At 51.1% G+C, this 135,477-nt stretch overlaps 10 protein-coding genes and 1 long non-coding RNA gene across 16 annotated transcripts in view; 6 read left to right on the top strand and 5 right to left on the bottom strand.

Annotated features, from left to right (window-relative positions):
• The window catches only part of GALR3 (galanin receptor 3), a 6,095-nt gene extending 5,383 nt beyond the window's left edge, over positions 1–712 (top strand). The window contains exon 2 of the mRNA XM_005232917.4: positions 1–712. This exon is cut by the window's left edge and continues 1,805 nt beyond it. The gene's annotated coding sequence lies outside the window, so the exon portion shown is untranslated.
• Positions 713–7,275: 6,563 nt separating this feature from the next.
• ANKRD54 (ankyrin repeat domain 54) lies at positions 7,276–15,603 on the bottom strand. Its single transcript, XM_005232884.4, has 8 exons — positions 15,319–15,603; positions 14,875–14,922; positions 12,199–12,297; positions 11,591–11,662; positions 11,141–11,188; positions 10,892–11,016; positions 9,926–10,033; positions 7,276–9,246 (listed from the first exon to the last, which is right to left on the bottom strand). The coding sequence occupies exons 1-8, from the start codon at positions 15,545–15,547 to the stop codon at positions 9,172–9,174; spliced, it is 804 nt and encodes a 267-aa protein (XP_005232941.2). The 5' UTR covers positions 15,548–15,603; the 3' UTR covers positions 7,276–9,171.
• Positions 15,604–15,889: 286 nt separating this feature from the next.
• Positions 15,890–25,762, top strand: EIF3L (eukaryotic translation initiation factor 3 subunit L). 2 transcript variants are annotated; one of them, XM_055808120.1, is made up of 13 exons: positions 15,890–16,048; positions 16,143–16,191; positions 16,322–16,532; positions 17,134–17,213; positions 17,508–17,569; positions 18,884–18,953; positions 19,631–19,704; positions 20,672–20,843; positions 21,103–21,257; positions 22,046–22,216; positions 23,218–23,715; positions 24,702–24,782; positions 25,518–25,762. In XM_055808120.1, the coding sequence occupies exons 1-13, from the start codon at positions 16,016–16,018 to the stop codon at positions 25,554–25,556; spliced, it is 1,695 nt and encodes a 564-aa protein (XP_055664095.1). In that variant the 5' UTR covers positions 15,890–16,015; the 3' UTR covers positions 25,557–25,762. The 2 variants fall into 2 exon arrangements, with proteins under 2 accessions (XP_055664095.1, XP_027636138.2); XM_027780337.2 differs by lacking the exons at positions 15,890–16,048; positions 16,143–16,191; positions 17,134–17,213 and having other exon boundaries at positions 16,454–16,532.
• A 3,377-nt stretch (positions 25,763–29,139) lies between these two features.
• MICALL1 (MICAL like 1) lies at positions 29,140–51,127 on the top strand. 3 transcript variants are annotated; one of them, XM_055808130.1, is made up of 16 exons: positions 29,140–29,339; positions 35,255–35,303; positions 38,196–38,337; positions 39,452–39,555; positions 40,286–40,422; positions 42,730–43,310; positions 43,802–43,865; positions 44,935–45,320; positions 45,655–46,133; positions 46,619–46,753; positions 47,076–47,202; positions 47,545–47,635; positions 48,014–48,087; positions 48,440–48,554; positions 48,899–48,945; positions 49,245–51,127. In XM_055808130.1, exons 1-16 carry the CDS (start codon positions 29,194–29,196, stop codon positions 49,364–49,366), a joined length of 2,799 nt encoding a protein of 932 aa, XP_055664105.1. In that variant the 5' UTR covers positions 29,140–29,193; the 3' UTR covers positions 49,367–51,127. The 3 variants fall into 3 exon arrangements, with proteins under 3 accessions (XP_055664105.1, XP_055664106.1, XP_055664107.1); XM_055808131.1 differs by lacking the exon at positions 29,140–29,339 and having other exon boundaries at positions 35,259–37,957; XM_055808132.1 differs by lacking the exon at positions 29,140–29,339 and having other exon boundaries at positions 35,259–38,337; positions 39,456–39,555.
• A 599-nt stretch (positions 51,128–51,726) lies between these two features.
• C6H22orf23 (chromosome 6 C22orf23 homolog) lies at positions 51,727–55,489 on the bottom strand. Its single transcript, XM_055808135.1, has 6 exons — positions 55,309–55,489; positions 54,900–54,962; positions 54,331–54,516; positions 53,724–53,858; positions 52,467–52,567; positions 51,727–52,170 (listed from the first exon to the last, which is right to left on the bottom strand). Exons 1-6 carry the CDS (start codon positions 55,487–55,489, stop codon positions 52,066–52,068), a joined length of 771 nt encoding a protein of 256 aa, XP_055664110.1. The 3' UTR covers positions 51,727–52,065.
• Positions 55,490–55,512: 23 nt separating this feature from the next.
• POLR2F (RNA polymerase II, I and III subunit F) lies at positions 55,513–59,680 on the top strand. The gene is made up of 5 exons (XM_055808133.1): positions 55,513–55,611; positions 55,765–55,834; positions 56,017–56,147; positions 57,752–57,823; positions 59,488–59,680. The coding sequence occupies exons 1-5, from the start codon at positions 55,592–55,594 to the stop codon at positions 59,576–59,578; spliced, it is 384 nt and encodes a 127-aa protein (XP_055664108.1). The 5' UTR covers positions 55,513–55,591; the 3' UTR covers positions 59,579–59,680.
• A 3,176-nt stretch (positions 59,681–62,856) lies between these two features.
• SOX10 (SRY-box transcription factor 10) lies at positions 62,857–73,766 on the bottom strand. The gene is made up of 4 exons (XM_005232886.3): positions 73,566–73,766; positions 71,951–72,409; positions 65,750–66,015; positions 62,857–65,347 (listed from the first exon to the last, which is right to left on the bottom strand). The coding sequence occupies exons 2-4, from the start codon at positions 72,358–72,360 to the stop codon at positions 64,638–64,640; spliced, it is 1,386 nt and encodes a 461-aa protein (XP_005232943.1). The 5' UTR covers positions 72,361–72,409; positions 73,566–73,766; the 3' UTR covers positions 62,857–64,637.
• A 4,259-nt stretch (positions 73,767–78,025) lies between these two features.
• LOC129784803 (uncharacterized) lies at positions 78,026–92,280 on the top strand. Its single transcript, XR_008747901.1, has 3 exons — positions 78,026–78,151; positions 86,585–86,654; positions 89,803–92,280. It is a non-coding gene; the product is annotated as an uncharacterized LOC129784803 (long non-coding RNA).
• Positions 92,281–99,670: 7,390 nt separating this feature from the next.
• Positions 99,671–110,537, top strand: PICK1 (protein interacting with PRKCA 1). 2 transcript variants are annotated; one of them, XM_055808457.1, is made up of 13 exons: positions 99,671–99,795; positions 100,788–100,879; positions 101,653–101,764; positions 102,242–102,370; positions 102,494–102,560; positions 103,768–103,857; positions 104,293–104,346; positions 104,446–104,508; positions 104,835–104,968; positions 105,757–105,849; positions 106,864–106,914; positions 108,125–108,269; positions 108,529–110,537. In XM_055808457.1, the coding sequence occupies exons 2-13, from the start codon at positions 100,839–100,841 to the stop codon at positions 108,771–108,773; spliced, it is 1,224 nt and encodes a 407-aa protein (XP_055664432.1). In that variant the 5' UTR covers positions 99,671–99,795; positions 100,788–100,838; the 3' UTR covers positions 108,774–110,537. The 2 variants fall into 2 exon arrangements, with proteins under 2 accessions (XP_055664432.1, XP_055664433.1); XM_055808458.1 differs by lacking the exon at positions 105,757–105,849.
• Positions 110,538–110,886: 349 nt separating this feature from the next.
• On the bottom strand, positions 110,887–121,543 carry SLC16A8 (solute carrier family 16 member 8). 2 transcript variants are annotated; one of them, XM_013295543.3, is made up of 5 exons: positions 121,062–121,543; positions 117,825–118,061; positions 117,177–117,320; positions 115,750–116,613; positions 110,887–113,464 (listed from the first exon to the last, which is right to left on the bottom strand). In XM_013295543.3, exons 2-5 carry the CDS (start codon positions 118,051–118,053, stop codon positions 113,070–113,072), a joined length of 1,632 nt encoding a protein of 543 aa, XP_013150997.1. In that variant the 5' UTR covers positions 118,054–118,061; positions 121,062–121,543; the 3' UTR covers positions 110,887–113,069. The 2 variants fall into 2 exon arrangements, with proteins under 2 accessions (XP_013150997.1, XP_027636175.1); XM_027780374.2 differs by having other exon boundaries at positions 111,788–113,464; positions 117,825–118,132.
• Positions 121,544–122,782: 1,239 nt separating this feature from the next.
• BAIAP2L2 (BAR/IMD domain containing adaptor protein 2 like 2) lies at positions 122,783–134,772 on the bottom strand. The gene is made up of 14 exons (XM_005232889.3): positions 134,566–134,772; positions 133,533–133,608; positions 133,141–133,227; positions 131,957–132,018; positions 131,279–131,350; positions 130,538–130,654; positions 129,985–130,131; positions 129,357–129,509; positions 128,746–128,884; positions 127,725–127,950; positions 126,683–126,754; positions 126,160–126,340; positions 124,276–124,316; positions 122,783–123,466 (listed from the first exon to the last, which is right to left on the bottom strand). The coding sequence occupies exons 1-14, from the start codon at positions 134,602–134,604 to the stop codon at positions 123,391–123,393; spliced, it is 1,488 nt and encodes a 495-aa protein (XP_005232946.1). The 5' UTR covers positions 134,605–134,772; the 3' UTR covers positions 122,783–123,390.
• Positions 134,773–135,477: the final 705 nt, after the last annotated feature.

Raw genomic sequence — 135,477 nt, 5'->3', positions numbered from 1 at the left:
CTTCCTAAACAAACCTGGTAACGCCTCCTTCCACCACATTGCTCCACCTGATCAATGCCTCTGCTTACTTTCTGTCTGTCTTTTGCAAATTCCTGAGGGATTGCTACCTCCTCTGTGATCTTTCTTGGCTACTCAGTTTCATCCCTTCTTTCTGGGGTTTAAGGACCTGTTACTCTCTGAGCAGTGACGTTATTCACTGGTATTAGCCCCATGTGTGTGGTTTACTGACTTGGACAGACATTTTTTTCCATGTGATGGTGATGATTATGAGTGAATTGATGGCTGTCACCAAAGCAGAAGAAAGTAGCCAAGCTGCAAAACGAGCTGTGGAGCCAGGTGACAGTTGTGGTGAGGCAAAGGAGGAAGAAACAGGTTGATCACAGCCACGTGCACTTGATTAAATCCTGTCTCCTCAGTACTCCATTTTACCTGATGGAGAGGGCTTCCAGGAGAGCATGAAGCCAGCACTGCCCAGCGGATTGGGACACCTTCCAAGACAGCCATGGTTGTGAGATTGCTGATGGAGCCATGTCCGCTAGAGAGCAAAACTTGCCCCTGCTCTGTCCCTGCTGCCTCAAGCAGCTGCTGGGAAGCCTTTAGCTATAGTAGCAGCTCAATGATACCCTGCTGCAGAGCCAACAGTCCCCCGGGCCTGCCAGTGGGAAGGATGGGAAGTACCATGGGGATGGCAGGGTGGGACAAGAAATCGCATTCACCAGAAGATATTGGAATTTGTCCCTGGCTTGACCTTAATAAATGCTGGTAATTTCCTTCTCCTGCTGTGTTTACTGTGTGTTGGATACAATTTCTGGGCGCTGGGCTCTGCAGTTTGGGCTGGAGGTGGTGGAGGCTGTTGAGCCATCTGACCACTGTCTGGTGCTCCCAACTCACTAGCAGGGCACATTTTTGTCTGATGTTGCAGACACTGAAGAAATGTATAGCAGAAGCAAAGCTGAAGGTTTTAAGATGGATCCAGCACTGCTGGTATTCAAGAGAGAGTCGTAGAAGAGGAGACAAAAGCAGAGAGAGGGAAAAGGAGGGATGGTGAGAGGACAGGTGGAGGGGGGCAATATAAATGAGAAATGTGTGGGACTGGGTGGGAGCCATCCACAGGGACAGAAAGCAGCAAAGCAAGGGGTTAGAAGCAGAGGGAAGAAGGGAGGGCAAGGGGGCATGAGGGAGTCGGGAAGCAATGTGCTGGCAGAGCACCCATGTTTTGGCAGGAACATTCTCCCCATCCCAGCAGTGTCATGCTGCTCCAGAGCTGGGGTGAGCACACTATGCTATCTTGGACCCCAGCCCCACAGCAGCTTTCTCTAGAGTTTTTCTGCATCATCAGGCTGCCAGAGAAGCCCAGAAAAACACCCAAGCAAAGCCTTTGATCAGTCTAGCACACATGTGAGGGAGGGAGCCGGTGGGATCTGCAGTGCTGTGATTTGCCATGGTGCCTGGCAGAGCCAGGTCCAGACACGTGGCTGACTTCATACAGCTCCCATTTGGTCACATAGTCATCACATGAGTGGAGAGGGGAGGGGGACCAAGGAGAGTTCTCAGCTTCACACAGTGTGCCAAGTCCACGTGCTGCATTTGACTGCAACTACCTCAGGCTATCCTCTGCAGGGATGAGGCAGCTTAGCTGTGGGGACACAGGCTGTGTGATGCTACCTGGCTTGCGAGTGCAAGCAGGACAGATCCTGCATTATCTGCCAGTACAGGCGTAGCCTCCGAGCCTCAGTCCTGTGGCTTGGGAGCTTTTGGTGATGCTGTATGATAAGACCAGGAAGAAGCCCTGGGAAGGCGACTAAGACAAATCACCTGAGAGACCAGGAGGGGCCAAAGGGACTGCTCTTGCTGGCCAGGCAAGCCCTGAGGAGGGGAAAGGGACCAGCCTGTGGAAGGACCTCCATGGTGAAAGGCAAGGGAGAAATCTCAGCATCCTGCTTTCTGACAACATCTCAGGGGCTTCGCTTTCCTCCAGGAGGGGCCAGAATCATCAGTCCCACACCTTATCCCCACTAAGTTTTCTGTTGGCACCGAAAGAGATGAGCTCACTCATTCAGACCCATTAAACTGAGCTCAAGCCCCTCTGAGTTCCTCAGACGCCTCCTCCACAATCCTGCAACCAGGTCTGAGATGCCTCAGCCACAAATCGTTAGATCTGCCACCATCCCAGCTCAATATTTTGTAAACTTTACATGATTGCAACAGCTCTCCTTTTCTTTCATTACATATGGCGTTTAATTAGTGCTGTGTGGCTCCTGACTATGTAACTCTTAACATGAGGAAGATCTGCACCCATAATGCCCTAAGAGCAGGTAAAAGAGGGAAAGCCAGGCAAAAAGTGGTGAAAGCAGCGACATTGTTAGACACTCCAGACTTCCACACCGAAGCTGGGAAACAGCTACAGACTGTCACGGCAGCAGGAGGTTTTAGAGCGAACACGTTTGCGCTGGATGAGGCAGATGGTTCTCCTTCCAGGGCAGTTCACTCCCCCACACCCTGCCACCCACAGCCAGACACGCGTGGAGATACCCCTCCCAACAAAGCCCTACAGGCTGACTTTCCAGGCAGAGATGCAAGGTCTGGGTCCTATGGCAGACTCCATCACCTGGACACCTGCAGGGACCACAGCCATCTCTAGCAAATTAGAACAGTGAGGGAGCCGAGCTGGGGAGCCCCAGCTGGAGAGAGGAGCCATGTACTGCCAGCCCGCTGCTCATGGGGAGCCGGTTGCTGGCACGAGGCTGTGCCAAGTGCAAAGTTGCTGGAGGCTGTGCAGCCCCGTCAGCGGTGTCCTGAGCCCTGCATGGGCTGCAGAAGCCGCTGGTGTCCTCGCTTGTCCCCATGTACAGTGGGACCTCGGCAAGGCAGCTGAAGGCTCTTTCAAAAGTAAAGGGGTTTTGGCCCCAACCTTGTCTTTTGATGCTGTCAGTGTTGTAGGTGTTGTACGGTGGGGCTGGGGGACATCAGGCAGCAAGGGGCTTGCAGAGCTGATGTGCGTGAGCAGAGCCACAAGCCCACCCCACCCCCCTTATTTCTCTTATCTTTCTGTCCCCTCCTTCTGTTTGTATAAATCTTCCCTTATTGCTTTGTCTTGCCGGCTCTTAAAATTCCCAGGTGATGTGGTATTTCTAACCCTCGCTGAAGCTGTTGCGCGCCTCACTGGATCTCAGCTGCAAGGACACCGCTTTCCCTGCGTGGAGGCCAGCCGAAGTGCTGCACTGGGAATTGTTTTTCTTTTTCCATTCAAGTGTTTGATGTTGCTCTCTGCACTTTGAGACTCCCTTGTCTCCTACGCATGTTTCTAATTTCTCCAGCTCCCTTCCTTCATGGTGGCTGCCACTCCTCTGTGGCCAATGCCTCTCAGAAATGTGTCCAGCATGGCTTGCCCACCTTCCTGGGGATGGCTTGTGGACGCTGTGGTTGGTGGCCAGCTCACAGGGTCTCAAGCAGCCTCCAGGCGATATGAATGTATACATAATTTCTTGTGGGTGAGGATTCACTTCACAGCCCAAAGCACTGGAGGGAGAGGGAAATGGCAGTTGGGAGCAGTGATGTGGCACTGCCAGATGCTGCCTGTTCCTGCCCACATGTGGCTGGGCAGTTGCTTGCCCCGATCCTGCTCCTCCTGGTCCCAGCTTGCAAAGGGAGCGGAACAGGTTGGGACTGACTGCTACATGTTGGGATGAAGCTTAAGTAAAACAGGACAGAGAGAAGACCTAGGGGATAAGTGTATTTAGCATGGCAAGTGTCTGCAAGTCCTGGCTCCCATCCCTAAGCTCTGCCTGGTACTAAGCCCCGAATTTGGGGAGCACATGAGCAGGAAGGGCAGACGCTGAGCCCGGCTTGGTGAGGCTCAGGAGCCAGGGGGGAATTCCTGTCTGTCCAGTCCAACTGGTTTCTCAGCTCAAAGGCAGAGGTGAAGAAAAGGCATCCTTGATATAGAGCCAGGTTTAATTAAAGCTGAAGGAGCTTGATTGCTGCTTTCCACTCAGCCATCCCTCCAGACTGATTAGCATCCTGCAGTCTGTGCTTTCAGCTTCTTGCCTTAATTAATGACTCCTTGCTTATATTTTCTTTCCTGCTTGTCATCATTTGGGCTGACTAGCTCAGCTTTAACCCTGCAGAGGCCGGTTTGCCACATCAGCTGAACTGAGCCGTGCTGGGAGCCGGCACGCAGCAGAGGGAACGGGACAGGTGAGAGCAGGTCAGGGCTTTGCAGCTAGTGGCTGGCACCAGCTTCTCTGCAAGCTGGGCACAGCTACCCTCTGTGGAAAGCTGTGTGCTGGTGCCCAGCATCTCCCAAGCATGTGTGCCAGGAGCCTGACTCTGCTGGGAGGTGTCTGCCAGGCAAATCTGGCAGCCCTGGTTGGGAGGTTTCCTTGTCTGCAGATACATGGTGCTGGGGGAGACAGAGAGCTGCTAGGACAGCTCCAAATCCCCTGCCACAGCAAAATACTGGAGTGCTGCCTGTGTTTCTCCTCGCACTCACAGGAACGGGACCTGGTACAGACCCTCTGCAAGCAGTCAGGACAGCCCTGCAAAGGCAGCTCATGGCAGGACAGCCTTACCAGCTCGCAGGCAGAGAACTAACAGTGTGACAGGGTTGGTCAGGACACTAGACACTAGTAGGTATAGGGATGTCTGGTTATTTGCTTTTGGGTTTAGCTGCTGGTTCCTAATCCATGAGCAGCCATAGCAGGTTGCCAGCTGATTTAATTCTTCCAAAAAACACATGCTCTCTTCCCCTCTCAGAGCTTTCAGAAAAAAACCCAGAGGAATGCTATTTGCCATATCTTCTTTATCAGCTTCCTAATCAAAACTGCTGGCTCTTCCACCTAGTCACCCCATGGCCCTGAGGTGCCCAGGGCTGCTCTCCCACGCTGGCCAGGCGCAGTGCATGAAGAAGGCATCTTCCTGCAAGTACCTTTCTGTAACGGAGGAGAAGGGATCTGTCTTACTCATGGAATGAGCGGGGGAAGCAGATGAGAGGGTGGGAGGTTTGCCAGAGATGCTTCATGGAGCTTCTTTAGTAGCACAGATAATTACAATGATGGATTTGGAGTCTGCTAGAAAGGCAAAGGGGGAGGAAGCAATGGAGTTCAGATGTTGGCTCGGTACCCTGGAGTTTAATTATTTCAGCTGCTGAAAAGTTGAACAGATTCTTGATATTCACACATACTGCAGTGTGCGCTTTGCATTCGATTGCGTGGGTGAGTGCGTACTTCAGAGAAAGGCCTTTTGCTCATAACATCCAGGCGGCTTTGCTGGGAGGCTTTGTTCAGGGTTGCTGTTCAGCTGTGGGTCCTTGGTGAAACACAAGCAGGTTTTCAGTCTTCGCTTGCTTGGATGAGCCAGATCCTCTGCTTGGCTGGTTTGGGTTGCATCTTACAGCACAGCAGCAGCTGCAGAGCCGGGGAGGCTGCTGCTGGGTTTGGCTGGTGCAGATTCAGCAGATTCACTGCAGAGCCATGCTCTGAATGAGTAGGGGAAATGGAGTGTCTGTGGAGGTGAGGTAGTGGTGAGGGGGAAGCAAGGCCTTGGATCAAGTCCTGGTTGACGTCATGGCTCTGAGGAGTGCAATGTGCCACTTGGGAAGTGACCTGGAAGGTGTGTTTGATGGGGTAGTACAAGGGAAATGAGGAGATTGGACTGAGTTTAATGGCAAAATAAATAGCAGAGGGAAACCTACGCTGTTTCCATTCTCCATTACTGCAGCAGACACCTCTGGGAGATGCAGAAAGCTGCCACTAACCTCACACCTATCAGTTGTGCAGGGAAATCAGTGGCCTGAGGTGCAAGGGCAGGAGAAAAAGCAGCTGGGAGATGCTGAAGGCTCTAGATCGGGAGCAGCAGAAAAAAAAATACAAGGCCAGTGAACAGCTCTCAGCACAGCGTGAAGCCACATTCTCCTCCTCCCTTGGAACCATTTCTTTCCTTCTTTCCCTCCCCAGGACCTAACTCTATTTCCAGACACAGCTGCTGAGCACGCAGGGTAGTCATGGCATGACTAGCTGACACACAGAAATCTAAAACTTTTCTCAGTCTAGTGCCAGCCACACAACGTGGCTCTCAGCAGCCCAGTGCTTCAGCCTTGAGGCAGGAAAGCAGAACTGACTGCAGGGATTCACCGAATGCGATTCTGACACAATACATTTTTTCCCCACTGAAGAACAGATCCCATTTTCTCTCTCTGATCTGGTGTTATCACTAAAGCTGTGGCAAAACTTTCCTGTGAGCCTGCTTGTTTTATCTGCCTCCATTCACTGTGCCAGCCTCCAGGGGACTGCCAGCACTGCCTCACCTCCAACGGAGGGAGCAGTGCCACAGAGGCAAGGCAATTGCTTCTGGCTGGCTGCAGCACCCCCCCCTTTCCCCCTCCCTGGGTATACAGTCAGGAGAGGTTATAAAAAAATCCAGCACTAGGCAAGACAAAGGCCTGAAGAGCTGGACAACAACATCACGTGTGCTCAAGCTAAAAGCTTCGTTCCAAGTCCCAGCTAGATGTATTCCGGTTTTGAGGAAAGCTTCCAAGCTGTGTCTAGTTAGCAGACATCAGCAACTAAGGTAAATGCAGCAACAAAAAGCATTTCAGCTGCCTGCTCTTCAGGTGCCTTAATGGTTTCCTCAGCAACAAGGCTGTTGAGTGCAGAAGCATTGACAGCTGGGTGTATGTGGACACCAAGGCTAGGCTGCAAGAAAGGAAGCAACATGGTTAAGTAAAGACTGGACATGAAGGTTACCCACTCCCCACACAGGGACCACCCTGGAAATTCTCTGCCATGCCCTGATGTCCCTCCCCAGCCCCTCAGTCCCTTCCGATCTCTTCACAGCTGTCCCAGGACAACAGCACAGCCATTTTATCTGGCATGGGGCAAGGCTCAAGTTCAGCTGCCTTCTCCCCACCAGCTCCACAGGAGCTTTTGCAGGAGCACAGGCTGGGCAAGGCTGCTTTTCCTCTTTGCAGAACATCCCATCTTCCAGCTTAAAGCAATCCCACTGAGATTCTCTTTCCTCTATTTGTATGGTTTCACAGCAACTAACTAGGTTTAAAGCTTGCATTTCTTGGCTGTGACACCCAAGATCAGAAGGCGAGTCAGCAACCACGTACTTTGATCTGCAAACAGACTGGTGTTTGAATTCAAACAATTTTGTATTGTCACTTCTGATTTCAGCAGCAAGTAGGAGAGTAGCGGTTACCAAATCCAGTGCTGTCAGTTTGGCCTGGAACATAGGTAAAGAAAGAGGAATGAGCCACTCTGAAAAAGAGCGAACTTGGCTGAGGAGTCCAAAAAGGCCGACAGGATTTTATTGAAGTTCAAAATACAAAAAGGTCAGATTGTCTCCCACCCCCTCAGTATCCTTCCCATTCAGCATATCCTAACAAAATATCAGTATTCACAGTGACAGCTCCAGCCAAACCAGTCAAGGCCGTTAGTCCCAGTCATGGCTTCCAGCACCCCACAGATGAACTTATCTAAAAGTCACGCATATTTCTGGTATCTCAGCTTTGAACATGGAAGTCCACTTAGCCTCTTCCTGGACAAGATGCCAGACATTAGGGAAACATGCTGACCTGAAGGTCTCTGAAGAAAGCTCCAGACTGTGGCTGTTGCATGGTTAGGCTGAATCCTAAGAATGAACACTTCCAAACCAGTGATGCCCGAGCTGTGGGATGGGTACAGCTACCAGCACACTGTATCTTTTAGGTGTGGCACACAGATGGGAACTCTGCTACTGAGCATGTTCTTGTCACCCTGCTGCTGTTGGCACCCTACTGACAAGACTTCATGAATTCCCGCTCCAAGAACAAAGCTGTCTACATCCTCATGTCTAACCACAGTGGGGCAGAAGCAAGAGAGCAGCAAGAGCAATTCCCTGCATTCTTCATAGCTGCATCACTTTAGGCTTCCAGCAGGGCTCATAACTCATTCCTCACACTGCACTGAAGGTCCTGGAGCAGCACATCTCTATGACAAGCAAGGAACAGTATGGATCAGCTGTGGGTTTGGTGCTGCTGAGGAAGACCTAAATCCACCTCCATCCCAGCCCAGTAATACAGCTGAATACACAACACCTCCTGCTGCATCCGGACCTCTTGCCTGAGACCGCTAGTAACAGGAAACACAAAACTCAGTTACGGTGGTTTTTTGTTTGTTTCTTTTTTCCTCTTTTTTTTTTCCAAGATGCAAATGTCTGCCTAAAACTGCACTAGGATTAAGTCACATCCCAAACCTTATTCTTGCATCAGGGCGGCTCTGATGTGCTAGCTGTCTACCTGGGTATTTTTTGCAAGTGTTTCACTATAGTATTTAAGCACTGACTTGTAGCAGCTTGGAACAGGCTGCCCAGGCAGGTGGTGGGATCACCATCCCTGGAAGCATTTAAAAAACATGTAGATGCGCTGCTTAGGGACATGGTTTAGTGGTGAACTTGGCAGTACTGGGTTAACAGTTGGACTTGATCTTAAAGGTCTTTTCCAACCTAAATGATTATGTGATTCTATTCAAAAACCAGGGCCAGTGAAAGCTGTTAAGTCTAGCAATGAAAAGCTTTGTATTGCATTTATAACCAGATAGATCCTCTGCCCTGGTTAGGATTAAGCCTTGGTGCCTGTTTCTCAAGGTAGTATGTTTGCCTGGCTACTAGCATGCAGAATTCAGTGTGTGTTCTTCTCACAGCAGAAAGCCTTCTGTTGTCAGAGGCATCCACTTTCTCCCCCATGCAATTGAGTACTGTGGAGGTGGCAAAAGGTGCCTGTTCCAAGCATTTCTGTGATGGTGCCCAGCTGGTGTCAGGGCTGGTGACAGCACATGGCATCAGCCACCACCTACATCAAACTGAGGTGCTTAGGAGAAGGCAAAATATCTCTGGAAGGGGTATCCTATTCAGCGCCAGCCCATCTGATATAAAGAGGAGCAGCTCCTTTTTTCCAAAAGTCGCAGCTGCAGCACTGTCTGTTGTCTCTGTTGTCCAAAGTGTGCTGCCTCCCCACGAGGCAGCTGCAGCAGCACCAACAGGAAAAATCTAAGCACCACTGGAGAGTGGATCCGGCAGGAATGGCTGCTGGCAGCAATATTTATTCAGCGTTCTGGGAAGCAAGCTTCAGCTTCCTCTTTTTCTCTCTCTAAGGCTTCTCCTGCTGCATCAGGAAGATGATTTGGAAGCCCATTACCTCTTCTCCATCTTCTGCATCTGCAGGCTGAGAGATGTGAAGCTGGCCAGGAGGTCTGTAACCTCGTCCACCTGCCAGAAGAATATAGCTGGCCGTTAAGCAGGGCAATACAGTTGCGCAGTCACCCACCACCACAGAAGAAACCCCTGTGTAGCAGGAACCATCCTTGCACCAGGACTGCCAGTAAGGCCCACACTAAGCTTATACTAGGGCAGAATCCCTTTGGTCCCACAGTCATGTAGAAGGGCTCCAGTCCTCAGGATCAAACAAATATTAATTAAGGTAGTGGGAGCTTCTCCTCATTACTCAGGAGGTTGATGCTTGATCTCCACCTCACACCATTTAGTCAGTCCTTGAAAATACAAGTATGCTGCTGCATTACCCAGAGCTCAGAAATGGTATTAGGGCTGTTTCCTCTAAGCCTATTTCTAAAGGCCAGTCTTTTGTAGAAAAAAACCAAACAGGCCCAGCAATCCTGTGTAGTTGTGCTGAACCTGGCCTTAAAATGCCTCGGCCAATCTGACATGCAGCTTCTCTGCTGAGCTGCTAGGCACAGTGATGCTTTCTGCATTTTGAATTCCAACCTAAAGAAGTACCACAAGTCATCACGTAACTTGCCCATGTTACCCAATATGAGCAAGAATGCTTCCAAAACTGTCTTCATTGTCACCTTGCTCATGCAGTTGTATTCTCCTAAGCACAGAAGTCACAACACAAGTAGGTGAGTCACAGTAGCTCAGCGCTGCCTACCTGTTCCTTTGTGCTAGTCCTCTGTAACCTGGAGCAGAGGTCATCCAGCTGTTCCTTTTGCTCATGCCTCCCTAGACGCTCTAGGTATTCCCGCAACATCTGGATAATCTGAAATCAGCAGGAATAAGAGGCAAACATCAGATAGCCGCACCAGACTGGGATGTTTTTACAGGAAAAATTAAATTGCCAAGCACAGCCTTGACACTGCAGTACATGGCAGAGTACATGACCCATACAGAAGAACACATGCAAAGCAACTGGAGAGCACTAATGGCAGCATCAGAGCCCAGTGAGACACCAGAGGTGTTTATCAGCCACTGATGGACTGTCGTGATCCCTGTGCCTGGTTTAAGAACAGGGAAGAGAGACAGGCCCACTGAAGAAGCATAAAGTCTAGCCCTGAAAGCGCCAAACTTTTCTTTGTGGCTGGCTAGCTAGCTTCCCTTGCTGTAAGGAGCAGGGACTTCCCAATCCAGCAAGATCCACTTGTGCACTGGGGATGAAAATCCTTGTGGCTCCTATATGGCTCCCAAAGAGAGGCCCACACCTTGTGCATTTGTGATGTAGCCCCATGACCGCTTTCCTATTCCCTGTTCCCACATATTGAAGCAGGGCAGGCTGTGCAGGAATGCAGAGTCCCTGCATGTGTAGCCATAGCTACAGCCTCATGCCGTGGTCCCTCTCCTGCCATAAGCCATCTGTCTTACAGGGTGGTTAAAGAAAAGAGTGCTCCATACAGCCTGAGAACTATGACATTCAATGCAGCCTTGGCCTACCAGAGCCAAGAGACGTCCTGCAAAAATTCAGAGTAGCGGCTGGGAAAAAGGAAGGTCTCTGAAAACAGAAGGAAAGAGTCAAACTCTCCTCACAGCAGCTAAAAGCTTACAGACAGGTATTTAAATAAAGGGTGCAGGAGACAGCCAGGGGCTGCACCACTTTACCAGAACACAGGACTGTTTCTTTTACCTGTTTCACTTCAAGGCGTACAGCCTCCAGGCTGTGGGAGAGTCCTTCCTGCAGGATGTTTAGCTTTGATTTAGCGAGGTGCAGTGGAGTTCTGCCAGCTCGATCCAAGGCATCAACTCTGGCCCCTGCAAGATGCATGAGCAAGGACAGAAAGTGAGGTCTGTCTTCAAGACTTAGTGTCCCTGGGGAGTATAAACAGGGGCAGGGCAGGAAAGGGACAGGCTGTAATTGTTATAGAGGAAATGTTACCTCCGCGCAGCAGCGTGGTGATGACAGGAACGTGGTTCGTGCAGGCAGCTGGGGAGGGAAAACACAGGACACACAACTCAGAGGTACTAGCAAACAACAAAGGAGTTTCTGCTCAGTCGTGGAGCTTGCTGCTTCCCAAAAGGCTCTTTGCCACGGGAAAGACAAACAGCTGACTTGCTAAGGGTAACCTCACACTCAAGCCTCAGTACTCTCTCTGGAACAGGTCCTGCATTCCTTAGGGCTGGCAGATGGAGGGAAACTGATTTTCTCAAACTGATCGTTAAACCTTTGTGAGGAGTGAAACTAACAAAGTGCAGAGTTCCACCTACGTCCTAAAGCTGGGGACGCATACCGTTATGCTCAGGAAAGAGGAAGGTGGAGAGGAAAGGAACAGCAAGGTGGTGATCACCTCACATCTCAGCATGCAAAGCTCCTCTGTGTGGCACTTACCCAAGTGTAAGGGGGTGTTTCCCAGCCCATCTCTCTGGTTTGGGTCAGCCCCATGGTCCAGAAGCAGTTGCACTGGAAGCAAGAAAAGAGAGTTACAGCAGTCCCTTCCCTTTGCCCCACAGGTTAGGCCCACATGGGCCACAGGTCCATGCAGTAGCCACCAGGATGCCTTATGGATGCTACTGTTCAGCTCATCGTCTTCCTCCCAGAGACAGAGGGTTGGCACAACAACGCAGAAGGACCCAGCACAAAGCCAGACAGTGCCACTGTCCCTAGTCTCCTAAAGGGAAGAACTGGGACTAAGGACACCCTTCCTTCTGCATCAGTACACCCCTAAAGCTGGGAGTTCCTGCTCCCCCTTCAGCAGGGGGACATGGCAAGCCCTGGAGCCAGTTTAGCTGGCAACTTTGCCACAAAACACACAGAAAACAATCTCTGTATTTCTGATAGGCCAAAGCAATCTCTGTCACACACTGAATCAAATTAAAAAGCATCCTTTGAAATCTCTGCCACAGAGAGGCTGCTTTTAAATTAATTTTTAATTCAATTTATTTAACTACATTTTAATTAAATTTTAATTTTTAACAGAACTTCCCCTCCCCACTCACCAATGTGATCATTGCCATTGCAGGAGGCAAAGTGCAGGGCTGTCCGGCCTTTGTCGTCTGCAGCACAGGGGTCAGTTCCATCCTCCAAGAGTTGCTGCACTGACAGTGCCAAGGAGAAGAAAGCAGGTAAGCTGAAGGGGCACGTGATCAGAAAGGGGAAATGCCATCCGTTCTTCTGTAGGTAGGTGCACACTCTGCCAGCTGCAAAGTCAACTGGACCTGAACCAGCTCCAGCCAACACCCTGGCTCAGCAGAACCAGCCTAAGCAGCGTACCCTCCACCCTCTCTTACAGCCTTTCACCAACTTCCATGTATTGCTATAAAAGATAAGCCAACAACTGTAATGGCTAAGGCTAAGGCTCCACCTAGCCAAATTTTCAAGCTCCAAGGACAATCAGCAGCAAACACCTACAGAAGAGCACAAAAAAGATAGCAAGGACATGGGGCTAACTCACAGCCTTTAGTCAGCTGTATCTCGGGCACTTCTCAAGCTAGAATTAGCGTCCTGTGCTTACTATCTCTCCATGGGCTCTCTCCGTAGATTTGCATGGTCATTTTCTACATGTGTAAACTTTTCACATCAACATGGACCTGTGGCAAAAAGTTTCACAGTATAACCACATGCAGTGAAAAAAGGCACCTCCCCACACCTGTTTTGACTATGTCCCTTCCTACATTCATCTGAAACTCTTAAGTTTTTGCCATACTGACGGTGGCTACTGTTTGGGAAGCAGGCAGGTGAGCAGTGCAAATAGACCCTTAGGAGATGAGGTACTGAAGTGAGATAGTGAGCGGCCCAAGTAGCCATACCATCACCTACGCATTCCCTCATCATCCACTCATTCCCCCTGCTTCTTCAGTGCCACCACTGGCACTTCTTGTAACCTGAAGTACCTCCTTTTCTCAGGTATCAAGGAAAAACCTGCTCACACAGAAAGACAAACTAGTATGACTCTCCAGTATTGGGTATAACAAAGTCAGAGACCAGTAAAGGCTGAAAATATTAGGGTCATAAAAGCAGCATCTACAGCAACATGTGTAAGAACAACTTTAAGGGTTATTACTCCTGTTGTTTTGAGATTATCCTGATGTAGTCATCAGTCTGTAAAATAAAGCTCTCATTCCTTTAGCTGTTAAAAATACTGACAGATTTGCTGTATTTTGAGTTCTTTAACAGCACATCCTGTAACAGTCAAATCTGACCAGTACTGGAGACAAGAAACTAGGTAGCTTAGATCACTGAAAGTCACCATTCATCTCAGCTTTCAGAGTCATATTTCAATTTCTTCCTACACACCTACTGCTTTAAGTGTGGTATAGAAGTGAAAGGACACCTGAAGAGATGGGAGTGGCATTAATGTGCGATGTTTGATACTCCAGAAGAAAGACAGGGAGACTGACAGTGTCACCTGTGAGAGCTGTTAACAGGGAACACTTTACCTAGTCCTGCCCCGAAGCCAGTAGGAAATGACATAACCTCTCCCACCCAGTGCCAAGTAACAGCAGGTAACAGCAACATTTTACTTGTCAATGAAGAACAAATTTGTCATCAAACAAGTCTTCCTCAAGTTGCAGAGTATACAAAACACAGCAGGGTTGAAAACAGGGGAACCTGTGTATCAAAAACAGGTGTAAAACTCTAAGATGGATTGAAACCAAGACTTTCATAAAGCCCGATTCTTTCATTCTTCCTCTTGACTTGGTGACTGAAGCCAAGCCTTTCTGTACTAACAGAGCTCACAGATTAACTTTATCCATCAGTTCATGAAACAACATATTGTGGAGCCAAAGGGTGAAGCACGCTAGACAAACCCCCGTTCTGATATATGGCAAGTTTCTACAAGCCAAACCAATTTCCAATTATGTTCACAGAATGGCCTGATAAACAGTTAGGCCAACACAGCTGAGGGGACAGTATAGTTAGTCTAAGCAGGTGTCGTGGTTTCAGCTGGGTTAATTTTCTTCTTAGTAGCTGGTGCAGTGATGCGTTCTGGATTTGGTGTGAGAACAACGTTGACAGGACACTCTTTTTGACTCCCCTCCCCATCCCTCTGGGCGAGGGGGAGGTGAGTGAGTGGCTGCATGATGCTTGGTTGCCAGCCAGGGTTAAACCACGACAGAAGGACAACAATAAGGGGCAAATAATATACACCAGTATCGCTGCTGGACACTACATATCAAACCCCACCTAATCTATGGTATAGAGAAGTAAAGGGAGTCACAGACAGGCCACAAGTCTTCTCTGAAGTCACTGTGAGAGGCAGAGTCCAGCACTGGGCTTGGTTCTGATCTGCTGGGTCACACTGTCTCATTGTACACAGTATGGCTTAGATAAACATAACTTTTCCACCTTGCCAAAACACTACTCTTTTGCTGCTTACAATCACACAAAAGTTACATACCAAAAAAGCTGGAACAGTGCAGTGCTGATTAGGTTGAGGCAGCTGGAAAACTAACACTATGAACCAGATGCAGTGAAAAACTGAATACTGTAACCAGCCTCACTCTGCACAGAGAGCAAAACAAGGCTTCAGACAAGCAGTTCTAGATTTGCAGCATCTAAAGCACCATGGCCACGAACTATCTGCACCCTCCTCCTCCTCTCCTAAAACAAAAGTCCTCGACAAAACTGCCCTTCCAGGAAGAGGTCTCAAGCAGGACTGGGAGAAGTCCTACCTGTGTCCAAGTCGTTGCTATTGGCAGCTTCACGCAGCCTTTTCAGAGCTATGGAGAAAAGAAAGCAGTTACTAGAAAGCACAGAGAAAAAAGGAGCATTTCCCCGCTGAAACACCCCATCCCAGTGCTCGAGCTCTGGTCAGGGCTCAAACCGTGCTGGTGCTGGCTCAGGAGATCAAGAGCCCAGGTAAGAGGCACTCTTCTTGTCACCTCCTGGGGCCAGCCACGGGCCCTCCCACTCCGGACGGCCACCCCACCCGGCAGGAGCAAGGCGCCTTCCCAAGCCGCCCACCGGGCAGGTCCGACCTCCTTCCAGAGCCCCACCACAGGAAAGCCGAAGCTTTAGCGCCTGCCCGAATCAGAAGCTCTGCACCCAACTGAGGCCTGGACGGAGCCGGCCGCAGCGAAGGGCGGTCCCAGGAAGGGGCGCTGCCCCCCGCTCACCGTGGCTCTCCTTGCCCGTAGGCCCCAGCCGGCGGTGGAGGCGGGCGGCCCTGCGCAGGCGTCGGGCCGGGATCTTGCCTGCGGGCTCCTCCCGCTGCCACAGGACGTGCAGGTAGCCGAGGGGGGCACCCGCCGCCGCCCCCAGCGACAACCCGGCCCCCAACGCAGGCTCCGGCTCCGGCCCCGGCTCCGTGTCGGTCGCTGCTGCGGCCCCGCTGCCTCCCTCCATCCCTGCACGGGCCGGACCGGGCTGCAGGGGCAGAGGGGAGGGGAGGGTCGTCTCGGTAACAACGGGGCGGGCCGTGTCCTCTCGACCAATCAAGAGTGCCGCATTCCGCTGTGTGTGTGTGTGTGCAGCCAATGGGGAGGTAGAGGCGTCTTCCTTCTACCCGAAGGAAGGCGAGTAGAGAAGCGAGGTGGGAGGTGGAGGAGGTGCCCGGGAAGGTTTGACGGGCAGGCATACTATCCAATCAGAGGGAGGGACGGGGCAGAGGCCGCACCAGGCTCCTGGCAGCTCAGCAGGCTGAAGACAAGCAGCTGTTTCAACCAGTGGAAGAGCGCAGCCCCGCTCCGACACCGCCCTTCCGGCCGGGGGCCCGAGCCCCGCCCCTGGTGCCAGCCCCTCTTCCTGCCCGCTGCGCGCCGGGCCTGCGTTGCCGCCCGGAGCCGTTTCGTTGCTCGCTGCGCCGCCGCCGCCATGGCCTACCCGGGGGAGGACTACGACAACGAGGTGTGGGGCGAGGGGCCCGGGGCGGGGGGGAACGGGACCCGGGCGGTCGTGTCCGGGCTGGTGGTGGTGACTGGCAGTCTCCCTCTCTCTACAGGCCGCCTACGACCCCTACGCCTACTCCAACGACTATGATATGCACACGGGTGAGTGTGGGCCTCGGCCGCGCCGGCGCGGTGGCCCCTCGGGTGCGTCGGGCCCGCTGGCGCTTGGCCGGGTCTGTAGGCCCGGGCTGGGCTGTGCGGCAGCTGCCTCACTGTTCGTCTTTTCCCTCAGGAGACCCGAAGCAAGACCTGGCCTACGAGCGCCAGTACGAGCAGCAGACCTACCAGGTGATCCCCGAAGTGATCAAAAACTTCATTCAGTATTTTCACAAGACCGTGTCGGATCTCATTGACCAGAAGGTGTATGAGCTCCAGGCCAGCCGTGTTTCCAGTGATGTCATTGACCAAAAGGTGTACGAGATCCAGGACATCTATGAAAACAGGTACAAAGCTGTCCTTCCTGCAAGGGGGAATAGCTGTTTAAGCTGTGATGAAAGTGCACTAAATGGAAAAGCTGACTACCTGTGTTTTTCCAAACTTCGTCTGTCTTTAAAATACAGCATGAGGTTTGGTTTGGTTACTGGGGGAAAACCCCAGATATTTCCAGACCATTAGGCTAACATAAGTATAGGTGAGTTGTGACCTGTCTGAAGGAAAATATCGGTCCTGTGCCTAACAGGCATGGAAGCAGTAAAAAGTGACCCAGTAGTGGTAGTTAGGCAGTTTGCAGAAAGCTGTGAGTTGTAATTGTTGTGCCTGTTCCTTACAGATACTCCTGCTTCTGCTTGTAACTGTGTCACTTTGCCGTGAAGGGAATGTAGAAGTAACATACACAGCTGTTCCATATTTCAGGAATAATTTGAAGACTTTAACTGCATAGTTTGCAATTCCCATTCTTTGTTTCAACTCTGGACTTACTAAAAGAGGATGATGGTGGTGGTGGTCTACTTTTATCAAGCCCAAGGCCTCTATATTGTGATCTCTTAACTCCAGCACTCATACTACTGTGAAATCGTTTCTAATACCACGTGTTGTATCTTTCAGCTGGACAAAGCTGACAGAAAGGTTTTTTAAGAATACCCCATGGCCAGAGGCTGAGGCCATTGCCCCTCAAGTTGGAAACGGTAAGTCTTTTACTTTCTTTTTGTTTGTCAGGGAGAGGAGGAACTAAATCACTTTTGATACACGAGTGAGCAGGTGCACAGCGTTGCTGCTGCCTGAGTCAGTTGGTTTTGTTCACTCTGACAACTCCTTCAGCAGATGTCTGGCAAGTTAAATTTGAACAAAGTATCCTTTTGTGCCTCCCTTTATTGCTGGGTGATAACCAGGTGGCAGGAGGAGCACAACTTGCATGTCCAAGAGATCCAGTTGCTTAGGCCTTGTGGTTTGCTAATGTCCAGTTCCGTCATCTTTTCCAGATGCTGTTTTCCTTATCCTCTACAAGGAGCTGTATTACAGGCACATCTATGCCAAAGTCAGCGTGAGTGTCCTTTGTCTTTCTGTTGGTTGCATGCTGGCTTCTCCATGCCCTAAAACTTGCCAAATCTTACTGCTGCCATAGTACCAGTGGTTCCATATTTTTTGCAAGACAGGATTGGATGGGTTTATGAACTGTGAGTTGCTTTTAGGGAAGTTTAAAATTCTTGCCTTGTGTTAGCTTAGTAAGGATTCACTGACTGCTGAAAAGCAAGAAAGACTTGACTGTCTTTCTGAGGCTTATTAGCTGTCTCCTCAAGCTTGGTTGTAATGAGTGTGCAGGCTTCCCTGGCAGCTTAGATGAATCATAAGAACCCGGTCTGGGTTTTCAGGAGGCTATTTTATAAAAGTTTGTTACTGACATCAAATGTAGTGATTAGTGAGTTAGGGAAGGAGATGTTGGGACATAACTGAATTTTCTTTTTGATAGAGCTATGTTGGTAATTGCAAGTTGATTTTGTGTGTTTCTTTGTGGCTCTTTGTTCTTCGGATTAGCAGGTGGGTGAGAGGAGGTGTCACAAGAGGAAGGTGTGTTACTTGTGCTTAAAAAATCAATATGGAGTCAGAGTGCCTTGCAAAGAGGGAAACACGGGCACCATAAAGGATACAGGAGAAGGAAATGGACAGAATAATGCTCTATAGAACAAAACAAACACCATTTTTTTTTTTTTTCTTAAGCTAATTTGAAGTCATTGAGGAAATCACAGTAGTTCGTGGTTCTTTAAGAAAAGAGCTGAACAGACTTATGGCATAAATAAGTAATAACTGCAGTTTTGGTGTAGGTGGAGGAATGGGGACTTTAAAAGGACTTTAACAGGAGAGACTGCTTTCTCAAGCTGTGCTGTTAGTGGTGCTCAGAGTGTCTCCAGGTGAAACAAGGAAGATGATTCTAGGAAGAGGGTGATTCCTTTCAAATGCTCTTTCAAAGCATTTGGAAATACTGTTCAGAAGCAGAATTGTTGATTTATTAAGGCCTCACATGAGGGGAGAAGGAAGGAGAGCTGTTGAAGGTAATGGGAAGCTCTTAAGTCTGGACAAGGAAGGTTAACGCATCATGTTCACGGAAGGTTTGAATGCATGGTCATCCTGGGAGAAGGACCTGTACATGAAATCAGCCCTATTTCATGGGACAATAGTGATACAATTTCGTGTTTTCTGGGTGGTGCTGATGGGTATCCTGATTGAATACTGGCTCTTAACATTTCTGAAATAGACCCTCTGCTGCTGTGACTATTGACTGTCCTTCATACACTGTTGCCTGTAAACTCACTCCTGCTGTGCTTGAAACTAAATCGACTGTGCTGACTTCTCATTGTAGGGCGGGCCCACACTGGAGCAGAGATTTGAATCCTATTACAACTACTGCAATCTCTTCAACTACATCCTCAGTGAGTTGCTGCAATTCATTTCTGTTTGTGACTTTTGGAGAGGGCAGAACTGGAGAAAGGGTCAGAACAACAGCAACATGTTAGTTTATAGATCATATAGGGAGTAGTAGTCTACAAACTTTATGTATGTTCACGTTTGTTGAATGAAGAGCACTTTACATCCGTGCATTTAAAACCACAAAAAATGCAGATAGTTTCCAATGCTTTCTGAAATACTGTAGAGAATAAAACCTATTTAGCTTTCTGCCTTGCTGAGAACTGCTTCAACAATCTTTATTAAAAAGCAAAATGAAGCTGTAAGCTAGAGAAAACTTGCAGTGTTTCACAGCTGTTTACTGTTGTTGACTCCCCTTGGGACAAATGGGTTTGTGACTCCTTGCCAGACTTCTTGCAGAGAATAGATTAGGATAAACCCCTACAGTCTATGCAGCTTCTGAGAATCACTGCTGCTGAGCAGTGCTAGAGATGAACCCCATATGCACATGTGTTGTTTTAAAGTGAAGGCAGTTGAAGTAGCAAAGGTATGTATCACTGCCCTACTGGAAGCTTCATTCACCTGCTGCTTCATCCATTTCGGGGAAATTCTTGTGTTCCTTAATTTGTGTATTCCTCCAGTTCTGCCACTGTTCTTGCTCAAGGTATTAAGCTTCTTATCTGTTACTTATGCTCTTTTGCAGATGCTGATGGCCCTGCTCCTCTGGAACTGCCCAACCAGTGGCTCTGGGATATCATTGATGAATTCATATACCAGGTCTTATATGACTATCAGGCTGGGCCATTTTGGGGTTGCCTTGCCTCTATTAGTGCTGTAAATTTTCCGTATCCTCCCTCTCTGATTTTCATAGCTAGGATACCACAAAGTGGAAAAAAACTTTGGTGAGCACTGTTATTCCTGAGTGACCAGGTAGATGAAGTAGTTGTACAGATTTTTAAGTTATGGGGACTATTTAGGGAGTACTGGACTTCTATTGATATTTCTGTTTCGGTTGCTGCTTATGAGATTTTTTTTTTTAACTCACCTTCATTTCTGCCTCGTTTGTGCAAAGCAGCCTTGACTGAAGTCTGCTATAATTACATAGACCTTGTGAAGATACTTGCTCAAACTAGTTGTATTGTGTTTTACGGTTTTACTTTAGTTTTGTATTTCTTAGTCAGTAGGGCCTTTATGCTTGCACTGAAGAGTGCTGACCTGTTTTGGAATAATCTGTGGTCTAAGATCTTGACGTTAGAAATACTTTTCCCCTTATTGTTCTGAGTGCAGCAATACAATTCTCAAATGCTATTGGCTTTTTTCTATAGATTCCTTTCTCTGTGACTTTTTTTATTATAGAGCTGACTGGAATTCCTCAAATGCAGTCTTGTCAAGCTTGAGGATGAAAAAGGATGTGTGCATATGTAGAAAAAGATGTGTGTGTATTAAGACACATCTTATGACTTGGTCATTCTCTTTGCTACCTGTTCAGACAGCAAATTTGTGTTTAGTTGCCTGTCCTCATTGTCTAAGAGATCATTCTCTGCTTCGTTCTGTCTTCTGGCCTTTTCCCTCGGTATCATTTTTCCCCTAGGTGCTTTAAAGGTGGTATAATTTGCTGTTCTGATTGCCAGGTGTTCTCAGATGAAACTTTTTTCATGCAACTTGTAGCTTATTGTAATACATTTATGTGATCAACTTGTACCAAACTAGCTTCTCATCACTGAATCTCTGCTTTTTCCTGTAGTTCCAGTCTTTCAGTCAGTACCGTTGCAAGACAGCCAAGAAGTCAGAAGAGGAAATTGATTTCCTTCGTTCCAACCCCAAGATCTGGAACGTCCACAGTGTCCTTAATGTGCTGCACTCTCTGGTGGACAAATCCAACATCAACCGACAGCTGGAGGTCTATACAAGTGGAGGTGAGCTAGCTGGGTGACACCAAGCCAGACTGGTGTCTGTGCTGACTTGCTTTGATTTGACCAAGCTCAGTTAGCTTTGTTTGGGAGCTGGATCAAACAATCAGTGGATGTACTGACTGGGAACAGGTTCTGTTGGCCTTGTGTGAGGAGTGCTGGTGATTAGACTTGAGGTTTTGCTCCTTTTGCTTGTAAACATAGAGGTGTTGAAAAGGGAGCTCGCTTCCTTGGAGAAAAGCGGCATGGTTCCTTTTTTCTGTAGGTGACCCTGAAAGTGTGGCTGGTGAATATGGTCGTCACTCTCTCTACAAGATGCTGGGCTATTTCAGCCTGGTTGGGCTACTGCGTCTGCACTCTCTGCTGGGGGATTACTACCAAGCGATCAAGGTTCTGGAGAACATCGAGCTCAACAAGAAGGTAATACATGTTTTAAAACCTCTGTTGCAGTTTTCCAAATGTCTCTGTTCAAACATGCTGGTGAAAGATTGCCATAATTTAATCTTCCAGCTGAAGAGCTGTTTGTAGCTGTTGTAGTTTTCAGGAGTTTGTAGTTGAACACAGCTGGAGCTTTGGCATTAAACCAAGCCATATGATAATGCTTGACAATGTTGCAGCACAAATGCCTTGTTTTTTAGGAAGTTTGCTGTGTTGTGCAAGGCAGTGTTGTTACAGGGAGTCTTAGTTGAATGGTAAACAGTAGCACAGTGGTAGCTAGCTGAACACATTGTCCCCATCTTGATCAGTGGTTTATTCTTGGATTTTTGACTCTCATTCTTACTGTGCCCACTCCCACCTTGCATGTTTTTGCCCTAGAACTGGGTGCTGCTTGGGTAAGTGGCTAACAAAACTCCAGCTGCAACACGGGCTTGGCCCAGGGCTTGGCACAAATCTATGTATCTGCTGTCTGGCACAGGGCATGGAGTGAAATAGGGGGAAAGGGAACTGAGCAAAGCAATATTAGGTCCAGTGCAAGAATCCTCTGCTTGCAGGAAGCTGAAACTGGAAAATGTAGGAAACGAGATGATCTAATGAACAGCAAGGAAGCTGCTGCAGGGATGGGTGGGAGATGAGGTATCCTGAATTAACCCTCTCCTTGCTATATTTGGGATGGGACTGAAAGCAGAGGTGGCTGAATTCTGGGTAACAAGCTATTTGGATCAAAGGTGGTTATCTCCCCTCTAACATAGTGTGTTGATCCTTCTCAGAGCATGTATTCCCGGGTGCCTGAGTGCCAGGTGACCACCTATTACTACGTGGGCTTTGCATACCTTATGATGCGGCGTTATCAGGATGCCATCCGTGTCTTTGCCAACATCCTCCTCTACATCCAGAGGACCAAGAGCATGTTTCAGAGGACAACCTATAAGTATGAGATGGTAAGAGATAGAATAGGTCTAGACTTCCCAAAAGGAAAAGCAGCTGTCGTCTTTCCTGCCTTTCCTCTATCACCTGATAACCTACATCTAATAGTCCAGCCTTGTGTTCCTGGACTATGCTGCTGGTGGTCGTGACTGGGGATCTTTTGAACCCCTTTGACATGCGTGGCAATATTTACTCTTAGCTGTGTTACTAGTTCCTTTGGTTGTTCACTATATGGTTGCCCCTGCTCCAGCTGGCAGCCTCTAAGCAGTGTTGTTAATGAATATCAGCTCCTAATGATATTCTTGTTGATGTTTCTTCAGACTCAGTCCTGTTCCTAGTCCAATCCTGCATTTCATGTTACTGCCATTGTCAGATATATTTCCATTATCAGATAATCATTTACGGACTGTTTTAATTCAATATGACTGAAACAAAGCTGCTTTCTCTTTTCATGTAAGCTGTCTTTGGTGCCTGTTTTACACCCTGCTGCTGCTGTTGCCTTTTTATCCTTATGATTCATTTCTAACTCTCTGTGTAGCCAAATTCTGCCATTCTTAATTCCATGATACTTCAAAAATTTGGCATGTCTGTTTCATCCACACAGCTATCTGTTTCATCCCATGCTCGGATAAATCTTCCTTCTCAGTCTTTTCTTCACTGGCTTCCCTGATAACTGTCCCTTGCCAGGAGATGGTTCTTAAACTATCTGCCTTCCCTTCTCCTCTGCACATTTTTGCACCAAAGCAGTCAAATCTGCTTCTGGCCATGCAGGTTCTGTATGGCTCTGGACACTTTCTCCTTGTCCAGCCCTCTTTCATGGATGAGAGCCTTGATATGGTGTTCATCTACCTGCTTTGCCCAGCAGCACTGCTGCTTTGTTGTGTCCCCCTTGAGCATTAGGACTATTAATGCTCTGAGTAAGGGTCTGTCTTTGAAAAACGCAGCTCCCAGCTCCATCTGGCACCATAAAGCCAGAGCATATTGACAAACTAACAGGTTCTTCTTTCTGTCTCAGATTAACAAGCAGAATGAGCAGATGCATGCACTCCTGGCCATCGCCCTCACCATGTACCCTATGCGCATAGATGAGAGCATCCACCTGCAGCTGCGAGAGAAATATGGGGATAAGATGCTGCGCATGCAGAAGGGTGATGCACAAGTCTATGAGGAGCTCTTCAGTTATGCTTGCCCCAAGTTCCTCTCCCCTGTGGTACCCAATTATGACAACGTGCACCCCAACTACCACAAGGAGCCCTTCCTGCAGCAGCTCAAAGTCTTTGCTGATGAGGTTCAGCAGCAGGCCCAACTCTCTACCATCCGTAGCTTCCTCAAGCTCTACACTACCATGCCTGTGGCAAAGCTGGCTGGCTTCTTAGACCTCACGGAGCAGGAGTTTCGTATCCAGCTTCTTGTCTTCAAGCACAAGATGAAGAACTTGGTGTGGACCAGTGGCATATCTGCCCTGGATGGGGAGTTCCAGTCTGCCTCTGAAGTAGACTTCTATATTGACAAGGTTGGTACCTGCTCCTTCCTGGCTAGGAAATTCCTTCAACCAGGAAATTCTGGAAATGGCAGTACCTGGTTTTGCTCCAGTTTGTGGGAAACATCCCTTCCTTTGTCATGTGAACAGCTTGGCTGTCCACAGTGAAGTCACAGCCCAGCTCAACAGGAGTGCCCCTGGCTGCACAGCAATGGGATGTCACAGGCAGCTTTGGCAGTTGTTGTACCCAGAAAACAAAGGTTCTAAATGCCCTCTTCCCCAGGACAGAGGAAACTGTCAGTATTCTTGGGAGGTGACAGCTGGATGACACATAGTGTTGTCAGTGTGTCAGGTGGGCTTATCAGCTTTGTAGGTCTCCCTCACATCTCTCCTTTGCTTGACAAAGCAGGGGTGTTGCTTGGTCATGTTACAGGTCTGTTTTTCTCTGGAGCAGCATTTAGCTCTGCTCTAAGAGGAATGTAAACACAATGTATGGTCCTGTTGCCATCCTGCCCTTGGAGCTCTGGGCAGCAGGAAGCATAGCAAGGAGTCTTTTAGGACTTCATCCTCAAAGAAGGTAGCAGTAACCGTTAGGCTTCTTGCTAGGAAGGAGAACAGGTTGTCCCTTGTTCTTGGTTCCTTCCTGCAAGGACTTATGCTGTGTCTCAGCCTACCTCTCCTGGCAGATAGCATAACTCTTAGCTGCTGGTAGAGGGAAGCAGAGCATGGATTGGGGTTGGGACTGTCAAAGCTGCTATAAAGAGACATAAAAACGGGAAGAATGTGCAAGAATGTGAACTGAACACAATATGCATTTGGGACCCAGCCTAGGCAAAGTTATAGGGAAGACAATCTGCAGAGAACTGAGTGGTTGCTGTGGGGCTAGCACAGGTCAGGCATGTGTGATGCAGAACCAGGGCTGGAGTGAAGCCCCTTTGATTGCCTGTCATGTTTGGCAGCGCTTGCTGTTTCTCTGCTAGCGCAGTCCTTTTCCTGACCTCATGCTGTTCCCTCCGCAGGACATGATCCATATTGCAGACACAAAGGTTGCTCGACGCTATGGGGACTTCTTCATCCGCCAGATCCACAAGTTTGAGGAGGTGAGGCCTGGGCATGAGATCTGTGTAGCTCTGTAGGAAAAGTAGGGCAAGCACTGGGCTGTGCAAGCCTGATGGAGCTATGCTTGTGTGACAGCTATGTGGCGCCTTGCTGGGACGAGCCTCAGCTCTGCCAGGCACTGGGCCAAGGCAGGTGGTTTAAGCAGTAACTGCTGGCCTTTGGAGAATGGTATAGTTTTGTGTGAGAAGTGCTTATTTGAGCCACAGTGGAAAAGGAGAGTTCTGCTGTCCAAGGACACTGACTCCATTGTCCCTAGACAATAGTAACTCAACCAAAATGGTATCTCTACCCTCATAACTACAGCTCTAGAAAGTGGCATCAAAGATTTCTGGAGCACAGATGACTTTAGCATTGTGCTCAGCCAGGAGGTGACATTCTGTTGCTGCTCCCCTCTCCTGACAGAGGCTGCTGCGCACTGGAAACTTAGGCAGCAAAATCCTGAGATGTAGGGATTTGAGCAATACAGGGTTGCAGTACCATTGCTACAAGTTTGTACCCTTTCTTCTCCCCAGATCTTCCTCTGCTGTCTTGGAGAGGAAGAGGGAGTTTTACTAGTTCCCCTTCTACTTCCCACACTGCCTTGTGCTTGCACAAGAGCTCTTTTTGTCTTTGAGTTAGAGAGGAAGGAGTAGAGACATTGGATAAAGGCTTCTGAGGGGAACAGTAGTGTATGTCAATCACTGTATTTTTATGACCTTTGCTTTCTCTAATTCCAGTTGAATCGAACCCTGAAGAAGATGGGCCAGAGACCCTAAAAATTCTGTGGATGCAGCAATCAGCCTGAAAAGAGAAGTGGGTGGGAGAGATTATTCTCTCCATGGTAAGGGAGGGGAGCTCAGGGTTCTGGCATTTTTGGAATCTCCTGTGATGCTGAAGGTTTTTTGTACTTAAATAAGCAGACCAGTTTGGCTCAAACTGTCCTATGAAGGATAAGACATCTAATAAATCCGTGAAATTGGAATTTTCCTGGTGAGCATTGAGTATCCGATGTACTCATTTTTCCTCTGTGGAAGAATATAATTGCATTTGGAGACCTGGGCAGCTGCTCTTGTTTGTGCTCTCTTTGGTCCACGCTGTTGCAGGTAACAGTTGGGGAGCAGATCTCCCAACATGTTTACAAAGCATGGAAACATGCTTTGTAAAGGCACTGTGCATAGCGAACAGGGAAGGCTGCAGAACTGATTAGTAGGGAGAAAATGAGCTGTTCCACAGTGTATCTATAGGATATGGAAAGAGAAACAAGCTAGTATTGTTCATTTTAGCTCTTACCCCACACATTGAATAAACCTGAGTTGTAGTTGCTTTCGTAGAAGGTTGCATTTTTGCCTTCCCACATCTCTTTGGGCTTTGGTGTTTGTGGTTTTTTTTTTTTTTTTTTACTTGCCATGAAGTAGAAATGCTCTAAAGTGGATTGACATTTTCTTAAAGGAAGGGGGAGGATTTTTGCAAACTTTCAACCAATATTAACTTCAGTAATCTTATGAGATGTCCTTGATGGATGTTGTGTTTTATTTCAGCAAAGTGCTGCCCTGGCCCTTAATTTAATGGAGTTCAGTTTCTCCAGAAAACTCCCAGACAGAGTTGAATTTATTAAAACCCTTTAAATGCTTATCTTCCAAGCTCTTGAGCCACTTTGGATTCTTCAAGGCAAATTTGCTGTGTCTTCGAAGTGAAAAAAAGATCGAAAACTAGCCCTATAAAGGGGAATCAAGACTTTGTATATATTGGGGAAGAGAATGCAAAAAATGAATCGCATCTCATCTGCCCTACGCACCCTCTGTCCCCCTCTCCTTTTGCTGTCTTTAAATAGTTTGGTATTTGAGTGGTAGAAACAGGTGCAAGAGGGGAACCTCTGTAATAAGAAAGTTACACAAAGCATGCTTCATATATACCATCTGCCTCTTTGTACCTCTCCCTCTCATTCCTTTCCAGTGAGAGGGGGGTCTTGGCAGGCCAGCTTGGCTTCGTATGTGATTCTGAGTAAAGTCAGGAATAATTAGCCTTTGTTGGATTATATGCTGTGTTTGAATGAGGGTCAAGTTTCTAGTATCTAGTGACCTAGATACTGCTCAAAAGTAAACTGCATTTCCTATCACAAAATCTTGTAACTCAGGTGGGCAGGGTACAGGCAGCACAGAATGAGATTAAATAGGCAACTCCTGTTGGCCTTCTAGCTGCTACTGTTAGTGTTATGCATAATAAGAACTTAATACTTCCAGTTCTGAAGGGTGTGAAGCAGCCATATCATTAAGAAATTGAAGGACTAAGATGCCACTGCATTGCGGCAGCCCATGGGAGCTGGGTTCATACCAGGAAAATTGCTCCTTTTTATTTTTAGGGCTGGCACTTTTTTGCTTGTATATATTTACCAACAGCAGCACAGTGAGCATAGCTGTCAACAGCAACTCTCCTTCTACTTCCCTGTTACTCAAAGCCTAAATCTTTCACAGAACATGTGCTCGGATGTGATATATAACAGGAGAACCTCTGGCAGGGCAGTATCTCCATGACCAGTTATAGTTCATAGCACAGCAAAGGAATCCATTGGGTTACTGGGATTTGGTCTGTTTTTAATCTGTAATGGGCAGTGTTTGGGTTACAGACTTTTAATGCATATCTGTATAGTTTTAAACACTCCAGTGGTTACAGGCTGTTCTCAGGTATGTGAGTATGCCAGCTGCTTGTTTTTGTTTCTGCCAGAGCAGCTTCCAGAGGATGCAGAGACCATCCGCTGGTCTGCTGTCTCCACGCCTTGTCTGAGGGACTGCTGAAGGTTAACAGCAGGACTGGCACTTGGTGGAATGAAGCCAAGAAGAGCTTGTAGCTCTCTTATGGGACAGAAAGATGGGCTCAGTGAGCTGCGGTGCCTGGCACTGCTTGAGGCTAGAGGAATGTAGGCGTTCAGCAACGTCAACAGAGCCCCTCTGCTGCTGGAAGGGTGCTCTGCAGGGAGGTGGGGTGGGTTCCTTAGAGCTTGAGCCTGGCCTGCCCCAGCAGGGTTTGGTTAGTGGAAGTGTTCTCAGGCGGTTCTGGCCAAAATGGTTTTATCAGAGGGAACCACAGCACAGGGTTATCTGCTCTGTGTCTTTTGTGTCAGACCTACAGTCATGAAGGGGGTGAGTGTGATTATGGACCCTGGAAATGATAGTCAAGAAAACATCCCTGATCCTGCTCTCCCTTGGGATACATCAGGAAGACGCTGTCAGGCAGGTCTGGGCTGTGCTGAGCAGTCACCTCAGTCGTTACAAAACAGAGACAATGCTTCATTTCCTTTTTCTCTCTAGTAGTTTTTAGTGTGATTTACAACACCGCTTACCTCGGGCACTGAAGGGGGAGGCTGCACAAGCCATTCAGAGAGGATTTATTTTTCACTTGTTACAGCTCTGGGGCCACAGAGTGGTAGAATGAAATGGTGGAATAGAGGAAGGAGGGTGCTAAGCATGAGATCTGACAGGAGAAAGGAAGATAGAGCCCATTTAAAAAAAAAAAAAAAAAAAGGAGAGAGGGGACTTGCTGATTTGGGACTGGCAGCAATAAGCTGCAAACCTGTGTGATGGGTCTGTCTTCTGCAGAGACAGCTATTGCCCCCCTTTGCCTAATTGGAAATGAAAAACATGTTTAGGAAAATAATGTTTAATGGTGTGCTTCTCTCCTGCCCTTGTCAGACCATCCCACTAAGCGTGCAAGCCAGCTCATGTCAGTCCATCTCCTTGATGTCGTGGGTTCCTGAGATTGTATCGCCCTCTTCCTCCACTTCTTCCAGGGCTTCCTGTGAAGTGCGGCCTGCGGCTCCAAGTGTTTTGGAGCCTTCAAAGCCCTCCCGGGCCCTGAGCCCACCCTGGGAGCCACCTACGTCCCACATGTGCTCTGCTGCCGTGGCTTATGCCGGCAGGGCTGGAAGGGAGGCTGCCTGCTGGTTCTTTTCTTTAGCTGAAGTTAAACTGAATTCTGTCCCAACTGTTCTCAGTTCCTGCGTGCTGTCCTCCCTCTCCTTCGGGGACCAAGTGGAAAAAAGACTGCAACTGTTGGTCAGGGCTTTGCTCTTGAGAATTCAGCCTTCCGCGAGCTGGGGAGAGCCAGGGCGCGGGTGCGCCTCCCCAGCCTCCTGCCCTCCCCGCCTGGGAGCCGGGAGCCGCTCCCAGGACACGCGGCTCCCCCTTCCCGGGGACCGCGCTGCCGCCTTCTCGCCCGTGCTTCCTGCCCGCCCCCCGCCTCGCTCGGGGTTCGGGCTGCCGCGCTCCTCCCGCGCGGGGCCACGGGCCAGGCGCCCGCCAAGCGCGCGGCCCCGGGGAGCCCTGGGCCCCGCCCCCTCGGCCCCGCCCCCTCGGCCCCGCCCCGCCCCTGGGTTCGCGGCGGCGGCGGGCGGCGGCGGCAGTCGGAGCGGCCGCCCCCATGTCGGGCCCGCGGGGCGCCCTGCAAGCCTGGTGCCGCCGGCAGTGCGAAGGGTACCGCGGCGTGGAGATCCGCGACCTCAGCGCCTCCTTCCGCGACGGCCTGGCCTTCTGCGCTATCCTGCACCGGCACCGGCCCGACCTCCTGTGAGTGCGGCGGCGGTGCAGGCCGCGCGGCACCGGCCTCGCCTCTCCCGCCGCGCCGGACAGGGCGCCGCGGGGCCCGACTCCGGCCTGCGGTCGCAGGGGGAGGAGGAGGAAGAGCGGGGGGGACCCGCAGGTTTGCGGTGCGGGGGGCGCCGGGAGCCCCGTTTATGGAGGGGCTGGGCCGTCCGTGCCCCCCTGCAGCTCCCCGGCGGCTGCTGGGGCGGGCGGGGGCTCGCAGGGCGATGGAGGCGCCGTCGGAGGCCGCTCCGTGCAGGGGCGGTGGGCTTCGGGGGCAGAGAGCGCAGCGGTGGCTCCGGCGCCTTCTGAAATAATTGGGTACCGGGATGGAGGGTGCCGCGTTTGGGCAAGCAGCTCTCTGACCTGGGCGCACGAAGACATCAAGGTCGGGGTTAGCAGCAGTCGTGTGTGTTAAGGCCGAGGGGAGCGTGGCGGTGGGCAAGGCCCGTGCACCCGCTGGGAGCCGTACCTGCCAGGGAGGAGGCATGGTGCCGGCAGTTGGGCGTGTGGGAGTTTCTTCTCTGCAAGAGGTGGACGTTCCCACTTCCCCAGGACCAGGGGCCTGCCCGGCACAGGGACATTTCCTGGCTGCCACAGGCAGCCACTCCAAAACTTGCAGAGACCAGGTTGCTGCTTCCAGCTTGTTTTTTGTGGATGCTGCAGTGAAAGCAGGAGGTAGCATATACCAGCGGGGATATCCAGCCTTGCTAGCCTCCACTGGCAGATGGCTTAGAGTTGAGTTTCCTTCATCAGCCTCCCTTTTGCAGGGTAGCTCTGAGGGGGAATGTGAGTTTCAAGAGGTAGACAGTGAGTTTAGGATTGCTTGAGGGCACAGTGTCAGGCTGGAGAAACTGGCTGATCTGCTGGAAGGAATCTGCCCCAACCTGCTGTTATAACCCTGCGTGCCCCAGCACTGCTGGGAATCCGCCTCCTGTCTGCTCTAATCTTTGGTAGCCCTTGCAATGCAGGTAGGCATGGCCCCACCTTGCCATGCCTCTGGCATGCATGCGCTACTTGCCTGTTAGCAAAGCCTGGTGGTGCATCCCCCATCACATTCTGCTCCAGGACTGGTGTTTTTTCCTCTGAGGTTGCCTGAATTGACCAAATCCTGTTTTCTGAGCTGGCCTTGGGATGGCCTTCTGTCACAACAGCAACTTCTAGCAAGCAGAAAGTTAACAGTCACTCCACTGTGGAGCTGTGGTGTCCATGGGAGGGCAAAACAGGCCTGTGTTCTTAAAATGAGAAGCTGAACAGGTAGGCTAGAAACCAAACTACTACCTGCTGTGTTTCAGGTGGCTGCTACAAAACCCTCAGTGTGGCATTTGGGAGCCACCAAGGGCATCTCTACACGGTGGCTTTGCATCGCTCTGGGTCTTGAGGGAGCTGCGTGGCCTTGTGTCCTGGCAGCTCCTGGGGGGTATGGCTCGCTCTGACCAGCTAGAATAGAGCCTCTGAAAATGCTCCCAGTTGCAAGGCTGCTGGAGGAGAAGAGGTAAATTAAGGACAGAAACACTTGCAATCACTGTGTTTCTGAATTTTATTTATTTATTTTTTAAGTGGCACAGTAATGGGGAACTAAAAAGCAGAGGTTCAGCAAAAGCTTACGATAAACACCACTAAAACCACCTGATGCTTTCCCATTAACCATATTTACCATCCCATTAAGCAGCAACCGCTGCTCTTAAGTTGTCAGCGGGCTTAAATCTGCTCTTGGCAGATGTCCTAACTAAATGCTTCACAGGTTTTCTGCACGAGCTGTATTGTAGAGACAAAGCCCAGGGCCTTACAAGGACATGGCATGTTGTAGAAGGATTTTCAGAAGGTGGTCAGGAGAGTAGCATCATTTCATCTGATTCCAGCTTCTTCAGCCTGTCCCGATTTGGAAGTGGGAAGATCGGATCAGAGGCAGTAAATCTCCTGACGGCAGAGCAAAAATGGTTGCCCTTCGTTTCTTCTAAAGTGTTTTCAGTCAGCCTGGTAATGGGACTTGGCAGGGATCTGCAAGTACGTTTCTGACCTTGTGTGGTCTTCCTTTGTGCAGGGCTGCCTGGCCTGCATGAGACAGCTGTGCTGCTCCCCAAAAGCTAAAGTTCCTCTGTAGTCAGCTGCTTCCCTGCTTCCTGCTGGCTTCCCCTTGGGTCACAGAGGGGAGGAACGGGCACATCCGTACAAGAGCTGAGCTAGAGCTCTCTTTCCTACCTGTGTGCCACCACTCCTCTGGCACCATGAGCCTCTGGGCTTTCTTTTGCTGCTGTGGTGGCTGTTGATCTGTCCTAGTTGTTTGACCCTGCCCAGACACTCCCCTGTGTGCTGCTATGCTGACAGGTGACATGCTGGGGAAGAGGCTGTCATAAAAGGCCGTACGTACGGGTTAGTGAGGCTGAGGACAGTTTTCCACATGACCCCTGATTTGAACACTATTACGATGGGATAAGACAGCGGGATGTTCCGCTGGAGAGCTTCAGAGAAGCTCGTGCAGAGCTCTTGGAAACATGGTCGTTTTTTTGAAGGAAGTAGACTGGCAATGCTTGCTGTCTACTGAATCTGGCTAAAGGTGTCTTGAACTAACCACCAAGGATGAGGTGCTTGCCTGCAGGACCTGTGTGTTGAACCATGAAGCTGAAAGTCTCTGACTCTAGCTTTGCTACTGTATGCACCTCGCTTGGTTTCCCTGTCTCTCTCTCTCCCAAGTGGGAAACGGGAAACCTAGATATAGCCTCTGACTGGACTGCTGGCTGTGTGGTCTTGAGGCAAGACACTTAATATCTTCTTTTCCCTTGTCAGTTAAGCTGGAAGCCTCCAGGCCAACTTGACAGTGAACTGGGGGGATTAATGAGTTTGTTTGTTCAGTGCTCTAGAAATCTAAAGCATGGAATTAGTGTTTACAAGGCATTTGCTGCAGCTTAGTGAAGCAAAAAGCATCTTTCAGCATCCCAAGCTGTGCAGCCTCCCTGGAGCTCAGGAGAGGTTCTTGGCATTCGAGGGCAAGAAGAATAAGAGCATGGTACATGCCTTTGAACTGCTGAGAGAGATGGAGGCCTGAGGAAAACAGGAGATGAGAGCCGTGTGTTAGAAACGCTGTTTTGTCCCTAGAGCCATGGATTTAGTTACAGGCAGGATCACAAATCTCGTTTGTTCCTTCCTCTGTACTGCCTGCATTTCCCTGACAAGACCTGGAAAGCTGAAGGGCTTATTATGCGGCACTGCCGTTAAAGTGCTCATGATTTAGATTTGAGGAATCCAGGAATTTGCTTTGGTTTTAGCTGTATGGCACACCCATCCCCCTTCCCTTGGCCTGCTGTGTTCCCTGGCAGCTGCCCTAAACCCTGGAGTGCTTAGTGGCTCTGTATGTATCTAATTAGGTAAGCATTTGGGATGTTATTTGCGTGGAAATATTACTCCATGATATGCTACGATGCTGGGGTTTGCTGAGTCAAGACAGTTGTTCAGCTGGGATAGCCAGAGTCTTCCCTCTTTTACATTGAATCCCTGGGACTGGTATGTTATCAGGAGAGGAGCCTGAGCAGAGCTGGATGAAAGGCTGGTGAAATCAAGGCAAGATAATAATGTGACATGCAGCCACATGTCATGGAGCTGCAGGATGGCAAGTTCTGGTCTTTCTGCAAATGAGGCAGTTTATAAAGAGGAAAGGGGTATGCCCGGGGTGACTTTCCCCCATACCTGAGAAGCTATGCTCCTTGCACGTTGGTACAGGGAACATGCATGGAGATGCAACATAGCTGCATGTGGGACTGCTCGTGTCATATGTGATGGAGGTCAGCACAGTCCTCCTTGGCTTGTTCTGAGAGGGAGCTGGAAAATGCAGTGGAGAGGAACTCAATAAACGGTGATCCCTGGGGCCTCGTACTGATGGACTTCCACATCTTGGGTAAAAGCTGAGAGGCTGTAATCCTACATTAATGGAAAAAAATCTTCTATTCCCTTGCTGTTTGGTAGCCCCCCTGTTACCTCTCGAATTTTACATCTTCTCTGCTGGCGTCTCCTTTCCCAGGCAGATTTGCCTTGGTTTACTAAAATGGCTTTGGTTCGCTGGGGCAGAGTGGACATGGTGTTATGCCTGTCAAAAAATATTCTCCCAGCCCAGGCCACCAAGGAGTCTTTGAGCTTCCAGCTGCACCACTCCCATATCCTGAAAGTCAGGGCATTCAAAATGAAGGTCGTGAATGTTTAGAGGGCAGTTGATGTATAACTTTGCTGTCATCACTTCTCCTGTGTTCCCAAGCTGGTATTTTCTTTAAAAGGGAAAAAACGTAACAGCAAGGTTAAAGGAGTTCTCTAGGGGAAAAAAAAAAAAAAGTCTTGGAGGGAAAAAAATCTCCCAGTGGAGATTAGTCATAAATACAAAAAAGGCACAGGTTTTCACTAGGCTGAAGCTTTCTCTCACCAGCATGTGGAGAGGGAAAAGTGGTATTTTGAATATGCTGAGTTCTGTGCACGTATTTGCATGAGCTTTCAGAAGGTGCTAAACACAGAGCTGAATGTTTGACCCATCTTCCACGTGTCTGCTGTATTTGGTCCCGCGGCAGCCAGTGGCCGTGGTTTAATTTATCTGGGAGGAAATGGCACCAGCAGCCTCTTGCTTTTGAACGAAGGAAATGTGGTTTTGTGGTGGCTCGGGCAGATGGGAGAATCTTCCTGAGCTCATCATGGACTTCCTCTGCAGCACTGGGAAAGGCGCGTGAAAGGGTGAAGGGCTTCGAGAAGGGGCCGGTGGCCCTGCGGTGTGGTGCCGGGGTGGACTGGGTCAGTGTTACAGGAAAAGGCAATAAAATCCAAAGGGGGATGGAGGAAGGGAGGCTCCCGCAGACCCTCTCTGCAGGCGCACAGCTGAGGATTTGCCATCTTGCCCGATTCCTGCGCACCACCTTTGGGGTGGGGGACATGCTCCTCCCCTCAATCTGAATTGTCTTTCCAGGGTCAGTCTCCTGAGCTTTGGCACCTCTCTCTGGGCCACTGGGGTGGCTTTGCCTGACCCTCGACCCCTCTGGGCTGTGTCCTCCTTTGTGAATCCAGCTCACAGGCACACCGAGCTGCTGCATGAGATTTTTTTGGTAACAAAGCTGAGATCCTTGGCAGGAAGGGACTGTGATCCCTTTAGCGTGATGCTGTTTTCACACATTATACCCACGCGCATATGCAAAAGGCATAACTAACTCCTTCCTGTATTTTTCCCCTTCTGTTGAAAACCTGCAGATCGCTTTAACCCTCTGCCTTCTGCTGCTCTGAGGAGAGCAGCTAGTTGATCCCTGTGGCTGGGCTGATTGATCCCCCCAAAAGGGATCCAGGGGAACAATGTGAAATGCCTGGGTTGGGAACTGCTGGGGTTCCTCTCTGTGCCCCGAGTGCCTTGCATTCAGCAGGCTGAGTGTTGGGGGAGCAAGCAAGGACAGAAGTGCGGTTTAACACCTTCTGTGTCACCCCAAATCCTGAGGTGACCTCAGCTCTCTTAAGGTGGGTGCAGGGCTGTTTGTCTGTGGACCCTTGTACAAGGGAAAGATCTAGCACAGGTGGCTCTTTCTCTTGAGGTGCGGGATCTGCTGCTTCTTCCTCCTCCTGCTGTTGTGCCGGTGACCTTGGAGGGGGAGGTTTGGGGTGATGTTGTGCACCCTTCAGTGCAACCTTGTGGGGTGCTAATCAGAACATGGCCCTGGTGTTTCTGCAGCCTTTAATCATGAGGGCAGGAGAAGCAGGTAACAAGAGATGAGCATGACATTCTTTGTCCCTTTCAACCTGAAATCTGATTTGCCAAGGTTTTGTTTATCTAGGGTCTTATATGTTGACTTGTAAAGTTGGCTGTCCTGAGAACCTTCGTGTGGTGGCATTGGGGCACTTTTCCTCTGCACCTCATGTGGCTTTTTTGTGCTTTCTTATTTCAGAGACTTTGATTCTCTCTCCAAGGATGATGTCTATGGGAATAATCGTTTGGTAAGTCCCCATTAATCAGTGTACAGAAGGAAGAAGGGATGTGAGAATGACTTGATGGAGGTCACGTAGTGTGGGAAGACTTCATGATGGTGGTGAGGGTGTAAGAAAAATCTGTGTTTGTAAGTAACAGGGGGGAGCTTCTCTGGAAACATAAGGGAATCTGAAACACCAGCTTCTAGCCTGTACTGAAGGGAAGATAAGATGGGTGTCCTGATAGTTGCCAAGACAACATCTCAGGTGAAGATTAAAACGGTGCCACATCTTCTTGACCTCAGCTGTTCCACACTTGCAGGCAGCGTGTGGTGATTTGATCTTAACTGAATGCCAGGTGCCCACCAAAGCTGCTTTGTCACTCACCTCCTCAACTGGACAGGGAAGAGAAAATACAACAAAAAGCTCATGGGTCCAGACAAGGGAGATCACTTAGCAGTTACCATCACGGGCAGAACAGACTCACCTTGGGGAAATTAGTTTAATTTATTACCATTCATATCAGGGTAGGATAATGGGGACTAAAACCGAAACTTAAAAACACCTTCTCACCCCTCCCTTCTTGTATGCTCGAATTCTAAACTACCTACTCCCTTCGAGCAGTGCAGGGGGACAGCTAATGGGAGTCCTGGTCAGTTCATCACACGTTTTCTCTGCTGCTCCTTCTCACACTCTTCCCCTGCTCCATTGTGAGGTCCCTCCCGTGGGAGACAGTTCTCCATGAACTTCTCCACATGAGTCCTTCTTAAGGGTTGCAGGTCTTCATGAACTTTCTAGTGTGGGTCCCTTCCATGGGGTGCATTCCTTCAAGAATGACTACTCCAGCTTGGATCTCCCGTGGGGTCACAAGTCCTGCCAGAAAACCTGGTCCAGCGTGAGCTCTTCTCTCCATGGGGCCACAGGTCCTGCCAGGAGCCTGCTTCAGCACAGGCTTCCCACAGGTCACAGCCTCTTCCAGGCATCCACCTGCTCCAGTGCAGAGTTCCCCATGGGCTACAGGTGGCTATCTGCTCCACCATGGACCTCCATGGACTGCAGAGGGACAGTCTGCCACATCATGGGCTTCACCATGGGCTGCAGGGGAATCTCCGCTCCAGCGCCTGTCACCTCCTCCTTCACTGACCCTGGTGTCTGCAGATTGCTCTCACATAGTCTCACTCCTCTCTTCCACTGCAACTTGTGCAGATTGTTTTTTTCCCCCTTCTTAAATATGTTATCCCAGAGGCACTACCACTGCTGCTGATGGGCTTGGCCTTGGCCAGCGGTGGGTCTGTCTTGGAGCTTGCTGGCATTGGCTTCATCGGACACAATGGAAGCTTTTAGCAGCTTCTCACAGAAGCCACCTCTGTAGCCACCCCTCCCCCCAAAACCTTGCCATGCAAACCAAACCCATTACACGATGGAAGCTGGAAGCTAGTTTTACTACAGGTGTCAGCAGAGAGGAAGGTCATGCTGGACCTGGGCTGGTTCCTATGTTGTGCTTCTGCTTGGGACATCTGGAGCCAATAGTAGAAGTAAGCAGTGGGGAATGGGGAGAAGCCCAGCCCCACAGACTAATGGTAGGACAGAGCAGCAATAGCCTTGATTTTTTTGCTGAAAGACCTAGTTGCTGCCGGCTCCATCTCATAGTCCATGGAGAGACATGGGCCATCACCTTCCCAAGATGAGTCCAGCTAGGTCATTTGGGTTATTTTGGGTCATTTGCCATTAGCAGCTATCTTTTCGCATTCAGGAGCCACACAATGGGTTTCTTGTCCTGTTAGTGACCCCTAAGCTGGGGTCTTTCCTTGCTCCCTGCTGCTTGCAGCCTTGTGTTCAGCAAGGCTCTGTCCAGAGAACCAGCTTGAAGCCAAGCTGAGCAGAGCTGCGTGTCCACGGGGGGCATTTTACACCCCCGGTTACTGCAAATATCCATTTTCATGTATTTCTCCATTCCTTTTCTTTAGATCCCACACCCTGCACAGCATCTTGTGCCCCAGAAACCAGGCACCTTCAGGCTTTACCCACATCCTGCACCTGGTACCTCACCATTTAGTGCCCACACCACACTGTTCCCCTCCTGACTTGGTTTCTCTTTGGTCCCTGCTGTAGTCCTGCATCCCCCCTCCCTTGGAGATCAGTGTGGGTATGCTGCCCTTGACACAACAGTGGGATGGCCGGCGTATAGCCAGTAATCCACATACACTGCTAAGTGGGAAGCTCTGAAACACCTATTTTCCTCCTTCACTCCTTCCTTTTAAGTAGCCGTATATGCAGCTGTAGGAGCTGTGTGCTTCTTATCACAATGTCCTTGTTGTTTCTGCTTGCTGTGACACAGAAAAGTACTGAAGTGGTTTGTACATGGCAGGCTGCTGGCTGTTGAGCCAGGATAGCTATGTTAACTGTGGGAGGGGAAGATGTAGCACCCCAGAGCGTGAAAGGATGGGCAGAGTTGGTGTTCCTGTGAGGTGAGTATTTGGGGTGGCTGGGGACACTGCTCAGTAAAGCCAGCATTTGGCTGTGTCGCTGGAAGTATCTCCCAGCCTTAGGCCCTTTACAGGCCTGGTGGTATGCCCGTTTCATGGGCTGAAAAAACACTGGGTTTTTTTTCCAGTGAAAACTGAGACCTCCTGAGGGTTACCCTCACTGTCCTAGTGCAGCAGCCAAAGGACAAGACCTCTCAGGTGAGTTGCCAGGGGCACAGGCAGCTGAAATGACTTGGAGGAAAGGGCAGCTGGAACAACTTGTTCCCTTGCTTCTGATGCCACCTTTCAAGTCAAGCGGCACGTCTGGGAGCCTCTGTCACAGATGCCACAGGGTTACTACTTAACCTTCCCCAGAGTCCTTCAACTTGGTTTCTCTGTTATTTTTCAAAGAACATCAGTTTTCTCTCCTTAATGCCTCTCTCTGCTGTTCCTGCAGGCCTTTGAATTGGCAGAGCGGGAGCTGGGCATCCCAGCCCTGCTAGATCCCAACGACATGGTCTCCATGAAAGTCCCTGACTGCCTCAGCATCATGACTTACGTGTCTCAGTATTACAACCATTTCAACAACCCCAGCCAAGGTGAGTGTCCTCCCACCCCTCTGGTTTCCAGTTTGCTCCCGCTTGAGTATAAGAAACTCAGCATTACCCTGTGCTTCCTCCTTCCTGTGGCAAATGGGTGCCATGTGTGTTTGTGGGGAAAGGGAGAGGAGTGGGTAGTACCTGCCTCTCCTGGATCTCGCTGGTGCTTGTGAGAAAGGCCTAGAACAAGGAGTGCAGTAGGGCAAGATTTCACAAGAGGTGGGGAGTGATTTAACAGCTCAGGCTGCGGAAAGAGGAACGCCTTGTTTCTCCTCCCTCCACGCTGCATTCCTGCTGCTTGGGTTGGGCCACCACCCCTGGTGTTCATCAGCCCCTCTTGTGATCTGCTTTAACCCACCAAAATGAGAGAAAGCTCGATAGGCAACCCGCCTACCACAGATGATTTTTATCACATCGGTAAGTGTAAAGTGACTGGAGGACAGAGGGAGGGGAGCCAGGGTGGAGTGTCTCAAATCAGCTCATCTTGTCCTTGCAACCGCAACCTGAGATGGATGCTGCTCTGAAACAGCTTTTGCAGGGAATCCCTCCTGGGTGGAGACGAGAGCTCCAGGTCTCCTCTGCTCTGCTTTCTAGCCACAACATCAGATAAATCTCTTCCACATCTGTATAATTCTCCAGGGATGCTGGCCTCCCAGCCAAGGACTCCCGCTGGGGACTGCTGTGTGAGTGCCAGCCTTGATGGGCAAGAGATGCTTCACAGACACACTGACAGCCCAGAAGCCCTGGGGCCCAGTCGGTCATAACAATACATCAGCAGCTACCCGGAGTGCTCTGGGCTTTGAGCATTGCTTAGGGAGTTGACTACAAGGAATCCAAGCAGCATTTAATGAGTAAATCAAATCATAGTGAGAGGCTGGTATCCCTGAGCCACAGAAGGGGATCCACAGCAGGGCCAAGCTCTCTGGCAGCCCCGCAGCCAAACCATTATTTAATTGTGTTTGTCTCATCCACCTAAAATAGGCACTGAAGTGTCAGGAGCAACAAGTCCCGTCCTGTGTCACAAGGCTAGATGATTTCTTTTTCCCCTCCCCCCACATGGGTGGTGTGAGTCACCGCTCCTCTGTTCCTGATCCTCCTTGCCTTCTGCCTCCAGCCAGCATCCCTCCGCCTATGAAGCGCCCAGCTGCTGCCTCCTCACCTCCTCTGCTGTCCCACAAGAAGCCCGTGGCTGTGGTGGAGGGTCCCTCAGCACCGCAGGTACCTAATTTCTTGATTCAAAGCCAGCCTGAGGCAGTGCTGCTCCCTGCGTGGCAGGTGAGGAGATGGGAGAGAGCCCATCACAGGAGGACAGATCTTTGCAGGGAGCTACCTGTTTATTTTGGGTGGGAGCGGTGTCTGCGATTTTGGTGCCTTGAGGGACCCAGCTGAGAGAGTGATTTCTCTCTAGGAGTCTCTGGACTGAAATTAGTCCATGGCAGGCAAGAGGTTTGGCATATTGGTGCCAGGTGGTTCCTTGAGCTACCCAGGGCATAAGCGCCCTCCTTCCTATGGGAGGGTAACCCTGTAGATGAGGAAAGAGCAGGAATGTGGGACTAGAGGAACAGATAAGATGCCTTTTTCTTTCTTGGCCCTTTATTTCAGGTTTTAGCAGATGTCTGGGCTGGCACATTTTCCAGAGAGAAGGGGTTCCTCTTGCTGGTCCCTGATGCCTGCGGTTTACATTAGTCCCTTCCACAGCCCTTCGGCCCTAGACAGGGGCAAGACACCTTTTGGACTGGCCCCTTCTAATTTGGGAATAGGCAGCCTGTCTGCGCCTGGGCTCGGGGACAGCTGTTCTGTGCATTGTCAGCCCCTGAGGTCAGCCCCTGAGCTGTGCCACAAACACTCAGTGTTAGGCTTTGCACCCAGAACAGCTGCTCTGGAGGAGCCATGGGCTGGGGAGCAGCTCATGGCCCCTATCCTGAACTCCCCGTGCATTGTGTCTCAGGATGATGCCCCCTCGGACCTGTCGGAGCAGTCCCAGCGCACGACACTCAGCAGTACCTGCGCCGCCTGCCAGCAGCATGTCCATCTGGTCCAGCGTTACCTGGCCGAGGGCAAGCTCTACCACCGCCAGTGCTTTAGGTATGTCATGGCCAGGCCTGGTGGGGCGGCCACTCTCTCAGCAAACTGGAGGTCTGTGGCCAGCTGCACCCTGTCTCTTGTCTGTGTCCTTGGGCAGTATGGAGCATTAACAACAGTGCCTGAAATAATACTGGCAAGGGTCTGTTTGCGGGCCAGCCCCCTGTCCCAAAGGTCTGACTAGCCCCTTGTGTCCAGCTCTGTGCTGCTTACCTCCCCTGCTCCCTGCCTCCCCTGCTCTCTTATGCTTTCCCGCTTCACTGACTTGGGATCCCAGCACCTTGTGTTTCTGCTGCCTTCATAAACCACGATGTTCTGCCTCTTTACCACCTGCCTACTCAGAACCACCACCACCACCTTCCAGTAGGGTCTAAGCCAGGACATCATCCTACAGACCTCCTTCCACCTACACTCCGCATCCTCAACTGGATATACAGGCTCCCATGCTGCCTGAGGTGGTGCTGAACTCTCAGGGGAGCATGTGGAGAGCTGCAGACTGTTACCAAACTGAGGAATGAGGGATTAGACGTCAGCAGCTCTGTGGTGCAGGTCCTTACCTGCAGCAGCTGTGAAGTCATTTTACTTGCTTTCCCTGCTCTGAAGGTGAAGGGATGAGAGCTCTCATGTGGGCCACAGGACAAGAACTGGCAAGTGGGCAGCTGGCATCGGAGGACAGAAATGTTGAGCCATTGCGAAGTTGCAGGAGACCTCATTCGCCTGCCTAAACCAGCTGGGGATGTGTCATACAAACAACATTACAGGAGGGGGGCTGAGCTGGGGCCCATCAAGCTTCCCATCTGCAACTGGGGCAAAAACAGGAGCTTTGAGGTGCAGGTGCAGCATTGTTCATGGGCCAGGAATAGTAGAGGTGCTGTGTCTGCCTTGGCACATCTCATGGCCCTTAGGACTGAGCAGCAAGATCTCTAATTTTATCCCAAGTTTGTTGCTTTCTTATGCTTTTCTTGTCTTTCCCCCCTCCCCCCACCGGTTCATGGGTGCTGTTTGGTCAGGAATGTCCTGTGGCAGCATTTTCTGTGGGTTGGCAGAGATAAAACCAAAACAAACCTTTTTTTCCCCTTGCCTGAACTTGCCATCTCTTCATTTCATCATACCCCTTTTCTCTAGAGCCTCTGTGTCCTCGCACTTCTGCTCTACATCTAGTGGACACCCAGAGCAGAATTCCTCACCAAAAGTAGCTGCTTGCAGTATAGGGCAGCCAGCTGCTGCAAGCACCAGGTATTCAGACAAGAAAGAACAAGCTTGGTTTTCATGGGAGTGCTTGATCAGCCCCTTGCCCTTGGCTGTCTTTCATGTAAGCTATCCACCTCTCTTCCCAGGTGGAAAAGGGCTGACTTGGTTGCCAGCGCCTGGAGGGCTTCATTAGGGAGGATTCAAAGGCTCAGTGAGGAAAGAGTGGATGATCCAAGGAGATGTGGCAGACAGCAAAGGACAGGGAAGCTATTAGCCCAGTTTCAACAGGCAAGGCAGAGTGTAAGAACAGGCCTACTGTGTCATTCCCGCGTCCTTGCAACCAAAGGCCATGACCCTGGTGGGGTTCATGGTCAGCACCAGCAAGGGTGAGCATGAGACCAGGCTAGGCTTGTATGCTGCTTCTCCTGACTGCTCTTCAAGCCTCCAGCACAGGGATTTCCTGAGTTGGAATTGGCATAGTTTTATTTAATACTCAGAGTTTGGAGGGTTTCTTAATATTTCTCACGCACACGCACACACACACACACACACACAAATGTGTCTGACAGTTCTTTAACCTGCCTAGACCCTTGGCACCCGCAAGGGAGCCTGTAGCCTTCCTGTGCCAGTTCTGAACCACCTGCCCCTAATTCCAGTTGATACTCCCTGTTTCATGTCTGTGAATTGTTGATGTGGTTGATCCCTCTCCTCCTCCCAGGGCCACCACATGTGATCTTGTAGCTCTCTGTCCCGTCCCCCACCAGATGCATCTTTTCCCAGAAAACTATGGGTTTCTGCTTTTCCAGGCCTGGAAACCATGTGATATCCCAATACCAACTGTTGCCCTTCCACATCTATTAGATCTTTTCTGAGTTGGAGGAGGAGCACAAATGTGCACAATATTTGAGTTGTGAACTCCCCATGGGTTCATACAGTGCAATGGTGATGTTTCTCTGTTCCTCTCCTTTCCTGAATGGCTTCCCCAAGACTGTGCTAGGATTTATTAGCAGGGGTGGGAATCAACTCCATGGTCCTGTAAGGATCTCCCAGGTGTGTTGCGTTCCCTGAGGGGCAGGATGGCATTCCCCATCTCATGGGGCTCTCTCTTCTTATTGGCAGGTGTAAGGAATGCTCCAGCACACTGCTCCCAGGGTCATACAAGCCCGGGTCAGAGGCAGGGACCTTTGTCTGCACACAGCATCGTGGTAAACTGGCCATGAGTGGAAGGGTGGAGCGGAGGCCCAGCCCAGACCGACGGTCCCCAGAGCTGAGGACTGAAACTGGGGCTGGCAGCGTGGGTGAGGATACCCTCCCCACAGGAGCAGAGGTGGGAAAGAGCGATGGCGACTCCCTGAAGAGCGTGGCAGAGACCCATATGCCTGCAGAGGGGCTTGCTGGCCCTGTGGAGAAGGACAACATGCCCAGCAAAGCAGAGACAGCGATGGCCCCTGCTCATGCAGGCAACGAGGCACCTGTCCCCCAAACTCCCCCCAGACCTCCCCTTCCCAGCAAGCCCACAGTGCTCAGCCAGGACAAAGCCAGCTCACTGGATGGACGACTCAGGGAGATGCGACCCACCCCTGCCCCAAGGAGGGCTGCGGACACGTCGGCCCTCTCCCCTCCGACCTCTCACCCAGTGCCGCGGCCCAGGTCCACTCTCCAGGGCGAGGGCAGCGAGTGTGGGCCTGCCGTCGTGAATGGTAAGAGAGCACAGTGATGGTAGGGGTTACCCTCGGTTTTCCCAGCCGCCGAGGTGGTTGGCTGCAGGTGGGATGAGTTTTGTTCCTTCTTTGCAGCCTGACACCCTTCTGCCTCTGAACAAATCTCGGGCTCAGACACTGAGCTTTGGATTGCCAGCCATCCCCCTGGTGGGGAGAGCAGCACTAGGTTTCACACCTGCCTGCTCCCTTACGTTTCTCCAGAGCTCCGCGCTAGAGCAGTTTGCAGGTGTGGGGTCAGGGGGGGCACATCAGGTCTCCAGGTGCAGCTCGTGGGGTGGGAAAAAAAAGGCAAAAGGGGATGTTTGGGGTTGACTGACTGCACCAATTGTGGGAGAAATGCCGTGAGGTCTTCAGAGAGTGGGAAGAGCCAGCCTCCTGCAGAAAGATGTATAAGAGGTACCTCATGTTGATTTAACTTCTTTCTTCATGTCCTTTTGGTGTTGTGACAGTCTGACCCTGTGTCTTTCTAGGTAGGGCACCTGAACCCAGCCCCCCTGTCCCAAAACCCCGAGGGAGACCCTGCTCCTCTGATCGGTACGTCCTTCTCTTCACAGATCACCTGCAAACCACATAGCAGCGTGGGGCTATAGGGACAGCTCCTCTCCCACTTCCGTCAGCCCCTGCTTTTAGGAGGATGTAGGCTATGATCAGGCCCCTTCCCTTAATGGGTGCCAGGCCAGTACAGTAAGACTGACAGTATTTGTCTGTATCTCCCAGGGTCTTTGTCTCTCAGGGTTTTTAAAGAGTGTGGGGACTTCAGGAAGGCATTTCTGTGGCACATGCAGACTGCCACGTGCCTTCTGAAATGGTCCTGCTTGTGGATGCTGAGAAGGGGACACTTGCCTGGCTTGTGGAGGGTTTGTCCTGGGAAAGGTCTGGTGCAGGGACATTGTGAGTACCTGGCTGCAACCTTTACATCTCCTGGGCTCTTACCAGGAGCCCATGGGTGCTGGTTCATTCTTGCCTGCTCTTGGGCCGGAGGTAGCATGAGCACCCAACGTTTGCAGTGGCCAAGGAGTGGGTGCGTGTGGCAAGTGATGGCCACTTTCCTCATAAGCAGTGATTCACTGAGCTGTGGTGTCATCTTGCCAAGGGCTGTGCCCCCAGAGGAGCAACGGTGGGTGCTTCCAGCTGCGGGACACTCGGGTGATAAGGTGACAAACAGTCCTCTGGAGCGTAGGAAGGGAGTGTGACCATGCGGGCAGGTATCTGATCTCGACTCCCCCTCCATCCACAGCCTGGGGAGCAGAGCTGGGTGTAGGAATGGTGTCAGGGAGGGGAGAACAGCTGTGCCCATGAAGCTCAGCCTTTACCACTGCTTAGCAGACGGAGGCTATAATATTCAGAAACTAGAACGTTGTGTCCAGCAGGCAAGTCAGGCAGGCTGTGCTTCCCTCAGGCCCGTAGGTTTGCCCACAGAGAACAAGACACTTTGTGTCTGGGGAAGACTAGGGCCACCCTTGGATGAGAAAGCTGGCTTCTGCATGGGAAACATGCTGCTCCGTCTGTCCTTTCCCCTGAGAGCTAAGTTCCTCTCCTGTGCCTCGCCATCCCAGCCTGTCTCTGCTCCCTGCCACCTCGATTTCCCGTTCTCTTTCCCCAGTGCTGGAGCTGCTGCAAGAGCCAAGGACCCACCGTGGATGGCCTTAGTGCAAGCAGAGCCCAAGAAGAAGCCAGCTCCCCCTCCCCCCCCGGGCAGCAGCCACGAGACTCTGAGTAGGACTTCAGAGGAGGAGGATGGGGAGGAGGTAGGGAAAGCCAGGAGCGAGGAGAGCAGGTCTGACGCCACAGACCCCAGACCATACAACCCCTTTGAGGAGGAGGATGAGGAGGAAGAGGAGAGTGCTGCTGCCCAAAAGAGCACGCCTGAGCAGGAGCAGAGTGAGACTGCTGCCAAGCCTCTCCACCCCTGGTATGGCATCACTCCCACCAGCAGCCCAAAGGCAAAGAAGCGGCCAGCTCCACGAGCCCCCAGTGCTTCCCCACTAGGTGAGCTTCCTCCCACTGCCTAATCTGACCTCTGCAACACCTGTGCAGCCCCTTGGAGGCTCCCCCTTCCCAGGTGCCTCAGCATCACCTTGGCAGGCCAGGCCTTAATGCAGTGATGGTTGTGCTGGAACTTGTGTTAGCCATGTCCTCTCTACCTATTGGAGCACAGCATTTACAGGCAAGACCTTTGTGCTGGAGGGTCCCTTCTGTCTTCTCTGGAGACAGAGAGACACTGATTCCTTTTGCACTCACCCCTGCCTCCAGCATATACTGCTCTCCCCTTCTTTCCTGGCTGCCCCCCTATTCCTCTCTGAGCTCTCCCTTTGCTTTGCAGCCCACCACCCCATCTCCAGGCTGTCACACTCGGAGCCATCGTCTTCTACTCCATCTCCAGCCCTCAGCCTTGAGAGCATCAACTCTGAGAGTTCAGCCAAGGTGCCGGGTGACACCGATGAGGTCTCGGTGCCCAAAAGCTCCTCTGAACCCACTGTCCACACGCCAACAGCCACCAAGACCTCTAGCACTGACACGCCACTGGCCAGTGTCTCTTCCAGTGAAAGCCCTGCTGCCCCAGCCAGCCTCTCCACCAACTCCTCCTTCTCCTCCTCCAGCGAGCTGGCCAGCTTCAGTGGGGAGGCACAGCCCAGCACCCCACATGCCAGCAGGAGTGTTTCCACTGGCAGCTTAAAGACCAGCCCCAGCCGGCTGCCCCCCAAGCCTCCTGCTGGGGCTAGCACTACAGCCGTCCTCTTGACTTCAGATGGGGATGCTGGGAGCCCCAAGACGCCTTCCTCACCCAAGCCGCAGCTGAAGGTGAGATGGTGACCTTCCTCCCATCCATATCAGGGAACTTTTCTCCCCCACGTATCACTTGGTCACAGTGGACATCGCAAGTCCAGGCTTGCCCTTTAGGTCAGTTTGGTGTGTGACCCCCTGTGGCCTCAGACTTGTGCTTATTAAATGGTGGCTCTGCTTGTACTCTGTCTGCCCCATGTGCTAGAGAAGAGGCAGGATGTCATGTGGTCAGAGCACATAGGAAGAGAATCGTGAAAGAAAACAATTCGGTGTGTTTGTTAGAGAGAAGCTGGGCAACTGATGCCAAACAGGAGCACAGCTGGTTTTTGCCCCGTGGCTAGGCTGCTGGTTGAGATCAGTGCTGTGTTCCTCCTCTAGGAAGGTGTGGGGCAAGATGCACCCTGGGGCTGTCCTGTCTGCTTAGTCCCAGCTGGTGGGATGCTATACCCTTCCCTTCCCTTTGCTGGACCCTCACATACCTCCTTTTGTTCCCCCCTCTGCAGTCTTCCTGCAAAGAGAACCCCTTCAACCGGAAGCCATCACCTGCTGCCTCCCCCTCTGCAAAGAAACCTCCCAAGGGCTCCAAGCCAGTTCGTCCTCCTGCACCGGGTCATGGCTTCCCACTGATCAAACGCAAGGTAGAAGGACCCTCGGGAGCAGATGGGAAAAAGCCAGTTCTGTACTACCCCCAGGGCCGTAGCTGTATACATGCTCCCGGTGGATGCATGTGTGGGTAGGGGTTACTGCAGGTGGCTGTGGCTGGGGAGGATGGTGTTTAGGCTAGACCCCACTGACGGCAGCACTGTGATCTCCCTTTGCTTCAGAGCTGGGTGGGGATTTCAGATCCACACTTAGGTGGAGTGTTCTGTTGTCTCTCCACCCCCATTAGTGTTGACCAGCCTTTGGATTACTCCTGGGAACTGTATGGTTGATGGTAATGCAAGTCTCATGGTTTGGCAGGTGCAGACAGATCAGTACATTCCTGAGGAAGACATCTATGGGGAGATGGATGCCATTGAGCACCAGCTGGACCAGCTGGAGCACCGTGGGGTGGCCTTGGAGGAAAAACTTCGCAGTGCTGAGAATGGTATGTGAGGCAGGCTGGCTGTGGGTGTGGGGCAGAACAGACCCTAGGGCTGCCCAGTGTCCAGCCAAGGAGATAGCAGTGACTTCCTCCCTGCTGATGCTGGGGTTGGAAGAGCACAAGGGGCTGTGCTGGGCTCCAAGAATGATCACAGCCATACCATGGACTTGGAGATGGAAACAGGTGGGAGAAGAGATAAGGTCTCTCTGGGGCTCAGAAACAGGCTGAGATCAGGTTGGCTCTAGCCCAGTGCTCCTCTCCTGACTTGACAGAGCCCAGCCTGCTGCAGGGTGATGGGATCCTGCAGGGCTGGGGGTGGCTCTAATTTGTCCCTTTGCCTGGCAGACAGCCCCGAGGACAGCCTGCTGGTGGACTGGTTCAAACTCATCCATGAGAAGCATGTGCTAGTGCGCCATGAATCGGAGCTTATCTACATGTAAGTACGTGCAAGCATGTGGGAGGCACTGATGCTCTTACAGGGAGCCCTGTCTCAGCCCTCCTGAAACTGTGCTTTCAGGGGAGTGCCTGACATGGCCTCCTGACCTGGAGAAGGGAGGGAAAGAGGGCAAGCAGACAAATCTATCAAAACACACTCAGAACGGACTCAATGCAAGTCACCAGAGTCCCTGCAATGTCTCCTCCAGGAGGGCCTTGAGCAGCCAGGGCTGGTCCCTGCTGGTACTTGGTTCCCTGGCTGTAGAGGATAATATCAGCATGCTGGTGGTTCTTTCCAAGCTCACCCCGTACCTTAGGATGATGTTCCACATCTCTGGAGACTTGCAGTGGTTCTTGACGGTGCCCTCTTCCCTTGCAGCTTCAAGCAACAGAACCTGGAGCAGCGGCAGTCAGATGTGGAGTATGAACTGCGTTGCCTCCTCAACAAGCCAGGTAAAGCATCATGCTAGGTAGCTACCTCCGTTTTTCACCGGGGAATCATCTACCCCTGGCCTAGGTGGGACTCATTTGAAGAGAAACAGATCTTTAGGGATGTCAGTGCAATCAGCTGGCTCTAGAGATGCTGTCCTGCCCCATCTCATTGCATTCCCCAGCCTTGTGTGGTGACATGCTGCTTTTGTCCCCATGGGATGCCACGTACAGGGCTCTCCCTGCACAGCACCACCAGCCCAGCTGGCCCTGCAATATGGTAGGGTGGCAGGGGATTGTGTCTGCCCCAAAGCTGAGTTTCAGAGCTCCTTCAGCCATTTAATTGCCTGTCCTTCCTCGGCATTTGGCTGGGTAGAGAAGGACTGGACCGATGAGGACCGAGGGAGGGAGAAGGTGCTGATGCAAGAGCTGGTGACCATCATTGAGCAGAGGAACGCCATTGTGAACTGCCTGGACGAGGACCGGCAGAGGTGAGTAAGGAGTGGGGTGGGCTAGGGGAGAGGGGAAAAGCGGAAAAGTGTAGCCTGCCTGACTCAGCACCACATGAGTGGCTTTGTGGGGGTGTCCCAAGATGTCCCTGTTGCTGATGTCTTTCCCAGGCTTCCCAGTCCTTGTCTCTTTGAATGCTTTGTGTGGGAAAAGACAGGGCCGTACATGCAGCATGTGGGATTTAATCTGCTGGTAGCAAATGCTCACAACACAGTGATGGATCTGCCCCTCTGTGGCTTATAAGTAGGAGGTTCTTTAGCCTTAAACAATGCAGCAGCTGTTTTCAGGGCTGAATTGCTGATCTCTTTCCCATTCTTTCTTTCAGAGAAGAGGAGGAGGATAAAATGTTGGAAGCCATGATTAAAAGGAAAGGTAAGAAACAATTGGGAAGATTTTTGGAGTGATGTTCTCACTGCTGACCCCAGCAAGGTGCAGCATTCATGAAATTGTGTGCAGAAGGAGAGATGTAATCTGTTCTGTGTAGACTCTGGAGCCTTTGTTGTAGGGTTGTTAAAGTTTGGGGCACAGTTGTGCTGTGCACCCCTGTTAGAAAGAAGTGTGCATACAGTGAAGGGCTTTGATTCATAGCTCTCACCCTTGCCCCTGCTGTTGTGTGAGTGTGTGTACAACCATCCACGTCCCACAGTAACAACCTCCCTTTGCAACCCCAGAATTTCACAAGGAGACGGAGACTGAAAGCAAGAAGAAAGGCAAATTCAAGCCCATGAAGGTGCTTAAGCTGCTGGGCAACAAGCATGACTCCAAGAGCAAATCGCCCAAGGAGAAAAGCTAGAGCAGGGGAACACCAGCAGTGGGAGGGATGTGCTGCCTGACTGCCCTGGCCTCCCCACAGCTGGCCAGGATGCCTGCCAGGAAGGGGGGCTTGTCTCCTTCCACTCCCCTCGCCTCTCCCCCAGCTCCCTCCCCAGGCACCAGAGCTGCTGCCCCAAGGAGATGCCAGACCTCTGCCCAGAGTGGGGGAGTCCAACAAAGCACTCCCCTTCCCGAGACTGCAGAGGAACATGACCATCCCCTCCGTGAAGCCTTGCTAACGAGGTGGGGAGTAGACAGATTTGCTTTTCAGATAATTACCCCATTCTGTGTTCTTGTTATTAACTGAGAAGCAAGCCAAGGAGTTTCGTGTTTGTGGGAAAACTTGCACTAACTGCCCCCCATCCCTTCTCCCGCTCTAACTGTGACAGTTCCACGTGCCTCTGATCTCCGCTAGGATGGGACTGGGTCTGCCTGTCCCTCCCTGCCTACCCGCTCTTGTCCCCTTCCTGTCCCATTTTTAATTTCAGGAGAAAACCCTGGCATTAGAATCAGGATTTTGGGTTTTACTGGCCTAAACTAAAATGTTAAGAAAATACTCCCGCATCACAAGACTCTAGAGCCGTAGCCAAAAAAATAACTGGTGCCCTATTTATTTTGAGCTGTCCCCTCCCTTGAGCGCCAGGGCTGGGCGGGCTCTGCAACAGGGCTGAGAGGACCCAAAGGGGACTGCGTACAGCTGCTAGGATGTAGCTTATGCACCTTACTCAGGACATCTTACCCCCACTGCTGCTAAACACCACTGACTGCTGCCTTCACAGGGAGGGAGGAACGTTCGTTTTCCAGGCAAGGGCAGAAAAACTCAAGACTTGACTCAGTGCTGGCAAGGGGCACTAAGCTTGTGCCCCTGCTCACCAGTGCCACCCTTGAGCGGCTGGGGAGGGCGGCACAGTCACAACTGACCTTCACCCAGCTTCGTCTGTGTATACTTTAAAAGTGTGCAGGGGTTGGCTGGTTATTTTTTACACCTCCTTTACTAGATGAATTCAAACCCACCCTAAAAACTTTTTAAACCCCTTATTTTATTTGTCATGTGTGTGTTCATGTGTGTACATTGGAGGAGGGAATGGGGGAGTGGTGTTCTTCCAAGCATCCCTTCTTCCTTCCATTTTTGTTTCCTGCCTTATCCTCCAAGGTGAGGAGTTATTTATTGAATTGTTGGATCAGTCTGAATTAGTGTTTCATGGGTGTTTGGTTGGTCAGCTGTTTGTCATGCCTCCTCATCAGCAAATTAGACATAACCAGCCCCGAGCAATCTGCTGCAGTCCCTTCTAAAAACCTAACAGGCTTTAGCCAAAATGCTCTCGGAGCAGTGCCTTGCAAGGTGGCTGGCATGGTGTTTCCGGAAAGGGATTCTCATTTCCCAAAACCTGAGGGACCCAAGCCCCTCCTCAATCCCAGTGTGGCCCCCGTGGCTGGGAGGTGGCAAGCCCGGCCCTGTTCTGGTGATGCCGTCTCACTCTTGCCATACCCCAGCAGGCTGATGAGGAGCAGTGGTAGGGGAGGGGAGATCCCAAGGCACAACTCTTCTCCGAGGAAAAACAAATCCGCTTTAGAGCCTGCTGTCACGTTGCTGTTGCCAAAGGCCATCGGGATTGCTGCAGCCTGACACCCCTTGGCCCTGTGCCTGGTCAGAAGTTTGATTTGTAAATTACACTGTACTAACTCCATGACTTCCATTCACCTGAACAGAAATAAAAGAAACATTGGATCTAAAAAACAATCGTGGCTTAGATTTCTGATTCCTTTGTGTACTTGCACTGTCCTGGGGACAGGGTGTGCTGCCTAGCTTTGGGGAGTGGCTGACGAATATTGCTAAGAAGCAGGTGATGGGATCTTAAGGAAATTGGGAGGCAGACTTTATGCTGTGATTTGTGCAGGAATAGTGGGACGTCACGCTTCAGCCGGCTGGCAGACAGAGGTGGGGGTATGTATGAAGTAAGCAAACAGCCACATCCAGGCTCTGTGGGAAGCTGATGGCTATTCTGCATACTGTGCTTTCAGGCATCAAAAAAGCACAGCAAGCCCACAGCAAAGAGCAGCGGGCACTGGGCTGAAATCCCCTCTCCCTCCTCAGCACAGCTGTCCCTCAGTGTCTGCCCAGTTCAGCTGCCACCCAAGAAGTTTACTGATGCGCACGATCATGCCGACCTGCAGCAATGCCAGAGGCTTGTGTTTGTGCAAGGCTGTGCAGCTGCATCTTCCTCCATGCTGTTTGCCAGTACAGCCATTCCCAGAGTTTCCGGGACAGGAGTGGGCCACAGATGTGGGTGGCAACGTGCACATTAGCATCGTGCTGCCATGAGAAACCTGCACCTCTGGTGGATGGAAAGGAGTGACGTTTTTATTGATGGGTTGCTGTGCTCTGAGGTATTGCATAGGCATAAGGAGGCTGTGCTTTGTCATGTTTTGGTACTCGCTGCTGTGTGTTTTCCGCTCTTCAATATCATTGAGCAAGAAGGGATCCAGTGCATGGGCAGGATTTTAGAACAGCTTTCTTGTGTCACCAGTTATGCACAAACTGCTCCTGCCTTCTGGTTTTAGGCAACAGGTGGTGCTACCCTACTCCAGGCGCAGGCACAGACCAGCCCTTGAGATTCAAATGCCAACAGTCTAGGAAGAAGAGGTGGGAACAAATTGCACTTGTGTTTTTCCCTTGGCCTAGTTGTAGGGATCAGATTTTTTCCCACCAGGGAAGTCTTTTGCCATGATCTCTCTCATTTCCTCACTTCTCTTCTTGTCAATGATCTCCATCTCACGCATTTTCTGCAAAGTACAAAGGGGAAGGGCTAAGCAGGGAGAAAGTTGGCAGCTTTTTTTTTCTTCTTTTGCCAATTTCAAGAACAAAGGTTCTATTTTCCCAATTAAGTTACAGGCAGAGATGGAAACAAAGGCTGAAAACATCTATCCCCATTCCCCAAATTCACACCTGTCCTATGCCATGAAGGGAAAGAGTTCTCTGCCCCCTTCCCTGCTCAGGTATCAGAGAAGACCCTGCTTTAAGGGCTCTGACACTAGGGGTTCCTTCCATGTACTGTACAGCCAGTGCTGCCCTTGCGTACCTGTGAGATTTCAGTGAGGACAATCGTTTGATACTTCTTGCCCTGTCCTAGAGCTTCCATGTCTGCCAGGAATTCCCTCCTCTCCTGAACTTCATTCACCACTGACAGATAAGAGAAAACACCATGGAAACAGAATTCAGCCAAAAGGCAAGAAAATATGTTTCTGTCTAGATCTGAACCACCAATTTCCTAGCTCTGCTTAAACAGCAGTCTTGCCAGGAGAAGGGTGATAATCTGCTGTTACACTCATCTTGTGTGTGTCATCAAAATACCTCAGCAGTCCCTTACACAATGGGAAATGTTCCCCCCGCCCATCTCCTTACTGCTTCCCATCTTGCAGGAGCAGGAACTTTCTAGGGGTTTTTGTACAGACAGTTCTCTGTTGCTTGTGGGCAATTTAACCAGTCTGTGGATGGAGGCAGAACCTGCTTAAAGCTGTTGTTCATTAGCTGACATGCATCACCCAGTGACTGCAACTATCTCTGCTCCCAGGACCAGCAAAGGCACAGAACATTAGCTGCTGCTTTGCAGTACAGACGTGCAGCCAGCTGGTCCAAATCTTGCCACAGTACTACGTACATGGGTATTTCAAATGTGTCAAGGGCAACACTCAGCTTGCAACAAGTTTTAGAGGATACAAAGCATGCGTGAAGCCAGCCACACTGGCAGCAGTGACCAAAGCACCCCTTCTGTACACATTATTCTAGCGTTGTCCATCTTTGTGCTGCCTTGGCTAGCAAAGGGCAGGCTGGGGTGTACATACACATTGAAGATTCAAGCACAGAGAGGTATTAGGCAGGGTTTTGCCACCCCAGAATACTCTGCAGGCCGAAGTCCATCACTGCTTAAAATTCTGCTCGACATTCAAGCTTTGCTAGCTTAACTGCTATGAACTTGGAGTGAAAGAAAACAGCCCAAACCATGGTCAGACTGGCAAGTGGCCTAGTATGTTGAGTTATGCTGGCTGGAAAAAGGTCTCACAGTACCTGGGCTTCCTGCCCAGGTCACCCTGTGTGTCCCTAGGGTATTCCCCTGCCAGCAGAGTTCATTTTGTGTAGGCAGCCCAGAGAGCTTGAATCTGCCAGCAAACGTCTGGAGTATAAGCTCTGCAGGGGTGGCTGGATCACAGTGTCACAGCAGCATGTCCTTTCTCTTGGAAACGGCTTTGTGGCAACACAGCCTGCCACACCAGCCCTCAGAGGGAGCCAGCTTCCCAGGCTTCCCGCCTGCCTTCCTCCAGGCTACATAAAGACTTACATTCTTCAAACCGGTCAGGCTCATGTATCTCCTCTTCCTTTGTTTGAACTAGCATCTGCTTCACGTTGTGCTCCACCACATCCTTCCCTGTCGCTAAGATGTTTTGTAGTCTTTGCTTCTCCTTTTCCAAATCTCCTGTGAATGCCAGGGGAAAAAAAAATTATCAGCCTGTCTCGTCAGGGAGGAGCCTGGCCACACTACTTCTCTGCTAATGACGCAGAAGAAGTGTTACGTTAACGACAGCTCATCCCCAGACTGAACTGTGCAAGCACCACACAGGCATACAGAGCCAACCAAACTGACATCAGTGTTCTGATTTCAGTTTATAAGCAAGAAAATGACATAGAGCTCCCTTCTTACGCAAGGACTGTGTGAGTCCCTATTGCCTGTCACCCTCCCAGCCAGCGGGCAGAAGTCAGTGAGCACTTTCAGTATATGTTCCCTCAGAGATCCATTTTCAAAGCATCTTTGAAGACAGAAAGCGTGAAGATGAAGAGCAACTAAGATAATGCCTGCTGCTGCTGAGATTGCAGGCAGGGGATGGACAGAAGGGGAGGAGAGGGACTGGGCAGCATCATTTATTTATTAGAAATGTTTGCTGACTTACGCCTCGCCTGGGGCTTGAATTTCTCTCGGGTGTAGGCATCTCCTGCCTGGCAGACCTTGGCAGGTCGGAGATGTGGTTTAGCTGAAAGCTTGCTTGGCTGACAAACTGGCGGGGAGAAAGCAGGCGCTGCAGGCACTGGCTCCTTGCTGGATGTGGGGTGGCACTGGAGGGGCAGGGTATCTCCTCCTGGAGAACAAACCAAAAATAATGGTAAGTCAGACAGAGAGAAGCCTGTATGGATGGCCCCATGCCACCACCAGCAGAAGACCTGCCTGTTGATCCACCGTAGCAATGCAAGCGAAGACCCCAGGGTGTCACAGATGTCTCACCTGGGTTGTTGGTATGCGCTGACACGAGACTCTGGTTCAAGTCACACCATTACATCTTGTTCCCTGAATGACCCTGGGGGACACCTTGTCCCGTACATCCATGCGTTGTCAGCAGCAGCCGTGCTGCTGTTTTAAAGCCCTTGCCCGTCCAAGCAGGCAATGGGCGAACGCCCCTGTCTCAAGGTGAGCAGCAAAGGCTCTTCACCAGCACAGCAGCAGGCAGCGAAGGCTGTCACTCACGTTTCACACAGTCCATCAGGTATCGCCTCTGGAAACACGTCAGCTTTGATTCCTCCATCATCGCTGAAAAACATGACGTGTGGGTGCAGATGGCAGCCCGAGGGGGCTCCTGCAGCAGCGGGGACGCGCCGGGGAGCCTGTCCCGGGGCCATCCCCCCCTCACAACCCAAACCCAAAGGGGAAGACGCCGGCTTAGGAGACCCAAGCCGGGGCCGGGCCCGCCCGGTGGCCCCGCTCCCGCCCGGGGGTGCCGCGGTGGGACGCTTCACTTCGCGGGGGGGCCGGGAGGGCTCCTCCGTGCAGCAGCCGCCGCAGGGGCGGGCCGGGCCGGGTCCCGGCGCTCGGGCGGAGCGCGGGGCACGGGGAGGCCGAGCAGCCGGGCCAGGCCCCTGTCCCGCTGCGCCGTTACCTCTCAGCAGCTCCCGGGTCCCCGGGCTGTACCGGGCTGGCCCGGCAGCGCGCCCGCCGCCGCCTCCCCCCGCCGAGCTCCCGCCGGGCCCGCCCGCCGCGGGCGCTGCCGTCTCCATAGCGACGAGCGACGCCCCGGGGGGGAACGCAGGCGCGGAGCGCGGGGCAGCGCGGCGTCGCATTGCCCCGGCAACGGCGCCAACGGGGCACTTCCGGCAGCGTCACGGCGAGAACCCGGAAGTGGTTCCTACTTCCGCCGGGCCGGAAGGCAGTGGGGAAGCAACATGTCTGACAACGAGGACAAGTGAGAGCGGGGTTGGGTGGGGGTGGGAAGGGGAGGCGAGGTGGCGGCGTATCTCGCCCCGGGCGGTCGGGTCGGGTCGGGTCGGGTCGGGGGCGCCCGTGGCGGGGGCGGCGCGGCCCGGCCCGGCCCGTGACGTGCGTGACCCTCCCGCAGCTTCGATGGGGATGACTTCGACGATGTGGAGGAGGATGAGGGCCTGGAGGACCTGGAGAACGCGGAGGAGGTGAGTGCCCCGCGGGCCGCCGCGCCGGCCGGCCCAGGCAGGCTCTGCTGGTACTGCGGGCCTGCGCCGTGGCCTGGGCAAGGTGGTCGCAGGGGCTGGGGAGGCCTCAGGGGCTCTCCCAGCGTCACGGGGCCTCGGTGGTGGGTGCAGCTGAGCTCTAACGTTGCTCTGCTTTCCCCCAGGAGGGACAGGAGAATGTGGAAATCCTCCCCTCTGGAGAGCGGCAGCAGGCAAACCAGAAGCGGATCACTACCCCTTACATGACTAAATATGAGCGAGCCAGAGTCCTGGGCACTCGTGCCCTCCAGATAGCGTGAGTATTTCACTCTGTATCCTGAGTGTTGTCACAGCTTTACCTCCCTTCCCAGTAAAAGCTGCTTTTCTCTTTCTTTAAAAACTTCTGGATCTCATGTAATCTGTTACATGACTGCTGAGCTTGTAGACCACCATCGTGGTCAACACTGAAGCACAGGACCATGGAGCTCTTGGTTGCATGTGAAGTCCCTGTATCACTCCTTGGCTGAGACTGTGGTACTCATGTCTAGAGATGGGAGCATTCAGCAATTGCAATGAACTTTCCTCGGTCACAGGCAAAATGAGTAAGGAATGTGACAAGCCGGTTCTGGTTTCTGCCTTTCATAAGGGAGCCAGTGTGGGCTGGAAAGGTCAGAACTGGTTTGTAGAAGCCATGTAGGAGGGAGGGATGCTCCAGAACGTATTCACTTGATACTGCAGGGCTGTAGGAATTGGGAATGGAGTAACCAACCCGAAATCTGTTTTAAGTGCAGTTGCATTGTGGCAAGCTGTAAGGTTTTTTTTTTAAGTATTTGGAATAGTAAGGCCTCATTTATAATAGGTAATAACATTTAAATCCGTTTTTAAAATGCTGTTAAGGCTGGCTGCTCTCAACTTCATCCATTGATTTACCTGTCTAGACTTGTTTTAATAATACATATTAAAAAGCTCTGCACTTTTTGAAAAACTGCTTTATGAGCAAGGTTATTATGCTTATGGCAAGATTTGTCTGAAAGCACATCTGAGTTTCATTTTGGTTATATCCACCCTCAGAATGATGCCTGTCCTCTACATCATTTAGAAGGTGGTTATCAGATTTTTCCTTAATCATCGCTTTGCCAAGCTGTTCTTTCCACAGTCTTCACTCCATGAAGCTATTTTGTGCACATTCTTTCAGCTGGTGGAAGGCCAGAAAAATGGGGGAGACAAGATGGGCCTGTGCCAGGCCTTTAATCCAAAACACTGGCGCCTGGTTCTGCTTCACCTACATATCCTGCCTTCAGTGCTGAACCTAGGCCAGCAGCAGCCCCCAGTGGCCTTATCCACACATAACTTGAACTTTCTTTGCTGCTGCTGTCTAATGGGCAGATAGCATTTTCCATATTTGCTGTGCTATTGCAACCCTCTGCAAAACGCTTGATTTTTTTTCTTCCTAGAGGTAGAGTGTATTGTAAATCCAGCACCATGCTTTCCCCCAGACGAAGCCTGGAAGATGTGAGCAAATGAGAACATAACAGATGTGCTGGAGTTGTAGGAGGTGTGCTCATTTTACAGTGTTTCCACCCTCTTTATTGGATTAATTTTAGGACCACTCTTTTCCTCACATCTAAGTACAGCAGAGGGTGACTAGAAAGTTGTGGATCTGACCAGCCGTTGAACACCAGCTGGTCAGCACAGGCTGAATGATGGGACAAGAAGAATATTCAAGTAAAAACTCAGTCAGTAACCACCTGGGGGAATTTTCTTCCTGAATTGCGTAAGAGAGCAAACCAAATTAGGAAGGTGGTGTCCCACTTCCTACTTCACTGGCCTTTGTCCACATTACATAAGTAGGCACATGCTTAGTTGTCCCTCTTCCCTCTCTGTGCGTTCATTCAAGTGATCGTTGATGTTCTGTCCCAGGATGTGTGCCCCTGTGATGGTGGAGCTGGAAGGAGAGACAGACCCCTTGCTGATAGCCATGAAGGAGCTCAAGTAAGTCCCAGACTTTGGTGGTGACCATATTGATTTCCATAAAGCCAGCGGTCCTCTCTTCATCCCAGCATTTAGAAACTTATCCCAAGACAAGCTTGTCTTGATAACAGTGAGTGCTATCATTCATTACCTTCCCCTTTTTCACCTCGGGACTTCTCCACAGCAGCTCTCTCCCATCCGAGTTGCTCATGCAAAGTACTGATGATTAGGAGTGCTCTGACCTCATTTACTTTGGAGTCCAAGTATTGCTTATTTCTGTGATGAAAATCCAAGGTCCTCATCTTTCTGGATAAGTTTAATTCCCTGAGTGGAATTGATTCAAAGCAGCTAACTGAACAGACCTGTGTTCAAATGAAGTGCTGGCAAAAAATAAAATAAGGGTCAGGCTGGTGGTGTGGAGAACCTGTTAAGAATGTTATTTTCCTGCACCCTTGCACACTTGGCTTATTGTGCTTGTGGGAGGATACCTCCCCTGCTTACAGAAAGATAAAGAAATCCTTTCTGACTGTAGCAGAGGCAGCTTTTGGATGACCACTTAACAGACCTACCTTTTCACAGCAGAGCTCCTTGCTGGCCCACAGTGTGCCTGTGTGGTCAGTGACCTACACCACATGCAGCTATCCTTCAAGCAGAGCAGCTGGACACCGTTACTGATTAAATCCCTTTTCTTGAACTGAATTGTCCTGCTCCCCCAGTTTCAAGTGCATTCCAGTTGTTCTTGCAGATTTTGTATCTGTTACGTTTCCCTTTATCATTGCCAGAAGCTTCTTAAGTCATATTCCTGTCAGATCTCCAAGCTCTGAGTTGCTTCTGGTCACTGAGCATGAGCTCTAGAAAGTAAGTCAGGGTGTGACAAAGTATAGTGGCATCCTGTGCTGTGCTAAAATTCAGTTGTAATTCTGGGCCTGAGGGAGCTGCTTTGCTGCTAGAAAAACAATGGCCCTGAATGTGATCATTGAAGAAGCTGTATTACTTTTCAAGTCTGATATGGTTGGAACCTGATGCCCTGGTTAGATTCCAGACTGTCTGATTACATTCTGCTGACTTAAATCTACTTCCGTTAAGTTAAACTGTGTTCAGCATTTTCTTGCTTTCTGATTGGGAGCGCTGTTAGCAGATGCTGTACTCCATCCCAGCTGTGCTGGGTTTTGATACCTGAATAGTTCCTATTTCATGTATTCTTCTTAAAAGGTAACTGATGCTCTCAGGGTGCAAAATACTCTGTAAATACCAGTTTGGTGTGAAGGTTCTCAGAATTATGCCACTTCCATAGTGTCTCGTGGGGAAAAATCTTCCATCAAACAAAAGGTGGATTTGTTCAAGTCCCTTGATTATTTTTTCCCCCTATGTCTGTTAGATGCTTGGTGTTGCCTTATAGTGGGTTCAGATCACAGGGCTCAATTCCTGCAGTAGCAACAGAGGGCTGACCTTCTGTAGGTCTTTGTTGTTTCCAGTCTAAGGGTACTGAGCACTTTGCACCTACAAGAGAGAGAGGTTGTTGGGACTTCCCTCTACTATGTAATACCAAATAACTGGTGCTACACAGATCTCTGTTTCACCTGATGCTCAGTGGCTTCAGTACGCTCACCTCAGTTCCCATTGCCTGCTGCAGCGGTATAGTGAAGGCTGTGGCATTTCTGTTCACCTCTCTGTCCTCCCTTCAGAGCACGCAAGATCCCCATAATCATCCGTCGTTACCTGCCAGATGGGAGCTATGAAGACTGGGGTGTGGATGAGTTAATTATCACAGACTGATCAGCTTCCAGCCATTGTTTGGTTCTTTCCTTCTTGAGAGATGTTTCTATTTTTGTTTATATTTGTGTAAATAAATTATAAACCTCCCCATTTTAAGTTAAATGTTGTTTGTTTTGTTTTTTTCCTCTCATCTTCTCTTTCATCTCACTCCTACATCCCCCAGACTTTCTTCTCTCTACCAGCTTGGTTGTTCTTTCTTTCGGTGTTGTGGGCTGTATTAGTAAGATTAGGGAGCCAAATGCTGTGCTTTTCTTGCAGCTTTTTTTCACCTGTGAAGGTCCTGCCTTTTAGCTCCGCTAAAGACTGCCCTAACTACTTCCTCCTCCTCCTCCTCCAGCATGGCTCCTTCCTGGTTATAGGATTGATAGCCAGTTAAACTCCTGCTGTACAAAAATGCTTTTGCAGGTATTTTGGCTTCAGAGAGACTCCAGCCCTCCACCCCATCCCTTCTTAAAACAGAAGTGCTGAGACACCTCCATTGCTTCCCCCTAGACAGTTGGGCCTTTGTGCCCTGAGCAGGTTGCTGTGGAAACCCCCAATTTCCTCTCTGGCTGTGGGGCTTCTCAGGAGTATCGTAGAGCAGCTCTCATCAAATCACCTATTGTTTCTCTGCTGCTGCTGCTTATCAGAAGTGGGGATCCCCTTTCAGTGGCACTGCCCCAGCCGGAAGCGCAGTTGCTACTTGCAGTCCCACCAGCTCAGCAGTTGTAGGTTGTTGCCACATTTGCTCCTTGTACAGCTGCTCGCTGACACACAGTGGAACTGATGGTCCTGGGTGTGTGGGTGCTCTCCAGCCATCTCTGTTGTACATGTTCTGGTGGTTCTTATGGTGGCACAATAGTAGTTAAATCCTAGAGTTCTTTTAATCTGTGACGTGATGAAAGATCAGCTGGTTTTCCCCTTCAGGTACCTGCACTCGGGCCTCTGATGTGCAGGAAGGTTACATGCTCAAGTCAATAGTTGGGTGGATGAATTACAACCTGCAGGGGCTTCTAGCCAGCCGCTACATAGTTTACCTAGTTTTCATTTCTTGATCTGTGTGCTCCAAGGTTCTTGCTCTGTATGAGGAAGATCTGAGCTCTTACACAGAATGCAGAGTCTTTCTCAATTATTTTATTAAAAACTGCGCTCAGAATGTTTGTTTTCTTTTTTTAAAGAGAAGAAGGGGGAAGGTGCACCTCACTTGTAGTTTCTGCATTATGTTAGTTTTTATGCTGATCCAGGAAGAATATTTCCAACTAGTTTGTGTTAAGGCTTGTGCTTATATATAAAGCATGCATTCTCCATGCTGTATGTGTGGTTAGTGCCTGCATGTGAGTATCCATGTCCCAAAGGCAGTTTACATCCACCTGCCTGGGAACTTGGCTCATATAACCAACCATGAATATCATTCTGTTACTGCTCCTTGTAAAAGCACCAGTCCATCCTTCCTGTGTTGGTGTGCACAGGAGAGGGTGGGTTTGGAGGTGATAATGCAAGAGCTGAATGGGTCCCTGGGCAAAATGACAGGTCAAAGGGAATGTGGAGATGCTTGCAGGTGTGGGAAGGGGGTTGATGATGAGGGACACAAATGCTTCCTGGTGTAGGCCACCCTTACCAAGAAAAGGTTAATTTGCAGCACTGAGGCCTTCAGCCTTCTTCCCCCACCCTCCATGGAATCCTTTAATCACGTTGGTGCGGTGAAATTTCAGCCCTGAAATGGTGCCTTTGTGTAACCGTTTTGGCGTCAGCCATGGAGCTCGGGGGTCGTTTTCTTGTCCTTTTTTTTTTTTTTTTTTTTAAATGGCTTCTTTGTTCCCTCCCCTCCCCAGCCTTGCATCTGTATCAGATACGATTAAAGGGATAGGGAAGGATGCCGATTAAAGGGATAGGGAAGGATGCCGGGCCAGCTCCCGCTAGGCTGCAGGAGGAGCAGTTAACCCCTGTGTTACCAGCAGCATTCTCAGTCCTGTCTTAGTTGTGAGGACCCTCCTAGATGAGACAAGGCATCGTCTTCCACTAGAGAATGGTTCAGGCAGAGCCCACTCCCTTTCTTAATTGGCTTTTTGCAGAGCTGGAGAAGGGTACTTATGTGCAGTTAAGAACTTTCTTTTCCTGCTGTTCTGTTCATCCATACCATGTCCCTTCTGTCTCCCAACCCTATGATCAGCTCTCCTATCCCTAACTCCACCATGGCTTCTCTTCTTCCCCACACATGCTCGTGACCTGCTCAGCAGTGCAGTAGTTTCTGAACTCTTCCCACAGCCTGTAGTTTGGGATAGAGATTTCTCCTCCCCTCCAGTGAATGACCACAGTCCTATTTTGCACAGAGCTCTTTAGCTGGCATCATCATTGTTAGATCCATTAAGCCATTCTGCTGCTGATGTTCTTGGCCCTATACAGGACTTCATCCAAACAGTGCTATGAGTTTCAAAAAACCTTTGAACATGTTCCACAGTTCTTGGATGTCCTGCTTTCTCTACTCACCCATAAAGCATTTAGTGAACACACACTCACTGGATGGATCACATGTGTCAGCACTGAAACCCTTTGGAATCAATTTGTAATTGTTATGAAGAGTCCATGTGTTAATTGGGATCCTACCTTGCTACCATTGGCCTTGAGAGATGAGACCAATATCTGCTGTACATTTTCTTTCCAAATACATTCATTTAGCCTCCCAGGACCTGACTACACCCAGGATGTCTTCTTCCAACAAGTAAGAAAGTCTATACAACTATTGCTGAATATACTCCCTGTGTGTGTTTGTATTTACATTCTTGCTTGTTGAAGGCAAGATGCCAGGGGGTTGAGTTTCTACAGGGAGACTAATGGTTGCTTCCAAAATACACAAGTTTGTGTATGTGGAGAAGGTTTTTTTTGAAGGAATGTCATCTGCTACCTGGTGATGAGGAACCAAGACAAGAAGCCCCATGCTTCTATTCTGGAGAGCATTAACAATCACACTAAGAAATTCTTGGGTGAAGCATGTACAAAACAGTGCTCCTCTTAACTGCATGTGCTGAAGCTTAGCTGGAGATCAGAAATCAGTGTTACTACATTTTGCACTGAAGAAATGACTGGAGCTGGGGTGTGAACAGAAGATGAGTTTCATCTGCCTCAAGGAGTCTGGTAATCCAGTCGGAGTTCTGCCTGTGGTTTTTTTTATGACAGGCAGAGAAAGGCTGTGCACAGGATCTGTGTGGTGTTGGTGTGACCCATCATACACTGACTGGGGGAAAAAACAAAGACCTGCAGGGAAGAGGTCAAAAAAACCCAGACACGTGAAAATGAAACTGTTAAGGTTATTATTCCATATGTTTAATGCAGAGTTAATGGTGCTAGGACAGCATAGAGATCAAGGAAAGGGGGGTGGGGGAGGAAGGTGCTACTTGCATAAATAAGGGGACAGGGCTGGAAGAGGTTACATGCGTACAAGGAGCAAACATTCTACGTGATCTTTTCAGACACCACAAGGATAAGTCATCCATAGCTAAGGGAGGCAGGAAGGGCATCTGGCAGTCATATCAGCAGAGGGATATAGCGGCACCGATCACAGTCCACGTTTGGTCGAAGTATTTTATCTTTCTAGACTGGAATATCCATTGGAAGGTCCCACAACATGTTTCTGCGATCAATTGCCAGGAGTCATCTTTTCCTGCAACAACTTTTGTGCCAGTTCACTCCCTGGCATGACAAACTGCCCCAGTCCTGGAAGTGATAAAGGAGAAGTAAGCAGACTGTCCTCAGGCATTGGGTTGAAAAAAGGAGGTTGATCTGACTGCAAGAGGTTGTCGCTTCCAGTTTGAAACCCAAAGAGGAAAACAAATTCCTTTGCACCTAAATAGGCTTCTTTTTTTTTTTTTTTTACACTTATCCGAAATTGGGTCCATATGTACCTTGCTTAAAGCCGCAGGAGTATCTTTCCATCCTCAATGTAGATAGGAGGGAGGTGTTGACTGACTGGAAGACATGATGAACGGACGAGCAGGGATGCACACCCCATCAGCCTGAGTTTGGAGTGGGGTTTCAAAGAGAGTGTTGGAATCAACTCGGGGTGTCAGCAGGTGCATAGTAGCTTTCTTGGTGCCTCTTCATTTCAGGCAGGCACAGACAGACATGGAAGAGGGAAGGACCAAGTTTGCTCAGAGGTTGTTTTGGGTACTGAAGAAATTAGAAAAGACTGAGATGCCAGAAATGCCAGACATAAGTGAACAATATAGAGTAACTGTAAGAAAGAAGGATTCACCCACAGCACCTTAATGATTCACTGGTTCTTCCCCGCCTCTCCTGCACCTCCATACGTGAACAGGCATGCGCACACAGGCTGTGATATGAGTAACGCTTAAGACCAACAGTGCGGTTCCTGCGTCGTACGTGTTGTTCAGGCAAGCCTTAAAATTTCCACGTGGGAAAGACTGTGGGATTAAACAGAGACAGGATGAAGAGAAGAGGCGGGGAGAAAAGCTAGGATGCAGCTGTGGAAATCAGCAGGTAAGCAAGTGTAGGTTGGTCTTCCAACAGGGTTCAAGATTCATGCATGTGTGAATCTTAGGTGGGACTGCTGCATGATGCTGATAGCAAGGAAGCCGGCCATGCCATCCTCCCTACTGCTTCTCCCATAAAGTGTTCACCAAGGCTGAGCAATCACCCTTCACCCGCAGCAGGTGACAAAGTGCTGGCCATTGTGGCCTGTTGGAAACACTTGCTAACTCCCTGGAGCAGTTTGGGAAGGAGAAGGAAAGGATAGTCTCTCTCATCATACAGTCCAGGGTGTGCACAACGAAACCCACCACAGACCAGTCACTCCATGTCTAGAATCCTCCTCATCTAGAAAGCCAATAAGGTGTTGCAAGCCAGTCGTGTGGCCTGCATGAAATTGGTAAAGGGCGAAAGGACGAAAAACCTTCCTCTAGGCGGGTGAGCCAGCGATAGCCAGGGTCAAGAAAGGCACTTCTGTATGCTCAGTGGGTTCTGGTGGCTGCGTGGCACTGAGTGACCTTGGAGTTCGGAGGCTCTTCTGCCTGTGCTGATTCTTCGGAGCCTTTCCATCGCTGCTTCGGTCACTGTTCCCCATTCCCTACGGTCTGGAGAGAGTCGTGTACACGGGCTGTTCCCAATGTGTGGGACTATGGGACTGTGGCACAGAGGGTGCAGGGTCAGAGATGGCAGTGTAAAGGGGACGCTGGGAAGGTCCCATATAGGAAAAGGCAGAGTAGAGGCCAGAGGCTTGGGTGGAATGGCTGTAGTAGGGTCCCGAGGGCTGGTGGTCTGGGTAGTCAAACTGTGGCCTGGAGATGGAGGGGAAGGCCGAACCGTAATGGGGCAGACTCAGGGATGTGTAAGCTATCTGGGAGGTGGAGGGCTGGTCAGTGTAATGACCTCCAGGGGCAGACCCCTCCGTTTTCACCTGGGCCTTGGAGTCCACCACTGATGAGGTGGCAGTGGACAAGGAGACTCCATGCTGCTTGGAGATCCAGGCAGAGTGTCCGCTGGCTGCGGCCAGGGCGCTCCCGAGGCCGTAGCTGGCAGCTGCCGCGTAGCCCCCAACATGGCCTGGGTGGCCGGCGTGTCCGTTGGGCGGCAGGTATTGGTCAAATTCATTGACATCAAAGGTCTCCATGTTGGACATCACTTCATGGCTGATCTCCCCGATGTCCACATTGCCAAAGTCAATGTGTGGCTTTCCCCCTTCCCCCAGGGAACGCCCTTCTCGTTTGGAGTCGGCTTTGCCTGCCTGCAGCTCGGTCTTAGGGGTGGTAGGAGGTGTGGGGGGCCCGTGGCTCTGACCTGCAATGTGAAAAACATTTTGAGGAGGAAAGAGAGTGAAGAGATGAGTTACCACTTTATGCCTGGCTTTATACACAGCCCAGCTCTGCTCCTCCCAGTGTGACAGCAACTGTCTGGCTGGAGACTTCAGTGGAGGGGAGAAAGAAATAGCTAGCCAAAACCAAACCTTTTTATATCATCTTGTGGAAAAAGGGAAGAGTGCAGTGATACCTTGCTTGACAAGGAATGCAAGTGCCTGTCAAACTCAGGCACGTCCCTATACCACCGACTCCAGCAGAGTTTGTTGGGTCACGAGCAAGGTGTGAGCCACACCACTGAGGCTTTCACTGTGATTCCTTGTCTTTTTTGAGCCTCCAAGTTGGCTGCAACCTGTCAGTAGGTTCATGGAGACCTGGGACTCACCTGAGGAGTGTTCTGGATGACCATCCGACATGGGCGACCCTTCACCAGGATGCCTGTGGTCCAGGTGGGTGTTCTTGTAGTGGGCCTGGATGGCAGCAGCCCCGCCAGCCTCCCCCTCCACCTGACCTTCACCCTCACCCTGTGTGGCCTTGCCATTTTTCCGCCGGCGGGGCTGGTACTTATAATCAGGATGGTCCTTCTTGTGCTGCATCCTCAGCCGCTCTGCCTCTTCAATAAAGGGCCGTTTGTCACTTTCATTCAACAGCCTGCAGAGGCCAAGGTGGCAAAGAAGAGAAGAGGGGAAGGAGAGGGGCAGGTACATCAGAAAAAAAATGCACCTGTACAGAACATTGTGGGACACAGGGTGTAAATCCATATGGCAGGGTGTTGCACCATTGAAGGCATTTCCCAGAACAACAAGGAGAGCTTGCAAGTGTTTCAGTGGAGACAGTGATGTTTTTGTCCTCCTTGCGAACTGTTAAGCCCTGACACTGGCACTGGTTGGTGTCAGTGCTGGGTCCCCCTTCTCCAGCTGCCTGGTGCTTCTCACCTCAGTAATTTCAACGCCCTTTCTTACATTGCCATGTAAAATAAGGCTGGACAAGCTGCTTTCAAAGGCTCTAGGCAAATTAAGGTCAATTGGGATCATCCTTCAGACTGAAGCAGTGTGACACAGCCTTGCTACCTGTAGTGCTGCCTCCTGCATGTCTCTTGCTCTTCCCCAGACTATTAATTCCAGTTTAACTTCCCACCCTTCCATAGGCTCTGCTCCAGGCTTGAGGCTCTACTGAGCACAAATGGCAGCAACTGGTGTTAGCTCCACAGTACCTATGTTGCTGCATGGAGCTTGCTGGGCCTTTATGCACCTTGCAAGATCCGAGAAGGGGATTAAATAAAATATCAAAGGGAGGGAAACCGTGTGTTCTGCTGTTTCTGGAGCTCCTGCTCATGTTAGACATGGATAATGCAAAAGGCTGAAGCACAAAGGACGAGACCTGCTTGAACTTAGCTGAGCAGTTGTAAAAAAATTAGCTGCTATGTTGCTACCCTTGTAGAAATAGATGAGCTTTGATCTCTGGATGAAAGGCACTGCAGAAATGTAAGCTCCTCCTCTGTATTCCTGCCAGATCATGGGCTGCTCTAGTTAAGATAGGCTTTCTGAGAAAGTGGTGTAGTGTGCGGGCAGGATGGCTCACAGCGTTGCTCAAGCCTTTAGCAGTGTCTCAGCTGGAAGCACTTCAGTTTCATTTTATGATTTTTACCCTCAAATATTCTTGTGACTCAAGGTCATCCTGCTTCCAGCCAGAAACCAGTGCTCTCAGAAGGGACCAGCCTTCCCATGACTTGCAACTCCCAACAGCCATTAGAAATGGCAGGGCTCCCAAACGGCAAAAAATATAAATATTCCGTTTAGGAGATGTCCATGCCTTTTTCTCCCCAGCAAAAGAACTACCTGGGGATGGGGCTGTGTCAGCACCTCAGAACCCCTGAAGCCCTCAGCAATGAAATGCGACCAACTCTGTGAACCTATAGGCTCTGAGGAAGATACAAAGGCCTGAACAGGCCTGAAAAACTGAAGACAAAGAGGAGGCATGGCTCAAGGAGCACACAGATAATTCTGGTGGGGAATCATAGGAGTTGCCAGCAAGTAATGTGTTGGTTCCTAACCATTCCCTTTCCCCCAGCTCTTTGTGCATCCCCTTGGCGGGCAGCCAGAAGGTGTATGGCATGGGCTGGAGCCCGTTACAGTGCTGACCTGGGCTCACTCCAGGCAGCCTGAGCAGGTCACAGCCGCACACCACATTCCTCCACTGCCTTAATCCTGGAGATTAAAGCAACTGACCCACCATGAATCCAACACCAGCTTTCCTGTCTCCCTCCCACCACCATACACCATGCTCACACATCCTGGAGGGCTCTAATCCCTCAGCCTGTGCTGCTCCAGACAGTCCTCCAAGGGGACTTCAGGGACATCATGTCCAAGCCTTGTAGTCATTGTGGACTGGAAGGTGACCTTGCCTTGGCAAAACCCTCATCTTTGCAGAATGCCTCATCTCCACGGGAGGTGGAGAATAGAGGCAAAACCTGCAGCCTTGCAACCTGGGACTCTTCACTACATGGCAGCCGTGCTCTGGTGTCCCTGCATTCCCAACTCAGGTGATGCTAAATCTAATAAGGTGCTGTGGCTGGGAATGAAAGATTTCTTTCTGTGCGGGCACCTCTTGGAGCAAGAGGGCTGTAGGCTGCACAACCAGATTTGATCTGCAGAGCAGGCTGCATGGCAAGCTCAGAGCAGAGCCTCCTCCAATGGAGACCAAAGATCGGCCTGACGGATCCATCTTGTGGATGGGGTGAACCAGAGCCACTCAAGGCGATGCAGGAGTCAGATCCCTGCCCTCTGAGTTATGCCCAAGCGCCTCACCTCCTCTCCCCTTGACAGCAGCCCACGGGCAGTGCCACCAGCAGGACAGCAGTGAATCCACTCCCCGTGGCTTAGTGTTCTCCTTTCCAAGGCTGCTTGCTCCCTCCTCCCTCCCTCTGGGATCAGAGCTCAAAATCGGCTTTAGCAAAGTGAAACTGGTGCAAGCAGGCAAAGGCCAGGAGATTTGGGGGGATTTGGATTTCACTTGCTTCCTGCCCTCCCCCTCCTGCCCCCCATGCTCCCCAGGCCATAATGCAAAGGAATCTTGCACGGGCAGAGAAGTTATGGATCACAGAGCAAAGCCCTTCATGGGGTTTAACCAAGCCCTCGCCACCCTCCCCAACACTGAATGCTCACCCCCCAAGCTGAGGGGACAGGGGCAAACATCTAGTGCCCCACTCTGGGAGGAGAAAGAAGAGCCAAAATCTTTCTGCCCACCTCTGGCAGCCCCCCCTCCAGCTGCCTGGCAGCGCACCGCGCTGCGTGCCAGTGGCTCGACGGCCAGAGGCCTGACCCTGGGACGGAACTCAGCTGCTGATGAGTCAGTGGAGTGATGGGGATGGTCACTGGGGCTGATGCAAGGCAACGGCTGGCTGGGAGCAAAAAGCAACTGGGTGGGCTTTCCTATACATGCACGGCACCAGATTTGGTGGGCATGACCCTATAGCCTGGGTGCTGCCACCCCCGTGCAAAGATCCCTCCATCGGGTCCCCTCGCTCCTCCCTACCGAGCCTTCCGCACCTTCTTCCCATGCCTTATTTGTTTCTGGCCCCGGAGGTGGTGCTGGCTGGCATTTTGGCTGAGAGTCATGCCGACATTTTCAGCAGCCAGCCTCCATTTGAAAGCCGCTCCTTGTCCCACCCCGGGAAAGAAAAGCAGCCAAGGCAAGATTTCACAACCGTCAAGCACAAAAACCCTCCCTTCTTCTTTTTTAGTACATTCAGTTCATCGACTGCACCCCTCACACCCCCCAAGTGGGTACAGCCGGGGAGGTGGATAGGGCTGTAATCCCCCCGGCGCTGCACTTGGGGCCGGGTGGGTAGTGCAGCCATCAGGGCACGTCCTGCAGCCCTTCCCAGCGAGGGCTGGGGCCCGTGGTGGTCACAGCGGTGGCACGGAGCTGGAGCAAAGGCCAGGCTTAAAAAGAAAGCCTGGGCCATTGCAACCTGTTTTGCAGAGGCATGTGGGATGGCACTGGGGTTATCGCTCAATCTGCTAGCTGCCTTTCAAGGTTTCCCAGCCTCTGCCATCCCCACCCAGTGCCGATCACTGGGGACGTGCTTGATTTAATGGTGGTCTGCAGGCAGTCTGCATGCTTACCAGCACTTGACTCTCTGCCTAGCATGCCCTTGCCCTTTACCTGGATAAGCTCAGAGCAGCCCACGTGGAAATATAAGCCATCCACATTTTCCAAAGCTGTAGGGTTGGGGTGGCCACCTTGTAATGGCAGGGATATGTGAACAGCCAGGGCCCTTTGCAGGGACCCTTGTCAGATGTCCAAGACTAAGCCGTACAGAGCAAAACATGGCTGCTCTCAGTGGTACCGGTGCATAGGAGCTTTACCTTTGGGATAGCGTAGATGAAGGTGGTGGGAACCTCAGTGGATGAAGACCCAGCCGTACCATGACTAGAAGGTGAGGCTCAGGGCTACTATCCAGGTAACCTTTGGGCCACCACCCCTGGAATTTTGTGGGCTGATGTTTCTCCCCAGCCTCACAGAAAGACACATGCACGTGGTCCTTCCCAGGCCAGACACTGACTGCATCCATAACCCAGCTTACTCTGCTGTATGGTCCCTGTAGGGATTGACATGGCCCAGAGAGCTGTGGCCTGCACTAGGGACACTCGGAGAGGAGACATGTTCAAGCAAAGCAGCCAGGTGGCAAACCCAGCAGCACGCAACAACCCTAGGCCTCATCCTGCAAGCTTCTACACCTGACCACGTGGTGCCCTAAGAAACAGCCAGGGACCTTGTCCATCGTCCAGTGGCAGCATCCCCCTGCTCTGAGTCCTATGCAGTCAGTGGCAGGAGCCATGCCCTGGGAACAGGGAGGCAGCGGGGTGTGTGAAAGCGGTCACAGGCCAGGGGCTGTGTCTCCCTGTGCTCTGAATGCACTATGTATGGAGGATTTCACTGCTCTGCTATATTTTCAGGGGAAATGCAGTGTCCAGAGGGAGGCTGTTGCTCTAAAATCTGGCAATATTTTGCAATAACCAAATGATACTTTGAAGTAAAACTTTGGGAACAAAAAAGGTGGGTTACCCCCCCCACATACACCTCTTCCAGCACAGCTTCACAGTCCAGAGGCTGGCAGCAGAGCCCCAGGTGGGAGGAAGTGCTGTGGTAAAGGAAGGGAAGGCAGCGGGGAACAAAGCGGGGAAGCGCATCAGATGAGGTATCTGCAGTTGCCCTGCCTTCAGCATTCCAAAGAAATCCCTTTCTTGGGCTTACACTAAACACTGACAGGTGGGGGTAAGCAGGCTGATGCAGCAAAGGGAGAAACTAATGGTCAAAGGCTCTGTTCCTTGTGAGCAAGGAGGTTTGAAGCCAGGAGGAGCCCGCTGCTGGAAAGGGTGTGTTTTACTTCTGCTTGGAAAAATGTCTCTTGGCCCACCCAAGGTTGAGGTCTTCCTCCACTAAATGCTGCCAGGCCAGGAGAGAGAAAAAGAGGGGCTGTTTGCCTGATGCTTGGTTTGTGTTGGTTAGTGCAAGGCGAGGCAGAGGATCCTGGGGACTTGTGGCAGAAGGTTGATGTGGTTATCAGCAGAGACCGTCAGATGGGAAAGAAGTGGCATGGCCAGCCTGACACACTTGGCTTGGGCACAACACCTCTCTGCACACCTATGGGCCAGCTGCAATCGATCAGGGCAGCCTGTGGGTCTGCTGGAGGAAGGAGGAGCTGGTTGGGGAGGGTATATAAAGGACCCAGGGATCTGCACAAATCCAAAATTATAATGGGCGCAAGAAACTGGTGGGGCCAGAGAAGGAGCGTTTGTATGCTGGCGAGAAGGGAGGGCATCTCTCTGGGTGCAAAGGGAGATGGGGCTGGTCTGAGCCAACATGTTGCAAGAGAGACTGCTAAGCTGGGATTGTTGCAGGTCTCTTCCTTTCTGCTAAGCCTCAGCCCTACTTTCTAGCAGGGTCTGTCCTTTCCATCTCACTGAAACTGCATGGCCTGCCAAAACTGGGACCATCCTGGGAAGGATGGGTGTGGGGCTCTGACCAGCTGCCTCCCTTCCCCTGACCTTCCTTCCTGGCCATAACTTGGTTTTCCACTTGCTCTGTGGCACTGTGTGGACAATAACCCCTGTGTCCTGTCCCAGCACTGGGACCCGAGTTCAAACAGGCTTGAGGTAGCCACCAGTGAGTTAAGTTGGATGGGACTCAGCCTGGTTCCTGCTAGTGCATAACTTGGCCCAAAAGAAAAGGTGAGCCAAGAAAACAAGATTTCTCCTGGCAGTCAGGCAGGAGAGGACCAGGACAAGGGTGTCCTGATCAGGAACAACAGGGGAAGTTAGTGGGAAACGTGTGGAAAGGGCTGCCACCCGGGATGGAGGTAAGCTCTGCTGAGGAAGCTTTCACTACATCAAACCACCACTCTTGCCCCAGTCACTGACTGTGCCTCCTGCAAGGGGGCTCCCTGCAGGGAAGGAATTCCCCTCAAGGGACACCCCTTCCATCCCGCTAAGTCTCCGTCCTTCCATGTGACCGCACAGTCCTCTCCAGGACACTTCCAGACCTCAGCCCTTGCGTTCCCTCTCCGCCCGTCTGCTCTTACCTCCAGAGCTTCCCCAAGGTCTTACTGAGCTCAGCATTGTGGAGGTGTGGGTACTGGTCAGCCAGTTTCCTCCGGGCAGCCTGTGCCCAGACCATGAAGGCATTCATGGGTCGCTTGACGTGGGGTTTGCTCTTGTTACTTCCATTGACCCGGACAGGCATGGGTACCAGTGTCCAGTCATAGCCGCTCAGCACCTGGCTGACAGCCTCGCGGATGCACACCGGGAACTTGTCGTCGTCTGCCTCCGAGTCTTGCTGTTCCTTCTTGACCTTCCCCATCTCCCCATTCCCGGAGCTGGTGAGGTGCGGGGAGTTGTCCGCCACCATGGAGGGTCCTGGCGAGAGGCAGTGATGGTCTTCAGAGCCCACTGGGCTCATCTCCACTTCCGAAAGGTCTTGGTCATCAGCCATTGTTACTCTCGAGCCCTTTTTCTCTTCCTTCTTGGTGTCCTTCTTCTCACTGGGGAGGGGAGGGAGGAAGACAAAAACAAAGGAAAGAAAGGAAAGAGGGGGAAAGAGAGAAAAGGAGACGCAACCACCAAATCTGAAGGGGGCTCCAAGGTCTCTGAAGAGCTGACCACGAGACAGGGGCCGCTCAATAAAAGCGCAAGCAAAGCAATAGCCATGCACACCACAAAACCCGTGATCCGTGGGGGTGGGGATGGGTCGGGGCCCCTGATTAATTGGGATATTTCTCCTTATCTCTGCAATCGTCTGGAGATGACATGTGCAGAGCGGCCTGCGGCAAGAGGGATAAGGGGGGTTGGGGACCTGAAAGGCGAGAGGCATGGACTGTCCTGTCTGGGCGCAGATCCCCACAGGGAGCGGGATGGAGAGGATGGCCGCAAAACTTGTGTGGGGAAGCGCCCCTCTCTTTCGAAGATGTGTGGTGAAATGCCAGCGCGGTGCCCAGGGGCAGGCGTGGGAGGGGGAGCACTGGCACCATATCGATAAATCAGAAGGGACCTATATTCCAGCTACCAGGGAAGCTGAGCGAGCACCGCTGGGCGGGGACCGAGCCTGGGCCCCGGTTTCGCACCTGGAGACCCTGATCCCAGCTGTTAGGAAGTGCCTCTGCAGGGACACCCCATCCCTCACCCTCCTCTCGTAGCTCATAAAGCAAATATTTAAAATACATCTACACACGCACACCTATTTATGTGTCTGTATGCATATACATATTCACATTCAGATATATATATAGATAGATACAAACAGAAACCAAGTTTAACTTTGAGACAAGCCAAGGCTTTGGGCTGCCTGCGCCACGCACTCCTCCTCTCTCCTTCTGTCTGCAGTCATCTCTACAAGCCCCTGCTGCCGTGCAGCAGTTCCCCCCTTGGAGAAAGAAGCACTCTAAAAATAACGGCCTTGCCATCCCCCCCATCCAGCAATAAAAAAAGGAAGAAAGAAATAAAAACAAAAAAAGTGATAGAAAAGCATGCCTCTGGCTTAGCTGAAAGAGAGCCAGTGCAAAGCAAGGGCTGCTATCCCTCCAGTTTCAGAGGACCACATGGATGCTCACAGGGGTAATTAAGAAAAGTAAAAGAAAGTAGAGGGAAAAGCATGAGCAAATGTGTGCGCGTGTGTGAGCGAGCTTAGGTAGGAAAACTTACGTTGCTGGCCAGTGTGCCGGGCAGATCCTGTGAGGGCTGTGATTTGTATCCCAGTATCCCCCCGTTCCCCCTGCCAGCCCCAGCGGCGTCAGGGCGTGCGGTGCGGTGCGGGGAGGCTCTCAGGCGAGTGCCATTCCTAGAGGGAGGCTTGGTTTTTACTAATACCCCGGCTGGATGTCTCTAGCTGGCTTTGCTGCTTAGCACCGGGGGAGGGAAGGGCGGAAGGTGGAGCCAAGCACTCCTCGGAGCCAGAATACGGCCGGTCAGGGACAGCGGGGAGGGGACGCAGGCAGCCCCCCACCCCACCTCAGCTGCCGGCACGTTCCCCGCTTTCCCCTGGTGCCAGCTTCTTCACAAGAGCTGCCAGCTGTGGGCTGCTCTTGGCGGCATGGCCACCCCAGAGACGGTGCTGGAGGAATCACCCCCAGTGGGGTTGTGGTGGTGGGGTGCTGGAAGGGTTCTGGGATGGTTTGGGGAGATGGGTGTGCACCCCAGGACTGGGATCCCCCTCCTTCCCCCTGTTAGCACGGTTGCTTCTGTGGGGTCTGGTGCCCCCCATGTGCCAAATAAGTCCTGGTCCCCACCCCAGAGTGTCATGGGGACCCTGCCGTGCTGCAACAAGTTGGCCCGGGACCCCAGGGTCAAGACGCTGGCCAAAAGGGCATCCTCCTTCAGACCTGAGTCTGTGGGGTGGGAAAGGGGATGCAGGAGGTCACAGGTGTCCCGAGGATGGAGGACATCGGGTCCAGGGAAAATACCATGCTGCTGGACAGTGGATACCAGTTTGAACCTTCTTAGGACTTTTGCACCCTAGGAATGGGCTTGTCACAACATGTTCCTCTCTGTGTGGTCTTGCCAAGGCAAGCAGGCTCTGCTTCCTCCAACATGCTGAATTGCTCCTGAAGGCAAATGTGGGGTCTTTCACAAGGAAAGGGAGGTCTCCTGATGAGAAGGACTCACTCACTCAACCTCATTCTTGCTGCTCACGCACCAGGACACATAGAGGATCTCAGCACCCAATGGGTTACCACATTCTCCATCTCACCTTCCATTTTTTGGCTCAATTTCCATCCCAGATGCCTCGGATAGTTGGCTGCTTCTGTTTCCTTTGTCACCAGGGCTGGTATAGACCAACACCAACCCTGTAACTGTGAGAGGTCATCCACAAAAAATCTGATGATCCTCCTAGGTCCTCCTGAGTTAGCAATGAGAAAAACGTAGCTCCTGCCCCAGCTGCTTGCTGGTCAGCCAACCTGAAGACACTTCAATGCTAAGTCAGTAAATAGAAAGAGATGAATGGATGTGAGCCAGGGCACCAGCTTCAAGGAATTTCAAGAACATTTTCAACTCCTGTAGCACTTGTCAGAAACCCTGCTGGAAAGACCCAGCAAAAATGCTGGGTGGCACCACATGAAGCATAAGTCCCGAGGATGGTGCTGAGCACCTGAGGAAAAGCCCTCAGAGCAAACCTGTGGGGCTGGCCACTGCCCTTGCAGACCTGGCTGACAGCACAGGGCTATTTCCCTGCACATCTGCCATTGCCTTGAGTAAGTAAAGCTCTAAAATCATAGCGTGGCTGCAGGGAAAACCTTCACTAGAGCCCAGTGAGAAGTCTTCACTGAACAGAGCTGGGCGGGGAAACGGCTGCATGCCATTGGCATCAAGTGGGCAGAGGTGCTTAAAGGTGCCTCTTGCATCCCTCAAAAAAAAAAATCTCAAGGGATCACCTCCTACCTTTCTTCTTTTCGGCACTACCTACTCCAGAAGAAAGACGGGCTCAGATACTCTTCTCCATATGATGCCTTTTCCCCTTTGGAAGAGAGGAATTTGTATGCTGAGTAACCCAAAGGAGAACCTAGCAAAACAGCACTGAGGCCCTGCTTCCTTGACCAAAGTAGGGTCTGGTGAACCTCAAGTCTTGCAGTATAGGATGAGTTCTCTCACCAAGACAGACTGTGGTTGTGGGTGTCATGAGAAGGGGTCCCATGACACAGGCAGAGGCAGTTTGGCAGTTCACCCTCTGTCTGGCAGACAGATAACCAGCAAAACCAAACAGGGTGAGGTCACTTTGTGCAAAGTTGTCTGTGGCCCACTGGATGCAGAGGCAATGGTGCTGCAGAGTTCATGGCATCTTCCCCCCGCCAGCAAGGCTCACCCTCTCGGGTCCAGAGACCCTGCATATGAGGTGTGTGAGAACTGGAAGGACGGGAGGGTTGGTCTCCTGTCCCACAGGGAGATAGCCACTGCTGAGAAACACTGCCCTGCTTGGTCCCCTGACTGCAGCCAACTTCCAACCTAGGGCAGAAAACTGCCAGAAAAGGGTGTTTATTTGCCCTCCCTTTAGGTGGTGGGTTCCTGTGGACCCCCTGGGAAAGTGGCAATGGGGCAGGGACTTCTCATGTCCCTCCAGAGTGGGTGTACAGGGTGCTGGGCACCAAGTGGTAGGGAGCGAGAGGCCAGGGATCCTCCTAGCACTTTGTTGGAGATCCCCAAGCAGGAGCCCCGCAGGGCACTGAGAGGAGCTTCAGAGCCTGCACAGCTCATACCCCAAATGCAGCAGCCTCTTGGCAAGCTCTGTGGGGAGAACAAGATGGTGCTTGATCCCAGCAAGACCGTGAGTGGTGAGGCTCACGTCTTCCTGCGTGCCCATGGAGTCTGGGTGAGCAGAAGAGCACCTGACCCACCACTCCCAACTGGGGCAAGAAAGAGATCAGACCTGGAGGGGATTTCAGTAACCCACAGGGGTCTGTACTGGTGTTTTCCCCCTGCTCACCATCCCTGTCCGGGGCTGCTGCCACCTGCCAGACAAAAGCCATGTCCCATTTGTGTCTTGTTGGAAGAGCTGTGGGTGCCTCAACTGCAGACAGGGACATCCTCAAAGGACCATGTACCAGCCATACAGTCTTTGCAAACTGCAGTCTCTGTGTCTCCTCACATTTAAATGGCAGGGAAAGGTTTTTTCCCTTCATTCTGCCTTTCTCCACTTCTTGCTTTTTTGTCTCCTTTGGTTCTGCCTCGTCTTTATGAACTCATTTTCCCTGTAGTGCCTTTTTCCCTGTTTGCAGCCTACCTCTCACAGCACTGACTGCTCGTATATTGTTTTCCAAGTCTATCTATCATCTTTTGTGCTACAAAGAGGTGGATGCAGGAGAGCGAGCTGTGGAAAATGCACCTCTACAGCAGCAGGAAGAGGTGTGACGCTTTCTCTTCAGTTGAGATGATAAGATGGGCAGAGGGGAAGGAGAGGAGACCATCCCTGTTTCAGGAATCACTGAAGTGGCATGTCTTTTCCTCCAGCATCCCCTGGGAACCCTTTTTAGACACAAGGACCCCGCAAGAGCTTGCCACAACAGCTAACATTGCAGAAGTGATCTTTCTAGATGCCAGTCTTCCTAATGCCTAGTCCCTAGGGAAATGCTCATATAGCAGGTTTCCACCCCTTCTTTTCAGCATATATTTCTATGGATGAGGTGCTCCAGATCCATAAAAGGGGACAGTCCTTTGTGGATGAAGGATCTACCAGTGAAGGTGGTTCATGAGGCAGAGACGCTGCTAAGCCACAAATTTGCTGTGACGCATCCGTGAAATTCTTTCTTTGGGCCTCAGTCCCCAATATGCAAAGGTGGAAGGATGCCACTTCTCCATCATAAAGCCATGTCAGGATGGCAAGGGTAAAACTGGGTGCAAAGTGGAGATGTCCCATCATGCTAGATGCCCCTGCATCTGCACCGCTCCCAAGGATGACGGGAAAGGCACCCTGCTCTGGCCTGGGCACTCGGTGAGCAAGGTGCATCATCACAGGGGCAGGCAGGGGCACCTGCTCAGTAGAGTTTCAACAAGTGGACCATGTTGATGAGACACATCCACTACCAAGGTGGGATCATTGACATTGCTGGGGAGGGATTTTGCTAGATGATACCCATGCCCTGCACCCATGGCAAGGGAGGAGTAAGAGGGGAGAGCCCCTCTGCAGCAGAGGAGCAACAGCATCCCCATCGCAAAAGCCAGGGCCAGTTTTTGTCCCCTGCCCAGCTCAGGGACACAGCACTGGTATTGTCCCAGGACTGCCTGGGAAAATGGGAGGGGTTCCCCGTGAAATCTTTCCATACAGTAAAACGGCGTCAGAGCTGGGGAGTGAGGGGGGAACGACACAGACATTCAAAAAAATACACACACACACACACACCCCAGCCAAACAATACCCGCAGTGTGCTGAGGGAAAGGGAGACCCATGAATTGGGAGTTTGATAAGGATTTTCTCCCGCGCGCCCGCTCTCTCAACAGCCCCTTCAGTTTTCCCAACTCCCCCCCCTCCTTCCCTTGCCGGCTTTCTTGTTTGGGCCTTAAACAGTGTGCTGTCTTTGTTCAGGATACAGGTGAACGACAATCATGTGATTAACACACACTCACACACACACACACACACACGCACGCACATAAAAAGCTTTTTAAAAGCGTCCAGCTTGCTCCAGACCCAAAGACGGGAGAGGAAACCCGGGCTAGGAGGAGCTGAGGCAGCAGCGGTGGCTGGGATGGGGATGGCCGCTGGGATGGACGTCTCTCTGCAAAATCCCTTTCCCATGGAGGTGGGCACGTGAGACAATTAGGGGCAGGAGGGGGGGGGCAAGGTTTGGGATTTGGGTATGGGAGGGGGTCCTGCCCCTGCTGCCGCCTTGCCCACGCAGGACAGGCTGGTGTGGGTTTGCACTGGCTGTGTCCCCCTGTGATGCTGTGGGAAGGACAGGGGGTGACCATCCCAACATTGTGCTGGGGAGGGGGATGCAGAACTCTCCCCTTCTCTCCCTGCTGGGGATGGGTACCAGGTCTCCCACGCCAAAGCCAAGCCCAGCTCCCACGTGGGATTTGCATCTTTGCCAGCATGAGGCTTGCTGGTCCCGCCATGGCTAGAAGGGAGGGCTCGGTGAGCAAGAGGAGGGTGGCAGCCCTCCTGCTGGAAAAGGGGAATGTCTCCCCGCCCAAATCTGAATGGATTTGCTCATTCCCGTGGTAGACCAGGAAGGAGACAGAGAAAGGGAGAGGACCAGGAAACTCAGGTGGTTGTGGGAAGGTTGTGGATGGCAGGAACAGTTGACCCATGCTGGAAGTCCTGCTGCCCCAGCCAGAAATAATATATCCAATATCCTCAGTGAGAACTGCATGGCCCCTTTGGTGTGGAGATGCCATGGGACCCTCTCACACCTCATCACCATGACCATAAAATAGCTGGGAAGCTGGCTACTCAGTCCTGTGGGGGAAGTGGAGGGTAGTGAGGGCGTGACCAGGTGACCTTATGAACCATCCACAGAGGAAGTCATGAAAGAACTAGAAAAAATAGCAAGGTTTCAAACAGTTACTCTTTTTATTTGAAGTTTGGTTGAGTGTGATGCTCCAAGGAAAAGCAGGGAGGAGCAAAGGGAGAGGCCACCAAACGCTTGGAATATCTATGGGTCTGCAGCTAGTCTCACTCGTGAGACATCATGGGACATGACTGATGGCAGCCTGGGAGAGATCAGGACCAGGCCATACCCTTTGCTGGAGCACCCAAGCCCAGCTCTGTCTCCACCACTTCCTCATGCCCTTCTCTCCAAATTCCTCCCTGATCTGATGTCACAACCACCCTCCGAGGCTCCCAGCATGCAGGTCATTTTCAAGGCCTTTCCGTGAACAGCAGCACAGTGTCCCCAGAGCCTACGTTTGTGTCACCCTCCACGATTCTGCGATGGCTGTGATCTCCAAAGAACTCTTCCATTTGCCTTGTGCCATAGGCATCCTAACAGGGAGCCGGGCACAGGAAGCACTGCTGGCCTCTGGTCTTCATCACCCCTTGCCAGTTTTGGCTGAAGCTCCCAATATTGGTCCTAGACCTTCCCAGATGCTTCTTTGCTGCCAGTCATGGGCATTGGCGAGCTGGCTGCCCGCAAGGCAGCCTGAGGAGAGATAAAGTGGTGTGGGTCACTCGGCAAAAGCAAAGACCTGCCTGCAGCCCTGCCTGGGTTTTGGCAGCACCACATCACATCCATGTGGTTACAGGACAGTTAGCTGCAGGGGGTGTGCGGTGAAACAAAAGGCAGGCAATGCCTGGAGTTGTTTACTACCCGAGTTATTTGTCAATCCAGTGCCCTGCACAGGGCAGCAAAAGAAAGGTTGCAGCAGCTGCCCTGCTCTGGGGTTATCATTCCCCATGGGTGACACAGCATGGGTGATGCTGATCAGCATGCAGCACTGCAGTCCCATCACCCCAGGATGGGATGGGAGTCTTGGGAAGCTTTTTGGGGACTGGGTCTGGGATGTGGTTGCAGAGTCCCACGTGGCTCTGGAGCAGGAGAAACCCCGTTCCCTCTGCAAGGCACACCAAGGGCTGCTGCAGGTGCAGGGAACCACACTGCTGCTGCCACTGGCATGCATGCCTTGATGTGGCCGAGCAGGAGGCTGCTCAGCAGCATTTTTTGCTCTAAAACAGTGGATTATGGCACCAGCTGATTTACAGAGGAGGTGTAGGGAAAACCTTATGGAACGGAGAGAGGAGAAGCACCCCTGAGCACTGAAAGACTCCAAACAACTCCTGGCCCATCGTCTTGGTCAGCTCATTGTTTCATGGGTGCACAAGGACTCGTGATGGCAAAACAGGACAATATTCCTGCATTACTCGGGTCTGGGAAGATCAAAGAGGAATGGGGTAAGCCTGTCTGTCTGCTACCTGCTCTGATGAGTGGCAAGGAGCCTCCCTGGCTGTTAACCCCCTCATCTCCTGCTGGAAAGGCCAGGTGTACCTCCAAAAAGTGAACCCCAAAAAGCAAGCGCTGAAGGGGTGGGGAGCTGGAGGAGAAGTGGACAGGGTTTGCCTTTTCTCAGATGGAGTCTGGCATATCAAGTGTGATGTGATGGAGGGAGCTGGGTGCTCTCAGTCTGCACGACAGAGAGATGCCGAGAGGGGAGAAAAGGGGAATTGTACAAGATTGTGCAGAACAACGAGAAAAGGGGACCCTCCCAACAGGACCTGTGGTTGTAGTAGTGCTGAGTGACCGCAGTGGGCTTGTTCAGCGGTGACCAAGGTGGCTCCGGGGTGATCTTCACTTCTGCCTGTCTTCTGGCTGCAGGGAGGCTCCTGGGGAGCCGGGGGAAGGGTTAAGTCAGGAAGGCTTCAGCCTGCTGCCTTGGCCCCTGTAATTCCTCCAGAGAGTAGGACTGGGAGAACAAGGAGCCCTTTCTGTTCACAGGAATTAATAGCAAAGAGTCATCTGGGGTGTCATTCAAGCCCTGATCAGCTCCCGGAGGAATGTGAGGGAGAGTGAGCGAGCGAGGGAGCACAGCCCAAGGCTGAGGCACCAAAGCCAGGGCAGGAGCCGCTGGGCTGGTAACTAGTGTTACCAGCTGGCATTTGGGCAGGGGACTGTCTTCCCCTTCACCCCAACCTCCATGTCCCCTCTGCCCTGTGCAGGGGCTCACCGTGACACCCATACTCAAAGGTCCCTTATTACCCACTGCTTCGTTGCAGGGGGAAGATGTCCCAACCTGTCAACACCACAGCTTCCCCTCTGCTGAGCTGGGAGGGATGGGCCAGGCAGACAGGAGCCAGCACAACCCCACTGCCCTCATGGTGGACATGAACCCCAGCAGACATCCCCTCTCCAGGGCTTCCCCATTGCCCCCAGCCTGTGATGGCCTTGGGGTTTGTCCTCCTAAGCCAGCTTGCCCATGGAGAGGGTCTCTAGGGAGCCCTCAAGCATGGCCTGGGACATGGGGTGGTAGCTCAGTGGACCACAAAATTCACTGCTGACCCCTTTGCCACTGCATCATTTTGCCCAAACTGACTTGGTCACTGCAATTTTGGAAGAAAAAGATCAGGCCAGTGAGTTATGTCACTAGTGTTTCACAGTGTTGCTTCACAGCTGCACAGGAAGGCTTGAAAGTGCTGCATGGTGACACTGCAGCATTGCCTGTAATGGCGATCAGCTCTGGTGAGACAAGTAGATATTTTGGCCATATGTCTACTAGCATGAGAAGGAGACCTTGGAGTGGTCCACCCTGTTCCATGGCCCCCTGCTTCCTCTCTGCCCAGCTGCAACATGGACTGCCCACGTGACCATGCCTGGTAGCACAAGGTGACCCAAGGCTCTCGTGATGCAACGTAGTCAACCCTACCATACAGAGACGATGGGGTCCTCAGGGCAACCCTTTGGGTCAGCATGGCCACAGCATGGACCACGATCCGGTCTGGCAGTGAATGCAGGTCAGGCAGACGGTGACCTGCATGAAAAGTGACCAGAGCTGCACTGGAGTGCAGGAGTTGCTTTTGCTGGCCGAAATGCACCTCACCAAAGCTTCCCCTCCTCCCCACACACATCAGGTCAGTGCAAAACCAGGCAGCTTAAGCACTAATTCTGCATCTCAGCATCCTCTAAGAGATGCACAGTGCTGCTAGGATGGACTCCTCCGCCCCCTCCCCGCTCCTTGTACCACCACCACAATGAGTATGCCTTGTCATAGAGGGGTTAATAAATGATGCAAGAAAGGAGCCCTTTAATGCACGATGACCTTTGGCCTTTCATAAATCACAGTGTTGGGCTGCAAGTGCGCAGGGGGCGTGAGGCAGTGGGGGGAGAGTATGGGAGGGGGTCCATGCAGCTGCGCCACGGAGTTGACATTGTTCCCACCATCACTAAAGTGCAACAAATCCCTCTATTGTGTTCCTGGTTTATCTGGTTCCTCTTGTTTATTAGCAGAGGTTGTTTGGCGCTGGCTCCAGCCCTGGGCGGGTGGAAAGAGTGTTGGCACGCACCAGAGGAGGGGAGGGAGTGAGTGGGGGGGATCGGGACGGGAGGACGAGAGCAGTTCATCAATGGCTGTATTGTCCCATCTTTTTTGTTGCTCCTGTAATGATATGTTCGAAAAAAGGGGATTAAATTAAAAAAAAAAAAAAAAAGGCAGAGAGGGAGAGAAAGACAAACGGCACAGAAGGACTTGGTAAGAATGGCCAGTCTGGGCCCACAGCGGATGCTGTTGCAGCTGGGGAGGATGGGTCGGGATGGAGCTGCGACGGGGCTGCTCTGTGCCTTTATGCTGCTTATTCAGGTTGGGAGTTGTGAGCCCCAGTGGCTTGGGCTGGCCCTTCCCGTGCCAACTCTATTCATGGCCAGAGGGGACCACGTGCGCACAGCAGAGAGGATGGGGCGGAGGGAGCAAGGGGCTGGAGCCAGCAGGGAAGGGGGGGGAAGGCTATTCTTCATGTCCCTCGAGGCTGAACCTGCGTTTGTACAGAAGAGGCAGCTAGGGGGTACAGCATCTTCTCAAAGCACTAGCAGTGTCCTTCATCCTGCTTGGTCATCATCCCCCAACCTGCCCACCCATTAGGAGAAGCACCAGGGCCCCTTCACAAATTAGTAGAGATTTTCTTGTGCCCAGACCTTGCTTGCACTTGCATTTTTTCCCCTGCAGCTGCCTATGGACACATCCCCATGGAGAGTTCCACTGGTTTTCATAGGGATCAGTGGGACAGTGCTCTAAGATGATGGTACTTTGGTCACCTCTTTGCCTAAAGATAGATGACAGCGCAGGTAAAACTGCCACAGCAACAGGAGCTTTGCTCGTCATTGCTCTGCTTGTTGCTACCCATGGAGCTGAACAGATGCAAGCATCCCTAAGAGGTGCACATCCCACCATAAATAGCCTTACTGAGATCAGAGTGAAGTTTGTTGAGATGAGAGTGAAATTCTGTCTGGGATGCTCAAGGGCATTTTCCAGTTCATCTCAGGCCACTACCTGGCCAGTTTTATCCCAGCCACACTGTCTGTTTCTGCTCCAGTGTCTCCATCACCTCAGAGGTGTTGTGTAGGGGCACATTGATCTGGATGTGCACAGGAGCTCTGCTGTGATTTTTTTTGTTTTTTTCAAATGGCATAAGTCAGAGACCGAATCATTCTGCTGAACTTGAAATAGCAGGTTTTATTTTGTGTTGTTAGACTCTCGTGTCTGACCTCTCATATTTCAACCCAGGTCAAGTTTTAAATGCAAAAAGCTGGTTTGAAATGAAATGTCAGAAATTCCCTTTGAAAATGTCCATTCGCAACATTCTGGCACTTAGAAAACGTAACAGTTTAGGAACATTGTCCTGAAATGAAATGTTTTGATATTTTAAAAATCACACGCACACACTCACTTTCCAGCCAAAATTACTTGTTGAACTAGGTTTAGATCTGCAGCTGGTTTCATTCCCCTGAAGTCCCATTTCTTGGCAAATTATTGACCAATAAATGCTTCCCCGATATCAGTCATTCCCACCCTTAGGTGATGCCACATCCTTTCCATCCCTGGGAGGTCTCAGTGTCTCCACAGACTGCTGGATTGTGCTTGGATTCTTTGTTTCCCCAAGTCCCACCTTGCCTCAAGTGATCTCAGGACCCCCAGCAGCCCCAGCAGGCCTGCCATCAATCTGTGCCACCCACCCTCTGAAGGTCAAGCATGAAGCCCAGCGCTGGCACTTAAAAGCTAGAGGTTTAAACTCATGTAACGTGGTCACATGTCTTTGTGTGGTTGCTGCTCAGGGTGTTTCTAAAGGGACATATGAGGAGCTGGGTCGCGGGGCTGTGAAGGTCTGAAGCTGTACAAGTGGAGGGGAGGAAAGGAGGGGATGGGATGGAGGGACCTCTTTTCAACAGAAGTGGCAAATGAAGTGCGTCAAAGCTGAGAAACATTGCTGACTTAATTAAAGCTAACATTTTTGTACCCTCTTCTCCCATGTAAATATAAAATGAGAGTGAGCCATCCCACTGGCCACATAGAGATGAGTCAGGTAGCGACAAAAGGATTATACAGCTGTCAACAGCTTCCCCCAGCCCCTGATTTCAAGAGTGGTTCAGTTCCCCACCTCCCCCTCTGCCCATCACACTCTTTCTCCAGCACAAGTCTGATCAGCTTCTCCACTATAGGAAATTCTCAAAGCTAATTCTGGCTTACCTGTCAGCTACTGCTTCACAGCCAGTAGGTACCTCCATACCCAGTGTCATCCAAAGCATCTTCATGTAAACTCTGAAAAGAAAGAATGAGTAATTCCCACCAGCAGTCAGTATCACAACTTGTTCAGATAAACATCATAGAATCACAGAATCATACAATGGTTTGGGTTGGAAGGGACCTTGGAGATCAGCTAGTTCCAGCCCCCCTGCCATGGGCAGGGACACCTTCCACTAGCCCAGGTTGCTCAGAGCCCCATCCAGCCTGGCCTTGGACACTGCCAGGGATGGGGCATCCACAGCTTTTCTGGGCAACCTGCTCCAGTGCCACACCACCCAAGTCCACCTGTCCTTCCCTTCCTCTAGTCCAGTGAGAGGGGATTCATGGGACTTCTGGATTACAAACCTGAAGAGTTATAGGTTATATGAGTTTAGCAGCAACCTGGAAACAGAGTACAGTTTGCCTGTGCCAACTTGAACCAGCAGCAACACCAATCCTACACCTGAGCCAGTCAGTCACAGAAATGTATCAAAGCCAAATCGCCTTCTGAGACATTCACATCTCTCTTTTTCTCATGGGCAGTCTAAGCTTTGTCTAACCTAAGGCTACCTACCAATCTCATCAGCTCTTATAGCAGATGGCACTGGTGGCTTTGAAGGAGATGGTCTTGTCTGCCCAGACTAGGTCACGTCATGTCACAGAAAGGACAGAGCACTGGGACCTGGATTTATAGCAGACAAGTGCACCCCTGAGTGTCCTCAAAGGCCAAGTCGAGCCTGAAATAATTCCCCTGAGAGAAGCATCTGGATCACACCATAGATGTCCCCAAGAGCATTCAGTGTGTGGTAATGAGGACCGACCAGGCTGCCTCAAGGCTGTGCCTGCAAAGTCATTATCCACATCAGCAGAAAATGGAAGAGAAAATAAATACTCACCACGCACACAAAAGAGGATACGCTACTCCAGACAGTGTGGGGAGACACACCTTGGACACTGAGGTCTCAGCTGTGCTCATGGTGAGCCTGACTCTGCTTTCAGTGGCATGCCTTGGAGCAGGGACAGGACTGTGGCACTCACCATGAACATCACAGTCTGAGCAGCTGTCAAGAAAAACCATTAGGTTTTGCTTTCTGAACCCCAGGGAAGTTCAAGGAACCATTTACCTGCCAGAAGTGGTCTGGGAGTTTTTACATGGCTATCAGCATTGGGCTGGAAATTCATAACAAGCCCAGATCAAGTTCCTAATCAAGAGGGATGTCTGGGATATTTTAAATGCAAGTGTCACCTCTTGGGAACAGCACAGGCCCTGCAGCTCCACAGAGTCACACCCTGCACATTTTGCTCTGAAGTGGGAGAGGAGTCACAGCCCATCGGCCCCTGGGACGTGCAGCACAGTGACTAGAGGAGCATGGCACTGCTTGCTGAACATCCCGGCCCAGATGGCACAGCTGAACCTGCCGGGCAGCAGGATTCCCCAGCACCGCCGGCTGCACCAGTGCCTGCTCCTGTGCTGTCTGAAGCACAGCTGTCTCATGTCCCCTCTTCTCCCTACCCCCCAGGAGACCACAGAGCATCCATGGTTCCCTGGCCACCAACGTGGCCCCTCTGTCAGGGGTCCCCTCGATCGCTGGTCAGCTCTGTTTGAATTGAGACAAGAATTTCTCCCTCATTCACACAGTCATCTTGCCTTCCCCCTCCAAGCCATCAAAATCCTCTTTCCCTGCCTCCCTCCTTCTCCTTCCCGCCACCTCCCCCTTCTCTCCCTGGAACTTCCCTGCAGCTGCAGAGCTGGCCAGACAATCGGGTGTTTTAGAGAAATACATTTTTGGGCTAATTTGCCATGCATAAGTGTTTCTCTTACCCTTTAAAGGCAAGGAACAAAGAGCACATTCTCTGGGAGCTCTGCCCTGTTGTGAGCAGCCCTGCAGCTGTACAGCACTGTGCTACCCTCCACTCTCCTGCTCCACTCTCTGCTAGTTGTGTATGGAGATGGGGCTCTGCTTCTCCCTGTGGGACCACAACGTCTCCTACCCGTCACTACAAATTTCTTTCTGTTTTTTTTAAAGCAGAGCCAGAATAAGTGGGGAGGGAAGGGATTTGGCAGCACCGTCACCTAGACTGACTTGTCACATCATCCAGGTACAATCTTTTATGTTGAGACGTCATTTATTTGGAACCAGTCCGAATTTTCTTTTATGTGGGGCTTCATCTGGTGTCCAAGTTAATTATAAATATTTATTTTATCCTCTTGATAAGTAACACTGTGCATTGCATTCCACGCACCATATTAGACTGTAAGAAATCTTATGCTATCAAGGAAACTTAGTCATTAAAAGAGAAGTCATGTGTGAGGCTTTCAGGTCCTATTTCCTCCCTTGAAACACTGGTAGCCATCCTTGCTTGGGGAATTTCTCAGACAGGAGGATTTTCAACTAGGATGTTCGGTTATGAACAGATTTGACCTGGTGGACCTGACTGGGAAGAAGATGCACATGTTCTGGCATGAACCACTCGCTGGTTGTGGGAGAAGGAGATGGCCTGGAGCAGCTGGACACTGAGGAACTAAAAATTTTTGTCAGCCTTGTGGGGATCCCATTTCAGCACTTGCTGAATAACCTTTTTGCTATCCATGGGAAGCTGGTCCAGCAAACAGCTTCCCAGATGAGGCAACAGGTTCTGGTATAGGTGAAACAAGGCTTTTAAACCAGCCACAGTGAAGTCACTTGCTCCATTCCAGCAGCCCTGTATCCTGGAAAACTCTTCCCATCAGCCCACTCCAATCCACCAAAAATATTAACTCAGTCCAAACCAGTCACATTTTCAGCTCCGAATTCAGCACAGTCTAAAGCAGCTAACCCGGTCAACTCTAGCCTACCCAGAACATGCCTATCACAAGCTGCCACCTCAAACTTGCATTCAGATTGCACTCAGTCCACATAAATGTAGCTCAGCTGGGTCAAATCCAGTGTAACTCAGACCAAGCCAGCCATATGCAGGCCATTCTAACCAAATTCAAGCCACACTCCATTCAGGGACCAGTATAGTCTAGCCTGTCTAAGCCAGTAAGGGGCTGAACCAGGATGTACCAGCTGCAAGGCAACAGAAGCTCAGCTCTGAGACACTTGAAATGTGTTTTTAGGTAAAAATGTCTGGATCTTACAGAAGTCACCATGACTTTAAGAGCTTGTGGCACTTTATCTCAAACAGGTTAACAGCATTGGTCCCCCTGAAATGCCCGGCACATCATACCGATACAGATGCATTCATTCTTCAGTTCACTTCCACACCTTGTGTCCTATTGCTTTGCCTCCAGCAGATCCTCTTGACTCAAATCCAGATGGATCTCTTGCAAAAAAAAAAAAAAGAGATTTTGCTTTAAAATCCTTCCACCTGTTTAAGGAAAAGTCTTCCACTGTTTTAAGGACAAATGGGAAAAGAAGAAAGAAGAAAGAAGAGAGAGGAGAGGTGAAAGTGTCATGAGCAGAAATGTATTTGGGGGAATACGTAATACAGGAAAAGGTGAAGGCCTTATTGGCTGGAGCCTAAGATCCTGAGCTTCTAAGCTAGGAAAGGCCAGCTTGGAAGAAATGATAGCTGGAGGAACATACAGTAGAATAAGGTATGATTGGCAACACCACCCAAGGACAGCAGGACAGGTTGAGCCTCACACACACTAAATCCTTCCCTTTCTGACTCTTTAGGCTTTTTGCGTGCAGCAAGGCTGGTAGCCATACCTATGTAAGAACTAAGTTACAATAGGAGGCCATTAGTGGAGCCAAGGCTCAAGGACATGCATTTATTGGTAGTGTGGTGGCACTTGTTCTACACAAAACATCACCTGCTCTTAGCTCAGCTGAGATTTTAATGGTCTGAGACTCCTGCCATGCTGTGCTACTGTGAATGAGCTGTGTGAGGGAGCAGTGCAGAACGTCAAGCTTCCTAGTTTCCAAACTGCATTTCAAACTCCAGGATTCACTCTTCTGACCTTGCAAGTGACTCCATTAAGTGCCAGTCAGGTATTAAAACCATAGTGCCAAAAAAAAGTCAATTTCTGCTGGACTCAGAGCTGCAACAGTGAAAATCCCATTGAGCAATGGATGTAATCATATTTAGCAACCCCTCTGGGTAAATGTCCTTCAATCCCTCTAGGAGACTGAACTTGAAAATTTCCTTCGTAGGGCTGCAGGGGACATCACACAGCACAAGTGGTCTGAGTGGCACAGGTAGGTTGGCCACCAAGACCAAGTGCCAATGCAGACACCCCAAAACGCTATATGGGGTTAATGGGAGCAAAATTCAGCTCCAGCCTTTGTGGTTACCAACTCAGTGAGACAGAGAGAGAGAGAAAGAAAGGAGAGGAAAGGGAGGGAGAAGGTTAGGGAGAGGGGGAGGGCAGATTTCTGTTGCCACATGATTTTCCTGGTTATTTTCAAAGCGCTGCTCTAACACACGCACACGAGTCCCATGTGATTGCTTATTTACGAAAGCACAGTCGTAATGTTTTGTGCATCTCACATCCGCTCAGCAGCCCACCTGACTGCGGGCTCCGTGGGCACCCACTGCATCCTTTCCATCTGCGCCATCGAGCCAAGGGGGATGGGCAACCCATGATAGTGGACACTGCTCCTGTCCTGGCGAGGCAAGGAAGCAGAAAGGAGGACTGTCTTTCCATTTCCAAACTGCTCCTTACTTCCCTTTGCCTGGAGCTATGTGAGGATGCTCCAGAGGCAGGGTGCTGTCCCTTCTGTACTGTCATGGGGAGAAAAGGCATTTATTTCAGATCTGTCTCACTTCTTTCAATTTGCAGAGCACCTGGAAGCAAGCTCAGATACAAACAAACCTGGCATATGACAATATCCCATATTGGATCTTCAAATAGCTGCACATTCTCTTTCCCTGTGTAAAACTTTTTCTCATACTGTCATCACAGAAGTCCCCTTTCACCCAAATATCCACTCAATAAAAGAGGAAGCCTCCTTAGAAAGGGCAGGGAGGTGGCTAAGAGAGGGTGTTCACAATGAAATAAAGCTGGTTGTTTCTTTGAGGTTGTGGGATTTGGCCTCCCATCAATGCATCTGTATAGAGAACCTCTAACTCCAGTAAAATTGTTCTTATCAGCTAAAGGGAGGTCTAAGACATGAGCAAGAGAGATGCAATGTCGGAGAACAGATTTTTTGAAGGCCAACAATAGGAACTGAATTCACAGAGGCTGTGATGGGACAAGATTGTGCTGCAGCAAAACATACATTTTAAGTGTGGTGTTTTCCTTTCCTTTCTCTCTCCACAGTCCTAGGTGCCAGCATCCCTAGCAAAAATGTCAATGAAAAGGAGTCATTGCCTCATATGCTGCAAAAACCCCTCCAGTGATCTTTGCCAGTATTGAAGCTCCTGTGAAGAAAAGACATCTGACATTTTAAAACTTTGGTCTGGCCAAACCACCTAATGTCATTCCTGCTTCCTCTTCCCAGACAACCAATCCTTGCTTTAAATTGCCCAAGAGCCAACAGTGCTACCTTGCCACACAGATTACACCTCCCACCACCATGCATCTTTCCTGCATGCTTAGTAAGTCGCCTCCATGAAGGGTTAATTCAACCAGGGCCTTTTACTCCAAGTTGTTTTCCAAGTAGCTGAGAGAATAGGTCTCTTGTTACAAACATGGCTTCTGGGCATTTGGTGATGCTTTCCCTTTTCTCTCTCTCTGTACCACAAAAGAATCTTTTGTTCTTGTCCCTCTGTCTCATTTACTCTCCCCCACCCAGCTCTCGCCTCTTCCCTCCATTGGCTGCCAAGTGACTAAGGAATGGCAAAAAATGACCATAGCTGGTCATGGCAAATATTTCTTCAGCTATTATCTGATAGAGACCTTGAGCATCTATGTGAAGGGCCCTCTGCCTTCCCTCAGGCTTCTCCTAGAGATAGGGGAAAATGAGTCGGACACAACAGGGCAGGATATAAGTTGAATCAGTCCAACATGCTAATGGAAATGTCTTTCAAATGGAGTCATGGTGCCTGTTTCAGGAAAATCAAATGATAGGGACCCAGAGCTGGCAGGAGTCCAGTGGAAGCTTCAGTCTGCATTTATTAAAAAACACATGGGAGACACAAAAAAGTCACTTTCTGGCTTCCGCATTTACTGATTCAGCTGTTTGTAAGCTGGAATCAACACTCTTTGTTGGATAGATTGTAATGTCATATAGTTTCTCTGCACTATTGCTATAAATCTGGTTGTGCGTGATCTCCTACCACAGAAAAGCTGTGACAAATCCCCATGGACATCATGTCTTCCCACACCCCATTGAATTACCTCAGGCATTCCCACAGACATCCTTCTAGATATAGCCCCTTGCACATACTGCTTCACTGAGTCATTTTACACATACATACATAGATATGTAAAAGTTCACATGATGCTAAACTCACTGCAATTTCCACGATGATTTTTCTGCAACAGAAACAATTCCCCAGCCAGATTCCTACCTCCCTACCTTTTAGAGCATTTGGGTATACCCTTCACTGATACTGCCTTCTGCAAGAAAATCAAATTCTTCAGTCTCACCTGAAGCAAATCTTGCTGGTTTTGCCTTTCTGCTCATCTTCCACAGACCCTCTTCACTACTCTGACTACCATTTGTCCAAGTCCATCTCAGTTTGTGTTGTTCTTTAGGTGAACATGGCATATACTGCCTGGCTCCATCTGCCAAGCTTTCTGTACTCTTCTTGCATTCAGTGCCTTAACTATTTTGGAAAGCCCTTGAAACAATCATTACCTTTCAGCCTTAGTGACTTCCCGCACACACGTGTACAAAGCTGTGGATTTAAGGCGTTATCTGGAGAATTTTTATTCCTGTAGAGAAGGGAAATGGACTATACAGGTAAATGGACCATTATATACCCACATTAGAAGGACTTGTCTGGTGGATTTTAACCAAGCTGGTTAAAACATCATGAAAACAGTGCACTGACAAACTCCTTATATTCATATGACTGTGCTCACAATTAAGATTTGTGCCAAGTCAACTGTATCTGTTTTGAAGCTGCATGCAGAGCAGCTTTCATTGTAAAGCATCAAACCCATCTAATATGTAACAATTAAGGAACATATAATAATGCCTCCTGGTTTGATAGCATCTAAATGAATCCCAACATAGACAGAGAAGTCCTTATTGCAATCCCAGCTGTGCTCCCCTGTCCTCACAGTAGCTCTATCATACAGGGTGCTCGCCAGGAGCGTACAGTCAGCCTTAGTAGATAAACACTGATCATCTCCATCGCAAAGCATAACTGAAGCACCCTGAGATGAAGAATTTTACCCGTCAGAAAAGCAAGTCTCTGGCAGAACCAGAAACTCATTAATTCAAATGTTGTGCATCTAATGCTACAAACACTAACCTCCCCACCAAGCAGTGCCCCGATAAAGCAATGCATTGCTGGATCCTCTTAGAAACCCCTGTTTAGCAATGGTGAAACAAGGAAAAGGATTTGCTTCTCCCTGGCTCCAGTTCCCCTTTACAGGGTGAGATCCCACAGTCCTGCAATGGAGACTACTGCAGTCAAAGGCAGTACACTGCCTAGAGGGCCCCGTCAGGGTCATCTTTGCACACTGTGGAGACCAAGAGGTCAGCTGTTGAAGTCCCTTTGGAAAAAGAGAGTCTACCACCATCTCTTTCACAGATGTGAAGCCCAAGGATGGATTATGGATAGATAATTTTGGATGAATCAAGAAAAGAGAGGAGGAATAGCTGGATGGCTAAATAAAGCCAATGAGATCACATGTTCCGCCTTTTTATCTGCTTTTCTCTTTCTGCTTTTCGACAACAAAGCTTCCTTTGATACAGAAGAAGAGGGGGGTAAGGAGGGTGGGGACAGGGGGTGCCAGAGTCACCCCAATGGCCCCCGGTCACTTATCCACGCTCCTTAATGTGATGTTCCCACTGACAGAGGCAGAAAAAAACAGTGATCTCATGATTCCAGAGACAATTCATGCAAACAACGCTGGGAGATGAGGGGTGAAGGGGACAGGAAAGAAGAGTAAAGGATGGGTGAGTAAAGGCAAGAAAGGGAAAGGAATAGGGAGAGGGGACACGGGAAGCAGGACCTTAGAGGACAACTGTGACTAGAGATACAAACTGAAGGTCAAAATCCAAAAGAGGATGTGTAGAGGGATTGTAGGGAAAAGCTTGAGACCAAGGGTAACAGGACTGGTGGAAGAACGTTAGGTATGACATTGTACAGCAGGACTAAGGGCAGGGGCAGGGATAAGAGTTGACTGAGTTGTGGAGTACGTAGGAAATGGAGGCTGGGCTCAGAGGCAGTGTGGTGGGAGGAAGAACAAGGGCTTGATATGAGCGTGACAAGGAAAGGAGGGGGAAGTACCTATGGGGTCGGGAGCAGAAGGGGTAAGACTTACGAAACTTGTTACTTCTGCATTCTGCTTACACAAAACCAGGTCACCAAATCTGCCAAAACATTAATCCTGGTCTCTTACAGCCCCAGAGCCAAGAGATGCCAGGAATGCAATGGGGAGAGAGATTTATTACCTGAGGCATTCAGCCATGTCCAAGGGAGGCAGTGGTGAGGCAGTGGGGCTGGAGACAGGCAGCCCGGTTTCCACTTTGGCTGGGCTGATGTCTCTGCAGGAGACCTTCACACCTGTGCAGAGGAGCACTGTGTGTGTATTACACCTCACCGGCCAGCAGCTGCTTCTTTCAGCCTTCTTCCTTTCCTTCCCTCCTGCCTTTTTGTTCCTCCTTCCCTTCTTCCCTCCCTCAATCCTTCCTCACCGTCTCCACACAAGGAGACAAGAGCTCAGTACAGTTGGTAGGAGATGTCACACCTTCTTCCCCATCCTTCAAGGGGGACCTGCCACCCCAGCAACACTTGCCCATAACCAGTGAAGCAGCCAGGGACCAGCAGGAGGCTTCTGAGTCCACAGGGCTCCTGATGGAGTTGGGACAAAGAGGGGAACGAAGAACTGGGGAAACAACTGGGGAAAGTGTCCCCCATTATGAGCTGCCATCTCCATGTGTCATGGCTTTCCCCAACAGTGGTCTGTCCTGGGGGCTCATCACGTTTCCCCCCTCCTCTGTCTGCTCCATGGCAGCTAATCAGTGACCCACTGACAGTCTCTGTCCATCACTCATCTCTGCATGCAATGGGGTAATTAAACCCTGACCCTCCGCTCCTTTTATCCATTTCCTCTGCACAGTCACTCCCCGAAACAGCAGAGGGGAGGGCCTGCTGTGGAGGCTCCGGCCCCAGCCTCCAGCTGCAATGAAGATGTAAAGCACAGGAAGGACTTGTTGCAAAAGAAAGATGCTGAAGGGGCAGCCAAAGAGGTACTGAGTGCTAACAGGCTTCCCACATGCTTATGCTGAGCTCTGTTGACCTACCTCCATCACAGACATTTGTAAACATTCAACTCTTTATCATCATGCCACAAAGTTGTCCAGCACCTTTCCCCTGCCCACGCACACCTACAGCAAACTCACTGCTCCTCTGTGTGTCCTCAGGGCGGTGCCAGGTGCGGTGCCCAGCTCAGGTCTAGCAAAGCTTTTCAGGACCCTCAATACATCCAGCCCTGGGCTTGCTCCCCCACAATACCACCCAGCTTTTTTGATGTGCCCCAACTCGAAGCTTCTGCACTGCCTGGTGTGAACCCATCACCTCCACGTGGGCTAAGCCCAGTGCCTCAGACCTGACACATCAGGCTTTCCTCATTAAACATCTGCAGAAGGGCGGAGGGAGTTCTCGCAGCAGGGTGCATCCGAATGGAGCACAGCAGATAGACCCAGGAGCTGGCTGGGGCAAGGTGATGTTGCTCTTGCCTGCATGGGAGGACAATGGAGGATGCACCCAGTGACAGGCAGGAGTCACAAAATGCCAGGAAGTTCTTTTTCATTCGTTCTTTCTTTTTTCTGGCTTTCTGGCACTCTGCAAAATTTATTACACTGATTGATAAACAGCCAGAAATGATGCCGAGCAACCCAGACTCTGCTTCCTCCTCCCTACTCGGAGTGGGGAAGCTGCCTCCCTCCCACGCATGAGCAAGAAGGGCTGGGGCCACCCGGGGAAGGGCATGACGGGTAAAGCAGTGCCCCCGAACAATTAAGCACTGTCCCAGGCACTGCACACCCTTGTCCCGGGAACAAAAGAGTCACACACAAGAGACCTGACTGTGAAGCCTCCATCCGCTTTCATCACTGACCTCCGGGGCAGTCAGGGCACAAGGTCAGCCCACTTAAACTCCAAACTCAGCCAGAAATAGAGCTGGGAAGTGGGCAAGGGTGGCCAAGTGCAGGGGTCCCCAACCATTTGAGGGTTTTTTTGACTGAGCCATTTCATTTCATCAAAGACACATTTTTTTCTGGAAGGAAAATGGAGAGCAGCGGGTGTGAAGGGAGTAAGGGGGAGGCAGGGTGTTCACCGTGAATTATGACCGCTCTCAACAAGAGTCTTTTACATTGTGGAGGTGAGGAGAGGATGGGGTAATTGGCCATGTTAGACCCATGCATAATGAGGGCAACTCTCTGCCTGTTTCCCACCCTCCACTCTGCCATTGCTTACAAGATGTGGTCCCCCATATGCCCCGTCACTCTTCCACTGTGGGGCTCAACACTCCAAGGGCTCAACCCAAGGACCACAAGCTTTGACAGTGCCTTACCAGACTGGCAGTCCTCCTGGGCTGTCAATAACGTGTGGTCATGCCCCTGGTGTGGGAAGGCTGAAAGTTGCTGTATAAATTAAAAACCATCAGCCAAGCCAGGGCTCATATTTTCCACTTGCAGGATCTCAGAAAACCTATTAGGCTTTAAGTCACTGTTTTTTCCAGGTTGTAAATACCGCCTTTGCGTGTAATGCTTTCATGGAGGTAACAGCTGTACCTTCTGGGGGCCAGCAGTGAGCAGTGTGTTAGTGGCAGGGAAGAACAGACTGTCCTGAGACCTACCTCCTTGACTAGGAGGAGAAATCTGTGGGAACAAAGTCAAGGGGGAATGAAACGTGTTTGGTGCGTGTGGAAATACAATGCATCTACCACGGAACAGTGTCCATTTTACCAGGCTTCTTCCCTCTAGATAAGCTTCTGATAACCCTAAATGCAGGAAATTTCAGAGGCAGGGTAATAAAAACACCTGGGGAGGAAAAAAATTACAAAAGAAAAAATCAATCAGTGCACAAAAATACTGCTTTTCACCCCAAAAATGGAAAACTTCACCATCCAGACTAAGTCAGCCTGAACTCCGAAGGACAGCAATACTGTGTTCTGCTGAAACAATATGGGGCAAGCACTCAAGAGCTTGGTGCCCCCATGGGGAAGGATATCTCCATTTTGTCAGAATGAACTGAAGGTTCATCTCATCCTGGGAGGAGTCTGAATACAGCAGCAGTAAGATCCACAGGCTGGGAAATCAGCAGTCAGGTCATTTGTAGCAATGTTTTCAAGGTTTCTCTCCCCTTCCTCTCTGAGTTGGTAGCCCCAAGATGCAAGTGCTAACAGCAAACACCCACCCTGACATGTGATAAACCACACCTGTGTATGACTGTCCCCTATTCCACCTCAAATGGGGCCACCCCCACTTCCATCTCTCATCTGCACCATGTAGAAGCCCCTGCAGGGGTCTGAAGCACCTAGCAGAGGTAGGGCAGGGACGGAGCAGGCAGGCTGTGGAACAGTGGGCAGGAAACACAATCCCCACACTTACCCACTAGAAGTTCCCCTCAAAACAGACAACGTGGCTCGAGGGACAACAATCAAGGAGGATGTTAGCTCAGCATTAGTTGTGTTGACGCTGACAACAGTAGCAGAACAGCAGCCAGAAACACGAGATTCAACACAGACCCAGTACAGAGAAATGCATCTGAGTGCCAAGAAGCTAACCAGTCATGCAAAGTGTGATCTGCTTGCAGACTTCTTATTACACGCGATGAAAGACAAGCAGAAAGGAGTTTGACTCCCAGAGCCTAGGCTGACTTTTCATGGATTGTCTGTCTGGGGGTGGAAAAATGTCTGTACTTGCAAACTGAGCCCTCTTGACCCAGGCTGTATTGATAGACTTTTCAGGATAAAACTGTTTCAAATTTTTGATACAACAATTAATCAGACCTATTCCTGGAAAAGAACGGCTTCCTGGGATTCTTTTACATGCAGGCTAGCCTTATTTTTTTGTATGTTAGATAACCGTTTGCATCAGTAATTCATTAGTTTTTCCCTTGGGAGGAGGCAATTGGCTGGATTTCTAATGAATGGCTTTAGGGCACATGCAGATTCATTCTCCATCTCATGCAGAGAGAATCCAATCGATTCCGGACATGTTAGAATGACTGTACACACACAAAAAAAGCAGGGTCAGTCAGCACACACACACACACACCAGCCAGTGCTTCAGGGACATACACAATGTGCAGACATCACTGGAGCAATACAAAAGCAAGGTGCATCAGCCCTACCGGTTTTGGCCTTGCTAGTGTCAGAAGGTCTGGGTTTTTACCTCAGGCCAGTTCTGCCTACTGTCTTTCTTTCTAATGGCAGGAGCTGCCAGGAGAGGAGACATTTGCTGCTTGTTCTTTTCCCCTGCAGCTCTAGTAGCAGAAGTGGATGCAAGATAAATGAGGACCCAGGACTGCTTTTAACTAGTCTGTTGCCCAGCCATGTACAAGGCCCTGACCAATCCCCTTGGGCACAACCAAATGATTTTGGTTATGCAGGTGTTCTCTTAGGCGTGGGGGAAACGGGGTTTTTTTTCCCCTTGCAGTAAAATAGGAAAAATATCCTACGGTTGCAAATCCAGTACGCCTGAATCCAGACCCGCTTCCTGCAGCCGAGGTTCTCAGCAGGGCCCACACGGTGGAGCTCCCCTCTCAGAAATGAAGCCCAGCTGAGTAGCCTGGTGGTCGCCTCCTCCGGGGTGACCCTGCCACGAAGCAGGAGACTGCACAGGGCCAGTGTGGGATTCCCAGACCTGCCGTGGCCTGGGAAAGACTTGGTTTCTGCCTCTGCTGACGATCTGATGTGTGCTACTGGTTTATTCAGCTTCTGTCTGTATTAACACTCAACTTTGGGCAGGGTTATGCAGGGTCGCCTCTGTGTTGGGCTGTGCCTAGCTAGCCAAGGGCTGGACTTCACTGCGGGCTGCAATGTGTCACAAATACATCAACCCCTAGCTGTCAATAGCAAAGCTACTAGCTCTGAGGAGGACAGATGGTTTTTTTTTGTTTTAATGCATTTCAAAGTATTCTAAGAAGAAGAAAGTTACAGACAGTTGTTTTGATCCAAGAATTTGAAAAAGAATTACACGCAAAAACATTTCCAAATGTTGCAGAGTCTCTCTCGGGACCTCAGGATTGCAGAATCTGTCCAGTAAAATTTTCACTGTCTCTAGGGGTAGATATTCCACCACCTCTCTGGGCTGCCATAACAGTGCTTATCCACCCTCACAGTGGATTTTTTCCCCCTTTCATTGCACTGGAATTCCATGCTGCAACTTGTAACCCTTGCCTCTTGCCTTTTGCTGGCTCTGCCTTCTCTGTATCATCCTCAGCTGCAGTGAAGTGCCATTGAACTGCTGAGCCACAGCAAGCTCCTCACAGGCAGAGATCAGGGCCTGGCTCATCAATTCTGGTGTTTCACTGATGTAAAATTCCTGTTAGCATCCACAGTCAGGATATCAGTCTTCTCTTCAGAGAGCTTATACCTGAAGGACTGCATTTTTTATTCAACTTCCCTTCATAAATAAATCATCCCCTAGACCTAGGACTTCAAAGTGGTTATTAACAACACACTCTTGCCCTTGTACTCCAGCATTGTGGGTGGCTTCAGCTGATGTTTTGATGTATGCAGTCAAGAGGTTCATAGCTGCACACTGCAAATACTAACCACTCTCACAGCCAGGAAGAGAGGTCATTGTCATCGGCCAGTCCTTGTTCCTGGTTACGGAGAAGTACTCAGTTCAAAGAGTGAATTTTATTTTTTTTTAATCTGCATCAGTAAGGCAGGTTTGGCAGGCTGGTAATTGCTCAGAAGACAGCAGCAGCTGGAAGAGATGACACATAATGCAACAGGTGACCACATTCTTCTGGGAAATCAAAGCACTTTCCCAGTGATGGTACTATCTTGATGGAGGCAGAAAATTAATTTGAACACCTAACCACTACCCCCACACACATATCACAGAGGAGAAAAAACGTGCAGAAGCTTGGCGATCCTGCCATACACATGGCAGCACAGTAGTTTTGCATACAGCTGTGCTGATCGGCTTCCAAATCACTGCTTCCACAGGTTGCTGCTGGCCTGCCAGCAGTAGGGGCAATTGTACCAACCACTTTCAAAGCTCTTTGTGTCCCTGCTGTCATCTGAATCATCAGTCCAGGGTGTGTTCACATTCACAAAAGTTTTTCTGAAACGCTCCTTTCCGTGGGAGGCTGGTGCTGGGTGTATTCGTGTAGGGTACATCACTTTCCATGGGTAACAGCTCTGTATTTTTCCAAGCAACAAGTGCAACAGGGCCTTTTCCTTGCTGTGGGCACACTTTGGGTGCCCTTCCTGGTGAATGAATGGCCAATAGTTCACCGTGGTCCATTAATAACAGCGGGACAAGCAACGGTACTGCTGTTTCATGCTGTGCCATGACGCCTGTTCAACTTAGCAGTTCCCATCCTCTTCTTCAGCGCCTGCCACCACTGCAGCTCCCCTTCTGCGACTTAGGGAGCTCAAAGGCTCCGTCTGCCGGCGCCGCGGTGACTGGGGTGCCTCGGGAACCTGGAATCGGATGTAACCCAAAACCTGGGGCTGGAGGCTGCAGGCCCGGCCCCAACAGGCTGCCCAGCCCTCCCTCTCCGCACGCTGCGGTGGCCGGAGGGGCCCGAAGGCCTCGGGGCGGGCGGGGCCGGGATACACCACGCACCCGAAGGGCGCTTTACTCCCAAGAGCAGCACTCCCCCGCACCGGAGGGGCCTGCCTGGCCGGAGGGAGGATGGCCCCTTCCCTTCCGCTGAGGCCAAGGTGAGCCCCCTCCCCCCCACCGCGGGGGAGCCCGAGAGCCGGGCTGGGGCCACTGACCGGCACTACGGCCTCGCCTCGCCTCTCTCAAGATGGCGGCGGGAGCGAGCTGGCCCCGCCCCGCGGGTCGCCGTCCTCATGGCAACGCACGGCGCGAGCGGAGGGGGCGGGGCTCCGCCGGCCGCTCGGGTGCTTCCGGGCTGGCCCCGGCGGTGACGTGTCGGCGGGTTGACAGCGCCGGGAGGCAGGTGGCGGCGGGGGCCGCGCGCCAGGCGGCCACTTCCGGTGAGCCACGGGACACCCCCCGCCCCCCAGGGCCGCCCCCCCGCGGCTGCCCCGGCGACGGTTTCTGTGAGGGCAGGGGCTGGGGGTCGTCCTCCGCCAGCACCGCGCCCTGCCAGGGCGACCCCTCCTCAAACCGCCGGGCCGGCGCCCCGTTCCCCCCGGGGCTGGGGTTGAGGCCTCGGGGAGAGCCCGCCGCCAGGGCCCAGCGCCCCGCCGCCCGTGGCGGGCCCTCGCCCCGCGGGCCCTGGGGTGCAGCCCGGCGGGCGGGCGGGGGTGGGGGCCACGCAGCAGGCAGCGGCGAAGGGCTGTGCCCGATGTGCGAGGCCGCCGCCAGGCGGGATGCAGCGTGGCCAGCTGTCGGCGAAGCCTGGTGGCGGCTGGTGGGGTCGGGCCACATCACCCACCGTGCCTTGGGTGCCGCCAAAGGACGAGCGAAACAAGACATGTCTGCTAATTACTGTCCAAAATTAAATAGGAAACAGAACGGGGGGCTCGTGTGTGGGGAAATAATGAGGCTTTTTGGGAAAATGAGTTGCAAAAAGCTTTGCGTAGCCTCCTGAGATAGGAAATGGATGTCAAAATGTGACATGACTTGCTGTGAAGTCAAGAACTAAATTGACATGTTTAACAGATGTAGGGGATAAAACTGTAAATATCTTTAGCAGCCGTTGTGCCGGTTGAGCATGTGAAGAAACAGCTTCCAGAAAGGACGACTTTTTGTTCCGTTTTGGAAATGCTGCACATATGTGGGTTTTGAAACCTACAGCATTCAAACTCAAGGACTTTCTCCTGTCTCATTCAGAGCAAAGAATCAGAAACACTTGACATGTTTTTCATCTTTGATAAAAGAACAGAGACCAGGATGTGATGTTAGGGGAAAAAAAGAAAAAAAGAAAAAAAAAAGGAGATCAACAAGTGTGACAGGTTGATTCTTTGCAGTTTTCTGTTGAGATCATTGGTTTATTGGGGTTTATTCTGTTCTTTCTTCCCAGGGAGTTTGGAATAAGCCGTTTCAGACAAACAGGCTCCATTTAACCAAAACAATGTTTGCGGATTTGGACTATGATATTGAGGAAGATAAGCTGTAAGTTTTTTGCTTGGTTTTCCCTGTTTTTTGCCAACAACAGAAATAATCTTTGCAGCCAAGACCTCATGGGAGTGGATAAGTTTGCCTGCTGCTGTCACTGTGTGCTGAAGAGTCAGTTCAGTTCTGATTTCTTGCTCCCTATGGGGGCTGGGGATGAGGCATTGATGCACTGGTGAGCAAAGGAGAATGCTTTCTGTTGCTCTGCAATGACTACCCTGCATTTCTGATTGCAAAGCAGTGCTGACAGATCTTCTGTAAATTACTGACCTTAGCCAGAGAGAAAAATATTTATAATGGAGGAAAGATAGTGAGGCAAGAAATGGAGAGAAACTCAGGACTCCTTAGGTCTGTAAGGAGGAGGACACTGGTATTTCCTGAGAAGTAAAAGCTTTGATGAGATTAACAACTAATTTAACATGGAGCACTTGTCTTGCATCTCATTTATGCTGTGCAACTTGTCCTCTCACTCCAGCACTAAGCAGATTAAATCTCTAAAACATGATAGCATTTCCTCGGTGTCTCACTCAGTGCCGTGAGTGAGGGTGTCTCTCCCACTTCTGATCTGTGTATGCAGTCTCGAAAAAGATAGCCCAGAAGGTCTTTCTGCTGGCCTGTGCTGATAGACTCTATGGTGGTGATAATGCGATGAATTCAAATGTGGAGTGCCCATCGTGTTTTCAGTTTGTATCAACTCAGACACCGCAGTTGTTTCATACACGTGCGGCTCTGCCATCCATGTTCAGTTATTCATTCCCCCTTTCTCATTCTAGGGGGATCCCCACTGTACCTGGGACAGTGACTCTGAAGAAGGATTCCCAGAACCTGATTGGGATCAGCATTGGGGGAGGAGCCCAGTACTGCCCCTGTCTCTACATTGTCCAGGTCTGCCTCAGGGAGGAAGAATAAAACATCTTGGTAAAACAGTGTTGGCTTGGGAGATGGAAAGCATGGAGAGTCCCTATGCTATTTTTTTTTCCTCAAAGTGGGAGACATCATCTCACTTACCAGTGAATAAGATTTCCTCACCCTAGTACCTAATGGTGTGGAAGAGTTAAATTAAGACTTCTGAAACTATCCTTCTCCTTGGAGAGCATGTTAGAATTCACAGGGACATTCGCAACATCAAGAAATCCTCTCACTGGGGAGGTACATCCTGGAGGCAAGAACTTCCTGAGAGAGCAAGATGATCAGCCCACCTCTTAGTTAGGAAAGGGGAAAAACTGCAGCTTCACTGTGAACAAAATACAACTGAGTTAAATAAGAGGAATATAATTGTCTGTATTTTGTTCTTCAGCCCTGTGTTAACCTTTCTCTTCCTCTTGATTCCACACTGCCTGTGCTCTTTCTCCTTTCTGCTAGGTATTTGATAACACTCCAGCAGCCTTAGATGGCACCGTAGCAGCTGGTGATGAAATCACAGGAGTGAATGGGAAGTCCGTGAAAGGGAAGACCAAGGTGGAGGTGGCCAAGATGATACAGATGGTAAAGGTGAGAGGTAGGAGGGGGCCACTGGAGCTTCTGGGTCATAGTTAATGGTTTATTGTCCATTGGTAAAGGAAGCCACTGCTACTTGCTTCCAGCACAGCAGTTTTGGGTTTGCTCTTTCTACAGGGAGAAGTGACGATACACTACAACAAGCTTCAGGCCGACCCAAAGCAGGGCAAGTCTTTGGATATTGGTAAGACTGGTTTCTTTTTCCCTAGAGTGTTAAAATGACGTGGAGGGGTGAAAGACTGGTCCCTGCAAAACCGAAGTAAAATTTTGGTTCTGTTCTTCCTCTTAACTCAGTCATTTTCAAATGGATACTGTCAAAGAGAATTGCAGGTTTAAAAGATAACTTCCCTGACTTCTTGAAATAATCTTAAAAGTTAAATTGAGGCTTGACTGTTGTTGCGGGAGGCTTGTTTTCTTGCACTGTGTTTAACATGGATGATGAAACTCAACTAGATAATAATGTAATTTATTTATTTTTAATACATGTAAGTTATGCTGACCTTTGAGATTTTCAGCTGTACGCAGAAATGCATCTATTGAAAAACACTGGTTGCAGTTTCTCAGCTTGGAGAACAGTGATGAAATGCCTGTCTACCTTTATATGGTCTACCTTTCTCACTTTTGTAAAAAATCTGTATATTCTTTTTCCTTTCATTTATTTTCATGGTGATTAAAGTTCTAATGAATTGACAGGGGTTCAGGAAAATCATGAAGAGTGAGATGGATTTCTGGGGAAACAGAGGTGTGGTGAGAATATGGTATTTTCCAGAGATGCTGAACACTGTGGCTTCAGCTGAGTTATTGGGAACTGCGGGCACTTGGCACCCCTGCAAGGTTGCCCCTAAATACATGTAGCTGGGTCATCTAATTCTAAAGAGGGTATAACTGTGTCTAGTTATTTGCAGGGTATGACCACCAAAGACAGAAATTAATTCCACCAAGGGGTGACAAAAGGGTTTAACTAAGATTCAAAACGTAAAAGTAAGCAAAGGGATAAGTTTGAGCATTAAATCCTATTTGCCTTGCTTTCAGCCTCATCTCCTGACTTCATTTGCAGTAATATAGCAAGTAGCATAAGCAAAGTTTAGTTCCAAATATCGTGATAGGTGGCTTATAGCAAAGTGATTGATCGGAATAGTCTTCCAAAAGAAGTGCTGGAGCTCTGGTGATTGAAGTATATAGGATGTGAGAGCAGAACAGATAGGCAAGATAGAAGATATGTTATGCACAGCTGGACCAAACATCTAGTTCCTATGCTATTCTTTTTCTGCCTGCTACCTCAAAAGTGAGTTAAGTGCAGTTTATTTAAGGCCTGAGAAACTAGTGAAGTATGCTATCAGGCCCATAGAAATGATACTGATCCTGGTTTGCAACTCTCTTTTGGCCTTTAGTATTAAAGAAGGTAAAGCATCGACTGGTAGAGAACATGAGCTCAGGGACAGCGGATGCCCTGGGATTAAGCCGGGCCATACTTTGCAATGGTAAGTGTTGTCCAGGAGGACATTTTCTTAAGGGAACACTTACCCTTTTGTGCTTACCTACTTTTTATTGTTATTTGCATGTTCCACTTATTCCATCGTAATTCTTTCCTTTTGCTGTGCTCGCTGTTGTGATTGCCTCTGCCCTTCCTGAGTGATATATCCAGTCGCTGGGGCCATTTAAATGTTAATTAAAGTCAAATCAATTTAAAGTGGGGACCCACTTAGTGGATGCCAATAGGTGATGACCCCACACTGTAAAGTAAGTTTGCAGTTGTTTTTTAAAACTTCCCATGTTGGGCCAGGGGACAGGCATTAAGAGACGAGGGAGTTTTGAACCAAAGATAAGAAAGTGGTGTTTTTCTGGCTGATCAGGTCTTAACCACATCCTGGATTTGACTGTTGTAATTCTGTATTCTGATTCTTGTTTCCACTTAGATGGACTAGTGAAGAGATTAGAGGAGCTGGAGAGGACTGCAGAGTTATACAAAGGTAAAACGTGTCTTCCATCAGACACCAAATGGGAGAGCAGGATGCCTCCATTATGTTTCAATGAAATTACTTAAACGTTTTTTCTGGCTTCCATCACAGGCTTGACAGAGCACACCAAGAGTCTTCTCAGGGCTTTCTTTGAGCTATCTCAGACACACAGAGGTAAAGAATCTTGAGTGAAGGGAGCAGAAATCTTTGACCTCCAGTTTCAGGAGTTCTAGTCAGTACTTAAATGCATGGTTCTCTCACTCAAAGAAAGTTAAGTGTTGCAGAAATGAGCTGGGAAGGGCTGCTTTCCTGGCATTGCCAGTTATGGTGCTAACACAGGTCCTGTCTTTCACACGAGACATTGAAAAAACACCCTGCCAGCCTCTGGTCTTTAAGGAATATATAGCATCATTCCCCAGCTAATTGCAAGGTTATGGGAAGGGGTCAACTCCAGGGTCAACCTCTTCTTTCATCTGTCTGTATTTATTACCCTCATCCAGCATTTGGAGACGTTTTCTCTGTCATTGGTGTACGGGAGCCTCAACCAGCTGCCAGTGAAGCCTTTGTGAAATTTGCTGATGCCCATCGCAATATTGAGAAGTTTGGGATTCACCTTCTGAAAACAATTAAGCCGGTAATGAATTTAAGCATAGAAGTAAGTGGTCTGGAGAAGAGGGGAATCTAGAAAGACAGAAGCCTGTCTTTGGAGGTGTGGTCTTAAAGATCATTCATTGTGGGAAAAACTCTTTGCTTTCCTTCTTTCTTCATAAAGAACCTAAGAGGTAATGTAGCGAATATATCAATCTTGTCCCTTTGACTTTTGTGCATGAGTGTATCCCTCTCCTTTTCTTTTGTGGATGAGGGGATAGCTTGATCAGCGGAGTCCCTAGAGCCCTTTTCCTGATATTGGTACCCATAATTTAAAGATATCAACTAAATTTAAAAAGAGTTTAAGTAAGCAGTTCAGGAACAATTCAAGGATTTGAATCAATATATTTGAGTGAAAGTCTCCAGGGGATCTGTCCACTTAGTTTAGCAAAGAGAGGTTTAAATGTTGACTGGGACACCACTTTCAGTGCCACGTTGGATGGACAGCTTTGGGTAGTGGGCCTTTGAATGAGGGAGAGTGCTTTCCAGGACCAATTGAAAATGAGATTAAATGAGTCAAAAGGAGATAAATTCAGATTAGAAGGGAGGCATGCATTTCTAACACTGGAACCACTTGCCTGTGACAGTATTGGGTGCTCTAACCATTGCAATTCTGAGTCAAGATCAGAGATTTTCTTTCAGATATGCTCTAGCTCAAAAAAGAGTTAACTCGAGGCAGTCTTATGACCTGTGCTGGTTAGAAAGTTGCACTTGATGAACTGTAGTCATGCTTTTTGGTTTTTTACATTCAGCAACAGCATGTTTCCCTTGCAGATGCTTACTGACTTGAATACGTATCTTAATAAAGCCATTCCTGACACAAGGCTGACTATCAAAAAATACCTGGATGTCAAGTTTGAATATTTGGTGAGCTGCGAGCTGCTTGCTTTTTTTTTTTGCTTTTTTTTTCTTCCCTCACTGGTGGTTGAAATTAAGTTTCACAGAGCCATAGCCTGAAAGTCACATATAGCCTGTATGATCACATACTCATCCTTCCAGAATCCTTGCGAGAATGCATCATTTTTTCCAATTCTTTGTCTGCTGCCAGATTACTCAGATTCAGACACCTGCTTTTAACCTAACGGTTCACACTGGTAAGAAAGATCTCCCAGAGTTCAGGTGACTTACTTTCTACACGACTGAATTAATTTCCTAATTTATTTGTAGAGTTCCTGTGCAACTTATGCTTTTGAACTCCCCTAAATAGCTCTCTAGTCTGTGTTTTCCAGGTAGTTTTGGATAGTCTTTCTTCAGCCAAAGTAAACAACTGTCAAGACATATTTTTCATTTAGACCGTGCCTTTTTTTTTTTCCCCTCCTCCATTCCACTGACACCTTGTTTTCTACACCCAAAGACAGTAGAGTCATTAAGTGCATCTGTTCTATAACTGTAGGAATCTATTTCCTTTTACCAGTTGAGAGGAGTATTTGAAGCTGCAGCCCTAAGGCCAGTGAATACAGCAGCATGTCTTCCCACATCAGTCCTTCCCACAATTCAGCTTTTTTTTTTCCTCTTTATTTGTTTTTTCCTCATACTTCTCTAATACTGTTTTCCTAAACAGTAGATGAACACGGGATTTTTCTCTTACTAGGTTATACTTATCTAAACTATTTGCTACTGTAATATAAATATTAAGTGCCTTCGCTCTCCCCCACTGTTTTCTCTTCCCATCTTTCTCTAAATAGAATTTATTTCCACTGAGGTGTTTAATATACTGTGATCCCACTGTGCTTTCCCCAGTGTCCCTAGCTGCAGCATTGAAGGAAGGCTTGAAATGGTACAGCTCTTATGCCTGCAGATGATGATGGAATTGCTTCTAATTCTTAATATTTCCTTCTTGTTTTGCCTTTTTTTTTCTCCTTAATTTTAAAATCTGCAAAGTCTTACTGCCTGAAAGTCAAAGAGATGGATGATGAAGAGTACAGCTGCATTGTGAGTACCAGTACTATGGCAACTGCAACTGCATACTCTTGTTTCTGCCGCTTCCTTATGCACACTACCTTATAATTGCGAGAGTTCTCCTGTGCCTGTGTGCACCGAAACTGGTGAATGCATCCTAAGAATTACACGCATTTGTTCTTAATGTATTAGAAACTGGAGAGCCTTAAATGCTGCCTGGGAAACACTGCAAATAACTGTCATGAATCGCTAGTGCTGCGGAATAGTAGAGGGACCAGACGTCTCCTCTGCAGCTTGTTTGCTCGGTGGTTGCCTGTCTCCGTGTTTAAGTACTATTAGCTTGTGTAAGGAGGATTAAGGTGTTATCTTCACAGATTCCATTTGTGTACAGCTTATCATTAATTCTGGGCTTTTTCTGAGAAACGGAGGGTTAGCTTCTCTCTAGCAAAACGCTTGTGAAAGCTGCATTTGTAGTTGAAGAAAACTGATTAAAGGATCTCTGTTAACAATAGGAATTTTAGGGTTTAGACTTTTATGACTGTAATGCTTAACAGCTCTGTTTAAGATAGCTAAAGGTGTCCCTGACATGCCCAGTTTCCCTGCGTAAAAGTAAGATCTTGTTTTACCCTAGGTGTTGATCTCAGAGCAGGGATCTGATTTTTTTGGAATGCCTAGTTCCCAATGCCAGGAAGGAATAAAATTTTCCTGACACAACATTTAATTATATCTTTCCTTCTAAATGTGAAGGAAAGAAACCCAGTCTTGCCCAGCAGAGTAACATCTTTGAGTTTTGGCACATGCAGCATGCATTACCGAGCCATAGTCTGTAACGTGGGGTTTTATGTACATTATGTTTGTAGGAGCAAGAAAAGAACGCTGTTTTGCTGACAGACCTAACCCTTTTCTCTCAAAACTATTTTGTGGGACAATGTATAGGTCCCTCCGTCCTGGTTTCCAGTGTTATGTCTGGATGACTGTAGATCCCACAGTGGTCCCTGTGTATGTCACGTATATGTATGTATAGTATGTTATGCAATGCGTACAGGGCAGAGCTTGCAGAGGAGGGCAGAATTTTTCGTGTGATTGATATAAATTAATATATTCCTCACACCCTAGACTTGTTTGTTCATAGTGCCTGTCTTAATAGTTCAGATAAGAAGCCATGCCACTTCTCCGTGCTGGGTTGAAAGGTGCCTGTCCTTTTGTCTTTGCGTAGTAGTGATGCTTTTCTTTACCATGGCAGGCTCTGGGTGAACCCCTCTACCGTGTCAGCACTGGGAACTATGAATACCGCCTTATCCTGCGTTGCCGGCAGGAGGCTCGAACACGCTTTGCCAAGATGAGGAAGGATGTGCTAGAGAAAATAGAGCTCCTGGACCAGAAACACGGTGAGTACCACTGCTGTGTCCAGCACCTGAAGGGGTCAGGCAGACATGGCTTTGGCCTGCATACTCCTTCATCTCAGCTCAGAAGTCTTTGCTGAAGAAGTCTTTTGTGGCTGTGCCTGAGACATCAGCTCTCGGAGCCACAAGGAATGAATGTGTAGGAGACTATATCTAACGCTGGTGAGGGAGGCTTGATCGCAGCCTTTGTGCTGTTCAGGAAGGGGGTTTCACCTGATTTGTTCCCAACATGTCTGTGCTACAGTGCAGGACATCGTGTTCCAGCTCCAGCGTTTTGTCTCCACAATGTCCAAGTACTACGACGACTGCTATGCCGTGCTCCGAGATGCGGACGTCTTTCCCATTGAGGTGGACCTTGCCCGCACTACTCTCAACTATGGGCAGAAGGACACGTACACAGATGGGGCGGAAGAAGAAGAAGGAGGAAGCGAGAGAGAGGGTAGCGGGAAGGAGGACACAAATGGTGAAAAGCTCATTGATGGTGTCTGAGCGTGCCCACATGGCCAGAGGAAAGACTTTGTGGACTGTTACGAAAACATGTATTTCACATGGCGATTCATCCTCCATGATTTCTGTGTATGTCTGGCCTGGGATTCCTCCTCTGCTTTGGGTGGGGGTAGCTGGTTGGATTGGGACCAACCTCTGCTTTCTGCTGTCTTCCCTTGCTTGTTTGCCTGGACATTCCTTTTTCCCCACTTCTGCTGCCCAACTCGAGTACTGAGGTGTGGGGAGGAAAATCCCCTACTGCACCGCCACATGACTCTGTGCAGCCGGGACACTGCTGAGCATGTGGGGTGCACCACTCCCCACTGGCATATGGAAGCCAGTTAAACATCTGCAGATGCCCCCTTCTGTCCTCCCCTTGTGCTATGGGCAAGAGTTAGCACCAGCATTGTTTTCTTCACCCCACTGCTCGCTATCTTCAAGCTTCCCATTCACCGGCCTGTTTCAAGCTTCCTCTGTCTCTCCCATCTGTCTTCATGGGACGCAGGAACAACTTTTGTAGGATGAACACTCCCACCACTCCCAGCTCTCTGCGCCAGTGTTTTTAAGAAATACACGTCTGAACTGATGCCTAGAAGTGGTGGTGGTACATGTGATGTGATCACCCCCGCCTCCATCCAAGGGGCTGGGGAAACCCCTCAAAGCAGGGGCTGGTGGAAGTAGCTGCCTAAGATGCTGAGCTGCTGCAGCGATGAAGTGTCTTCCCCTGGCTGCCATCCTCTTCATAGTCCCTGAGCTCCTGCACAGCTGGCACTGTCTGCACACTCCATAGCTATACCTCAGAGCTAGAATCCTGCAGGATACTGCTTTGCCCTTCCCTGGGGACCTGGCTCAGGAAGGAGCCCCCTACTCAGCAGAGATGCTGAGGTGAGAATACTTGTCTGAGGCAGATGGGTTCCTGGAATAACAGCAAAGCTGCACACATTTCCTTTCCGTTGTTCTCTTCTCTTATGGCACCTTGTAATGGACAGTAACGAAGTGTGTTTCTTGAGATTGTGCAGCCAGTCCTGCACACTTTTTCCTTGTGCAGGTGCCAGGAGGAGCCACCTTAGACCCACAAAGGAGATATCCCATCCTTAAACCAGAGGGGAGAGACAGGAAGCCTTGTGAGGAGTGGAAGATGCAGCCTGTAGGCAGAGGCCTACAGAGACTTTTTTTAGTGCAAAGCGTGAATAGCATGCCATCCCCACTGTCCGCACAACCATTTGGTGCCGCCTCTGGGCCAGCTGTAAGCAGTAGCTAACATCCCATTCCCCAGCACGAGGGAAGGGGGGAAAAGAAAACCAAGGTAAGTGAGGCTGCTTCTTTCCTCCTTCCTTTTCTCTTCTCCTCCCTCCATCCCTGTGGGCTGATCCCAGATGCAGACGGGCCTTTCTCTTTTAGCAGTCAGCACAACTGCCAGGAGTGGTGTGCTTCTTCGAGGCAAGGATTTTGACTTCTCTGTCATTACATTTTAGTGGTCATGAGTGAAGTTAAAGGGCATTAATTTATGACCAAGATGTTTGTTTTGTTTTGTTCTGTTTTCTTTGATTTGTTTTTGGAGGTTCGTCATCTCTGTGGGTGCCTGGAAGAAAGCCACCCATGGTCAAGCTGCTCTGGAAGATTTAAATGGGCTCTGATGTACTGACTGTTGTCTCTAACAAAGAAAAATGTGACATTTCATTTCCTCTCCTTCGTGGGTTTTCTGCAGAGATTTGTTTGCTCATCCTCCATTGGTTTTAATCTTAAAATATAATGATGGAAAGATGAGTGTCATGTGCTGGCCATTTTTGTTCTTGCTCATGCTGATGGGTAATCTCTGTGCCAAGCAGCGGTAGTTACTGCAGCACAGGTTTCCAGAGAAGGCAGTGTATAAATGCAGCAGCAAAGCCACTCTTCCATTAACACCAGCTTCTCTGCATCTTGGCTTCCCAGGGAAAAACCAGCCTTGTCAAGCCTCCCGTTGCCTCAGTCCTGCCCAGTGGCATCCTTGCACCCCTCCAGGGCCAGCATCACACAGCTCAGCTGTTGCCTCACAAGCTTGAGCTGATGCTTAAGTCCCTGATCCTCTTTCAGAGCTGTTTGTTGTACCAAAGGAACAGAGAAAATGCTTCAGCGGAGCCTGCCTGAAAGCCGACGACGGAAGTGGAAGGCAGCGGTGCCAGGTTTTTTGCAGCCTGACCAGTGGAGGGGGAGAGAAGAGGTCTGAGTATCTTACAGCACCATCTATAGCGAGGTCTTGTAACCTAAGGGCTTTTATGTCCTTTTGTGAAAAGATATAAGAGCAGGAGGCTTGGTGGGAGATGTTGACTGGTGACAAGGAAGTAGAGGGGACCCTGTTCTAGTGACCTGCCTGGCTGACAAAGGCAGTTGTTTTCATACTGTGGACCTTGGACTTCTGGGAAGATGTGAGCTGCTTCTTGGAGTGGGTATTGGTAAATAAGGAAAACCCTGCCTGGGGGCCAGAGGTTTGCTGGCGAGAGCTGCAGAGCTACTTGGTCAAGCAGGGCAGAAATGGTGATCTCACCTTGTGGGGAGGGGAGAACAAGCTTGAGGAGCAGTGAATGAATACCTGCACGGCTCCATCACCCTCCCTGCTGCTTCTCGTTCTCCCAGAGCTTTGCATCTGGGGTTTGTTGTGGTGCTTAGTCTGATTTGGGATCTTTCTAAGTGGGTTTGAATAGGAAAAAGCCCAAAGTCACTGCCGTGACTGGTTCACAACCAAAACTAACAACAGTGGTGACAAGGTACAGCCCCATGGGGTTTACCTTCTCCCCTCCAATTTCCAGTTCTTACGTCTTCTTAAACTGACATTCTTCAGCAGCTTTATTTTGCTTATAATCTGCTCTTTGCTTGGGAGCATCTGGAATGAAACGCTGTCCTTCGTGTCCCCACTCCCCTGCTTGGGTTTAAATGGCTTTACGGCTCATGCAGACTTCAGCCATTACCCATTAATTTGTAGTTAGTCTGGTCTGAAATGAAACATCTATTTTGATGGCCCCAGGAGCTGCCCCCTGTCCCCCTCCCCTGTAGCCTCTGCTTAGTTTTTTGATCCCTCACTACAGTCACAGGTTACCCCCAGGGCCCCTGAGGTGAAGCAGTTCAGGAAACCGGAAGGGCTTTGCCCAGGGGTGTTTATAAAAGATCCAGTCCTAAAGCAGATTAGGGGTGGTTTAAGCATGCCAGGGAAGGTTGTCCTCTCTGAATCTAGAAATCCACCACTGCAGCGGGGGTGAGGGGGGTCATGCCTGCCTTACCACGTGCTCCAACACCCTTGTTAGTGGCACCCAGGCGCTGTGGCTTGTCCTTCTGCCTTACCTCTGATTCCTTTACATAAGGGGTTTTTCTCTATTTAAAAGGAAAACACACATGCATCTGGTGCCATTCCTGCTGAGTGGATGATTGCTTGGGACACAGTTATTTACCTGCCCTGGAACCCCCACCCCCATAGGGGCCAAGTTGTTCCCTTCACACATCAACAGGACTCACTTCAGCCTAGTTAAAGCTGGCTCGCTGCTATTCCTGTCGGCAAGGCTCCGTCTCGTGGCTGCTCACCTAATGCCATTTGTCTTAGATGTCTTCTTCTTGCATCTCAGCAGCAGCCTCTAACCCAGCACTTTCCCACTTGGAAAAGCAGCACCACGTGTCACTGCCCTAGCTTTACTTCCTACAAAAGATGTACCAGATGGAGGTGGTCAGAGCTGGCGTCCCACCAGCTGGCAGTGCCTGAGGGAGGTACGTTAGGGACCGCAGCATCTACCCCCATGCTGGCCGCAGCTGGAGGTGACCCAGACGATAGCTACGAATTACACCACCCTTAAACCTACTGCTAGATAGTCTGCCGTTACCCCGACCGTGGAGGTGGGGCAGAGGAAACACTGACACCAGACCAAAGCGTACCAGGATCTGATTACAAAGAGTCTCTAATTGTTTGTGTTCTGTATTGTGACAATGCAGAAGGAAAAGGAGAGTCCTTGATGGCCTCTTCAAAAGACCATCATCTCCAGGGCTGATTTGGAAGTAGGAAAAGAAGATTTTTTTTTTTGTCTTTTCTTTTTTTCTTTTTGGTGTTTGGGTGGCTCTGAGCCTGTGTTGTACCAGCATGGGTGCTGTATGCAAGTAGTTGTATCACTGGGTAGGTATGTGGATATATATATATAAGGATGAGCTATTCTTATACGTCTCCCTCTTCTTACATCTGCTTTTGTCTCAGCCTTCCCTTCCCCATATCCCACCTACCATCCCATGCTGAGGTGCATGCAAACAAGGCCAGTTTTATACATCCTTGTTCCTCTGCCTTGGCTAAAAACTGTCCCTCTCCACCATCTGGTCAGCGTTGCAGCCATCTTGTGCAGACACCTCCCCGTCCCCCTCGGGACACCCACCTCCCTCCCCACTCTGCTCCTCAGCCACATGGTTGGCCTCCTCACTGGCCACCACCACGGCATTGTCGGTGCTGTGGGACAGCTGGTGGTTGTTGCTGCTGTGCTCCTCTGCTTCCTGCACATCAGACTCTGCTTCCTCAGTGTCACTCCCGCCGGCCCTGGATAGGTTCTTCTCTGGAGGAGGTTCCTTCTTCTTCCCCCGATTCAGGCAGCAGTAGGTGGCCATGGCCAGGAAGAGAGCAGATAGCACCACCTCTGAGCCCGCCAGGTAGAAGATCACCTCGTAGTTCTTGAGGGCATCGACCAAGCGACCTGATGGTTGGAGAAGAAATGAGACAGTTAGCTTCAGCCCGTATGTTCCTGCACAGACAGCCCAGTGCAGGTGGGCAGCACCTGCACGTGGCTGAGGACCTGCTTGTAAAGAGAAGAGCAAGAAGCTTGAACATCTAAAAATCACAGTGGGCAGAAGCCACACTGTACTACCAAGGAAAGTACTGTGAGGGTATGGGGTTGGTGTTTTCCCTTGTTTGGGCAAGGTTAAATAATTGTGACACACTGATGTTGTGGTCTCACATCATGGTGGGCCATCTTGCCAAGGTGAGACAAGCCTCTGAGGACTTGGCTTGTCCAGTCTCAGAAGAGAAACAAAATTTGAGAGGCATTGCCATTTCTTAAGCTATCATGTCAGGAAAACATTCAGAGGGGGAGAAGAGACATCTCTTTGGCAGAGAAACCCCTTTGGTTGGCCCACCCCTGGTGATTTCTTTGCCAAAGAGATCTCAATGCATCTTCTGAATGCACCAGGGCTGGCAATGGAGGGAGGGTTACCAGTCCTTCGTGCTGGGGAGCCTGAGCAGCCACCCTGCTGCAATCAGGATGGAGCCATGGTGACCAGAGGCTTCATCCTGGTCCTGCGTGCTCCTGGTTGTACATGTGACCCCCAGTCCCTGCTGTGCTATGGTGCGTGGTCTGAAACCAGCCCCAGGACACACTTGAGGTGCCTCCCGGGTGGTAAATTCCTCCCCAGGTGAATGTGCCCCTGTTCACCCAAGCCAGAAGGCGAGTGAGGAGCCTATGTGCATGCACGCGTGCGTGTGTGGTTTATCCTGTGCCAAACCCCCTCAGCCCCATGGAACGGGAAGCAGCTCAGGAGGATTACACCAAACAAAGCTACTTTGTTCAACCCCCTTCTTCCAGCCAAGCACTGCTCCCCCAAGCCCAAGCCGCTGGGTTTGCCAGCACACTCAAGCTTCCTGAACTAGAGGAGAACTGCAGCAGCAGGTTCCCCCTAAGGGGAAGGTGGGAACCATGACTTGGCTCCCTGCACCACCTGCCTCCCATTGTGCACGCGGACAGTACCAAGGCACAGCTGAACTGAAGCAGGAGGGCTGAGGGCTGTCCCCCATCACCACCCATGGTGTGCCAGCTCCTTGGAGCAAGGCACTGTTAAATCCCCCTCGCCCCCTGTGATGTCTCTGCAGCTGCCTCCCAGACACATATTCCTTGACCTTCCCTGGCCTGGGACTCCTGACTGCCCCAGAGCTTATAAGATGTTAGCATCAAGAGGATCTTCTCTTGGCCACCAGTTTTTACCTGAGAGCTGGGTGGAGTTGCTGAGGGTGGGTTTTGCTCGTAACTGGTGGTATGTGCTGGGGAAAAGATCATTCACACAGAAGTCTTCACTGATGGGCTTTAGCCCACAGGTTGCAGCTGAAGGAAGGGAGTGCAGGAAGCCATGGAGTGATTCCTGCCCAGGGGTTTGCCCATGGTCTGTCCCTGATCCTTCCTCGCAAATTGCCTGTGCGGGGAACTGCACTTCATTTGGAAATAAGCTCTTGGCATAATTTGTCTTTCTCAGACCTGATCAGACACTAAACAGTAATCTACACCAACCTCGTGGGTAAAGGGTCTCCCGATTCAACAGCCTGTTTGTGGAGCGTGGAACTTACCAGGGACTGTGGCCTAGGCTAGACTGAGAAGCTGTGAGTGTTTAAATCTCTTAAAAAAAAAGTAACAACAAATGCCTCGGGTGGGTCTACCAATTGTTTTGACTTCATCAACAGCTAAACGCCTGTGCCTTGGGATTGGGGCCAACACAAATTGAGGTCATTATTCACAGCACCAATCTAAAGGCCGTGGACACCAAGGAGAACTTGAAAGACCCTCACCTTGTCCTACTGAAGACTCTCAAAGGTCAGGCATGTGCCTGACCCTACCCATAACATGATTTTACACAACATTGGCAGTGAAGGCAGAGGCCTGGATCCCAGCATGAAAGAGAGGGAAGTGCCGCTGCTCAGGGCTGAGGGATACTGGAAGTCATGCCACTCTAGATAGCTCTGTATGCCTGCCATTGCGTAAGTCGCCAAGCAAAGCAGACGGAGAAGTATCACTTGCCACCTTCTGCCCCTGTTCACATTGAGCATTGTGGTGCATGGAGTGAGACGGGAAGCTCTCACCTCAGATCTCAGCTTCCAGAGGAAATTTAAAGTTGAGAAGTAGGGTCTGTCTTCAAGTACCATGTCCATGCCCAATACCCACAATGCTGTGGAATGGCAGCCAAACAAATCACCTGTGTTTTGCAGCAAAGTACCTACCTGCAGAGGGTGGACCGATGAGCACAGCAAAAGCCTCGATAAGTAGGACCAGCCCAATGGCACTGGAGAACTTCTGGGAGCCAACAATGGCCATCAGCACCTCAAACTGCAGTGCACCCACCATGCCATAAGAGATGCCAAAAAAGACGCAGAAGATGACCAGTCCTGTGTAATTGCTAGCCCTGGCACTGCAGATGTCTGTCAAGCCATTGAAGAGCATAGCAAAGCTGAACAGGTATGCCACGTGAGGGCGGACCCACTTCAACCCTGCCACCATGCCACAAGCTGGACGAGCAAAGATGTCTATGAAACCAATGATGGAGAGCAAGAATGCAGCCTCTGTGTCTGGTACGCCTGTGTCCTTAGCGTAGTTGACCAGCAATATGGGGGGCACAAAGAGACCCAAGACCAGGATGAACTTTGAAATGGTATAAATGATAAACCCTCGGTTGGAAAAGATACTAAAATCCAGAAGCTTCTTCCCTTTCTTGGGCTTCTTCTTGGCTTTTTTAGCTTTCTTGATTCCATCAGCGGTGCTGATTCCCTCCTCTGATTTCCCTCCTATGGGCAGCATCTCCTTGGCTTCGTATTTGTCCTGAGCTTTCTCCATCTTCCGCTTCATGCCCATATCCAGGGGTCTCATGACTGCCCCACAAGTGCAGCAGTTAAGCAGAAGGCCCCCCATGATAAGGAACCCTCCTCGCCAACCAAACTTTTCCAGCAGCACTTGCCCCAGTGGAGAGAGGGAGGAAAGGAAGACAGGGCTTCCAGCGGCAGCCAGTCCATTGGCAAGAGGCCGACGCTTGTCAAAGTAGGTGCCCAGCATGATCAGGGAAGGCTGGAAGTTCAGCGCCATGCCCAGACCTACGTGGGGATGAGAGCCAGGAGGGAGACAGGGAGTACAAGAACATGAGACATGGTTTGCAACGAACTGAAAACTCCCCTCAGACTTTCCTAGTCCTGAAGTCCCGTGATGGGATTCATGCATTCCCCACAAGCCTCTGCTCCTTCGTGATGGTGGGTTGCCCCCAGAGAAGATGGGCTAAACCAGCCTGTCTACCTGAAACGTATTTGAATTAGGTAACTGTGGCCATGTTTAGATACAACCTCTGCCTTAACCAGGAACTTTCCCTTTCTCCCCTATCACTATATACTGGTGCTACCCCAGTCACCATGATCACTGAGCATCACTTATGTTTCTTCTGTCCCTCCCCCCTCAACCACAGGCCCTGCCTGTTTAGGTCCAGCAGATGCATCTCACTGACTACTTGCCTCCTGTGAGCAGGTACAAATAGGTGAGGGGAGACCTGATGCCTAGCATCATGCTAGATATGGCAATGCTAAAGGGAGCTACAACATGGTCTTGACTCTTCCCCAGGTAAGTCCGTGTCCCATCCCCCCCCCCCCCCAGCTTCTGGGGCTCTCACCTGTCAGCACGCCAGCTGTCAGATAAAGCTCAATGATATTAGTTGTAAAAGATGCCAGGATCATCCCAGAGGAAGCTAGCAGCCCACCGATGAGCATCACAGGCCGGCAACCAAACTGGTTCACCATGATGCTGCATACTGGTCCTGGAAGAAAGCAGAGGAGACCGAATAGGTAGACCAGGAGACAGGACAACTGGGAAGGGGCAGTCAGGCCAAGCAATGCACTTGGGGAACATGAAACACTAATGGTGGAAATCACTACTTGGCTGCTTAGACATACATCTGTTTGGCCTGGCCAAGGGGGAGAGGCTGTGGTGTGGAGGCCTCTGCTTTGCCTGTTCAGTTGCCTGTTCCCTGAGAACAAGAGGGGCTTGGTGTGATAGGGGCAGCACTTCAGCAGTGAGGGCAAACCCCATGTCAACTGTCTGAGAGGCAGGTGGGGTGACCCCTGAGGTCTCCTGGGGCAGAGGAAACGAGGATATGAAATGCAGCACAATTCTAGAAGGGAAGTGGTGGGACGATTGTATTCTGCATGTTAGTTCGTGACCAGACCAGTGAGCATGAGAAGAGCCCTGGGGACATGGTCTGGGCCCATAGCAGAATGGGGAAGGCACAAGTTAGGGAGGGGGAAGTGTGTCCAAGCATCACCTGTCCCATAAAGCATGGCCAGCATGATGGAGGAGATCCAGGCTGTATCACTGTAGCCCACGTGGAAATCTTTCATGAGCTCCTTGAAGTAGACACTGACGGCTTTTGGGAAGGCATAGGAGAAGCCAGTGATCACAAAACAGCCGAAGAGCACAATCCAGCCCCAGCCACCATCTGGGGGCTTCACAGCAGCTGGGAGCTGCCCTTCCTCTGGGTCAGGTCTCCCCATCGTCTAGCCTGGGAGGGAAAGGCAGGCAGGAAGGAGGTAGGGCAACAGAGAGAGAGGGAGAGAGAGAAATCTCCAGGTGCTGCAAGAAGAGCAGAGCAGGCAAACGTTTACTATGAGGTTTTTCTCCACGTCCAGCATATCCAATCTCCACAAGCCTCACTGAGGGAACACATCACCTCGCTGCACCTTCATTCTGCCAGGCAAGGCAGGACTGCTTCAGGGTGTGAGGTCAAGCCACAGCTGGGCAGAGGTGGGAATCACCCCCTGAGCCTGGGGCAGCCCACAGCTCCGTAACCCCTGGTCAGATGCAGCCAAGCAGGGTCACAGCTCCCAGCTGAGACTGGAGAGCTGCATCTGATGTGGTGGGGCATCAGGATCTGCAGCACTTCGCTTGCTCCATACCCAGCCTGCCTGTAGGCTGGTGTGAGGTGAGAGCCAGCAATGTGAACCCCTTTCAGCTACCAGGATCTTCCTTTGAGCCTTTCCTGCCTTGGCCTGCTGCAGCTGGGAGCCCTCCAGGACCTGCCCTGCTACAGAGGCCTCCAGTAGTGAGGGACAGGAGATCTATTAAGCTCACTGTGCTTTCCTCTGGGAGGCCCCAGTACACAGCCGTCTCCCTCACCCTCCCTTCCCTGCCGTGAGGGGCCAGATTTGGGAAATGGGTGAAGGGGGAGAGCACAGCAAACCGGTGGTTATCTGCATGCCAGAGAGATTAGGGCTCTGTACCTACACAGAGGGGCCAGAACAAAGCCTAAGGGGGGAGAAGGAGGGAATTAGAGGGGACGTCTTGTGAGTCGCTCTTGGGACCCTTAAGCTGCCCAGGAATTTTGCTCCAGTTGGCTGCTGTAGGTATGTTTTTCTTATTTCTCCCCTAGGCACCACATCTCTGACATACCCCTCCCAGCACCATTAGCCTCAGTTTCTTGGTCAGCTGGGCTTATTTTCAAACCTGTATGCAAAACCATCACTGGACTTTGATTATAGATGCTCCCAAGTAGCACCAGAAAGGCATTAGAAAGCAGGATGGCCATTTTCCATGCCTGAGGTGGCCTTTGTCAGGTCCAGTTTGCCCTATCACCATTCTGCTGCCAACGTGGGGCCTGTCTCCTCTCCAGCTCCCTTGGCTGAAGGACGATGGGATTGTGGCAATGTCCCCATCCCTTGGCACCAGCAGTCATGGGAAATGCCAGCAGTCACGTACTGGCTGGAGACTGCCGAGGTCCTGTGGGCAGGACACATAGGGCTAGCACCTGGGAGTTTTGGATCTGGGTGCATTTCTCAAGGAAGTCCCTCTTCTTTGTGTCCCCCAAGCAATGGGGATGACTGGACCTGATTCCCATTGCTGCTGTTACTCTGCACATTAAACAAGTGCAAATCCTTTAGGCAAAAGCACGGATGGTACAAGCTGGGGCAGAGCCCAGGTAACAGGCCCTTGCCTGGCAAGAAGCGGTCCTACCCCATGACACCCCTGAATCTTGCAGAAAAGGAGAGTGGCTGGTCTTTCTCAGGCTGCAGGAGGTTCAGCATGCAGAGCCAAGGCTGGAAACAGGGCTGGAAATTGCTCTGAGAGGGGTCTGAAACTGCAGTTTGGGGGATGCTGGAGAAGGGACTTGCAGGAAGACAACTAGGTCAGTTCTAGACCCCTCAGCAAGGGACATGGCACCTGCATCTACAGTGCGTCAACATAAGGAGGCACAAAATGGTCTTGGTCAGTTGGTTTTAGCCACATGCCCAAGCCAAGGCTGATCTGTGGAGGGAAGGGTGGGATAAGATTCACCAGCCACCCTCAGAGGTATCCTTCCTTTCTCCCCCTAGGGGAACCCTTGCTCCTAAAACCACAGGACTTCAGGTAAGAGTGACTGCCACCAAACACACTCTGAGCCTTTTTATCTAAGCCCTTTTCCCAGCCTTGCTCTCCTTGATCATGTCCTGAACCACAAATTAAATGAACCAATCAAACCATTGCAATTCATCTTCCTCACCCCTCCCCTCCAGCTTCCTAGCAAGAAAATATGTGTCCATCTGTGGCATGCTCTTTAGAGATTTCTGTAGCACCTGTCAGTGACTCTGATTTTGAAGAGAACATTAGACAAATATCCATCGGTACCGTTTGAGTTTGGAGCTAGATAGATACCTCTGCAGGAGCGACTTGCTCGGTGTTACAGAACTGTATAGCAAGGCATGAAAGGGTTTTAGCCTGGCCTGCAGCTAGATGTTGTCTGAAAAAGATGAGGTGCACCAGAGGAACTCAGCTGTAGAGACGCTCCAAGGTCAATATGCCACAGTGCTGCTCTGCTGGAGATTTATGCCAGCTCTAAGCCAGGCAGTTCAGAGCTGCCTTGTTCCTAACACCGCGGCACATATGCTACTTCTTCTGCTCATGGCTGCACACAGTGATCACACCATGCACCCTGCCCTTGCCTTTGCACACTCTACAGCTTGCTATTATTTTCTCCTCAGTTAAGGAGCTTTATTCACAGGTGAAAATACCACGTGTAAGTTCACATGCACCTAAAAGCTCATCAGCATGAGCACCTGCCCTTCCCCGTGCATCACTGGCAGGTGGGCCCGGAGCGGGCGCTGCTGCAGCGCCCTCTGCAGGTGGGCGCCGGGAGAAGATTTGTGCTGCCACCAGAAGTCACCAGCCCCGGCTGTGAGGGTGAATGCCACAGTAGGATCAGCCGTGGCTGCAAGTCCCTGAACACACACAGAGCACAGAGCAGCCAGTGCTGGCGATGCCCAGCACAGCCCCACCGTGCCAGGCAAGCTATATCCAGGTGGGTCCCCAAAAATGCTAGGATGGCTCCTACTGCCCTCCACACAGCCTGGATGAGGTGCGGGGTTTGTTTATTAAATGCAAGGGCCACAATTCATGCCACCAGCCTCCCCAGCCCACAGACAAAACCCTGGGAAATCATTCATTAGAGAATTAAACAAGTGCAGGCCTGGAACGAGCTGTCTCTTCGGCAGCCGGTGCCAGGATGCAAGCATCCCTCCGTGCCACTCACCTGCACAATGAAGTGACGACCTCCTGAGCACGGGCTGAACTGCCAAGGGCTGAGAAGATCCGTCAGCAGCGTTCCCTTGTCCCTCTGCCTGACACTTCCCAGGTCTGGATGAGGGCACCTGGTTAGATGGTCCTGCTGGCTCTTTGCTCCATGGTGGGCACACCGTCAGCTGGGCACAGGGTGATGTCTGCAGGAATCCAGCACCCCTCAAGTGGTCTCTCGTGCTCCACTCCTTCCTCCCAGGCAACTATGTCCTCACAACAGAGCTAATCCACCTCTCAGCCTGCTTTCCTCAGCTCCAATGTTGCCCAGCAAAGCTGCCCGTGGCCAGTCCGGGGGGATGCCCCGTGCAGGGGACCCCCTCGCTTCCTGCAGGTGCAGGTAGTGCCCCACGGCACTCAGTGTGGATGTGGGTCAGCAGCCACTTATGGTTTCAGGTCGGCAGAGACCAGTGGGTGCTGAGCGGGCAGAAAGCACTTCTCCACTTTTAAGAGGCTTTTCCAGCCAATGGGGAGGAGGTGGCTGCCTGCCGCGGCCCGAATCCCCCAGTAATCCCGCTGCCCAGGAGCTCCTTGCCTTTCCCCAGCAGGATGGTGCAGGCTGGTGGGGGCAGATTTGGAGGGGCCGAGGCAGGAGGCGCTGGTGATGGACCCAGCCAGGAAGGAGGGTGCCAGGGAGGGGGGCAGTGCAGGATGAGGGCATGGGCCCATGCTTCGGTAAAGGACAAAATAGGGGAAAGGGTTGCTTTCAAAGCCCCACACTGCTTCCTCAGCCACCAGCCAGAAGGATGGAGAAGCACTGCCATGGTTTTGCAGGGCATGTGCCCAGCAGAGAAGAAAGGCAAGGTGGGCCACCCAAGGAATCGACAGCAACCATGGATTGAAGTGCTGGATCCAGCCCACCCCCTGGCAGATCACTAACCTCACCCACCCCCCACCCTCAAAAAAAGAAACAACCCACCAGAAACAACCCCGCTAAGTGGCTGCCACCCAGAAGGGGTCTGGGAGGCACTGGAGATGAGCCAGTCTCTGGCCACACATGGGGGAACCTATTTTACTTCCAGGGACAGGGCTAGGGCTCACCCCAGGTGGAGTTTTGGGGAGGGAAAGGCTCGGGCTGTAAACCCCCAAAGCCCCGCAGCCTCCTGGCAGCACGGGGGCCTACGGGGGCTTTACAGTGCTTGCAGCCAGGGCTTAATTTCTATTAATAAGGCTAATCAGCTAAAGCCCTGGCCATTGCTTGCACTCCCTCCCTCACCCACGCTGCCTCTCCAGTGAGGCCTCCCCCAGCAAACGTAGGTCACCCCAGTGGTGTGGCCAGGCTGGTGCGGCCCCCACACATCCCAGGGGAAGTCTTTCCCCCCACACCAAGCAGCCTCGGGGTGCCCTGGGGTGCACGGCCCAGCAGCAAGTGAGGAGAAGATGGCCACCAGGCCTGCCCATGCATGGCAGCCAGGAAGCGAGGGCTTGCTGCCTGCAACGGCAGGAGAGCCAGGGGGTCCGGGGGGACCCACAGTCAACAGTGGGTTGTACAACCCTCCTGGTACCCTGCATGTCCACCGTGGCCTCCTGGGCTGGCAGCTGCCCTGTCCGGAGCCATGGCACTGCAGCGTTCAACACCTGACAATGAGCAGCCAGCGCAGCCCCAGTGCTGGCAGGGACCCCCCAACCGCCTCCCACTGCGTCCTCTGACTGAGGCAATGTCCCAGCCACTGGGATGGGTACAGAAGTGGTGTTCTCCATTTTATTAAAAAAACAAACAAACCACAAATCTTTTCCACAGGACAACAGGGGAAAGAGCAGGGCAGTGACAGCACTGTCACCTGCCCCTGCCTTGCCCCAGGCTGCCCGGTAAAGGAAGGGGCAGATGGGACTACAGACAGACATGGTTGCCAAAGGGACTGTTTGGCGAGACGTCCTTCTCTGCTCACAGCCAGGCTAGCAAAGCTTCACCTTTGCCATCCTGCTAGTTCTGCCCCATGTGCTCCATGATCTCACCCATCTGTCCCTCCACCTCCCACACCAGCAGCATCCCCTCTCCTGGCCACCAGCACCAGTGACACCAGACATCTCCCATGCAAGTATGGTAACATCACACGGGGAGGGGGGACAGGGGGTGATAGAAAAAAAGCAGCAGGGATCTGCTGCTGGCTTAAGTATGCCAGACAGCCAGGTGAGATGGGTCCCAATGTCCTGGAGGTAAGGCAGTGGAAAAGAGAGGTCACTTCATGAGTGGTAGCACAAGGTTGCTGCCCAGCTGGGCGTCACAGCATGTCACTTTTATGCCTCCCCCTTCTCTGCTGAAATTCTCCACTGTCTGCAGCCCCACTTCATCGGATGATGGGTGCTGAGCGGTCATTGGTGACTGTGGGACGCAGCTTGACTGTGGCAAAGGGGTTGGTACCTCTGGAAGCAGAAAGGAAACAGGCAACCATCAGGAAAATCTGCAAAGACCATGCAGGGGTCCCACTGACCAAGCAAAGGCTACTTAGTCCTGCTCGCCAGCCCAGGAGGAGAGTGTGGCAAAGCTGGCTGCTAGGTGTGTTTTCTCCCTCCTTAACACACCCTGCTGCAGGTTCCCATGTGTTTCCCCTGGTACTCTCCTCAGGGCTTCTCACCCTCCCTCTCTCATAGGATGAAGAAGGGACTAGCATAAGGCTGTCCCTTGCAGTAGCACTCTACACTTGTGGCCCCCGACCCTCCAAGCAAGGGGTGAGAGAGCAGAAAGAGGCCACAGCACCAGGCCAGAAACACGGAGACACCAACCCAGTTGCAGGGGGAAGAAAAGCAGGGATTTATGGCAAGTCTTATCTCCACAGACCTGGCTCATCAAAGCTAAAAGCCATGTCCCTTATGCCTCAGCCCTTTCCAAGCAGGTAGAGCTGCCCAAATCGTGTAGCTCCATGCTCAGGCTGTGAGCTTCTATTGTGGCTCTTCTGGAATGGATGGGAAGGAGCATGCAGGTCTGGCCGTATGCTTGGTGTGCTCAAGTCCTACACCTTCTACCTGAGGTAGAAGAGCACCTTCCCAGTCAGCAGAGGCCAGAATCGCCCAGCTCTGCCTCCTGTCCTGGGAGGTGGGTTGTGCATTGCTTTCCTCCAGACACTTCCCTGTTCCTCCCACATTTGATAATCCAAAAGATTAAATAATAATAGCATTGGAATAATGCCTCCCCCGTCTGATGATTCCAGAGCAGAGCTCCACACCTCACTCACCGTGGGAAGAGTTCAGGGGGCCGGTCAAATACTCCTGATTTCTGCAGTTAAAAGAAAAGCAGCAGTGAGCGAGCTGGGGTGGGGAACGGAGAGACAGAAGTGGGGCAGGAGACACCGCACACATGGAGGAAGATTTCACAAAACACTGAAGTGATTTAGGAGCCCGAGTCCTATTAACAGGGCTCTGATTACTTATTCATTCAAGCTTTGCAGAAGGCCACAGATTTACCACTACAGATAACACCCTGATTTCTGTGGTGGGGGGTTGTCCCTACATCACAGGTTTCCTGTTCCCCCAGGACACATCCCTTTGTCTTGGGGAAGAAAGGAGATGGCTCAGATCCCCAAAGTGTCATGTCTGAAGAGCACAGCAAACAGTGACAGTCTGAGCTACATTTCACCCTGCCAGCACAGCCAGAGATGCCCCCTTCATGTTGGCCACACATCCTGGGGCAAAGAGTCCATCTCATCAGTGCCCTCACATGTTTCCTGCATCCACAGGGAACTCAGGAGCTGCAGCTACCTACCCCACACCACAACCTGCTTAAACGTGGACCAACCCGATGGAGAAAGATGGACCTAGGCCCTGTGGCCCTTATTCTTGGCCAGTAGCTAGTGAACAGATAGATCAGTGACATCTGGCCTGCTAAAGAACACCAGTTTCTGTAGCTGGTGTCAGACAAGAAAGCCACATGTGTTCCAGCTGGGAATCAAACACACATCCATTTGCTCCTGGCTCAACTGGAGGATGTCTTGGGCATAAGTTTAGAGCAAGGCTAAGTTTTTCAAAACTTCTAGTGAGGGGTCAATTGCTCTGCCATGGTACTCCAAATGCTCTACGCATTTCACTGCTCAATCCCAGGTCTATCTCTATGCCCTAGCCCTGGGACCAGATGGAAACCAGTGACCCAGAGCAGGGGACAGGCTGCAGAGCCTGTTCCCCTGTGTGTCGTGCGGCCTGAGGTTCCCTGAAACCACAGAGGAGGACATGAAAGGCAAAAAAAGAGTAATTAAATGTTGCATTTTTCAGTCCTTTGAGCCATCCAGTCGCTTGCAACCTTGCGCTGGCTTGCAAGCAGTGACCAGAAATGAAGTTTCTCAGCCTCCTCTGAGACTGAGCAACATGCCACAGGCAGCACCACTCTTCCCTCTCCCAGTCCTTGCCTTTAACTACCCTCAACTTCATCCTCACCGGTCAATTCCCCCCAGCTGGGAGCAGTGACTAAGCGGAGGCTTTCCTTAGCACACCATCCATAAGCCATGGGCCGGACACAACTTGTTCTAGGGCTTTCCAAAACGGCTGTGCCCTCAGCCTTTACCCCTAGCTTTTCCCCTACCCCAGCTGTGACTTTACGCCAGCCCTTGCTTGAATTTAGAAGAGGACTCCTACGAAACTCCTCTCCATTCTCTGAAGGGAGAAGAAGGATGGCATCTCTGTTAGCTGGTCACCCAGCCCAGCCTGATCACTCCATGGTCCTACTATTAGCAGAAAGAGGTGCTGCCCTGGAGCCACCAGAAATCAGGCTGGGAGGTCATGGAGAATAGGACTGAACTGAAGGGTCCCTGGTGAGCAAAAAAAAGAGAGAAATAAGAAGGGCAGGGGCAGAGAAGCAGCTCCTTGTGGGAGCAAAGCCAGGCACGGAGGATCTGCACACACAAGGCTGACCAGCAGGGGCCACCAGGACATGGTGGCATGCAAACAGACTCGGTGAGAAAGGCCAGTGCTAGCAAGACACCTTAGCTCGGGGAGGGAAGCCACACACCAAAATCTGGAAGGTGTTTTTCTTTCTCAAGAGGCCAATGCAGAAAAGGTGTGCCTTGGAAGATGAAAGTCAGACGTGGCCCACTCCACACACACGCACTGGTCACTCCTCCTGCACTCACCTTGGAGCCAGAACTGACTGGCGTGGCTACCCCAGTCTGGTGACTGCTGGCACCCACTGAGAGGGGAGGTGGGTTTGGCAAACTGGGCTGGGCCGCAGCAGGCCAGTAATTGCTAGAGGAAGGAGTGCTGGGACGGTCCAGGATGTCATCCATACTGTGACTACTTCGCAGTGGGAAGGACCTGAGCAAGAGCAGAAGACAGCAGGGTGAGAATCAAAGAGCAAGGAATAGGGAGCAGCAGAGGTGCTAGCTGCAACATGTGTCTGTGGGATGTCTCTGGAGAAAATACACATGGCTTGGACTGGTCCAGTCACAAGTGCCTTTGAGAAGATACTGCACGTGTCAGGGGAGCCTTCTAGGTAAGCCTGTGATATCTCAGGGCACAGTGAGGCTCTCAGCAGATGTTCCAGCATGGGAGCACTGCAGCTTTCCATGGGGCACATCCCAAACAAGTACCCCACTGGTGTTAGTGACCTACCAGGAGCCACTCCAGCTCCTGCCTGGCCAGTTACTCTCCTGTTACCTGGTGGTTGGCTCTTCCATCTCTCTTGCATCCTCCAGAGGCTTGACATAAGCTTCAGGGAACCAGCCGCATCTAGGGCACAGACACAAATGAGACCAGGCAATCGCAGTTTGTGGTTCTTCGGATCCAGCTGTCCAGCACTCCTATCTACACCCACCCCACACATCCACCAAGCTGCTGCTGCTGCTGCACTGGGTGTGACAGGGTTCCTGCACATCTTTCACCTCTGGGTGGGGCACGGGGTTACTGCGAGACTGTCCTTGGAGAGACAGTCCTTGGAGCAGGACTCGCTCTTCTCAGAGGCCATGCAAAATCCACGCTCCCAGTAGCAATGCTGGTGCAACCCAGGAAGAGATGCTCCGACTGAGCACGATCACAAGGAGGCCAAGGCCAGAACACAAGGAAGCTGTGGAAATCCTTTCTCCTCAGGGTAAAACAGTTCCACCCCAGAAACCCCTGCAAAGAAAGGCACTGCTCTTGCTCATCTCACATCTGAGCGTGAGCTTCCCTGCAGAGCACGGTGCAGGGGTCCCGTGTGGAACAGGGCAGACTTTGCACACAGGTTTTGACCGGTGGTGCCACGGAGAGTAATTCAGTAAGTGCTGGGTGCAGCAGTTTCCATGCCATGTCTGTGCTGGAGGCTGTGACAGCAGTTGTGGTGTGAGCTGAGAAATGCCAGGCCTCTCAGGTAACTCCAGCAGTTCATGGCCCTGAGCTGGATCTCATGACAGAAGTCACTCAGTCATGCAAGCCAGGAGGGGGTCGCTGCATCCCTGGATCTTCTACCCAAAGCCCCCAGTGCTTTCTTAGGCAGCTCATCCACACTAGCCCAGCCCCACCGCATCACCTTGGCTTGGAGAGCCCCCATGCTAGGCACAACCCCCAGCTGAGGATACGGTGATGTCCCACCCAGATGGTGGGTGAGGCACAGTGCCCAGACCACACCAGGAGGGGAGCAGGGAGAGAATTTCAGGGTTAAGCCTCCCAGCCTCAGACCCAGCAAGCCTGCATCAGGACCATTTACAGCACCAAAGTCACGTACGTGGATGAGCCCTCCAGCTTGCCATACAGCCAGCCGTTCTGCGCATCTGGCATCAGCACCGTGATGACATCCCCGGGGTCAAACCGTAGCAGGGTCCGGTTGACACCAGTCGTGTGGGGCACGATAGCTTGCACTCTCGCTGTGCTGCTCCTCCTCCTGCCTTCGCTGCCGCTGCTGGCCTCACCAAAGGAACCTGAACGGGAGGTACGGCCAGTAGGGAGCAAACCTGCAGGGACAAAGGGGTCTGGCTGGAGTCTGGCATCCTCCTGCAAGACCCACACTGCCTTGAAGGGACCAGTGCTTCCCCAGTCAAATAATCACTCTAGAGAAGGAGTAGACAGCCTTCCTCTGCAAGGAGACAGCAAGGCATAGCATGGGCAAAGCATGGGAAAACATTCATCTTGCAGAGAAAATCAACTCAAGCCGAAACGACTTGCTTTGCCCTATTCTTCTTTGGCCAAAGGTCTAGAGCATAGACATTGCATGTCCTGGCTGATGGCCCCCTTCCCAGCCCTGAAGCTGGAAAGACCTAAAGCAACTATTTGGGTAATTTTTCTCCCTCCCTGACCAACCCCCCCTTTTTTTTTTTAACACTTCAAGCTGAAATTTTTAAGGCTAGACATCAGGTTAAGTGGCTGGGTATCGTAGGGCAGGCTCATATTTAATCCGGTAGCATGAGGGCAGGTGCTTTACCAAAATGGGAACTCCAGTAAGCACCAGCCCTCATGGTTTAAGGAGCCTTGAAAATTGCACATCTGGGGGTTCCCCACCTCACACAGCCAGACAAGAAGCCTGGCCTTGTCCCGGATGGACCCTGCTTTGAAGCCTGAGTTCAGCCCTCTGCTTCATTCAGCCTTGCCCCCACAGCTCCCATACACACTGTCCTCTCACCATGCCCTGGAATATGGCTGAGGACCAGTGGTCTGATAGAGTGGTGGCCCCTCCTGAAACCCAACCCTGTTCCCAGAGAGGTCCAACCCCTCTATGTCCCCACAGCATTGCTCCCAGACCCATGTCATACTAGCTGATGGTGTCCTCCGCAATGGCCACCTGGGGGGCTCTGGTTGAGGAGACAGTCTCATTTCTGGAGGCTCTGCAGAGAAGACGCTGGATCTACTCCCAGTTATGGGAGAAGAAAAGTCCTCAAGGGGTCTCTGGGGCTGTTGGAAGGAAAGGAGGCTGAACACATATCCACAGGGGTTGTGTTAATCAGGAGATGCTCTGAGAGATACTCAGTCCTTCTTAGAAAGGCAAACCCAGCACATTCCCCTGTTGCAGGCCATACACATACTTCCCTTCATCTTGGCCAGGAAAGGCCACAGAAGCTGGACAAGGTAGCCAGTACCACCAAGGTTGGCCAAGGACTGGCCGTGCCCCACAGCCTGAAAGGCGGAGCTGCAGCCTCACCACCACAGAATCATAGAATAGCTTGGGTTGGAAGGGACCTTTAAGGGCCATCTAGTCCAACCCCCCTGCAATGAGCAGGAGGACACCTTCAACTAGATCAGGTTGCTCAGAGCCCTGTCCAACCTGACCCTTGAATGTTTCCAGGGATGGGGCATCTACCACCTCTCTGGGCAACCTGCTCCAGTGTTTCACCAAACAAGGTGAAGGCTGTCCATGGGTCCTCACCATCTCGAGGTGGGTAGGGGTGAGCCGGCCTGATGGATACCCCTGACTGTGGGAGGCTGCGAGAAGACCCTGTGAGTGGCTATTCGAGGGGTTGCGGCTGGCCTCCAGCTGCTCCTTCCACTGTGGTGCCTTAGTCTGGATCATGCCCCGAGCCTGGGGAGAGAGAAGGAGTGACAGACAAAGCAGGACAGCTACAGAGGGAACCGAGGGCTGCCGTGTGCATCAGGTTGGGGACCAGCTGCTCCCACAATTAGGTTTGTGGGAATGACCAAACAGAGCCCCACAGGAGCGAATTTCTAGGATGGCACCCTCCAGCAGAGACCCTGTGGTTTCAAAGACCCTGCTGTACACACCTACATCACCTTTACCTCTCCTATCACGCACACACCCAACTAACCCCCATGTCAGCACCATCCTCAGCCCCAGCCATGCTCTCCTAGCTTAGTACAGCCAGCCTGTACTTAGTACGACCAGCAAGAAATGAAATAGATTTTCCTGCCCAGTCCATGCACAGATGTTGCCTTCACCCAAGGGGCATCTTGGCCCTGGCTCCATCCTCCTGCATGCTTCTCCTCCAGCCATGCTGCCTGCTCCCCCAGCTCTGCCCCCCAGCACGCCAGGGCCATACCCTGCTGTAAAACTGGAGGAGAGTATTGTAGAGCATCTGATGCTTTTCAGCCAGGAAGCGGTAGCGACGTTTCTCCTCCAGCTCAGCCTCCCTCTGGCTCTCAGAGACAAACACCTGCATCTCTGAGCACAGTCGCATCACATTCTCCTGAAACACAAAGGAAAGAGGGAGGAAGGCATCAGCATAAGTTCAGAAGAAGGGGCTCATACACGGCAGGGGAAGGGTTGAAACAGGTGGTCATGTCTACGAGCTTCCCAGTCCGCTTGCAGTGCTGGAGCAGCACAGAGGAGCTAAAGCGGAATCCCAGGGATTAAACCTTGCACACTGAGGCTTGCTGCATGAGGAAAGGTCTTGGCAGGAGTGAGCACCACAGGACTGCAGCACCCTGAGGAAAAGGAGTTTCCTCCTTTCCAGATAAGCCTGCTGTCTCTTGAACGTCGGTGTCAATCCCTTGGCTTTTAAGGAAGGATGAGGTTGCTGAGAAATCAAGCCTTGGCTCCAGAGAAATCATCCAGTTCTTTTTCCAGCTCCCCTTCCCACAATCACTGCTCACCTTCATCTCCCGGACGTTTTTATCACGGGCCCTCTCCATTCTCCACAGCTCTGCCATGCACTTATCCAGGTTGGTGGCTCTGCGCTGGTACTCCAGCTCATACTGCTTCTGGCTCTCCTGCCAGGGAGAAACCAGGCTTGATAAGGAACCAGAGACACACCGTGATACAGCAAGGGTCCTGCTCTGATGAGTGATTGAACATCTGAGTACCCCTGAAATCAGACTTCACCTGGACCTCTTATAAAGTCTTTCTTTACCTTGCCCTTCACTTCAAAGGGCCCCATTGTGCTGATGAACCTCAAGATCTCAGGAGCAAGAACTGGCACCCAGCTCCCCCAGCACTGGGAGCCCAGGCCTCTGTCTCCCTCTGTGACACTACCCACCAGCATGGCCAGCTGGGCCACAGCAGCACAGGACGTACACCCATGCAGAAGCTGTAGTTTGGAGAAGCTGGGAATTCTGCTTTTGGGATGCCTAGCCTCTTAGCCCAGTTGAAGCATTTGGCAAGTCCCAGTGCACAAAAAACAGTTGCCTTCCCTCTTTAGCTCTCCATCATCAGCCAAACGAGGTGGGGGGGGAGGGGGGGGGGGGGGTTGGTCCATGAAGGAGAGGAAGATAAGCCCCCCCTAACTCCTTCTGCGGAAAGTCAAGGAAACACACCAGATGCTGAAGCAAAGCCCTTGGGTGGAGGGGAGAGGGAAACAAGGAGGGCTGAGGAGGAGAAGGGAGCTCATCACTCACACTGATGAACTGCACGTCCATTTTAGTGTTCTTCTCCATGTGCTGCAGCAGGTCCACATGGAAGGTCTGAGCCTGGAAGAGGCAAAGGAGCCATCACCCTTGTCCCTTCACCATATGGGGTGTTACATGCACTGTGGTGAGGAGTGGCTCATAAAACCTGCAGAGCTGGTAACTCTTGCCACCTGGACCCCATACAGAAGCCAGAAATGGACACATCAGGGCTACCATGGAGCAGCCCTGCAGCTTGGGGATTGGCACTCAGCAGCCACCTGACCATTATCCCTCAAGCTTTGGCATGGGCACAAACAGCAGTATCTGGAAGGGTTATCAGCCCCTCCACTCCTGTCCCACCACTGCCACCCAGGAAAAGAGAGGATGGCCTTGCCATGTGTTCCGAGCCAGGCATTGCTCAGTCTACTGCACACCTTCCACTGCACTTGTGAGGAGGTGGTAACAGTCCACCAAGGACACCAAACACTGAACACCAGCCAGGCTGCGGGCACGCCAGCTCTGTAACACACCTCTGTCACATGCAGCAGGGATAGCAAGGAAGCAGGCACCTGCCAGCAGGCATGTGAGAGGGCAGGAGACAGGGCAAACTGGGCAAACGCTGGCAAGCTGTGGTTAAGGAAGCCCCTTTATTCCCCGCCTGCACCAGCGCTCAGGAAAACCACTCACCACAACTTCCAAATCAGAGCTCAGGAGTCTCTGTGTGTCAGACATCTGCATCAGAATTTCACCTTCAGGGAAAGAGACAGGAGACGGTGGAAAAATCCTGTGGCCATTTCCTTGTGTGCCCAAGGAGGCAGACCACAGTGTGCAGCTCAAGCTGATGATATACAGGTGTGAAAGTCCAACAGATATCGCAGAGCGCTGCTCTCTGCACCCTGAGAGAGGCTAGTAGCCTTCCTCCCCAGGGCTCAGCTCCACCACCACTCCTCAGGCACTGCCCAATGCAGGGTTGCTCCAGCCCACGAAGCTGCCAGACCAGTGCTCTGCTCCAGCCCCAGGTGCCCACCAGCAGCCTCGGCTCTGCCATGGGCTCTGGGTGCTGGGTCTCTGCTCTGCCACAGCCCCTGCAGGCCCCATTTGTAACTCCAGTGCCACCCCAGCTGCAGTGCATGGCTCTGGCTGTCCTACAGGAAGGCAGCTACAGCACCTGCTGCCGATGCTGTGCATGGTCCCGCTTCGCCAGGGTTGGTATTACAAAACCAGGAAAGGAAGAGACTGACAGCAGGGAGCAGAGGAGCTAGCTGGGTGGTGCAGATGATGATAGGAGTCTGCAGAAGGGACACATCTGCTGGAAGCTTTTTACTAAAACGTTTAGCAGTAGAGCAGTTCCCTGAACATATTTTCAGCAGCTGCCATTAGGCTGCAGAACAATTTGCACTGCTGAGCGTAAGCCCCTCAGCTCCAAGCTGCCATTTCAGCTGGCTGCAGGCTCAGGAGGACATCATCCCATCAGCTGTTGTCAGTCCATACATTCCAGCATTTCCCTCACACTTGCGAGGAGGAGGAAACTGGTTCCTCCAAGATGAAAACTTCAGCTCTCAGAGTAGGATGCCTCAGCAAGCATTTGTTTCCATGAGCGGTCCATTGCTGAAGGTCCATCCCAGGAGCTGAGCTCAGTCATTGATCTCAGAGAGATACAGGGCAGAGTGCTGGGGCCTTGAGGGATATTCAAGGGTACACAATAAATTTGACTCTCACCACCTGGACAGGGCCTGGCACTGTGAGACACCATTTAGAGGAGCTGTATTCCTTCCCGCAGTACCTGGAAAGGGACCAGCTAAGGGGAAGGGTCCAAAAAAATGTAACTGTGGTTCATCACAGGAAAGAGGATGGTGAGTGGAGAGGCTTACCCAGCATGTGTGAGGTGGAGCTCTGCAGCGCTTGCTCCCCAATCTTCTCTATCGCCTTAAAATACACTTCAGCAGCTTTGGATAATGCTGTGAAGAGAGGAGAAGGGAGGTGAGGATCTGACCTGCCTTCCCACCATCACCAGCCCCAGCAAGCAGTACACAGGACAGCCACCCCCCGGTACATCACCTGTAGCCAAGGGTACCCCATCTCTTCCCATCTGTGCCTAATAACAGCAGTGGGTCCTGGAGCAGAAGAGGGCTTAAGAGCAGCTCAGGACATGTCAGCGAGGGGATGGGTACCAGCAACCTTGTTCTGGGTGATGGCACAGTGAATGCCCAGGACAGATGCAGCAGCATGGTCTGGAGCCCTGGCTCTGCAGGACCCCACTCACCGTGGAAAGCACGCAGGTAGTTGTTCCCGAGGTACACCAGGTTCTCCAGCGCAGGGTTGAACTGCTCCAGGATACTCTGTGGCCAGGCAGAAGCACGTTAGCACCAGTCTTCCTCACGGCCCAGAGACCTCAGCAGGTCGATGCCCTCCTGCTGTGGTTCAGCCGGGTGCAACAGGGACCCAGAGAGCTCCCCCGGCCGTGACGCTGGCAGCCATGCACAAAGTCGGCTCCCTGCATCGGAGGTAGCTGGGACTCGGACCTTCAGCTGCCCCAAGTCCTCTCCAGGCAGCCAGGAGAGGAGCAATGCCAGAGGGCGAGTTAGCCCACTGCAGAGCCAAGCGGTTGCCTGAAGATGACTCTCTCCCCAGGCCCCACACCCACGCTGTAGACAGGGAAGTAACTGCAAGGGGATCTGAGCAGCCTTTTCCCTCACCCCCGAGCCAGCCAGGGTGAGGGCCACCACTTATTATCCAGGCACGAACACAACTTTTTCCTGGCCAGGAAACTGCCAGCCTCAGAAGCTTAGTAAGAGAAAGCATGGGCTGCTTCAGGCCAGCCACTCTGCTCTTACCTGCTGTGCTTAGCAAAGGTGTTTATTGCCCACAGCAGAGAAGACCAGAGGCTGGAATAAGCAGTTCCTCTGTCTCCCAGCCCTCACCCCCTTGGTGCAGCATCAATGTGTGTAGGGAAGCGTTTGTGAGATCAGACTGCTCTTTCCAGCAAGGGGGAAAACAACCGACTGAACTCCTCCTTCCTACCAGGAACAAAGGTGTGTCACCCTTCATTTTCCCCAAACCACCCTGGTGGCCCAACTCCTTCCCAGATCTGCCTTAAGACCCACACCACACTCCCTGCCTGCCATCTACTCTCAAACACAGCCCAGAGCCCGCAGGAGCTGCTACAGTTCAGCCCAGGGACAGATCCAGCCCTCAGCTGCCCACCCAAGGGAGCCTTTGGCAGAAAACAGCTCTTCTCCTCCCCTCCGCACGTCTCCTCTAGGCAGACAGGAGCAACCTTCGGTGCTGGCACTCACCTTGTAGATGGAGATGGTGGTTCTGTAGGACAAGTCCATATCTGGAGCCTTTTCCCTCTCCCGCAGAGAAACAAGGAGCAAAGGAGGAGAGCACAAGATGCTGTACTGGCCCAGAGGACTCTGCTTCTCCACAGCGGCTGGATGGAAAGAGCCCGTCACTGGTAAGGAAGGGCAGCAGGAAGACACAGACACGGTACAAAGGGAATGGAGCACTGCTGAAGTTTAATAATTCACCAGCTGAGAGGCTGAAACTTGATCTCTGGAAGTAACCAGACTCCGGGGAGAGAGGAATCCTGTGACAGCCAGCAAGGGCATGTGACTGCCTCTTTGCATTATTGATTGCCGGCTCCGTGTACCCGGCTCTCCCTGCCCCGACACCTGCAGAGCCAGCCACCTGCCAGAGCAACCACCTTATGGCTCGCTGCCTCTGTCACTGTCGCTGCTCAGCGGTGGCTTGCTCGGCCTCGCTGTGCTAGCAGAGCATCTTCAGGTCTCTCTCACAGAGGCACCTCACGAGTCAGGAGATCCGTATCAGCCTGCAATTGCAGGCAGCAAATAGCAGCAGGCAGGGGGAAATACAAGGAAAGCTCAAAATGGGATTCAGCTCTTCCCTGCCCGCTATTGTCCCAGATCAGGCCTCAGCCCTCTGGCTCTTAGCCGCCCTCCCGCTCCCAGTGAGACTCCCTAAGGGCAGGCACAAGCTTGTGCCCGAGCCCTCCTGCTGTCCCTGCCTGCACAGGGAGCCTAACACAGCATCACTCCAGGAAGTCCCTGCAGACGGTCCAGGCTTACAAAGAGTGAGGGAAGGTACAAGTCAGGGCAAAAAGCAGGAAAGAACTCATGTTCTCTCCATCTCAAGACACAAAGTTTTGCTTTTCCACAGCAAGGTAAGCCCTCTGTTGTGTAGGAAAA

The sequence above is a fragment of the Falco peregrinus genome, chromosome 6, assembly GCF_023634155.1.
Source record: "Falco peregrinus isolate bFalPer1 chromosome 6, bFalPer1.pri, whole genome shotgun sequence".
NCBI lineage: Eukaryota > Metazoa > Chordata > Aves > Falconiformes > Falconidae > Falco > Falco peregrinus.
This window is presented reverse-complemented; position numbering and strand designations above follow the sequence as displayed.

Coding starts and splice junctions, on each gene's coding strand:
- BAIAP2L2 (XM_005232889.3), bottom strand. CDS start 134,604: ATGGACTTGTCCTACAGAACCACCATCTCCATCTACAAG. Junction 132,019..133,140: donor CTCCACCTCACACATGCTGG/GTAAGCCTCTCC, acceptor CTTTCCCTGAAG/GTGAAATTCTGATGCAGATG. Junction 124,317..126,159: donor CAGTCAGTTCTGGCTCCAAG/GTGAGTGCAGGA, acceptor TTTTAACTGCAG/AAATCAGGAGTATTTGACCG.
- ANKRD54 (XM_005232884.4), bottom strand. CDS start 15,547: ATGGAGGGAGGCAGCGGGGCCGCAGCAGCGACCGACACGGAGCCGGGG. Junction 10,034..10,891: donor TACGCCTTGAAGTGAAACAG/GTAAAAGAAACA, acceptor TGCTGATTTCAG/ATTATCCAGATGTTGCGGGA. Junction 9,247..9,925: donor GGACTAGCACAAAGGAACAG/GTAGGCAGCGCT, acceptor TTCTTCTGGCAG/GTGGACGAGGTTACAGACCT.
- EIF3L (XM_055808120.1), top strand. CDS start 16,016: ATGGCCTACCCGGGGGAGGACTACGACAACGAG. Junction 17,570..18,883: donor ACATCTATGCCAAAGTCAGC/GTGAGTGTCCTT, acceptor TTCTCATTGTAG/GGCGGGCCCACACTGGAGCA. Junction 24,783..25,517: donor AGATCCACAAGTTTGAGGAG/GTGAGGCCTGGG, acceptor CTCTAATTCCAG/TTGAATCGAACCCTGAAGAA.
- C6H22orf23 (XM_055808135.1), bottom strand. CDS start 55,489: ATGCGACGCCGCGCTGCCCCGCGCTCCGCGCCTGCGTTCCCCCCCGGG. Junction 54,963..55,308: donor GACCCGGGAGCTGCTGAGAG/GTAACGGCGCAG, acceptor CATGTTTTTCAG/CGATGATGGAGGAATCAAAG. Junction 53,859..54,330: donor ATTCAAGCCCCAGGCGAGGC/GTAAGTCAGCAA, acceptor TGGCATTCACAG/GAGATTTGGAAAAGGAGAAG.
- MICALL1 (XM_055808130.1), top strand. CDS start 29,194: ATGTCGGGCCCGCGGGGCGCCCTGCAAGCCTGGTGCCGCCGGCAGTGC. Junction 38,338..39,451: donor TTTCAACAACCCCAGCCAAG/GTGAGTGTCCTC, acceptor TTCTGCCTCCAG/CCAGCATCCCTCCGCCTATG. Junction 48,946..49,244: donor AGCCATGATTAAAAGGAAAG/GTAAGAAACAAT, acceptor TTGCAACCCCAG/AATTTCACAAGGAGACGGAG.
- PICK1 (XM_055808457.1), top strand. CDS start 100,839: ATGTTTGCGGATTTGGACTATGATATTGAGGAAGATAAGCT. Junction 100,880..101,652: donor GATATTGAGGAAGATAAGCT/GTAAGTTTTTTG, acceptor TTCTCATTCTAG/GGGGATCCCCACTGTACCTG. Junction 104,969..105,756: donor TTCTGAAAACAATTAAGCCG/GTAATGAATTTA, acceptor TTTCCCTTGCAG/ATGCTTACTGACTTGAATAC.
- POLR2F (XM_055808133.1), top strand. CDS start 55,592: ATGTCTGACAACGAGGACAA. Junction 55,612..55,764: donor ATGTCTGACAACGAGGACAA/GTGAGAGCGGGG, acceptor ACCCTCCCGCAG/CTTCGATGGGGATGACTTCG. Junction 56,148..57,751: donor ACTCGTGCCCTCCAGATAGC/GTGAGTATTTCA, acceptor GTTCTGTCCCAG/GATGTGTGCCCCTGTGATGG.
- SLC16A8 (XM_013295543.3), bottom strand. CDS start 118,053: ATGGGGAGACCTGACCCAGAGGAAGGGCAGCTCCCAGCTGCTGTGAAG. Junction 117,321..117,824: donor GGCCATGCTTTATGGGACAG/GTGATGCTTGGA, acceptor GCTTTCTTCCAG/GACCAGTATGCAGCATCATG. Junction 116,614..117,176: donor GACAGCTGGCGTGCTGACAG/GTGAGAGCCCCA, acceptor ATCCCCACGTAG/GTCTGGGCATGGCGCTGAAC.
- SOX10 (XM_005232886.3), bottom strand. CDS start 72,360: ATGGCTGATGACCAAGACCTTTCGGAAGTGGAGATGAGCCCAGTGGGC. Junction 66,016..71,950: donor ACCTTGGGGAAGCTCTGGAG/GTAAGAGCAGAC, acceptor TGGCCTCTGCAG/GCTGTTGAATGAAAGTGACA. Junction 65,348..65,749: donor TCATCCAGAACACTCCTCAG/GTGAGTCCCAGG, acceptor TTCACATTGCAG/GTCAGAGCCACGGGCCCCCC.